Source organism: Polyodon spathula, chromosome 2 (genome assembly GCF_017654505.1).
Source record: "Polyodon spathula isolate WHYD16114869_AA chromosome 2, ASM1765450v1, whole genome shotgun sequence".
Taxonomy (NCBI): Eukaryota; Metazoa; Chordata; class Actinopteri; order Acipenseriformes; family Polyodontidae; genus Polyodon; species Polyodon spathula.
Window position 1 is genome coordinate 93,997,721 of NC_054535.1, and position 144,179 is coordinate 94,141,899.

The window sequence follows — 144,179 nt, forward strand, 5'->3', positions numbered from 1 at the left end:
TACCACATTTCATCACCTGTCTGAAAAAGGAACCATTTCAGTTATAGGTTACTGAAAAAAGTAATTAAAATTAAAGAATAATAATATAATAGCTTTAGTTTTATATAGCTGTGACGGATTGCCCCGCCCCTTTATATGATGTACGCTATATTATTTGTATTATTTTCATTATAATTATTTGCATTTTTCATTAGTATATATATATATATACACACACACACACACACACACACACATATCACATAATATATATAATATATATATATATATATATATATATATATATATATATATATATATATTCCTTTGTTGGCAAGGATGAGGTTAACGCTTGATCCTAACTGAACAATTTTGGAATGTGACAGGTGGCTGGGAGTTAATTGATTGCCAATTGTGTAAATAACTCCTAGCCACCTCTATATAAGGACCAAGCTTTACCTGAGTAGTTGGTGAGAGTTGGGGAGTTGACGGGACGACAGGTCGTCAGGCGACAGTAAATGGATTGCTACTAGTTTATGATAACCCTACAGATACTCGGTTGTTTGTTTTGTTTTATTTAATTTTTTTGTTTGATTAATAAATACACCCCTACAGCAGTTTCAGTGCCACATTCAATCTGTTGTGTACTGCTTCCTGGTCTGTGACATCACCACACCCGCTGTGAACTATGCATTATATGCACAATCACTTACAATAGGACATTGGTTTAGCCTTTGAGGTCCTATGTCGGACCAGGTTCGACATTACAATTTTCCCTTTCCAGTCCGATGTCGGACCCTGTCTGACATCATCAAAGAGACTTCAAGCACAGGTTTCTAGTCGTTTCTTCTCCAGAAAAAGCCGAGAAAATGGCCAAGTAAGACCGATATAAGCCAAATGAAGCCGAACAAAAAGGGAGGTATCTGAGCCGTACAGATAGCCCCTGCACCACAGAGATAACACAAACACAAACAAAGGAGATAGTTGCTTCCGCCTCCAGTGCTCAAAGATATCATGGATATTTGTGAGTTTTTTGAGATAATATAGTAATAAAATAATGACAGATCGCATTATTGAGGAGTTTGGTGATGAAATGAGTGCTCAGGAGAGGAGTTATCAGAATGCACGTCTATAAAGAGGTATGTGAAAAATACAGCGAACAAGGGCTGGGGCTTGGCTGGAGATGCAGTACTGATGTCCTTTTGCCATGCAATGCCTTTTAAACCTGTTTTACTCTGAAAAAAAATATTTTAAACAGCACGTGTGAAAATAAATTGGACCTGACAAGCCCTGAATAAACGGACTGCTAAGGGTTAACATCTCATCCACAGGATGGAGCACAAGGAAGTTAAGTGACTTACTCAGGGTCAGACAATGGCAGAGGCGGGGTTTGAACGGGTGACCTTATGGTTATAAACGCTGAATTTTAATCACTGGACCACACTGCCTATTGCAGTGTGTTATATGTAATGCATTACTCCCCAACACTGATGACAAGTGTAAAAAAGTGTTGTGTGCTGTGTTCCAGGAAATCTATACTTGTACTTCTAGATCATTTCACCTTTGCAGTTTCTACTGAGTGCTTACAATAGCTCAGTTTCACTCCAGTGGTCTAGCTGCAACCTGGCCATGTGACCTAGCGCACAAGAAGTGATTAGAGATCAGGAAGATATTTTATTTACAATATCTTAGTGATGTAAATCTGTATATCTAAAAAAGAAAAGCAAACAACCAACAAATCCACGGATAATGCTATTAACACACATTGGTATTTAAGAGCTAATAATAGATAAAACATGGGTTCACACTCCTTATAAAAATGTATATAAAACAACTACCTTGAAGTTATGTAGCTGCTAAAAGGTGGCCTGACATAATCATTTTGAAACCTTTCATAGTCCATGGCAATAAAGTACAACACGTGAAAGAGATTGAGTTCTGATAGTTTTCAAATTCCTGTTACTATGTCAAAAACCTTCACATAGCTGCCACCTAGTGGTAGAAACAAAAAACTCCACATAACATTTTGAAATGTAGCAGTCTATTCTTTATAGTTACCGTAACAAGTCTTTTAATATTCCTAATTTCTACATAATTAGCAAATAATTGATTTCCTTGATGATGCCATACTGTACATGTAAATTGAGGTTAAGCACTTGACATTCATCAACAGTGGGGAATACTAAATTAAATACAATTATACACGGCTTGGTAAAAACTGACCGCATACTGTGAACGCAGGATACTTGGGACACTGTTCAACATGTGTTTGTGGAAATACATTTTTTTGTTTAACTTTTCAAAGGAAAACAAACTATAGGTAATTAAATGCCCTGTATTTATCATCCTAATTACCAGTTTCATTCTATCCCCTTTAAACCTCCTTTGATATTTTTATAAAAAGCTAAAAGCACACTTGTTTACCCTCAGCTCTTCATCTGTATTTCCACATTTTTTACAAAAAAAAAAAAAAAAAAAAAAAATGTTAATGAAAATGTGAACTGTCTTTACAGGATAAACTTGGCACAGATTTTAGATTAAAAAACAAAAAAAAAAAAAAAAAAAACATCTATAGCTATGGCAAAAAGTTTTGCACCCGCCCCCATAGAATTAACTAATTTTACTTCACAAAGTCGAACGAAACCTGCTGAATAATGTTATGTTAACATATTGAATTACATACTGCTTCGTAGTTTTCCATATACTTATCAAAAAACTGACAAAAATTGAAAAATGTGACATTTTGAAATCTAACCTGAAATACTATGGCTTCCAGTAGACTTCTACAGTATCATTTAGTAGTTTCTTTGATTACACAATGTTATATAAAATATCCTGTATTAATGGTTATCCCAGTTTTTTTTTTTTTTTTTTTAATGTTAAAAATAAAAAGTACTGTCTGAAAACACTATAGTTTCCTATAGTATACCGCAATACATCGGTATATTATAATAAAAGATACTGTGTTTGGAGAGTGCTACATTATTTTTTATACGGGTAAACGAGGACACATTGGGCTAATTAAACCAATCTGTACATATTGAATTTCTGTCAAGAATTAAGTGACAGAATAACCTCCAGCATATTTTGGCACAGATGTCCAGTCCTTGTTAACAATTTTTTAATTTATATATTAACAAACCTTTTAGTGGCTCAGGCATTGTACATTTTCATGCATAAACTCAGGTATTTAAGACTCCTGACAGATTCCATGACCTCATACTGGGAGATATGTTTATGACTGTGGCAAAGAGCCCGCCCCTGTGTGTATTTTGCGTTGTGTGTCAATGTTGGTGTGTAGTCATTGGTACACGGGATATAAACGGGTCTGTATAACACGAGTGTTTAAAATTTATATTTGTATTTAGGCACGAGGATTGCACAGCATTTCACGTGCAAGTAAAACGTAAACTTTATTAATTCACATGCAGTTGTACCGCGACCCCAATTGAATGATTGATTATCGATCGAGTCTCGGTACAGCTGCATAAAAGCTACATGTTTTCACCTAGTCAGGGTTGTGTGTTCGGTGAGTGGAGAACGGGATTGGAGACATAAGAACATAAGAACATAAGAAAGTTTACAAACGAGATGAGGCCATTCAGCCCATCTTGCTCGTTTGGTTGTTAGTAGCTTATTGATCCCAAAATCTCATCAAGCAGCTTCTTGAAGGATCCCAGGGTGTCAGCTTCAACAACATTACTGGGGAGTTGATTCCAGACCCTCACAATTCTCTGTGTAAAAAAGTGTCTCCTATTTTCTGTTCTGAATGCCCCTTTTTCTAAACTCCATTTGTGACCCCTGGTCCTTGTTTCTTTTTTCAGGCTGAAAAAGTCCCTTGCGTCGACACTGTCAATACCTTTTAGAATTTTGAATGCTTGAATTAGGTCGCCACGTAGTCTTCTTTGTTCAAGACTGAACAGATTCAATTCTTTTAGCCTGTCTGCATATGACATGCCTTTTAAGCCCGGAATAATTCTGGTCGCTCTTCTTTGCACTCTTTCTAGAGCAGCAATATCTTTTTTATAGCGAGGTGACCAGAACTGCACACAATATTCAAGATGAGGTCTTACAAGTGCATTGTACAGTTTTAACATTACTTCCCTTGATTTAAATTCAACACTTTTCACAATGTATCCGAGTATCTTGTTAGCCTTTTTTATAGCTTCCCCACATTGCCTAGATGAAGACATTTCTGAGTCAACAAAAATTCCTAGGTCTTTTTCATAGATTCCTTCTCCAATTTCAATATCTCCCATATGATATTTATAATGTACATTTTTATTTCCTGCGTGCAGTACCTTACACTTTTCTCTATAAAGACGGAGGTAATTGTAAAAGTGATAAGTAAAATAGAAGCTCACCGTAACAATTTTTTAATTTATATATTAAACCTTTTAGTGGCTCAGGCATTGTACATTTTCATTTTAGGTTTTGGCTCCTGACAGATTCCATGACCTCCTGAGATATGTTTTGACTGTGGCAAAGAGCCCGCCCCTGTGTGTATTTTGTTTTGTGTTGTGTGTTAGATGTTGGTGTGTAGTCTCTGGTACACGGGATATAAACGGGTCTGTGTAACACGAGTGTTTAAAATGTATATTTGTATTTAGGCACGAGGATTGCACAGCACTTCACGTGCAAGTAAAAAGAATAACTTATATTAAGTCACGTGCAGTTGTACCGCGACCCCAATTGAATGATTGATTAGCAATCGAGTCTCGGTACAGCTGCATAAAAGCAGCATGTTTTCACCTACTCAGGGTTGTGTGTTCGGTGAGTGGAGACGGAGGTAATTGTAAAAGTGATAAGTAAAATAGAAGCTCACCGTGTTTTATTTAGTATTAGTCCGTTTTGTTTGTCATTTTATTTTGGCTACCAGTGCCGTGTCCTGTGTTTTTGGTTTATTTTTTTGTTTTTGTTTTTTAAACAAGAAATTGTGTTTCCGGCTCTGGTCTGCATCTAGGAGGCGCTGGTAATCCCATTGCTGATACCACATGTCACAAAGACCGCTGCAGTGAGTGACCTCAGACCATAAACAGGAAATAAACGACACAGAGGTGGAGCTGAGCACATGGTTTCGCTCAGCATTTAATAAATAAACAGAACAGAAAATCAACGGTGGTAACAAACAAAAACACAGGACACGGCAGTGGTAGCCAAAATAAAAAGACAAACAAAACTGACTAACACTAAACAAAACACGGTGAGCTTTTATTTTACTTATCACTTTTACAATTACCTCCGTCTCCAATCCCGTTCTCCACTCACCGAACACACAACCCTGACTAGGTGAAAACATGTAGCTTTTATGCAGCTGTACCGAGACTCAATTGATCAATCATTCAATTGGGGTCGCGGTACAACTGCATGTGAATTAATAAAGTGCAATTCCCCGTGCACGCATATTATTATGTTTTACTTGCACCTGAAGTGCTGTGCAATCCTCGTGCTTAAATACAAATACACATTTTAAACACTCGTGTTACACAGACCCGTTTATATCCCGTGTACCAGTGACTATACACCAACATTGACACACAACGCAAAATACACACAGGGTCGGGCACTTTGCCACAATGACCCATGGGAAGCAGTGCCTTCATGTGAGTCATTTTGGATTTGCCTGTAATCACTGAGTAGTTCAAGAGGTCAAAAAAAGTGATTAGAGCCCTATAACTGCAGATAACTGTCTCTAAAATAGTCTTCAGTTGCTCAGCTAGTCAGGAGCTAAGGTTGTGAAAAAGCCATGACTTCCATTCATTGTATATGCAATAACTTCTATTACAAATTCAGATTGTATTAAACCCAGCCCACTTCTCTGGCTATCCAACGACATGAAAGGGTCTCCTAATGCTAAGGTGATTAGGGAATTATAAATGTTTGCTGGTTTCCGTCACCAGCATCATTCAGCTGGTTTATGGGAGAATGCAACTTTGCTTTCTGTGTAAATCTTGTCTTGGGTGACCCACCATTGAGAAGCCTCTCCAAGTAAAACATGTCAGATGCCTAAACCAGGACTAGCCTTCTAGTGAGCTCTTTCAGTATCAACACACTGCAGTCCATAATCAATAATAAATCAATAATGCCCCCAAAGAACAAACCACAAAACCATTTGTGCAGTTTTATTTTATTATTATTATTTATTTATTTTAAAATCTAAATTAACAAGAAATCCTCAGTTTGGAGAAGACATATTACATAACTAAAGAACAGGAAACATTTACCTGCTTTAAAAATGCCTAAATGAATCTTACATGGAAATTTGATGTGTGAATGAAATATCAATGGTCCTAACTATGTATTTTTAGTTTCACTTTGTATAATTCTCTGTTTCAGTCATCACATTAAGTCTTTTAAAGGACCCACATTACCAAGATAAAGCTCGAGCAAACGGGGTATGTCATAACACTAGAGTGTTGCAGGGGACAGGGCGATGGTTCTATTGAGGCCACAGGGTTGCTTACATTTCTTGAGCTTTAAAAAAGTCACCAGGGTGTGAAACATGAAACAGCAAATAAAACAAAAAATGACTTAAGATAATTGATATTTTATACACATAACAATTTGTTCTTTGAGATCCATCTACATAAACCTAATATCAAGATGCAAGACAACATAAAGCACAACAAAACAAAAAAAAACCCCAAAAAACAAACATAAGGCACAGAACACAAAAGGCTTCTAACATCTCTGTCCACATGAACTTGATTTCTGTTGTACGGAGGCTTCTCAAAAGCAATATGTTTAGATGTTTGAAAACATAGTAACTGTACTTCCCGTATTTGTTTTCTATCATTTACAAACATTTAAGACCAGGGGATGTGTTCTGAAGCAAGTGCAAAGGCGAAGACACATTTTCAGTTTTCACAGATGCAACAGCTTCAAAACAAGATCCGACATGTTCTACTTTAAGAAAGAATGACAGTTTAGTTTCCTGTAAATACTACTTCACATATTTTAAAGCACAATACATCCCCCAAAATATAACATATTACAGTGTACAGTCTTTGGTATGACAGGGTCTTACTTTGTTATTTATTGTCCTGAGTTTAAAATAATTGAGAACTCAGTTTTTCAATTTCAATACAAACAAATGGGTTTGTGCCTTACCTGTTGACATATATATATATATATATATATATATATATATATATATATATATATATACACACACACACACACACACACACACACACACACACACACACACACACACACACACACAGTGCCTATAGAAAGTCTACACCCCCTTGAACTTTTTTCACATTTTGTTGTGTCTGCCTTAGTTTCATGCATTTAAATTAGGATTTTTTTTTCCCACTTATCTACACACTATACTCCACACTGTTAAGAGGAAAACAATTTCTATTGAGAAAAAAATATATATATTAAAAATACAAAATTGAAAGATCATAATTGGATAAGTCTCCACCCCTCTGAATTAATACTTGGTGGAAGCACCTTTGGCAGCAATTACAACTGTGAGTCTGTTGGGATAGGTCTCTACCAACTTTGCTCTGTCAAGTTCCTTGGGGAGCGTTGATGGACAGTAATCTTCAAGTAATGCCACAAATTTTCGAATGGATTTAGGTCAGGGCTCTGACTGGGCCACTCAAGTTCATTTAACTTTTTGTTCCTTAGCTACTCCAGTATTGCTTTGGCTGTGTGCTTTGGGTCGTTGTCATGCTGAAATGTGAACTTCCATCCCAGTTTCAGCTTTCTTGCATAGGGCAGCAGGTTTTGCTCAAGGACTTCTCTGTACTTTGCTACATTCATTTTACCTTCTATCCTGACAAATTCATGCTTCACAGTAGGGATGGTGTTCTTTGGATGATGTGCTGTGTTGGGTTTGCGCCAAACATAACGCTTTACATTTAGGCCAAAAAGTTTAGTTTCGTCAGACCACAAAACTTTTTGCCACATAGCTACAGAATCTCCTGAGTGTTTTTTCAAGGTGGGCTTTCTTGAGTAATGGCTTCCTTCTGGCCATCCTACCATACAGGCCAGATTTGTGGAGTGCTTGAGATATTGTTGTCACATGTACACTTTGACCAGTCTTTGCCATAAAAGCCTGTAGCTCTTGCAAAGTTGCCATTGGCCTTTTGGTAGCCTCTCTGATCAGTCTACTTCTTGCTCGGTCATCCAGTTTGGAGGGACGGCCTGATCTAGGCAGGGTCTTGATGGTGCCATACACCTTCCACTTCTTAATAATCGTTTTGACCGTACTCCAAGGGATAGTCAAGGACTTTGATATTTTTTTATACCCATCCCCTGATCTGTGCCTTTCAACAACTTTGTTCCGGAGTTCTTTTGAAAGCGCCTTGGTGCTCATGGTTGAGTCTTTGCTTTGAAATGCACTACCCAGCAGAGGGAACTGCTGAATTTATCCTGAAATCATGTGACTCACTACAATTTAACACCGGTGGAGGCCACTTAACTTGGTGTGTGATTTTGAAGGCGATTGGTTACACCTGAGCTAATTTAGGATTGCTATTACATGGGGGGTGGACCCTTATCCAACCCAGCTATTTCAGTTTTTAATTTTAATTAATTTTCTACAAATTTCTAGAATATTTTTTTCACTTGGAAGTTGTGGGGTAGGACGTGTAGATAAATGAAAAAAAAACAAAAAAAAAAACGCATTTTAATTCCAGGCTATAAGGCAACAAAAGGTCAAAATTTTGAAAGGGGGTGTAGACTTTCTATAGGCACTATATATATATACACACACACACACACACACACACACACACACGCACACGAACAGGTAAGGCAATGGTACACGATCATTCTAAACATCTTTATTTTGAATTATCAAGGAACCTGAGTTAGATAACCCAGAATGCATTGTTGTGTATTGTACAGATATCCAGCATATGCATGACAACAACAAAGGGGAAGTCTTAGAAAACAAAATACACACACCAAAGTAATCAGATTTTTGTTGATTGAACTGGATGGTGCTGATGTTGCTAGCTGTTGTGTCCTCTTTCAGAAGCTACATATTTGGTCTTTGAAAGAATTAACAAAAAAATAAATAAATACAACACAAGCTTCCAAAAATATTGCTTAGTGATAAAAAGGCTTGTCATTTAATACTCATTACCAAGCAAGCAAGGAAAGTGCACTTACGTATAGTGATCTTGCTATTTAATTATACTGTATACAATTACGGTAAACAAACAAGAACAACGCCAATGCGTTCAGGAATATCACTGAAATGAATTGGGCCATTTCTTTCCTACCCTTTCAACTGCAGCTATAAAAGGCTGTAGTTTCTTGATCCCACAACTGTCATAAATAACACAGACATTTTTTTTCAAATGTCTGTATAAATAACAAAATTGTTTCAAATCTAACAAAAATCAAAGCTACCACCAGATCCTTCATATAGATACAGTTATACAGCAATCAGTCTAACCTTTCATATGCATATTTATGATATGGTACACACATATAATGTAATATATGTTTCATATAAAACATACATGTATGAAAGAAGAAACTTGAAAGGGGTGACACAAAGCAAAACATGGCTTCATTTTCGATTCATGCCACACATTTATTTTCTGCACGGGGCCTGTCCCAATCCTGGCATCATTGTTATTCTGTTTTATTGAGTCCATTGAAAGCCTCCACCTTGCATATGCCACTCTGTCGGTATTGCTGTGCCCTCAAGTCTTCTTGAGGCTGGTCTTGTGCTTCTGTTTGCGCAGGTGGGCCTCGATCTCGTGTCGGAAGACCAGCATGCCGAGCTGGCCATGCGAGGCCTCGTTCATTGCCTTGGACTGCATGCACATCTTGTACTGCTCGGGCGTCAGCTCGTCCACGCAGCGCTTCTCGTGCCACAGGTGGAAGAGCCCTCGCACCGGCGTCCGCACCACCACCAGGTTACTGTGCAGGTACTTCCGGTAGAGGTGCACGTCCTCCCCTCCCCAGCCTTTGATGTCCACATCAAAGCCGCCTGTTGGACACAAACATTATTTATTGCAATGTGTCTTCTTTGGAAAAGAGCTGTAACAAGAGTTAGAGATTTGGGGGGGCGCAGAAAGTCCAGAGAGGTAGGCAATAGGAACAGTTTGTGAAGTAAGTGGTTTCAGCACAGAGGCGATCCAAGTGGATTTTAAAAGCACATTGTATTTTGGTACTGTAATACAGAAACTCTACAGCTAGCGAGCTTGTCTGAATCTGTTTCTGTACAACAGAAGCTGTGTCTCTCTTTTAAAACCTTAAGACTGCAACCTGTCGGCAAACAATTGTTTACATTTAACGCATTTGTGTTACCTGCTTGCCTGCCTGACCACTGTCTGCTGCCCTGTCACAGGGGTTATCTTCAACACTTGGAAAGTGGATTTGAGTACATTATTCTGAATTTCATCATATTCAATGAAAAATAACTTTATTGCTTGGTTAAGTTGTGTACACATGAAGAAAATGGGAGTTTTCTTTTTTAGTTCCAGAACTTTGTTTTAGAAGATATGTACCCAACATAATTTACTAAGTTTAAAATTAGTTCCCTCAGTTCTAAGGTACTTTAAAAGAAGCAATTCATACAACATTTTTTTTTTTTTTTTTTTTTGTTTTTTTTTAAAGGTTAACGTTTAGTTTTCCTTCTGGAAAAAAAATATGCAAATCATGCACTGGAGCAAGTACTTGGTGAATCCGGCCCAAGAAATGAGAGAGTAAAATGTCTGTTCATAATACACTGAATTTTGATGTAATAAGACGACAAACAATTTGGCTCATGCCTTCATCGTTATAAAGCAGTAGAAATTATGCTGGTGTCTAAAAAATCAATTTGCAATGTGTTTTATGTACCATTAGATGGCAGTATATACAGGCACACTGTTCACATTTGATACATTTCTACATGTATTGATAATATTGGTACATTAAATTGTATGACTTGATCTTGACAGTAATAAACCATGGAGTAGGTTAATCAATTTTTGTTTTCTCAATTTAAATTTAATTAAAATATGAAATAAAAAATTAAATAGACGCCCCTGAATTGCTGCTCATTTCTTATGATGCAGTCCAATATTCTCATACAATATCTAAAGAATGATGTGAAACAAGAAACAATTAAAAATCTACAGAGGCGCATTTGCAAAATATACTGTACATCAGATTCTCCAGAGGTGTGTGTGTGTTTTAACATTAACATTCTTATAAAGGTTAACTGTGGTATACTATGGTAATTGTGTAATAAAGTGTAGTAACTTCAAGTACAGCAAAGTGAAATCATGGTAAACTACATGCAAGCATGGTAAATCACAAATACAGTAACTATGGTAACGCAAGGTAATAGCATAGTAGACTAAAACAAATCAATGTGCAAGTTTACAGTGATAAACTGTTATAAGGGTGGAGACTCTTTTGCCTGAACACAATTAGGTCAGCTCACCATAACAAAATTAAGAAACAGCAGGAAAAACAAGGTTTACATCACTGTTACATTTTTTAGTAATTAGCAAGTTTGTTTGTTTACGTAGAATTTGTCATCTGTAATGTCGTTTAAGTGGAGTTTTTTGGGATGAAATCAAGAGATTAACAAAATCTTCATTTCTGGGTACCCAAAATGAAGCACTCACTAGTTCCTTTTGCCGGGTCTGAAAGCCGCTTTCCCACAAACGAAGCCTTGCTTGAACATGTGTTATGAACGAAGTAAAAAGAGCACTATATACTAGAGGTTCTCAGCCGGGGGTCCGCAGCCCCCTAGGGGGCTTTGAGGAGGTTTCAAGGGGTCCTCCAAAAATAAACCGGAGAATGTGTTATTTTCCCTGCATGGTTATGACTTGCTAAAACCTATTAGCTTCAGCATGTCATGAGCATGTGCCGAAATTAATGCATTCTCAGGTTACGCATAGTGTAATACAGCTATTTCAGCAGAAGCACAACAGATTACAAAGCAGAGGAAAAATCATTGGAAACACATACAATAAATACCAGATATGGATACATTATTTATTCGACCATGCGCATCAAAACAACAAAACCCACAAAGTGATGATAGAGAACTTCCCTCAACAGGTTCAACCGTAAGGACTGAAGAACAGCGAGAGGTGGTGTTGTGAGTAAAAAAATATAAAGCCGTCATTAACCCTGAAAAATTAAGTAATTACGAAGACAGCTACTTGAATTTCGGTTTTATTTGTACTTGAAGTGGCGATATACCTCATCCGCAGTGTGTCATTTGTGCACAAGTACTGTCCAATGAATGTTTTAACCCCCTCCAAATTAGAAATATTTAATTACCAAGCATTGGAGTGAAAGGCTAAGGAACTGCTTGGTACTAAAGCCGCAATGAAATCCACAACGACCGCGGATAAAAAAAGCTGTAGTGTCATCGTACATAGTGGTGCACAAAATATCTAAGGATCTGATATGATTGCTGCGGAGATGATAATACCTGTGCCACTGAAATTGTAAAGGAAATGTTTGGAGAGCAGCAGGCCAAGGAACTGGCAAAAATACCAATGTCAAACGACAGATCGCTTTTATGTCAGAAGATAGTTTTGCAGTGCACTGATCGGCTGCGTGACAGTGGACGCAGAGCACCATTCCTTGCTCATGCATACACAGCTGAGATGGCTACCTTGAGGCAGAATGCTTACCCGTATATTTAATCTCAAGGAAGAGTTACGTACATTCTTAGCTGATAAGAAACCCGAACTTGCCAAAGTACTGAAAGATGACACGTGGCTGGCAAAACTAGGTTACCTTGCAGGCAAATTCAGTGAAATTAATAGGCTGAATAAAACTATGCAAGGTGGAAGCACTCACTTTATTGCCCAGCGTGAAAGAACGGATGCATTCAAAAGGAAACTACAGTTCTGGAAAGTTCGTGTCTGTTGGGGGATTGCTGATATGCTTGAGCTCTTATATGCTTTCATTCAGGAACGAAACATTGACTTTGACGTAATCAAACCACAGCTGGCAGCGCATCTGTCTGGTCTACTCAACAAATGTAATACTTTCCTGAACTCAAGACAAAACAAGCCACTACACACCTGTTGGCTACAAACCTGTGGGTTACAAACCCCATTAGTGAGAATAATGAAGCTAAACTCCCACCCATTTTGAGGCTACATTAGCCAATAGCAATATAGAAGACCTTGGAAAGCATGACATAGGGTACTTTTTATTTTCACTTCTAGTCTCTAATGATGAGCCACCACTGATATATATATATATATATATATATATATATATATATATATATATATATATATATATATATATATATATATATATATAAAATGTGTGTGTGTGTGTGTGTGTGTGTGTGTGTATATGGTGGGCCACGGGGGTGTGGCCTCAGAAGCAAAAAGGCTGAGACTCCCTGCTATAGGCAGTACCTGGTTCTCAGAAAATGCCTCTTGTAAAACACCGAGATAATTGAAGGCTTCTGCTGGGATTTGTGCATAACTTAGAGGTTACACTCTTGTACCTGTCTGAGTTGTATATGTTTGTGCAGGTATTAAATGTATCATGCATTTAAAATGAGATTCATGAGATGCAACATCTTGTTTTTCAACACTGACCTTGGAAGAACACACTGAGCCACTCCCAAGCGTGACAAGAATCAAAGTTCTTACGGAATTAAAGTTCACGGAATTAAAATTAAACACTTCCGTTATTATCAAACGGAATGGTAGACTAGTTGAGCAAACAGCTTCTAGAAACGTATTCGACCTGATTGAAGGAAAGGACAGCTTAACAAACTTTTTATTTTTTTATATTATCTCTCCCTCTAGTGATAGATGTCCCCTGTGATGTAAGAATGCTGATGTTTTGGTACGCTGTGCTGATTTCTAGTGTTCTCCGGACTTTCTTTGTTTTCTGTGCCTCGTTTAACATTGTAGGCATTCATACAAGTTTCAAATGTTTAGATTTGCCTGGAAAACTCTCTGACCAGGCTGTTGGGGATATCATCAGCATGCATGTGTTGTATTCTCCACCTACAAGCTCTAGCAGTTTGGTTCCATTTCATTATCTCATGTACAGGTTTGTTATCTTTTATATTGCACAGCAGCCAGTAACTTTTCCCTGTAGGCACAAGCTTACCTATGTTAATGAAATCAGATCTATATTGACAAGTCATTCCAAATCCAAAATCTCTCCAGAATCCTGTGTCTTTTTTGATGACCTATCAAAAGAAAAACATTCAACTAGCTGAAAGTGATATCACTATTGCAGAAACACATTTCTTGGGGTAAAATGAAAAGCAATATGCCACCTACTAATTCTGTATAGGTAGTAATAAAAAGGTGTCATATATACAAAGTTAATGTCTTGCTCCATGTATGAATATTTTACCAGGGACACCAATTTCAGATGCAAATTCTTATATGCTGGAGTGTTTCCAGGAAGACAGGCTGAGGCACTAGGCACTTGTACCCTGATACAATATACACAATCACACGAAAACAAGAACAGAAATATCTAGTCAATCATTCAGGAATGGGCAGGAAGTAAACAGTTTAGTGCAATCCAATGTTAAGTTAGCTTATTTGTCTTCAAAAAGGCTAATTGTAAAACAGATTCCCCATTCCACTGGAATTTGTCTGAAATCATTTGTAATAAGAAGCCAGTTTGATGTGAAACAGGTTTTTAGCCTTATTTAGTTTACAGTATTGTGAGGCGAGAGTGTATTAAATGGAATGTCCAGACAGTAATTTATGTGTACAGAAATAAAATAATTTATTTTTATTTTCTATACACAACAAAAAGGATTAAATAACAAACGAAAAACAAAATGGTGTGAGGGAAGGAGTGCAGGGGTGAAATCCAAAACAAACTGATGACTCGTCTTTAATTTGTCTTCGTGGTGATCATAAACAAAAAAAAGACAAAAGAAATGTTAGTATTTCAAAAAACCCGCTGCACAAAACCAGTATCTCCCTTCACCCGTGACTCCTCCTACTTTTACTTTCGGACCAACCCCGAACACAGTAGTACGTTCCCTTTAGTATGTAATGTCCCGCCTCTGTAGTCAGTGGAACACCAATCCCCAACCGACACGTGTCCTTATCCTTCACTTGACTCCAGTGGCTGGAAGTTACATACTCGTACTTCCGCCCCTCACCAAGGTGCCGCCCCTCAAAAGATGACTTTTGCCATGGTCACGAGATCTTGGTAAGGGAAGTCCCGAGTTGGTTTGATGCCACCTACTGTCGGGAGGCTGAATCACAGACCGAAACCCCTTTGACTCATCACAAGTATATTAAAAAAAAAATGAGGCTACATTTACGTTTTTTTCCCAGTACTGCAAAGACCAGGGTCTTGTCTGGCAGTCTACATAATTAACCCACTTACACTTAAAAACCTAAATAAAAAGAAAAGATTGACATTTACTATTAATATTAAAATATGGAGTAAACTCCTGAGTTATTTACCATTTACCAAGTTTTTTAACATCAACATTTTGTTTTCCTTTACTGATAGCTTAGCACGGTGGTAAATGCTTTGTGAATGTGACCCCTGGTTTGAAGAATAAATCCATAATAGAAAATGTTATTCTTTTGTAGTTTAAAATAATTTATACTACAGCACCACTACAATGACAAGGACTAGGTCAGTAAAGGATAAATACTTACTAATTGTTGTTCTATTGGGGGTACTGCATCATGATGGCCGTAGATTAAACCAGGATTGTACTGACTGAAAAGGACTGGATAAAAAACCTTTTTGCCTAAAAAAAACAAACAACAAAAGGTAACAGTTTATGTCAGCAAACATCAGAAGAATACAATTATGTGAAGACGGATGTGGGTATATAATATAGTATAGGTGCAGATAAAAGCAAGATCTGACTTTTCATATCTTGTTTTCTGGAATAATTATATGTACACCAGACAGATTTTTTGTTAACTCATTATTGAAAGGACAATTACATTTTTCTTTTAATATTTTGTTTTTACAAATGCTTCCTTGTACATGGTGCATTGATTATACTGAGAAGTCATCAATATCAGACTAATGCCAAGCCCAACACTTATGTGCGGATGGGTTTTCATATACAAGTTTCGTTACCAAAAAGTATGTGGCTTGCCAGCAGTCTCATATTAATGACTTGTCCAATGTAACAAACACGTTCACAAAATGGTCCTTCTGACTTTACTGTTCCCAGCCACACCTGGCTGTGCGTTTAGTCTGCAGGAGTTGAGAAACTCTGAGGTGAAGTAGATATCCACGTCACAGAAGAAGAGGAGAACGTTGTTTCCTTTCCAGGCCCGGGCACCCACGTCCAGCCCCTTCCCCCGCGAGAACTCTTCATTCAGCTGGATGAAGGTGTAGTTCTTGAAGTTCACCACCCTTAGTTGGGGCAAAACACATCATCGTTAACAGACTTCATTCCCATCAACCATCCCTGAATAATACTGACAGCGCAATGACTGCAGCCTGATTCACATCAACTTTCATGGCAATGCCATAGCTTTACTCTGTAAATGTTGCGTTTATTAAAGAGAATGCTTGCGTATATAACACAGAGGAGATAGCAAATGTGCTTATTAATGAGAATGATTATGTATATAATATAGAGGGAATTTTAGCGGAAGATATAGAAATCCTGTTTTTTTTTTTTTTTTGTTTTTTTTTAAATTATTTAGTGGTCGGCAATTAATTTTATTTTTTTCTCCTCAATTTAGTAATGTCCAATTATTTTTAAGCTCAGCCCACCACTGCAACCCCGGCGCAGACTCTGGAGCGGTGAAGATGAATACACGCTGTCCTCCGAAGCACGTGCCGTCAGCCGACCGCTTCTTTTCACACTGCAGGCTCACCCTGCAGCCACCCAGAGCTACAGCATCCGAGGACAACCTATCTCTGGGCAGCTTACAGGCAAGCCCGCAGGCGCCCAGCCAGATCACAGGGGTCACTGGATTTTAATGTTTGCTCCTTTACTTTTGGAGTAATATATAATAAAAAAGAAAGATGTGAGAGAGCGAGACCAAGTGAGAGTGAGAGGGTGGGTGGTTACTGAATACTTACAATGGTTGATATTGAATAAGACAGATAGATAAACACTTAATGTATAGCTACTGAAGAACGGTGACATTGAGAGACTGAGGTAATACATCATAGTTGGTGACTGAATAGCAGAAGAGAGAGACAGAGATGGATAGGAAGGAGAGTATCTTATTATTTTATTTACTGTAATGTAGCAACAGTACAGACATACCCTGATCTCCTCAGCATCACTTCAGCTGAGGGTTTGCATTTTAAAACATAAACACTATTTAACATTATTAAAATATAATAACATCAGCTACATTTATTAATGAATCCCCAAAATAACCAAAGCATAGGATTTACGAGTTTAACGGTTCCTGACATGTTTGAAAAATCAACAGGTTCTCGAGTAGAATAGTCAACAAAACAATGGGAATTGCAAAACGTTACTTGATGGAGTCATGGCTACATGATTTGTGGGAAATAGATCGACGCACTGAAGTTATTTTTTTTCTTTGCCGCCATAGGCAGAATTCTGTTTAAGCCTGGCATGCCTACTTATCATGGTGTGCAACCCAAGGTCTTCTAAAGCTGTAGTGATGAGGCTGTCAGAAGTCTAGTGGCTTTCCAATGACTGGGTGCTGCTAGCTATTTATTCCTCAATTAAACTCCTGAAACACTAATGCCTAGAATGACTTCCCGTAGTTTATTTTTCAAAGTGGATGCTATTTACTTTCATTTCACTGAAGTGGAAAAACACATTTTTATTTTAGTTCAATTTACTGTAAGGTCTCTAAAGGTCGTGTTGTTTCATTCTCATTTTGTAACTTTACAATATTTATACATTTATAAACTTGTAGTTTCACTGACCTCATGTTACTGTATTTTTTATTGTATATAGTAATGATAATAAGTGGCTTAAAAAAATACACCCTATAGGAAAACACTGTAAGATTAAATAAATGAGCAGAAGATGTTTACATCATCATCAAAATAGACTTATTACTTATTACAACACTCTTCAAATAGCGAACATGATCCAGACCCCTAATCACAACAACCTACTAACAAAATTATTACAGTGTTGTAGTACATTTATCTGTATTATGTAAGTGTAGGTAGAGAGTTTTCTATTAAAATTAGTACATGTGGCTACAACGATGTTGCAGTGTCACACCATTGGGCAGCACTGCTCTAGAGGGTGCTGCTGTGCTGGCAGGAATTATGTAATGCAAAACTAGTTGCCAGCATCTTAACTAGTTGATTGCATGCTGTAAGCTGAAGCAGGGACCATGAATACACTTCTGGTGCATGTCAATAGACAGACTCTCGCAACATGACTATATACACTGAACAAAAATATAAACGCAACATGTAAAGTGTTGGTCCCATGTTTCATGAGCTGAAATAAAAGATCCCAGAAATTTTCCATACGCACAAAAAGCTTATTTCTCTCAAATTTTGTGAACAAATTTGTTTACATCCCTGTTAGTGAGTATTTCTCCTTTGCCAAGATAATCCATCCACCTGACAGGTGTGGCATATCAAGAAGCTGATTAAACAGCATGATCATTACACAGGGGAACAATAAAAGGCCACTCTAAAATGTGCAGTTTTGTCACACAACACAATGCCACAGATGTCTCAAGTTTTGAGGGAGTGTGCAGTTGGCATGCTGACTGCAGGAATATCCACCAGAGCTGTTGCCAGAGAACTGAATGTTCATTTCTCTACCATAAGCCGCCTCCAAAGTTGTTTTAGAGAATTTGGCAGTACGTCCAACCGGCCTCACAACCACAGACCACGTGTAACCACGCCAGCCCAGGACCTACACATCTGGCTGTGGGTTTGCACAACCGAAGAATTTCTGCACAAACTGTCAGAAACTGTCTCAGGGAAGCTCATCTGCATGCTCATCGTCCTCACCAGGGTCTTGACCTGACTGCAGTTCGGCTTTGTAACCGACTTCAGTAGGCAAATGCTCACCTTCAATGGCCACTGGCATGCTGGAGAAGTGTGCTCTTCATGGATGAATCCTGGTTTCAACTGTACCGGGCAGATGGCAGACAACGTGTATGGCGTCATGTGGGTGAGCGGTTTGCTGATGTCAATATTGTGAACAGAGTACTCCATGGTGGCGGTGGGGTTACACAATTCCTGGAAGCTGAAAATGACCCAGTTTTTCTATGGCCTGCATACTCAGGAGACATGTCACCCATTGAGCATGTTTGGGATGCTTTGGCTCAACGTGCACGACAGCGTGTTCCAGTTCCCGCCAATATCCAGCAACTTTGCTCAGCCATTGAAGAGGAGTGGGACAACATTCCACAGGCCACAATCAACAGCCTGATCAACTCTATGCAAAGGAGATGTGTCACGCTGCATGAGGCAAATGGTGGTCACACCAGATACTGACTGGTTTTCTGATCCACGCCCCTACCTTTTTTTTTAAGGTATCTGTGACCAACAGATGCATATCTGTATTCCCAGTCATGTGAAATCCACAGATTAGGGCCTAATGAATTTATTTCAATTGACTGATTTCCTTACATGAACTGTAACTCAGTAAAATCTTTGAAATTGTTGCATGTTGCATTTATATTTTTGTTCAGTGTATATCCAGCAGCAGCTAAGGCTTCAATAGCGGGATGATAGTATGAGCTGATGTCACTGATGTTTCATGAGGAACAGTCTCAAGTGATACCTTTGGCTTAATGTAGGATTAAACCCTCAGTTCCCATGAAGGAATCCGATGTAATCATTGAGCAATGGTCAGGTATACATCTCAGGAACAATTTAAACACAGTCAGTGCTGCACAGGTTGACCAAGAAAGCTCATCACACCTGTCAGTGCTATGGTAGCATCCAGTTTTTGGACCAACCCCTATAGATAATTCCTTCTTATGCTTCCCATTTGTGTTGCTTCTCTGTAGCAAATAAGATTTTAGTTGGTATTGAAGGTTTATCAATATATTATTTCAAGTCACATTGCTAAAAAAAAGACAGAAAAAAATACAAAAGAAACCATATTTAAAACTAAAATGTGAATAGCTGTTATACCATTGTCTTCTCCTGTGAATTGTTGTGAAACCACAGAAGTGGACAAAGGGTCAAACACCTTTATAATTAGAACTTTAGCACCTGCACGATCTGGCCTCATCTCCATAGCAACACTGATAAATTCTAAGGCCCATGCTCAACCAAGTTTGAAAAAACAAAAAACAAAAAACAAAAAAAACAGTCTTGTCAGTAAGAAAAAAGCTTTTAACAACTTGAACTGCCAGCTACAACATCTAGAAAGCACCCTAATGACTCAATAAACTTTGAAGAAAACTCAAAATTATTGTTGAAGGACTTAAAAGACCTCCATTAGCTGGGATCGCCATGGAAAAACAGGAAAGTGAATCATTAAAAATGAATTAATGGACTGAATTGGCCTACCTGGAATCAGTTCATTTTACTGAAAGAATATCATCTAACACTGTATAAACACTGCAATCTAAATGAAGTATTTTCTCTAATTGAACAAACAGCAGAGAATTATAGAAACTATACTTGGGGAATGTAATAAATGTATATTTGTAGAAAGCTTGGTGATGTGAAATGTGAAAGGGTGGGTCATACTTTGCTTTATAACAAAAGGGCTAGTTTTAATCTTTCATGAAAGTAAATTGCCAGCTAAACAGCTATATCAATTACAAAGCAATCTATGAAATAAGAGGTGCTGAGGTTGTTTTTAAGAATAAATCAGTGGGTGTGAATTCTAATTTTAACAACAGATAGATAAACAATTGATTATGCTTTTGTAATCTCCCATTGACTAGTATTCAATGAATTTATATTCATTTATTTACTGACTCATATTTACTCAGACAGTTATACTGTTATGTACTCATGCTGACTTGGAAGTGTCATGTTATTGTTGAGACAGTTTACAGAGAAGTTAATGAAAGCTTGCTTTTACACAAAGTTAATGCCTACACCGAAGCTGAGATATTACATGACTATTGTTGCTTACTGAGACTAATATGCTGATTTGTGCTAATTTGATATTAATCTTCATTTCTACTTTTGTACCCTATTTTGTTTACAAACTTTTGATAAAATGTACAAGCTATAACAGTGTAGTGTGTTTTATTGTTTTTATTTCCATCGCCATCCTCGCACCCTTTCACACAGCCAAAGGGATCATGTGAGTACAACTTTCAAACCTGTCAGTTAAGAGAATGTTTTCATGGCAACGGAAACAAAACAAAGCAAATAAATAAATAAATAAATAAAGTAGAATAATGTGGGCAAGCTACTTAAAGAAAAAAATCTATCTATCTATCTATCTATCTATATATGTGTGTGTGTGTGTGTGTGTGTGTGTGTGTGTGTGTGTATATATATATATATATATATATATATATATATATATATATATATATATATATATATATATATATATATTTCTCTTTTAATGGGAGAACTGTAGTGTACTGTAAACTTCCCTGTGCTCGCTTTGTCCTCTCTATTAATAATATATGTGTATATATGTGGAAAATGTAAATAAAAATATTTAAGTGGAGATGCATTATTAATATTATTTTCATTCAGCCGTCTGATACCAACTGCAATGTATTAAAAGTTGTCGGCTTGTTGACCATAAAAAAAAAAAAAGTTCTACCTATTGCATAAAAGTGCTGCATCTGTTTTGTAGCTGCAGGATGCCCGACCTCTGTGGAATTATTATTATTATTATTATTATTATTATTATTACTACTATTATTATTATAAAGATTACCGGTGTAAAGCCCATATGATTATTGTGTACTATTATGTATGATTTAAAATGCAAGATGAGTGTGGTTTTGTTTTATAAATTACCTTGTGGAAATGCGTGACTGATCAGCTACTGAGTGTTTAATTAGCTGACAGTCAGTAAACCCGTACACAATGTGACTGAGGGATAATAAGTTAATTGCTAGCCAGTTAGTCCCTCGGTCACAACCATAAAAAAGCTGCAGTCTATCTGTATGGAGGAGAGCGTTAGAGGTGGGACGTAACACGTGAGTCTGAAACTAAACAATTGCTGCTATAAAGATTTGATTATACTTGTTACTGTTTGTTCCGGATTTTGTTTGTCTGTTTTGTTTTGGCCCTTGTGCCGTTTTGTTTCTAAGTCTGTTTGTTCATTCAGAAGTTTTTCAAGTCTCAGTGTGTTCCATCATTTCCTGGTTCTAAAAATAATAATAATAATAATAATAATAATAATAATAATAATAATAATAATAATAATAATAATAATAATATACACAGAGTGCGGGCACCCTGCCACACTGCCACTCCTAGAATTCTAAAGTTAGCAATTGCTTAACTTCTTCCAGTCTGCAATTACAACCTTGTTCTTGATCAGCCATTGTATTTGAAAAAAATGAAAGCGTGTAACACCAACGACAAAAATACCCAACACGTCCGGTATACAGTCACATGTGATGTTGACTTTCAATCCACGGCCACTGTAGCGCTTCAGTGCCAGCATAGCCTTTCACACAGGAGTTGAGATGGTTCAGTGCCTTGAGAGGGGTGGTTCAGAGACGGCATAAAATATGACGGCTCTGTGACGGTGTAGGCAATTCACACAGACCAAAATACCGAATCAGTGCCGGTTCTGAGCTGTCAAAACTCGTCTGTGTGAAATGGGTATTCTGAGGGCTAACTGAATTAAACCATTACAAATGTTAATTAATTATCTTTAATTGGGAATCTAAACACCAATTCTCCCTACACTGTATAAATGATTTACATGTTTGAATGTCAGCAATTTAGGATATGTAATTAAAGGAGTAATTTAAAATAATTTACTGAATAATCCACTCTTTCTTTCTGTGTTTTTAATTGTACCTAATTGTACCTTGAAACCACCTCTCAAGGGAAATTTTGCAAGGATTACTGGCATCTTAATTGAGAAATATGATTTCAATAAAACAATAAAAGAAAGTTCCCCCCTCCACACCATACTGGAACAATGACTTTGCTGTGGTCATAGCAACTTTTGTTTCCTGTGAATTTATTATTTTAACAAAAAAATATTAGAAAAGGCTTGTTTTTACTCAGCTTGCATTTCAAAGAAATCTGGCAGTATAATATTTAACATTGGTGAATCTAGTGCTTCCTTTTTGAATGACAGCAATGGAAAAAATAAAAAATCCATTCCTTTATGGTACACTTCCTATGGAGAAGCACAAACCAATTGTGCACTGCCATGCTATAGCATTAACAATGAAGCCAAAGTCCTTATGTTATTCATTAGTTATGCCCTTTTAAATAATAATGTAGTTTGTTATGTCTCTCTCTTCCAGGCATGAGCTGTCCATTCTGTTCCAGCTGCTTCTAAAAGCACCGTGCTGCCAAAAGATATATTTTGGGAACTGAAATTAAGCGCAATTTTTGTACCAGCTGTACATAACCACAAATTATTAAGCCTTTGCAGAGCAATAGTCTTCCAATTTTACGCAGTAAAAAAAATCATTTTTCAATTGCAATTGCTTTCAAAGGTATTTAAACAGCCCCCCTAAAGGGAATTAAACCTATGAATCTTATTCTATCATATTCTGTTTCCATGTCTGTTGGTTACAGATTGAAGAAAGAACTGAGAAACCTTGTGTGCCTACAGCTTAAACAACCTTGGGAAACAGACAGGACAGCCAACAGCCTGGTTTCCGAAGAAGTACAGTGCAGTGCACAGGATGTGGAAATAAATGTGTTTATTAGTCACACAGGAATCATTTTAAATACCAATAATTTTTCAGGAGCGGGCCTGCTAGTTCCCTACAAGGTATAGAAAAAACAGTACTTTGCAAAGGATTTATTTATGAATTGCTAGGTGGGCAATCCTTTAACATAGACCCAGCTTCCTGCAGATCAAAGAGAGCAAAAGTGTATTTTATGGTACTCCCAGCCTCCCACTCCTCATACAGAAACTAATGAGTTACAAGGGGCCTGGAGATCTGCACTGAAATTTAGATGAAAGACTTCAAAATAATGCTCCACTTGAGCCCCCTTCCTCTCGAGGAGTAATTTGTGGCAGAATGTACTGTGTCTCTATTATTTACAGTTTAAAAGGGGGAACGGTGTTGGATTGCATGTGGAAAAATGGCCTTGGTGCTTAAGTGGCTGGTTGTGGTAGGAGGAAAACAGGTTTAGTTACAGTACATAGGCCTCATGAAATAACACTGCAACACTGCTGGAACTGAGTTTTAATTTGTTTTATACCACAATACTGCATATATTTTCCTTTGTAAAAAAAAAAATATATAATCCATCCAATTAGTCGGCAATATATATATATATATATATATATATATATATATATATATATATATATATATATATATATATATATATATATATATATATACTAAAATTAGGCTCTTTTTGAGTACCTGACAGTTTGGGCGAAAATAAATGTTATGCAGATTCATTTGCAAATAGCACCAAATCAAGTAAACTTTTTAACACCTCCTTTTCTCTTCCAAACATGCAGTCTGATGGCTTTGAGCCTACTACCCGCACATGTCATTATCTGCCACTTCAGGACCCCCACTTCAGTCACTAACACTTAAAGGGGAACTGTACTCAGAATAACAAGGCTGTCTAAATGCTCTGTATATATAACAAATGCGTTTCGCTGCACCAATTTTGTTAAAAAGTAATTCATTATTTCAATTTTTTTTGTCAGCTTTCTGACTCAGCTGGAAATGCAGGCCGCCGCTATATTGGATCCTTTCTGGCACCGCTGTTACGTCATGTCGTTGACAGCCACCCACACCAGTGAACGTCGGCAGGGTGAATTATGTTCATGCATCAACAGCTTTAGCTAACACTGAAATGGTTATAGATTCATTTGCATTACAGTTCCCCTTTAATCAAAGATTCTGTACAGAGCCAAAATTATTTTCCTGGACAGTACTTTCATACCCATATACCACTTTGAAAGCATGACATAAATATTTTAATACATTGAGTGGATTAAGACATACATGCTAGACACAAAGCTACTTTAATAATTTAAAAAGTCATTAATGACAGGATAAAATGTCAATCAACAGTATTTTCCCTTTCAGTCTTGGTTATTGATTAAAAAAAAAACAGTTGCTTCATTTACTGAACATTCTGTAAGAAGGTTAGTGGAACAAATCGTAAAGCCGCACATCTTGAGACTGGATGCTTTGATCAGAAAACCACCTCCTCTTTTTGGTCGTTAACATGGACTGTAGGCTTTGACCTGGTATTTCTGTGACAAAAAATCATATGGCAGTGTGGCAGGGCAGAGCCCTGGTTGTAAATAATGTTTGGTTTCTGTGTTGGTGGTGGTGGTTGGCAAGGATGAGGTTAATTCCTATCCCTGCCAAAACACATGAGAGTGAACCATTACTGAATAACTGATGATTAATTAGACTCCAGCCACATGGGATATAAGGAGAGAAAATCCTTTGTTTGAGAGAGTTGTTGGGAGGGAGTCGATGAGTGATCAATGTGTTGTTTGTTTATGGCTATATGGATCAGTGAAGGTGAATGCCCATTAATATGACATTAATATTGTTTTGTGTTCATGACTTGTTGTGTTTTTTATTTATTTTTGTTTAATAAATGCACACCACAGCACTTAAACCCACAGCTACTGTCTCTGAGTCGCTCTAAACCTTTGCCATCCTGTGACAGCCAGTAAAAGGGTTATTAACCTTGGATTCTCTGTTGAACCATAGTGTTTTAAAAGAAGAAAGTAGAAACATCCAGAACCAGGAAATGAGGCTGGTGTTCAGTTATAACTACTTTTCTTGATGCTTCTATTCCATGAGTGACCTCATTTTCACTGAAAAGCAGCCATTGCAAAACCAACTACCACTATATTTGTCATCCCTATCTCAGAACTTGTGGTAGGGTAGTGTATAACCTAATTGGCATAGTTTATTTTGTGATAGCATAGTCTAATTGAATTAATATAACCCGCACCCAGTGTATAGTAAGCATGACTGAGCTGCCTTGTGTCGCACCTCTTGTAGAAAACGCATTTCTTATATGCCGCCATATGTAAAGTATATGTTCCGGGTATACAACACGAAATATACGTATAACATTACATTTAGTAAAAAAAATAAAATTAAAAAAAGTAAAAATAGAATGAATGCGTGTTATTCTTAAAACGGTACTATGGAATGCAACATTGCTTCTGTACTTTTTAGAGTGTGACACTAGAATAACAATGACATCTTATAATCTCTGTTATGTACTTCTGCCTTGGAACTGTGCTTGCCATACTGTACCCCCCGAAACTCAAAACAAACGCTGTATATGTGGATCTGTGTGGTTTAGCCAATTCCACATGTGTTTGGAGATCAAAATCTCTCCTGGATTACTTTGGTTGTCATAGCCAAGTAGAAAGATCTTTGACTTCTTGGAAAGAGTAACCGATTTCTACCCCCAAAAGCCATTGAAAATCTTCTTTCTTTAACCTTTTCAGTGTGGTTTTGTCATAAATATTGTTAAACATACAGGTTGTAACAGTGTGCAACCAGTGTGCTAGTTACGGACTGAAGCAAGAAAGCTTCAACAAGTGAGAAGCTTATGTGACAGTTCAAACAACCTTGTGAAACAAACAGGACAGCCAACAAGGTCTTTAAAATACAGATGCACAGGGTAACTGCAATGGCAGTATTTTTCCTGCTTAATAAAACACCTACAACTGTACATGTAAAACTTAAATGTATAAAGCACACATTAGCAATCATCTTTCTTACAATACCATTTGTTATATACTGTAGAGATTTGTAAGCGGTCAGGATATGACAGCTCTGCTTCTAAAACTGACGAGTATATTCTTAGTATTTTCATGAAGACAAAAGATTTTATATTGGCATCTTTTTTGTGATCACCTTACTTGGTATTAACTGAAGTATTGTGAACCCTCATATTTACATTGTCAAACATGAAAAATGGTTGTAACTTTAACAGTTTAAAATCATCGACTACTTTGATCAATGTCATCTACATAAAACCTTCTGCCTTCTTAAGCATCAAAAAAGACACAAAGCATACAGTAGTTCACCATGAGATAGCTTCTTTGAAGAATCTAAAGTAAAAGAATGTTGTCCTTTTAAGTTTCTGAAAATATATGGAAAGATGTAGATTGACGGATGGATGAAATTAACATGATATACATATTGAACTTCTTGTTTCGTGAAGTAAAGGTCGTCTGTAACCAAGACACCCTTGATTAGCCTACTGAATAATAGCTGCCACTGTAATTACGCTAAAGACGGGAGGCAGAGCAGATTTAACTCTTAACTCACAAATGGAAACTGACAGCAAAATGTATTCCAGTTTTGTAAAAAGCCACTCAGTGTACAAAGTAGCCAAATACAGTCTAATTAATGGAGAGAGCATTCACTCCAAATCACTAGCATGAAAAATGAACTCATAACCTACATGCACTACCCACAGCCTGGTATTCTGATACTCTCAATGACTCATCCCAAGCAAGTTTCTAGAAGGTCTGTTTTCATTATTAAACCAACATTGTTTGAATATAATAATTGGACTGCCTGATTATTTATCCTGCCACCTGACACTCTTATACTAATTTAATGTCATTAGCACACAGTATTCATTTTGTCATTGTTAAAAAATGAAAAATAATTATCTTGGGTGACAGACGCAAGTGCACAATGCGCGTCTCAACGCCCCAGAAGCAGCTTGTTTCAGACGCTTCCATCCAAGCTTCTCTGGATTTAACCGTCAGCTCTTATGTTGATTAGAGCAAATGTTTCTTCATCCCGGCTGCAATCTGGCTCATGATGTGTGTTAAGCAACAAAAATATGGCTAAATAAAATAAATAAAAACGTTGCTTGCGGGAGTGAAACCTTCACGCAGGCATGGCATTTTCTTATTTTGTCGGCTTAAGAACGGCCGTCATGCATTTTGTCCCCTCAACCCGGGTCAAAGCGTGTCGATCCACATCCTGGTTTCACACTATGTGGGATTGTGAACCGGGTAGCCAGAACCATCAATACAAAATATAATAGTCAGTGATCAAAGGAACATACATTTGTAGTTGTGGTTTCAAATGGATTCTGGTCTCCATTTACACACTTTTTCTTCTTCTATTTACTGTACTTTACAAAGTTGGAAAGTTAAAAGTATGATCAAAACCTAGAGTAAGTCAGTGGCTGAGTATCTACCAGACTTTTTGTTTCAAATAGCCACATTGTGATGACCGTGACCACCTGTCACCTGCAGACCACACTGCCCAGCCAAGCATTGCTGAAGCCAGATGGTCACCCTTGTGGGAGTCACCTGTCTGCAGGACCAGGAAAACACAAGAGCTCTGAGTAGACAGAATCATCTGTTTAATCAAGCTCAAGAAAAGTTTGATTCATAAGGGGGCTTGGCAGCACTTTTCAGAGAGAATGTTACATTTTTACAGACTTGTGTATTAAATTCAAGTACAGTAAACAGTCTGATATCAGTCTTGACCAGATCTATGTGCTGAGGGCAGAGGTCTAATTTTCTCTTTTTTCCAGAGAGGCAAGTAACACTTAATTGTTTACCACATGAACTTGCACATATTTATCACAAAGCTATCTTGTTATTGCTATTAGAATTTGTCCAAAATGACAAAAGCGTTTCTGGTACTTGAAGTGGATTTGACTTTCCTGTCAAGATTTTACTACATGATTTAGACTACATGCTAAAATAAAATCCCAATGATTAAAATCCCACTAATTCTAACTTTTAAAACACTACACACTTTCATTCCTGCAAATTCATCACTAATATTAATTTTAGATTATCATTTTTTATTTAATCTGCCAAATCCAATAAACTATAACCCCATAAAGTGCATTCAGTAAGCATGATACACGTGGAAACTACGTGGCTGTTAACAGGCATAATTAAAATTGATTCACTGCTACTTTAAAAAGTGCTATGCTTTAAAAATACAATGAATTGTATTAAAATAAATGGAAATCACTAGGAGAGAAGATTTCAAAAGAAACCCATACGCTCAACAACAAGGATTATAATTAAAATGCCAGTGATAACAAAAAAACATTCAAAGGACTCTTCCCAGCTGAATATCCTTTGGAACTTTGTCTTTTTGTCAGTTTATAGCATGCAGCTGTAGGGAGAATGACTCAGCAAATTATTTTTAACCAAAAGCACTTTATATGCATAAAAGAAATACCGTTAACACAATCGTATAAACATTGAATACAAGCAAGCAAAGACGCGCAGGTCACAGCATGAACCAATGTGTACGTTTGCATCAAAACGCAGACGTCATGTGGAGTAAATTCAAGGAAGTGACTGATGATTAAAAAAAAACAAAACATTTCATAAATACGGGGACCGGGGGGGGGGTGACTCGCCCAAATCTATAACATTCTATAGTGCATCACATTTAATCATTTTACAGACTGTCTTAACCTAATCTGTTATTTGTTTGTGGTGTTCTGTTTTCACACTGTGTCCACACATCTTGATTAGATACCTGCTAACTTTGGCTCTCTGCCCAGACGCCAAGATACGATAGACTGCAAATGTCTTGCTTAGCTAGTTACACATGCTTTAAGCTATATCAAAATATTAAAATAACATATAAGTAAAGAAACTTATAATCAAATACATAATTAATACTTTATGCAGAATGCCATCTCCTACACAGCATAATAAGTTTGCTGTCTACTTCTCTTAATTGAGTGGTAGTATGCCTGGCCAGGCTATATCCATATCTGTTTGGGCTTTCGCTCACTTCTCAGATCGATCCACCAACCTTGATTTATAGATTAAAGTCCAAAAGACCAATTGGTCGTACACTGAAAATCAGGACAAGACTTACTGTAGTTTTTAAAAAAAGGATCTTCTTCATTTTATTAGTTAAAGCATGTTTTTTACTAAACCGAGCAAACAAACAAAAAAGTGGCAGAACTACGCGTTTTGACACAACAGGTCCTCGTCAGTTTCACAATAATTTCAATTACAGCTGTAGTTACTTATATACACATACTAATTAAATTATATAATTCAATTATAATTAAGTCATTTAGTAATATATGAAATCCATTTGGCTCTGGACTGTGTTTTGTGCTTTGCTGAATTTCAGTGCTGTTTTAATTCTCTATCTTTTCAAACGCATTTTGTGCAGGCCCTTTTTAGCTTTCCTTAGTTTGTCAGTGATTTTGCCTTTGCTTAGTCCCAGGTAGTTTAAAAGGACAGAGAAGATACGGTAAGGAAAGCCAGCTTTCTTTTGTACTTGTGTGGCTATAGAACTATGGCTTAGTTTACCCATCCATCTATACAGCTTAATTTGCGTTAGTCTGTGTTTTGTTTTCAGGTCTAATTAATAGTCAAACATATTTCCTTCTTTGTCGAGATGAGCGCTGAGGGAGCAAAGTTTGCAGTTGATTAAACATGTCGTGAGGGGCGGCGCTGGTACAGGGGACAGGCAAAGTGTGTAACTGCTGCGGCAGAAGCTGTGACTGCGCTGGCTGCGCTGACAGGGGGAGCTGGGCTGTAGCAGGAACGGGAGCTGCGAGAGTAGCAGAAGAGGAGGGCCTGACAACTTAAGTGTCGTCCAATCTTTATAATGAAGCTGCGGCCGGGGCCGGCTGGCAGAGCTGCGCTTTGAGCTGCTTGCTTGCCTAGCTGAAGGCTGGGTGGAAGCAAGGTCAACTGGCAAGGTTGGTGCAGTCAGAAGTCGGGAGGAGGAGGGATGGGAGGTCGGATAGAGACTGAATGGTGGAGGAGTTGGAGGCAGGAACTCATCTGAGTCGGAAGGAAAGGCGTGGGCAGAAAGCCTTTCCATTTGGAGACAGGTAAGCTGGCAAGTATTTAAGATTAATTAGAAAAAATAATCTTCGTAGAATTGTTTTTTTTTTTTTTACAGCAGAGTAACGCGTACCACTACCAGTCAGGATTCAAAACGAAACACTGGACAGCGAAGGTGCAAGTGATCAGTGCTTAAATAGAAAATAGGTACTAATTGACAGGAAATTGGAAGCCACCAGCTCCACGCCCCCCGAACTACACTAGCTAACATTTAAGGCTATATCTATTTGTTTCATTGGGCCTATGCAATACTACCCGAGTAGCTAATGATTGTTTAAAACCACTGGCTTCTTTCTCAGTGCTGTATAATACTATAGTTAAAGCTGACGGGTTACCTTGGGAACCAGCTTATTCTACTACTCTACACAGTGATATATATATATTTTTTAATCTAATGAGTATTTTGAAATAAATAATAGCAAATAGAGGATATTCAAGTACTGTATATCTGTTGGTGGCTATTGTAGTAGGAAGCACGTACATTTTTTGTCACTGGCATTTACCGAATTTAAATGTTTTCTTTATTGCTGTACCTGGCTGCTTCATAAAGATTAAGTAATCCGTTACAAGTTTTGTATCGACTTAACGGAACTTGACAAAATGCTGAAGATGCAGCTAAAGATACTGTGAAAGAAACTCAGCACAACGAACAAGAGAACCTGCTTTACTGAAGAGGTTTCTCGTTTGATAGATCTAGTAGCAATAATGTCTGATATTATGGGATTTACTCTCTCTTGGGTGCAATTCTTCCCCTTTTGTGTACTGGGATTGACTTTAAAGATTCAGTCAAGCAGCAGAAACCACACTGGTCTTTGGCAGTGACATTGCTTACTAAACGGTTTACTGTCAGATATCAGCAAGCTGTCAAAAAAACACGACCCTCTTTATACCAGACTATAATTTGCTTGTTCAGTTCCCATCCAACATTGCATCCTGTTCAGGACATTAGGACATCAGGACACATTCTAACCACATTCAAGCAAATTGTTACCAAGATATAAGCATCATAGCCAAAGACAATTAAGAAATAACAAATAAGTAGGTACAGTAACCCCTTACTTACAAGAATTTGAAAAATGAAGTCCATATCAAGTATCACAATTGGATGATCGCGTATCTATACATGTATAGATCTAAGTGTGGCATACAAGCACCTCAATATAGTCCTGCTACCAAGGATATGCCATCTGTAGATTGTTAGAAAATACTAAAGATAAGTATTCATATTTGGGAGCTTTTTTCTTGTAGATGTCAATATGACAAAAAAATTGCTTGCGTGGCTTCAAAGTAAATTTACTTTACTTAAATTTTTGAAATATAAATATATAACAGTCTATTGCTTTTTATTTCACAGCCAAATAATTGATTGATGGTAGAGTAAATCCTGAACCACAGGATGCACGTAATGAATCATTGTCTTAAGGCACCCCCCAGCAATGCTTTAAATGTAAAAGACAACTTATCACAATAATATAATCTGATACTTACTTTGAAGTATTTTCCAATATTGCTTTAACCTCGCTCACTTGGTCTTTTCCAAAGTAAACCACAGTGAGGTGGATCCTCCCATCCTGTCGGACACAAACTTCCCTGAAAGAAGAACAGTAAATATTAGTCTACAGCAGCTAGGACCTGCTTCAATAGATCCATATGGCTGTCTTCTTCAGCCCCAAAGTCTTCCGTTAGACACAAATTCTCAAAAACACTTGAAGCAGTGTTTCCTGATACATCAGTAAACAGTGGCGAGGGGAAAATAAAAACGTCTCACCTTTTTCTCACACTGTTTTAATAGTATCTTTTGGGTAATTTGGGTTTCCATGTAGTTTTCTTTTAGGGAAAAAAAGAGAAATTCTCCTTCAAAATGCAAATGACCTAATTAATATTCAAATACAAGACTACCGATGTAGTGCAGCTTTCTTAAACTGCAGCCTGCCTCATTTGGCCACCAAAGAAATGAATACAAAAAAAAGCACTGGAAACAAGACAAAAACTCAGACATAGCGTTACACAAATAAAAAGTAAACTTAAAAAAAAAAAAACATTTCACATATGCACATGCACATATATAATAGATACACATTGTCCTACAGGACCTTAGCTTCAGCAAATTATGGTAGTCTATGAATTGAGATAAAATATCAGCACTGTAGGTTAATGATGTAAATATTATCCAGTCAAATGTTTGGTACAGTATATGTTTTAAATATTGGTAGTAAATCTACAATAGACTACCTAACTCACAAAAAATTACCACTACATATAATAATAATAATAATAATAATAATAATAATAATAATAATAATAATAATAATAATAATAATAAAACACTTTTTTGTGTGATTTTTTTGTGTGTTTATGCATTGCTTTAAATTTTGCCACAATTTGCAATTCTGTTTTAAATTCCACGAGCATGTAAATCAACCCTAATGAACTATAATATAGCTTTAAGTTTTATGAGCAAGAACAATTCTCCATATTAAATTGTAATCTTGTTTTAAATCTTGCAAGTGTGTACAATCCTCCAATAGAAATGTAGGAATTGCTGCCACTCAGTAGTTGGGGTGGGTTTAAAGTATTCAGAACGAAGCAATGTGACATATGTCCGTTTTCAAGTTACAGGCACTTGAACACACCTACCAATTTGCTGCGCATCACAGCACTGGAGCACTGAAGAGGGGGTGGTAGAAAGTACAATTATAGGCAAGCCTGGCATCAATGGAATGCGCACAGCCTGCGCTTTTAAATTACATTCAAACCGGAACGCTACGTGATGAAGCGACCGAGTAATAGGTAGCAAACGAAACTTAGGAGCTGACTCGTCACATGACTCAAGCCTTAGTTTCGGTTTGCTGTAGTTTCGCTTAGGAACATAGCTATTACTGTGCCTGAGATACTTACGCAGAAAGGCTGCTCCACAAGTGTATTAAAATGTTGGAGGCTGTGGGTTTTAAAAGTTGGCCTGCCAAAAGGCAGCTGTCATGTGAACAGTCTGGGGTAGTCAGAGTCTACAACAGCAAGAAATATTAATGCATACATATATTAAATGTGCACCAGAATTGTAAATTATACACTTTTGTAAGCATTTCTAGTATTCTCTGGACTTTAACATGTACATGTAGCAACAACAGTTACTTGGCAATATCAAATAAATAGTAAGACATAACACACAATGCTGCTTATCTACACCCTGCCAATTGCTATGGGAACAAAGACAAAGACAGAGGGTTTATTTTTCATTTGCAATAGATAACTGCCTGGTACAAAATTGTTATAAGAGTTGAGAATGCCTGTTAGGGCACTGCTACTGACTCATTGACATCATCAAGCTGTTATTCTGAACTTCTGAGGGAAGCCACAGCAGGAAGTATTTTCACAGCTTAGAAACGATCTAAACAACCTCACTCAACTTCAGCCAGAAAATTGAATTAACCAAAAGAAGGCTAGAAACAGTTACGTAGAATACTGTTTGAATACAGAACATATAGCATTGAATAAAATGTGTATTTTGGGGAACTGTATAGTGCTAACCAAGGTCTTATAATCTATTTTCTTGCATGTTCTTATTTGCAATACTATCTCTGGTCCCTCTTATTCTGTTGAAACTCTTTTTGTTCGTATTTTGAATTGAAATGTGTTCAAACCCACTCCCTTGTCCAGCTACAATCACTCCATGTGACCTGCAACAAATTTGCTGAGATGCAGCCGTTTATCTGTAATGCTGAGTTTGAAATTAAGTGAATTAGCGTAAAAAAACAAAGGAATAGCCAAAAGAATACAGTTGTGTACCAAATAAGATGTAAAAAGCCAGTATCTTGAAGTGTTAGGCGTTTATCTTCCGGAGATAAAGAAGTCACGTGTGGCAGCGATCTAAGATCACAGATGAAAGTGAAGGGTGTTGTTAGATATTGGCTGAGGAGTTTCCACAACACTGAAAATATGAAGTTGCTAAGTGAAATGGTTTATAAAAAATAGCAGGTCTAGTTACCAGCAGATTAGCCATAGCCAAGTCATACAAGCTGCCTACACAGGGATGACAATGACAGCATTGCTTGAGCTTGGTAAGAAAACTGACACTAAAACCATGTTTGCCATTACTTAAACGAATATGGCACACTGCCTCTTTAAAGATGGGAGTCTTGCAGACCCAGATGCCACTTACATATAGGTGACACTTACGGAATGAATACTAAGCTGTACAAACTGACGCCAAGCACAGGAGCAGAGTGGAAGGCCACACAATGCTCTTTTCATCAGGGGGAATGGAAACAGGTCTGCTGAGTCCCTTGTGATCTCACCAAGCCCCAGTGAAATACTGCACTAACAGTTAGCAGCTACTTCCTGAAATTCACGGCTGCCGACCTCATAGAGTCTGAAGAATTTACCATAGTGCTGTGGTCCATGCATTCACTTTATTATAAACCAAACCACCAGCATGAAGCCATCTGGAGGCATACAGATTCTAAAAACATTGTAGTGCTTAAATGGTATGCCACTGTCAATAAAATGGTATCTAAATGCAAGCAGGTCAGGCCAGTTCAGCAGGGAAATCCTCTCTAAATGTACTTTATTCTTTCAAGCTCCACAGGATATAGAGGCACTTGAAATGACTAATGCAGAATGAGGAAAATAAACAAACTTATTGATAGTCTTAATAACAGCCGTACCCTGGGTCCTAACTCACGCAACAGACTGGAAGAAAACACCTTTTTGCTAGGTTGTAACCTCAATATTGCCAATAGCACCTCTATGTCGTCAGTTCTATTCCATGTTAATGGCATTTTCCATGTTTCCAAATAAATTGTGGCTGATGAGGTACGATATGAAATGAGTTATGGTTACCTAAGTTCAGTTGCCAGGCATCAGATGTCCAGTGACAGCTGGCACTGAATTTGCACCTTTGCTGAAAGAGCGTGGTGACTGAACTACCTTTGATAAGGCTCTATATATTATTGGATGTTGTCGGTGTACAATGCTATCAACCCAGAGCCTTTCATTTGAATGATTAAATCACAAGAAAAACAAAGCAAACAAAAACAAACAATCTGCAATAATAATAATAATATAATAATCATTTTTATTTTATAAAGCAAGAATGCTGCTTAGTTCTAGGTACTCATAGTAGGCCAGAATCAAAAGATCAAAGGCTACGCATAGGAGTATATGCTGAAAGAAGGTCACAGATGTAGACTGGTGCTAACCCATGCAGAGGGAAGCTAAAACTGGTGTGATGTGATCATGAGATTTTGTTTTAGTTAGAATGCGGGCCGCTGAGTTCTGGACATATTGCAACCTATTAAGAACATTTTTTGAACATCAGCAAGCAAAGCATTGCAATAGTCTATACGGGAAAAAACAAAAGCATGAATAGGCTTCTTTGCATCTGGCTCATCACAACAAGGATGAATACAAGCAATAGTCCGCAGGTGGAAACAAGACACCTTTGTAACATTGCAAATATGCTCTTCAAAAGCCAAATTTACATAAAAAATAATATCAAAGTTCTTTATGCTAGGCCGGGTCTTAATTCCATCAATAACCTGTTTAAAATGTTCGCATTTATGAAGCTGATATGAGGAGCCAACCAGCATTACCTCGGTCTTAAGGATTGTTTCATGGTGACATTTACCTGCATCGTTAGAATTTAAAAATACCAATACTTTAAACATCCTATTGAAATAAAAATTGAAACTGTGACAGATGACATGGCTTTTTAGTGTTGTTTTTCATCCAAATGCTTCCACAAGACTATGAAACAAAAAATACATAATTGTCAACTTTGAGTTGCTGGTGTACAGGTTAAATAAAAAAATTAAAACAGCAGCTTACCTGAAATTGTGCATGAACTGTCGAAATTTGTCTGCCCTTTTAGCCAGGGGCACAATAATATTGATGTGCATGTTGGAGGTGTCGACTCTTTCATTCTTCACCTTCATAATGGGACCAAACGGGCGGAAGAACACCAGCCGTTTAAATTCATGACTACGGTCACCTTTGAAAGTCAGTTCATACAGAGTCCCTTTGTCCCTCTCTGTGCGGTAGATTCCTGCCGAGGAAATTGTATGTTGAACAAAACGTTAGATGTCTAAAATCTATCAGAGAGCTCACACACTAATAAAAATTGTGTTGTGGAGCAGAATATAACTTTTTCTTTTTTTTTTCAGGGTCAATTTACAATAGATTTCAAAATAAATGGAGAGTCCTACTTTGGATCCTCCATTTACTACTGAGTTTAGATAAATCTGTACATATCCCAGTATGGTGTGTGTGTGGAATCTACTTACAGGGGTGTCTTTGGCTAATAGGTAAAACAACCCTTTTGCCAGGAGAACCTGCCACAGAATTTTACAAAATAATAATAATAAAAAAAATAGAAATAATCAGAAGCATTCAGGAAGTCCAGAGCAAATCTATTACACTATCATAATATAAAGACCACTTCCTGATTTACTGAAGGTCAATAGGACAAAACAGTAAACTTAATTTGTGTCATATCCTGGATATGGATCCATCGTAATTTGCAAACAGTCAAGAGGGTGACAGTCTGGTAACTGTCTTACGGTTTTCACAAGCTGCATTTGATCAAAGCCATCAAATTCCACAACTGCAAGAGCATTAACTGATTTTCTCAAACTGAACTGCATACCAGAAAAAAAATGTAAAATCTATTTTCTTTATGAAACTTGATCATGGGAATATGTAATAATGTTTTATTTCATGAATCAAATGTTTGGCCCCCCACGAAAGAGCCACCCCTCACTGCCAGAGCCTGTGTTGTGCAGACAGGAAAAGGGATTCTTTTAAACAACATCCTGTCTTTGGGCCTCGGAAACCCCACGTGGAAATCAAGTCATCAAAACAAACACGGTCAGAATCCTAAGCAGTTGCATTAATTCCCTTAAGTACATCAGTGTAATACCACCAACAGGATGTCACAGGAAATGATTATTACTCTCTACTGGCTTTCTGATATCACTGAACATAGCGCTGTCTCCTTGGGATTGCCCAAGGATTGAAAAAAAAAGGACACTGACAAATTACTTGCAAAATCTTTACACCTAATCCTACTTTTCCGCTGTATAGTGATGTGGGAAAGTGCCCCGCCCCTGTGCTATTTATTTGTGTTTTATGTTGTATGTAGTGTGTTGATGTTGGTGTATTGTAGTTGGTACACAGGATATAATATGGGTTATGCACACAAGTGTTTAAAATGTATATTTGTATTCGGGCACGAGGATTGCACAGCACTTCACGTGCAGGTAAAACATAATAATAGTGCAGTTGTACCGAGACTCCAATTGAATGATTGATTAGCAATCGAGTCTCGGTACAGCTGCAATAAAAGCAGCATGTTTTCACTCACTCTGGGTTGTGTGTTCGGTGAGTACAGAATGGGTGTGGAGAGGAGAGTAAAATGAAGTGAAAGAAAGGAAAGTAAATAGAACTACTGTTTTGACTCACTGTGTTTGTTTGTTTATTAATCCACTTTTTGTTTAGTTAGTCCGTTTTGTTTGTCTGTTCTGGCTAATGCGCCATTTTCTTTTAAAGTGTTTTTGCCTGTTTAAACAGTTTATTTTACAATAAAAGGAGCTCCAGCATCTCAGTTTTCATCTGCCAGTACTGCCTGTCTCTGCGTACTCCTTTCTGGCTTGACGTCACCTTACAGCCAGCCTGTTCACAAGGGAACACAGACCTCTACACTCAGACTAACAACACTGACTTTATGCAACATCATACCTTGTTTATTGTTGACAGTATTTGAAATATCTGTCACACAACTGTTCTTGAGGTCCGCTATTTATCTTTCTACTGCCGAGTATAAAAAAGGATTTCAATGGATGCTGAAAAGAGGGTCCCCTTCAGTATACTGGAGCTGTACTGGAGCAGAGTCTGTCCCAGATCAACCACTGAAGAATTCTGCATATTCTCACCAGAAGTCCATGGTGTCCTCCAATATTGTGACCTACATACTGTAGGCCCATTTACATTGCTTGTTGATCTTAAGTACAAGCATGGATAATCAAAAAAGCCACACTAGCCATACAGTTCGATTTTATATGGTAATGCTGATTAAAAAAAATAAAATAAAATGCTGAATTTAAGAAGGGTCAGACATTGTTACAACTAAATCAGTGCACTTTTTATTTATTTATTTATTTTTGCTTTAATAGTGGCAAACACAGAAACCATTGCAGATTACTGTCCAGCATGGAAGCCAAACGGTATGACAAGTGATTCATGTAAAGTACAACCTGACCTTTAACCTTGCAGTTCCTGGTTCATTTCTTTTCAAAGCCTGTGTTATTAATGCCTGGCAGCAAGAAACCTCTGCAGTGGGCTGCTGATTAAAGTCAAATCCAGCAGTGAGTACGAGACTTCCACTTTATGACACTAATTTATCACTGGCTATATTAGAAAATGAATTCCGGTGAATATATTTTAGTCATGGTTCACTGCAATACAATCATAACTCACACTAGGTAATATCGTGGATGTATATAAGCTATTTTACCATTATTAACCTCATTCTTAGTACTGTATGTACAATTTCATTGAAGGATAAGGGTGAATACACAGACAGCAGAGGAGCATGCGTTACCTTAGTCATCAATTCAAACAGATGATATATTGGGAAAATATTGGAATGGATACCAATCTGTACAAACTGGTTCTACAATATATATTTAAAAAGTATCTTTTCAGGCAAAAACATATTTGTAAACAAAGAATTCCCTATGCACAAGAAAGGGTATTCACTTATTGAGCCTCACTCGCTAAGAATTGTGATGCAATATGTTAAGAACACAGCAAGATTGAAAAGGGAAGCCCTATCTTTTATTGAGTCAATGATACAATCCGGTAAAGTGGTTTTGGCATGATTAGGCAGCGTGAGCCAACACATATAGCAATAAGCACTAACCGCACCACAGATGTAACGACAGGTATAATCCAGAAATATTAAACATTCAATTGTGCTTTACCAAATTAAACTAAAATTCAATGAAAAGTGTTTCGACTAGAGGATTGGTTTCTACGAAGCTTGATTTGTATTTCTGTTTCTTCACTACTGGGTCTTGGATGACCTTTTATGTCTTTGTGGTTTTAGTTTCTTTTACTATTTCATAATGGCTGGTATACAGAAAAGATTATTTTTGCAATTATTTTGAGTTTCCAAGTTACGTTGCTCCATATATTGAGATGCATTTATTCTTACTAAAGTGTCATGTTTTTTTTTTCTAGAACCATCAATCACAGACATATGCACAGATAACAAGGGTCTCAAGAAAGTTTAAAGCCAGTTAGAAACTGTACAAGCTATATATAAACTAATAGACTTAATGACTGTAAATATCACATTCAAAAAGTTAAAGTAAAGGTTGAATTTGTAGCTATAGTGGCTGGTTTCATACTCCAATTAGTACTAATCTTGTATTACTTTACTTATTGTATAGATAACCTTATTGTAATATAACAACATTAGGATGTGAAACTAACCAGCCATATAACATAAAAATACTGTAAGGCAGTATGTATATGTGGCAAGGAGGGCTGGTAGATAATTTACCCTCTAATTCCTCTCCACCAGCAGAGGAAGAATGCCTGCTGTCCCCATATCCACAAGCGGAGGGAGAATGCCTGCTGGTTTCGTCCCCAACGCCAAAGGGAGAGGTCCCACCGCTGTCTCCAGAGCGAGAGGGAGAGCCGCACCCGTCCCCTGCAAGTGAGGGAGAGCTGCACCTGTCCCCTGCAAGCAAGGGAGAGCCGCACCAGTCCCCTGCAATAGAGGGAGAGCCACGCCAGTCCCCTGCAACAGGGGGAGACTACCCTCTGCTCCCGCCTTCGTCGCCAGCAGACTGCCCACTGCTCCCACCTTCATCGCCGGCAGACTACACGATGCTTCCGCCTTTGTCGCCAGGAGACTACATGCTGCTCCCACCTCCACTGCTTCCACCACCAGGGGGAGAGCAGCAGGAGCTGCCTCTGACTCCACCATCTCCACTGCCAGGAGCAGAGCAGCAGGAGCTGCCTCTGCCTCCTCCACCAGCAGAGGGTGAATACCTGCTGGTTCTGTCTCCACCAACATGGGAGGGTGTCAGAGGAGAGACGTAAGTCTGTGAAAGAGGATTAAACTCTAGTAAACAATTGCTATACGTGCTGGCTAAAACCCAGCACGATACTTGTTTGTTTTCGGTCACAGCTGTTTTGTTATTGTTTGTTTGTTTGGCCCTTGTGCCCTTTTGTTTTAGTGTTTTGTATACATCTTTATTTTGTTTTATTATTTAATAAATATACTGAATGTTGTTGCATTTCAGTTTTACCTCGCCATACCTTGTTTTGACTACTGCTTCCTGAACCTGACATCACCACCCACACCCAAAGCCATCTGTGACACCGCTACTACAAAAAGAATCATTGGTAAGAGATAATGCACACATACATCCCAACACTACATACTGTGAAACAAGAAAACAAAGCATACCTGCTTCAATATGCTTATACATACATTCACCAATACTGGATTGTCTCATTATCTCAGTAGTAAACTAAATCACAGCAATAGAAAAACAATAAAACAAATAAAGTATTTAATCATTACAACAAAAGAATAAAAACAAAACACACATTTGCATGAGCTGAAGCTCTTACTGGTACAGACAGGAAATGACAAGCAACCCTCGTGACTTTCAGGAATCCCATTATCACCCGCTCGTTCAGGACCTAGCTGCTCACTCCCGTAGCTAACCACTCCCGTAGCTATCCCACACATTACATTTATACTATGGCATGACTTCACTGATGAAAGTAATGCCATGCAGTTTGTATTACACTGATATTCATTTATTTAGTTAGCAGCTCTGATCAAGCACTACCACACACCAAAAACAAACTGTTCCAAAGATGCCAAGAATTTTGGAGGAAAATTTAAATGAGCCATACACACATATTGTAAACTCCCACAGAAAAGAAATATTGGTGTAATTGAAAAAGGAATGTTAACCTAACACGTTTATACATTAGGGACACATAGGAATGGTGCAATGGCACTTTCTCTACTAAAATCAACCTACAGTAGGCCAGAACAACAAGTTTGAAGCCCTGCTTCCAAGTTTATGACAGGGCTAAACACAAGGAGGTCAAGCAAGTTATTCAAAGGCATTGAGTGGGGGGTTTAACCCAGGATCATTGGTTTCGTAATGTGAAATAGGGATGGCTCAGTGTGGTTGGGTATGGTTGTCCGTTGCCTGGCTACCAACTATGGTATCCAGGACCTCCGGAGTACCACGGCAGGATTCACAATGAGTTGCAGGTGCACTCGCAGGTGTTCAAAAAATAATGAAAATGAAAAGGCAAAACAGAAAAAGGGAAAATAAAACACAGTAATGAAAACTACAAATTAAAGGTGCTGCACTCTGCAGCGTTTTCCCCCAATCATCGCTATTTGTACAACCCCAGTCTCCGTCCTACACTTTACTGTTCCCTCAGCTATTTCTGGACACTATCGGGGTCTGTCCAATGATCCCCTGCTTTCCCTCTATTTCTTTAGTTTCTTCTCTTTGAGTTTCTTTTATTTTCTTTCCATCCGTCCACGGTCTTGATGAGCAGCGCTTACGCTAGCTTGTGTTTTGGTCTAGAGGGGCAGATCTGAGGAAACAACAAAGTATTCATTTATAGGCCCAGAAATCCCCCAAAGGCCCGCCTCCCAACCACCGCGGTTTATGTACATTACAGTATTAATACTGTTCCTTTTATTCTTCACCGCAATTCCTTTATACAACGGTTAACGCCTATTTCAACTGCAAACACGCTTCTTCTAAATCAAGCGATGGTACTTGCAGCCTTAGCAAAGTGTTTGAGGAAGATCTTTTTGTGAACTGATAATGGTTTTGAAGGAAACTGTCAACGACACAGAATACACGTTTCAATTGCTACTTTCTGTTACCTGGAGCTTGCTATGCCGGCTGCTCTTGGCTGCTGTCTTTCTGACGTCACACGCAGCTTTTACAGAAACACCTTCTCCAAACCTTGCAGCAGAGCCCATAACCTGTGGTACATGTTTGTGTTTTAAGCAATAAGACCGATCCCATTTCTATTTACCATCAGCTAAACAAAGTATATTTATTTATTTATTTATTTATTTAATTTTATACATTAAAATGTTTTAACAAACTACAGCGCCATGTCATTTTGAGCAAATAACATTTGTTAATACTGTTGTAGTGTAACAATGAGAGTACAACTTAATATATTTTTTTGAAATTCTGATTGTCTTTATAAAAAAAGAAACGTACCAAGTTATTTGGTATAGTAAAATACTAAATACCAAATGTTTAAATCATTCCATGAAAGGAAGTGTGATTTTTTGGGTTTATTTTTGTGAATTACAGTAATTTAAATGATTTACAGTGCCTATAGAAAGTTTACACCTCCTTTTTAAAATGTTCATCTTTTGTTGCCTTATAGTCTGGAATTAAAATGCATTAAAATTGTATTTTTTTTAATTTATCTACACATCCTAACCCAGAACTTCCAAGTGAAATAAATATTCTAGAAATGTGTAGAAAATGAATTAAAAATAAAAACTGAAATAGCTTGGTTGGATAAGTGTCCACCCCCTTTGTAGTAGCAATCCTAAATTACCTCAGGTGTACCAATCGCCTTCAAAATCACACACCAAGTTAAGTGACCTCCACCGGTGTTAAATTGTAGTGATTCACATGATTTCAGGATAAATTCAGCAGTTCCTGTGGGAACTCAACCATGAGCACGAAGGAGCTTTCAAAAGAACTCCAGGACAAAGTTGTTGAAAGGCACAGATCAGGGGATGGGTATAAAAAAATATCAAAGGCCTTGAATATCACTTGGAGCACGGTCAAGACGATTATTAAGAAGTGGAAGGTGTATGGCACCACCAAGACCCTGCCTAGATCAGGCCGTCCCTCCAAACTGGATGACCGAGCAAGTCTACTTGGCAACTTTTCAAGAGCTACAGACTTTTATGGCCAAGACTGGTCAAAGTGTGCATGAGACAAAAATATCCCAAAAACTCCAAAAATCTGGTCTGTATTTTACTCAAGAAAGCCCACCTTGAATCCTTTTTGAAGTATGCAACAAAACATTCTGTAGCCATCTGGCAAAATGTTTCGTGGTCTGACGAAACTAAAATGCAACTTTCTGGCCTAAACGCAAAGCGTTATGTTTGGCACAAATCCAACACAGTGCATCACCCAAAGAACACCATCCCTACTGTGAAGCACGGTGGCGGCAGCATCATGTTATAGGGATGTTTCTCATCGGCAGGAAAATGAATAGAGCAAAGTACAGAGAAGTCCTTGAGAAAAACCTGCTGCCCTCTTCAAGAAAGCTGAAACTGGGACGGAAGTTCACCTTTCAGCATGACAACGGCCCAAAGCACACAGCCAAAGCTACACTGGAGTGGCTAAGGAACATAAAGGTAAATGTCCTCGAGTGGCCCAGTCAGAGCCCCAACCTAAATCCAATCAAATTTGCATCCATTAGTCTTTCTCATTTAAGCTTTTATTTGATAACTTGCATGATGTACTGTATACCGTGATATCAAGGTTACTACGGTGTTTTATTTTTAACGGTTATCATACCGTGCTAATTTTATACCATCCCATCCCTAATGTGAAACTGTGCTATCTAAATGCCATTTAATCAGATTCACTTTCCAATTACATTAAAATGCTCTCTGCAAAAAGTATATCAGTGTTGTAAGAAAGCCAACAAATTGTGATCACGAAAAGGAAGGTAAAGTTGTAAATGCGGCTTTAAAGGATGTACAGATTTATGTCTTAACAGTTGTACTTTTGTACAAAGTTGTCCTTGTTTACTGAGCATCATACATTCCTCTAAATAAAACTACTTATTAGAGATGGGTGCAGCTGCCATTTCACCCACAGCTGCAGTCTGTGAGTGTTAGCTTCTAATTCAGTCTGGACTGATTTCAAGACAAGGCACATCTCCACCACACCGTCTATCGAATAACGGTAATCACAGGATCATTATTGACACATATGTGTATGTGCAGTTTTAGCAGAGATTGTGTTAAGATGTGACTCTGGTTCTAAAACAGCTGCCTTTGGACTGTTTCATGCATGTAATTATAAATTAGCATCTCAGAAAAGCTTGAAATGTACACATATGGCTCTTCGTTGGAATGATTCAATTGTTAAATTTGCTAAAAGTCAATTTATTACAATATAGCAACAAAGCAAAATGACTGTGGATTCAATTTGTAGGTTTACAATATTTGTGTTTTTAAGTAACTTTCTGATATGTGTAGTATATAACCTACAGTGACACTTGTTTCTGTATAGTGGTATAATGTTGCTGATTAACAAAATACTGTAATGAGGTGAACATGTTAATGAAGTGTGTTCATTAGAATTATCCAATACCATAGCAACTCAAAGGTGACATTAAAATCGATATTAGGCTTAACTTGAAAAGCATCTGTTTAAACAATAAAGCCCTGATTATAGGATGCTACGGTCTGGTAGTTGGCTTCATCAGGAAAGTAGAGACTACCAAGGTACAGCCTTCTAATTTGTATATTTCACTGGTGCAAAGGTACAGACATGGCAAAGCAGTGAAGAGACACATGGCAGATCCACTTTGAGAAACTATAAGAAATGTTAACAGGAACAAAATACAAGCCGTTGTTTTTTTTTTTTTTTTTTTTTAATATTCTTTAGAAGTTCGTATTTAAAGTGATGGAGCTGTCCTATAGACTGAAACAAAATGTGACTGTGTTGGGTGGAAAGCACTGTCGTCAAAAAAAAAAAAAAAAAAAAAAAAGGAAAAGGAAAAGGAAAGTCGAAAATAAACATGTTATCATGGCTTTCCGCAGGAAATATCTCAGAAGACAGGGAGAGAACAATGACACAGTATTTTGAGAAAGGAGCGCATTACTTCCAGCTTGTATTTTACTGTCCTATTTTAAATGCTTACAAAACTCATCTCAAAGGTAGCTTTATTGAGTTGATTATTGATGGATTCATTGTACAGGTATTGGAAAAGATGCCTTCCTTACAAGCACTGTAGCATTGTTATCTTTCCCTCTGGGGTACTGAATATAACATGTTTTGATGAGAAAATGTCTTGGTTCTCCTTATTGCATTGTAAAACACAGATCACTGTGTTACAGGAGATTTTGTTTTAAAGGAGAAAGTAGTAATTGCACCAGTCCAGTGATGTTATCTGTCTTTTTATTTTTGTAGTCCCTGAGGGAACCATATTAGTAATAAAAGAAGTACACTATGCATTGCTTCTGAGTTTTTAAAGGGACTGATGGACCTATATATATATATATATATATATATATATATATATATATATATATATATATATATTATATATATCCGAAGGCTTTTTGCTCCAAACCAAAATCTACACCAATCTGTAGGGACAAAAGTAGGCAGTAATTTTTCAAAATCGTAATGTAGTAATTTCTGATAAAGCATGGACTGCAAATGGCTGTGTTGGAGTTATAAAGGGTAATGCATTGATTTAATAATATTCCAATGATGCTTTGTGTTTTAAAACTTTAAATGAGAACTATCTCCCAACAAAATACATATGATACTGTATATACATAATATGTGTGTTTAAACTTAATGCCAGTTTCAGAACAGCTTAGCCAAAATGAATGACACAATTCATGCCAACAGAAGCTTTTACTGATATGCCATAAAACCGACAAACTGAGGTTTTATTCCAAACATTATCTGTGATATCACTATCAGTCATATCTATAAACCATCTGTGATGGGATGCCAGCCCACCTCCTATAATTTGTGCTAATATTATCATTTTTACTGTTTTTATTATGATTTTCATTATGATTCTTGTTTCTTTTGGATCGGCAGGGGAGGGGTTAACCTCCCTGCCAAATACATGTGAGAATGTGGCTGGAGCCTTAATGGGCTAATTGTTAATTATTGATTAATTGGACACCAGCCACAGATTATAAAAGCCAGGTGGGATGTTTCTGGGGAGTGGTTTTGTTTGGCGAGGCGAGGCGGGGTGAGTGAGTGAGTGAGTGAGTGAGTGAGTGAGTGAGTGAGTGAGTGAGTGAGTGAGTGAGTGAGTGAGTGAGTGAGTGAGTGAGTGAGTGAGTGAGTGAGTGAGTGAGTGAGTGATGCATGTAAAAATGTGTATATAGAGATATAAATACTTGTTTGATTTGTTTTTGTTCTAGTGTTTTGTTTGAAACCTTTTTGTTTGGCTCTCGTGCCTTTTTATTTTTGTGTTTTTGTTAAAGAATTTTTGTTTCACTGCAGTTTCCTGACTCTGAGTCTTCCCTCTGCGGCTACCCTGCCACACCATCTATTTATATATTCTTCCCTTTTTTGCTTTGTTTTTCCAGAGCTGAACTGATTAGCAATACCATCTTCCTCTTTTTTGCTGATGCCAATGTTCACATCTGCAGAGGAAGCCTGAATAACTACAAACTGACCTAATTTTTCAGAGATGAGAACTCATTGTTCCTCAATCTGGAACTGTGGATCCATAAAATAAGTGCAGCTGACTGACCCTCACTTAACAGTGCCACATGGTTTTAATTCTATGGGGCTACATCAACCTATTCACTTCCTACTGAAATAATGGTAAAGAAGCAGAGTCTGATTACCTGATGCAATCATTCACAAGTGCTTAATCTTTGAAACAGCATGGATTGCACAGTCATGCAATTAGTATTAGGTAATACAACCATTAAAGGGATAATATATGTTCATTCATGTTTTTCATGTTTAAGGGATCTATTTAAACATATTCACACAAGGAGGGTGTCTGTAGCAGACACAGACAAAGATCAGATTATACTCCAAACAAAATATAACATGGACTGAACTTTTTTTTCAAAAGCTATTACCATTTCCCAATAATAAACAGTATAGATGGTTATTATTTTATTTAATAACTCAAGAAAGCCCCAGAGGCAAACATTTGTAATTGTTATAAATGACATATTTAAAGCCATAGAAATGAGCAAGCATATTCTACAGTTGCTATTCCCTGCAGTGGTAATGTCTTCTCCATGCTGTGTACTACTAAAGTGGTAAGCAACATGATTTTTTATAAGTGTTTTTATACCCTTAATTATAACCACAGCACCAACATGCTTGACATGTGTACATCTCTATTGGTTTGTTAAGACCCCAATGTTTGTGCTTCCAGGGTTATCCTTTGAACAGATGGGGTTTTTAAGCACCCTGAATCGTAATCACATAAGTTGAAAAGATCTGTTAACAAAAATAGATTATTGGTGTATTATTGTATTTCATTAATGATTAACAAAATCATATTTAACACACAACATAGTCCTTAACTGTCTACTTCACAACAGTCCAGTGGATTTAGTCTAATTAAACGATTACCCCCCAAAAAACATGTTTGAATAGAGCGTGGATAATATTTCTATTTATCTTTAAAAAAGAATACTGCAGAATAGAGTAGGCAGATAACTGGTTTTTAAACAGTACAGAATTTAGTTTCAGTTCCAGAAACTAAATACTTGTTTAAAACATGCATTGTTTTCCGGTGCACATAAGACAGCACCTACAGACGCGAGACTTTAAACAGCAGTGATTGCTCCATACTCAACATTTCTCACCTGACTGCAATACAAGTTAAAAAAAATAAAATCTGGTTTAAAGAAAAATACTTATCTTGGGGCATCCTGAAAAGAGGTAAAGATAATTACTTGAAACTGAACCTTTCTCACATTTAGTTCTCTGTTTCTCCACTAAGATGATGGACATTCAGACTCATTAGTTACTGTGCTTGTTCAACTTCATACAGGCATGTGGATGGTGCTTCAAAAGTGGCTTCAAAAAAGCTAACTATGCCTTCAAGATGCCATATCAGGAGTTCACAAGTCAAAGATGATATACTCTCAATCCAGTTAAGAAAGTGTAATCCTAAACTAGGACTAGAGTGGTCTTGCACTAGTAGTCAAAATCAAAGTGAGTGTCAAGAGTGGTGGTGCAAAGGTCACATTAAAAAAAGGCTTGAAGAATAATTCTAAATGGGGACCTTTGATTCTCCACACCAGGTGGGCCCTTCAGCCATAGCATGTGACACTTAAAGCAGAGCTCCTCACACATCTTTAAGAAATCTGCCCCCACAATGTATAGAACATAAACAGCTCTTATCACTATTGGGGTGCATAGGACTAAAAGACTCAAGATTGTATAGCAACCAAGAAAGGTTTGCTTTCCTCCCGTGCAGGTAGAAAAACATCCAAAGGCACATGCCATAAAAAAGGGTTAACAGTATCTAAGAGTTCCTTTTGTATCTTTATACCCGAGAATGTCAGTTTTACAGTGCATTGTGAAAAAGGCATTACATCACGTTAAAAACCTGCTAATAGTTCCTATATTTCTTCATTCTAATGATAATTTGGAACCTGTTTTACAGAATCAAATGAAGTATGGATTATCATTGATTTATATCAACCCTTAATTCAATGAGATACACCGACAATTAGCCAACAAGAAGGCAGCCACTGCACTATACAAGCTATTCAAAACCTGTTGAAAGACCTAATGAACCACCACAACAGATTACACAGAACACAGTTTTTGGACAAATATCTCCTTCTCTCTTTATGCAAATGTGTTGGGGCAATGCCATTTCTGATAAAAGTATTATAGGTAAAATGAATTATGTAACCTTTTTGTAACTTTTTTTTTTAAAAAACAGAATTGACGTGTGATATTTTGATTCTACATGCCATGTATTATATATATATATATATATATATATATATATATATATATATATATATATATATATATATATATATATATATATATATATTTTTTTTTTTTTTTTTTTAAATCAATGTTTTACCAAAGTTAATTTTAATTTAATATCTACAGTAGCTCAAAACAAACAGACTGGGCCATCGGGGTCCATACATGTCTTAACAATATTTCATTTTTAAAAAAACAACCACTGGAGCCTGTATCATAGTAAGCCTCTATGTTTCCAGCAATCACACTGAATTTAGGAGCTATAATTCTTCAATAATTACTTTTGGTTGTTTGAAGGCCTTGGAAAACTGAATTCAGACATTCCGTGCATAAGAACCTCAGCCTCATTAATAATGGAGCTTTATCATGCAGCATATTTAATTAACAGGAGATTTTACAGTTTAACTTAAATTGATCTACTATAATAATGTAAAATAGACACCCAGCTGTAAAACAGGTTCAAAGAAACAAAAGCAACAGACAGTGAGTCAGTGGCTGAGTCAGAATGACATTTTTCTTTATTTATTTATTTTTTTTACATTTTTAAACATGGAAAAAGTCCCACATTTCCAGACATAGAAGGTCTGGTATGTTTCTGTGGTCAAGTTAAACACACTAGCCAAAAGCTGTTTCTGGGAGCTTATGTCCTCTTGGCACTTCTCTAACCTCAAATTCAGATCAGTGACTTTTAATTGTTGATGTAAAAACTCCATTAATCACATCTCTGCCTATTTTCCAGGGTTGATGCTGATTTTCCACAACGAGTACATTACCAGTGAGGTAATTGATCCTATTGTAATATCCCTGCTTGCAATTACACATAAATGAGTCATTAAATTACATAACTGTGCAATGCAAAAAAAAAAAAAAAAAAAAAAAAAAAAAAAAGCTCCACTCCAGTTCCTTATTTCCATGATTTAAGGTTATTTTTCCCCTTTGGGACACACAGTACAGCTTGTATTCCGTATGCCTGACATTTTCACAAAAGCAAAATATTCTTTCTTTCAGTTCCTGTCACATGCAATGCGAGATGTACAGTAACAGTACTGGCACTGAACAAAACCCTTTAAAATGGAGGGCACATCTACAAAAATGTTTTTAGAGCACTGAACAATCCCCTGCATTGGATCAACCACCTACTTGTGTGTGGATGTGGTTATTTCAGTAGATTTGTATTGCTATCTCTCCAACAATATTTCCTTCCATACTCAGCAGGGAAATTTATTATGTTCACCCTTTATAAAAGTTTACTGCAGTAGTTACCATGGTTACTTTATGCATTTACCATTGTTTAACCATGCTTTGCCATGTTTTTAAATATGCATAACCATACCTCTTTGGGGTTTACAATGCTTACCTGTGCTTTTCACTATGCTTTATTACACCTCACTATACTTTAACTATGGTAAACTTTGTTTAAGGGATAATAGATTATATACAACATGTAAATAAATAACCTTATTTATTCTGCAAATAAATGAGTTCTGTACTCAGATCCAAGCTTCAGTTTTACTTGAGTTTACTCATCTCACCATTGCTTGTTTTCAGATTCAGATTCAGACCCATCTTGCACAGATAGCTGCTTGAAGTGAAGGGATTCCTGTAGAGCGTGTTTTAGAACTGGTCTGCTCATTCAGTGAATGCTTAGACTGAATTACTGGGATTAGCAAACCCACACAAACCCACAACACTTATTCGCCAAGTCTCATTAAAACGAAATGCTGTGCTTCTATACTTTTGTATAACAAAAGTAAACTGCATGCAGTACAGTTTGTAAGATAAACATAGCTGCCTGTCAACAAGGTTTGCTTTCTGACAAAGTGAACAGAAATCTTTAGAAGAATATAGAAAACACCAGTAAAACGGAACATTGTGAGACACTGCGAATTTAAGTAGACTAATATGGATATCCCAAAGGAAATTATGGTGTGGAGGTCTGGTCACTGTCTGGTTGTTCCTCATCTAATTGTAATATAACAGAAATACAGTAAATGAGCTCTGTGTTTGTGAAGTGAAAAGAGCAATCTTCGTCTGCCTTTGATCTTTGTACCCACATACAAACCAAAAACTGGACCCTTTTGTGTGAGTCTTTCAAAATGAGAAACAACAGTGCCCTGGAATAAAATGTATAATTAATTTAGTCCCAGTTAGGTCTCAATGCACATGGATGAAACAGTGGGTCAGCTCAAATCTATCGCTATATTAACTGTAATTAAACATCCACCAGAAAAATAAACTATTTACATGGTGTTTAATAAGGAAAGTCTGATATATCGTATCCCCTATAATTTAACTCAAAAGGTAAAAACAGCTCTACGGTAGCTAAATGCTGGACAAACCAATATAACATTTTAAAATCCCAATACACAAGCTCCCATCAGTGGAAACCAATCATCCATTTCAGACATAAAAGTATTCGGAATCTACAGAAATCACTAACACCATGGTTACTTTCCCATTGGTGGAATAGTACAGTAACTAGATTCCAATATCCCCATGGCATAGACATGAGGTTCCCTGGGGATATTTATGAGTAACTATCTTCCTGACATGCCATTGTATCTGGAGTTCCAGTCAGTGAGTATGTGTAAATGGATCTTATTATCTCTAAACCAGATATCACCTAACTTTATCACAAACACAATCCCACTGTAGTCTAAAACAAAATTATACCCAGATAACTACGTCAGGTTATTTTAGAATTGAATAAAAGCTAAGAACATGTGTACAACAAAAAATCTCTCCCTGTATATTTTAAAACGATGTCCAATTATTATTTAGTTAAGAAATGGCATTCAATTAAGTCAACACGATGAAGGGAATTGCTGCCTAAATATGTTTTCTGTAATTTATGTTTAACTTGTTCCCTCTCAGCAGCAGGTCCCTTTCATCATGTGTTTAAATGAACATCCGTCCTATAACTGAACATTTATTAGACCTGATTGCAACACATATGCTGCAATAGGAAGCAGTGAGAATGTTGTAAAAGTCAGTCACAGTGTGCAACCAAGGTCTACATAAATTATGTGTTGGTGGTGTTACTGGGGTTTCTACAAATTAATGTACTTTGTCTGAATAAATTAACAGAAAATTGTACAAGAACTTCTCTTGAGTTGATGACTGAGGATGTGGTGAAGATGCAAGTGGTTGTGTTAAATGACCCTGCAGAAATACTGTTATCAAAAATAAGTCATATTGCTATTAGCCTCCACATAAGGTTCCAATAAATAGGCTAACATCAAGGAACACTAATCCAGACGTACATTATTCACATGTCTCTTTGGCCTGCCACTGTAAATCCAAACCTGAGACAAGGCCATCTAATTCCAATAGATGTTAGTGCTAGCTGATTTAATGAAGCTTCTGGAACGTATCAGTCTGGCTTGGCTTTAACCTCTATTCTGATCAATACTGCAGGAAAGACACATGACTTTGCTATTTAAACCACTGGTTTTCAAGACTGTTAATGACACAAGTGATGGCTATCAGGAAAGCCTAAACTGTCCTCCGCCATTACCAGTTTTGTACTGATTTGATTATAGCCTCTGTATCTGCCAATTTGTGAAATTTATTGTCTATGATAAATGAAGCTAATCAGTGAAATTGCTATGATACTTTGTGTATGTAATACTGAAACATACACAGCAAATTGGCCAGTGTTGAAATAACAGTGTTAACTGTTAGTGTTGATTTTAGGGGTTAAATGCTCACATTTTATGCCACGCTGTGTTGTTTCATATCTAAATCAAGGTATGTTTCACAGTGTAAAATAAAATACACTAATCCAGAGTAATAATATCAACATCCAGGATTTTAGTTGGTGGTTTCTGTAATGGCGCCTCTTCTGCCCTTGCTGGAGAAGCTCAAGGTAGGTTAATATGTTAATGAGCAGCAGAGGACACTGGGAGTGGGAAACAGGGTAAGGTGAATACTGTTGCTATTGTTGTTATAAATGTTGTGATTATTGTAAGTGCCCCTATTAGTTATTTTGCCATACGCTGTAGCTGTTGAAACCTTCCCGTGTAGTTTTATGTACTATGTGAATGTCACCTTGAGAGGTGGGGTAGTGCTCTGGGGTGGGCAAAGGGCTGTATGTGTGGATGGTGCTGACTTGGAGCTGGCTGCCTAAATAAACCATGTTGTATCTGTGAGCCTTGGTTGAGTGTGTCCAATTATTTTTCTGCTTGCTACGATATTTTCATTTACTTTCGTGGCAATGAAACAATGTTTGACAAATTATGACATTATTAGTTTGCACTTGTTAACTGTACATAGTTTATTTACAGAGAGTACAACTGTGTACTCATATGAGTTAAATTGTCACTACAGCAGTGTTAATATCACTCTTCCAGTGTTACTTCCCAACACTTAGTTAATTTTACAATAAAGGGGTGCTAGTTATACACTGAAAGAGATGTAAATTTAACTCTCATAGTGTTAAATGCTTTACACTATGAAAGTGTTATTTATTTATTTTTTCAGTATTGTTAATGAAGCTTGTAAACACACAAATGTGACAGTACTTACTGATGGCACAATCGGTCTGTATAATAAAATAAGACACAAACAGACATGCACAGAACACATATACAGTGGCTTGCGAAAGTATTGACCCCCCTTGGCATTTTTCCTATTTTGTTGCCTTACAACCTGGAATTAAAATGGATTTTTATTTGGATTTCATGTAATGGACATACACAAAATAGTCCAAATTGGCGAAGTGAAATGAAAAAAATAACTTGTTTAAAAAAATTCTAAAAAATAAATAACGGAAAAGTGGTGCGTGCATATGTATTCACCCCCTTTGCTATTAAGCCTCTAAATAAGATCTGGTGCAACCAATGACCTTCAGAAGTCACATAATTAGTTAAATAAAATCCACCTGTGTGCAATCTAAGTGTCACATGATCTGTCACATGATCTCAGTATATATATATATATATATATATATATATATATATATATATATATATATATATATATATATATATATATATATACCTGTTCTGAAAGGCCCCAGAGTCTGCAACACCACCAAGCAAGCGACACCATGAAGACCAAGGAGCTCTCCAAACTGGTCAGGGACAAAGTTGTGGAGAAGTACAGATCAGGGTTGGGTTATAAAAAAATATCCGAAACTTTGAACATCCCACAGAGCACCATTAAAGCCATTACTAAAAAATGGAAAGAATATAACACCTCAACAAACCTGGAAAGAGAGGGCCATCCACCAAAACTCACGGACCAGGCAAGGAGGACATTAATCAGAGAGGCAACAAAGAGACCAAAGATAACCTGAAAGGAGCTGCAAAGCTCCACAACGGAGATTGGAGTATCTGTCCATAGGACCACTTTAAGCCATACATTCCACAGAGCTGGGCTTTACGGAAGAGTGGCCAGAAAAAAAGCCATTGCTTGAAGAAAGAAATAAGCAAACATGTTTGGTGTTCGCCAAAAGGCATGTGGGAGACTCCCCAAACATATGGAAGAAGGTACTCTGGTCAGATGAGACTATAATTGAGCTTTTTGGCCATCAAGGAAAACGCTATCTCTGGCGCAAACCCAACACCTCTCATTACCCCGAGAACACCATCCCCACAGTGAAGCATGGTGGTGGCAGCATCATGCTGTGGGGATGTTTTACATCGGCAGGGACTGGGAAACTGGTCAGAATTGAAGGAATGAGGGATGGCGCTAAATACAGGGAAACCTGTTTCAGTCTTCCAGAGATTTGAGACTGGGACAGAGGTTCACCTTCCAGCAGGACAATGACCCTAAGCATACTGCTAAAGCAACACTCGAGTGGTTTAAGGGGAAACATTTAAATGTCTTGGAATGGCCTAGTCAAAGCCCAGACCTCAGTCCAATTGATAATCTGTGGTATGACTTAACGATTGCTGTACACAAGCGGAACCCATCCAACTTGAAGGAGCTGGAGCAGTTTTGCCTTGAAGAATGGGCAAAAATCCCAGTGGCTAGATGTGCCAAGCTTATAGATACATACCCTAAGAGACTTGCAGCTGTAATTGCTGCAAAAGGTGGCTCTACAAAGTATTGACTTTGGGGGGGTGAATACTTATGCACGCTCAAGTTTTCTGTTTTTTTGTCTTATTTCTTGTTTGTTTCACAATAAAAAATATTTTGCATCTTCAAAGCGGTAGGCATGTTGTGTAAATCAAATGATACAAACCCCCAAAAAATTCATTTTAATTCAAGGTTGTAAGACAACAAAATAGGAAAAATGCCAAGGGGGGGTCAATACTTTCGCAAGCCACTGTATTCAGTGCGTAATTTAAATGTGTTGTAGGGAGAGTTATAAATATGCCATTGCCTTGCTGGGCAACTCTATTAACCTGCATCTCCAGTGACAGCGTGAACTTTATTACCTGTGACAAATAAGCAAGTCCTTAATGCCCACTTATTCAATACTGCTTAATTCCTTCATAGCAAAGGGGTACTTGTTAACCCCGGAAATTACATTTGATACAATTTGATATAGTATATATATATACTTTTGCAAGATATGTTACGCATTATAGACACAAGTTTTTTCTTCTCAGGAGAAAGACACATTTATACAACATCTGCATGGCTCTTACCAAAAATATATTCCAAATGTCACTGAATCCACTTGGCATACATAAACTTTCATGAAAAATAAAATAAAAAATAAAGAACAAAGTTTTGAATTTTTTTTTTTGAGAGGTGAGGTGTGGTGGGTTATGAACTGTTATATTAGTAACCACAACCATACTCTTACAGAACCCCTATTTACCAAATTAAGATTAAAAAAATGTACAAACATTGCATATAAAGTTTACACTCACCTTCAATGAAGTCAGAGGCTGCATACATGCGGTGGTGGGTGTTCCCTTCCTCCTCAGGGGAGTTGAGTGTCTCCAGCGCCGTCTCGAGTGCCTCAATCAGCTCGTCCCGCTTGTCCTTGCGCACAGGCTTCTCTTCAGGGTGACGGGTGAGGCCCGTCTCCAGTTGGTACACCTTCTGCAGAGTGAAGCTCTCAAAGGGCACCACGGCATACTCTGTGGGTATCTTAGTGCCGGCATGCACCTCTGCTCGGCTCAGCTGGGACCTCAAAAACTCCATGAGGTCTGTGTGGCTCCTTTCGCTCATCCCACCATCCCCTCCCATTAACCCCCCAACACCGACACCTCCCATCCCAAAGCCCACCCCTCCGTGCTCCAGGGAGCCCTGCACGGTCTTGAGTTGCTCGCTGCGCTCCTGTAGCTCGTCTTTCAGCTGGGAGATCTGCTTCTTCAGGCTGCTGATATAGTGTCGATGCTGCTCCTCATGCTCCTGGAGCAGGGCCTGGTAGCCCTCCTTGCCTGTGGGGCTGTTGGGCCGGGGGAGCGGGACCTGACCACCGTCTGCCCGCGGGCTGCATGCCAGCATGTAGATCAGCGACAGGCAGCAGCACAGCAGCACCAGTAGCAAGGCCACTCGGAACCCCCAAGCCAGCAGCCCCCGCCGCAACATGGTGTTTGCTCAGGGGCTACATTGGGCGCAAGTCACTCTTCAAAAAGCAACGTTAGCTTGTTTCAATTTTTTACTGTATGGCAGTTCTGATACCACAGTTTTTTTTTTTTTTTTTTTTACTTACTTTAAAAGCTCACATCCAAAACAAAAACTGTTTTTCAATCCTTAGTAGGATCAACTGGCCCAATATTTTCCCTTAAAAGGCAACAATAAGTAAACAGTGACTAAAATATACAGTTATGCAGAACAGAGTATAAGTACCAATTTTAAATCCCACCAGCTGCTTTGGTCACCCTCTTCTTTTGGATTTGAAAGTAGATAATGCCAGACACAGATCCCTAAACTCACATCCAAATGTCAATCATAGAATGTGTTCTATAAAGTACAAATCTAGTTCTCTTGTCAGGTCAGTGGCATGTTTTGCAGTACAAATCCTGTCCTTTGATTCAATTGGTTTGACAAATGTCTCCCTATTCCCATCTGTAGGTAGTCAGGTGTCAATTTGCCAGTCAGCTTGTTTCTCTCTGAAACTGGCTAAATATTCAAGCACAAATAATCTGGCAGTTGTTGTGCTTTATGCAAGTATGCATAAATAGTTGTTATAGTGCAGTAGATGACTCACATAAAGAAGATTATATAGAGCAGCTCTGATTAATTTGTTGTTCGGTACTGTACAGGACTCCCTTAAGACTGACATACTCTTCCATATGTATAATATTCCTATTGAGATCAATCATTACAGCACATGTAACATTTAAATATCACACAGTTTCTTTAAGGCAATGATGGCATAAATGCTGGTTGAAGCATCAACACACCATGCAACTTCTTAAATCATCATATAAGGATGCCATTTCTGACCCAGAAGCAGCTTTGTGGAATGTGTTTTCTCAGTGCCTGCCAAAGGCAGTTAGGCATACAAGTGTTTTTATATATATATATATTTTCAGTACTTGCTCAATGGTCAGTGATTTTTCGGATAATCCATTTTAAGCCATTGACATATTGCACATTAAAGCAGCTGCTATCCGGTTAAAGTCGTTGCTACCTTCTGCAGTACATATACAAAGATCCGGTAAAGTAGCATCAGAGTAGTATTTTACATCCGGTCCAAAGGAGGTTAGCTGTAAAGCTGCAGGCTGGTCTGTGGTTCTGTAAAACAATCTTCTCATCTGGTTACAATGTTTTTGTAAGTTTGAGCCATTGTAGTTTATCTGCACAGGGGTTCAGAGGTTTAGAGTGACGAAAAGACTGTTTCTTGTATTAATACTGGACATAGTTCCCTCTTTCTCGCAATTGCCTCCAGAGCTGGAATGACAGAGACACACAAACGAGTTAGATACAAGCTGATCATACCTCTTGGAGTACCTTCAATGAGCACTTCGTAACCCGTGTTTCAAAGGAAGAAACATGAATCCTCAAACTGCACATGAAGTGTGCAGCATTGCATTTGTAAATGATGAACGTGAGGTCTAGTGGGCAATTCATCAAGTTCAGTGGGCCCACTATACAGCAATTTAACTGTAGGGACCAACAACAATGTAAATAACATGACTGCATTACTCTAAAACTGCAGGACATTACAGTACAGTGCAGCTCATCTGATTTTAAACAGGAGTTACTATATTGTAACATAAACAGAGATCTTCAATTGCAAAACAGTTTTAATTTGTGTGCAGCAGCCTGGTTGCACTCCAGCAATTCTACCTGAATTTACTCTTCTTGCTCATATATTATAATAATTAACATTAACTATAGTAATTATACTGTGGTGTGCTAATATGTTGAAGATACAGTGAACACATTTCATCTCACTCAGGGCTGTGAAAATGATTCCAGTTATTTAATGGCCACTAGTTACGTTTTCCCACTGGATCTGGTCAGATCGTCTAGTCTTTAACAAACACAGTTCTGTTAATACAGTGCCAACAGACATACTGGTCCACGCTTGTGAACAACTGTCTTCATTCATTAACTGAAACGTCTGGCTTGAAGTCAATACAGTCATGTGTTCTTTCACAGTAGCTTACTATGACTGCCTTAAGTGAAACTGCTAACCCCTTCAAAACATAGGCCCCTGTAGTAATCTGCTGATACTACTAGAAGACTATTTTATTATATACAGTAGTAGACACAAAATACAATTATCCTGTGACTTTTACAACAAGCACCAGCAAACAACTTTTGACAAACACCAGGAGCACAGACAACTCAACTTTTTGTCGAGGACACAATAATAATAATAAAAATACTACTACTACTAATAATAACTAGAAGTGCCAGGCAGTTTTACGGATTCCAAGCCCCAGTATCAGTACCCATCTAAGTGTGTTTAGTTCTCAATATTCCAAGTCTAAAATCAGCAACTTCAACAGTTCCATAGAAGAAGATTTTGAAAGTTTTTGTTTTCAAAAATGTGTCAGGCTGCCATCTTGTTTAACGCACAAATGCCATTTTTGAAAATGTAAATTGTACTGACACAGGCACAATGGTTTTCAAGTTTGGATTTAATCAAGTGAGCCATTTTTAAACTGAAGCAGTTTTAAATATAAGAAGAAAATGTAGGAGTGGCAGCCATATTGTTTTACGTAACATAACTATTTTGACATATTTGTATTCCGCTGTCACCAGAACGATGTATACCAAGTTTGGAGTCTGTTGGTCAGACAGTTTTGAAATAAAAGCAGTTTGCTCTTTAGGGTGTGTTTCGGTGAAATTTGTGGCAGCCATTTTATTATTGAATTGTATCACAGCAACTTCTGGTTTGCATCTTGTTTTATAAAACATCACCATTTTCACATATTTGTATCCCATTGTTACTAGGATAAGAACTACCAAGTTTGGAGTTTGTTCGTCAAACGGTTTTCAAATAGCAGCAGTTTGTTGTTCAGAGCGCTTTAAAATTTACCACAGCAACTTCTGCTTCGCAAACTTGATGCGGGTTTGGATGCTGATGATATATGTCAAGTTTCAGATCAATTGCTTCACCGCTTCACAAAAAGATTTCAAAAGGTTTTATTGAAAAATGCATCACGGCGCCAATTGCAAGGACGCAGCAGCAAAATTTTTTCAGCATCAGACAGTCAATGTATCCAGCTTGTTACCTGCCAAGTCAGAACCTGATCAGTCACACAGCTTCAAAGCAGCAGCATTAGTTTAAAGTTTTGGGAAGAAAAATAATAATAATAAAACAAATTAAAAAATTAAATTAAAAAAACTTTAACAGTAACAATAGGCTTCCCAGCCTTTGGCTTGGAAGCCTAATAATACAGAATTGCAGCCTTATATTTACAGTGTTGGTGTATATTATTTGGTGACATAACAGACAGAAATTGTGGAACTGATTATTTTAAGAAGAATTTTAGTTTTAACATTTGAAGAAAAATTGTTGACGTAAAATTGGAAACCAAAATGTAAAAAAAATGTAAAACACACCAAATAACTTCAGTATTTTTTATTTTCTTATATATCTGTCTGTCTTCTGCGAATAACATTTTAGCTCTGCAGGCTGTTGCTTGTTTTGGAATTGACTATTTTGTTGTGTTCATATACTGGTGGTAATAGTTTGTTTTTAAAAATTGAGGTTGGCAGGTTTATCATCAACCTTTTTACAGTATGCGCAGGCAATCTTATTATACACAGGTCTCACACCATCACCATTTACAATATGACTGTAAACACCAAACTTTATAGGAAACATATATTTTACAATGTATTATAATGATAATAATAAATCTCAAAGTGACACTTAGTAAAACAGCTGTGGCTTACAAAGGGATAACATGTTTATCAAACAGGAATGCTTTCATTCAATGCATTTTGTAGCTAATAAGTGAACACTATTTAATAAAGAGATTTCTGTTCCAGATTGTCAACCCCTGGTGCAAGATGGTTTGTCACATTTCTACTGTGGATTTCCTATATCCTTTATTTATAGCTGGGTTGTGCTGAAATTGGATTGGGAATCACGCTCTCCTGGTGTCAGGTCTATTTCACATCACCCATTCAAAACCAGATTTTTTGAGGAATATTTACAGTGCAGCCTCTGTCAATGATGTGTACTACTACTATGTCAAGTTTTTTTTTCATCATAAAAGAAAGGACAAAAAAGTTCAGATGTTCTGTACATGTTCTCAGAAGTCCTGGCAAAAATAATTACATTGTGCGATGTCTAGCATTGCTGAAGAGGGTAGAAAGAACAGCAGTACTGTACTCCATCTAAAAAGGAAGTCAGGAAGTCAAAGCTTTACAACGGCACTGTGTGTACGCCCCAGTTGACTGAACACAATTTGTCATCTGACAGCATCGTTTTGGGCTTATTTTAGTCAAAGGATTAGTTGTGTTAGTGGTGAACACACTAAACTACATTTTAATGAATTGACAAACACAGCATTTTATTTTGATAGAATAAGAGCAGCCTGTGTTAAATCTTGTTTTAACGACTTCTCTGTATTTCGACATTGACACTGCTTGGCAATCACCCCTTCCCTTTCACACCAAGGTAATGTACACACTTCTTTGACAGCCTTATTATAATTCTACAGGTAGATCACAGTGAAACCTGGTTTGTACTTCAGCCATTATTAATATAACAGCACTAGTACTTCATTACAATACAGTTTTTAAAGCACTATTTATACTTAACTACTACTGCAAAGTATATCCATTGCTGATTGAGCTAACAAGATTGTTTTTGGTACCTCTAGAGACTATGCACCATTCACAAAAAAAATAAAGATAAATTCTAGTATGAAAGATGAATTTGTAAAGTTTTTTTTTTTTTTTTTTTTTTTTTTTTGGACACAATGCATATTACGGTTCTTTTAAGGGTTAAACCAGTAGTAAAGAGCCACAATTCTCAATCTTTATCTCATTATAAAGATTATTCATGGAACAAGAGCAAGGGCTGGGACTTGGAAATAGGAACTATGTGCTTGAGACTTTAGAGAGATTTGCCCTTGGCTCGTGGAGAGCCACCCTCACGGAGGTGAAACCGAGCCGATCGGCCTCCAACGCTGGGAAGCAAGCTTTATTTTCCACCAAGGGGAAAAATGAAGAGGAGTATAGAGGATACCTGAGAAGAACAGAAGTCGCCCCGACTAACAAGGAATACCAACGTTTTGGGAGTTCCGCGTGGCTGACCTCTCAGACGGAGCCACGCAGGGCGACAGGAATTCCAAAAAGACAATTAAACATGCAAAGGGGTCAGAGAGGAACACCGGCATAGATTAAGTAAGTTGTTAGTAAAGGATACAGGGTTGCCCCCTGTCTCAGGAAGACACCGCCCGAGCCGATCAGCTTCCAAGGTAGGGGAGCATGGATGTTGCCCCGCAGGGAGAACCTAGAATGATAGAAACATTGTTAAGATAAATTTGGCCGGGGGGCCCCTCTGGCTCTCGGAGAACCGTCCTCTCAGAGGTCGAGGCCAGCTCAGCTAGGCCTAAGGTTGGGAAGTGAACGTCATTTGCCCCTAGAGGGAGACTGTTGCAGAGGTGGCGCTGCATTTAGGAGAAGGAGGGGAGGAAGGTGGAAAATGCAAAAAATCATACGCCATAGAATACAGCAGCAGTACAAACTGTTTCTAAACTGGGACACAGAACTTTTTTTTTTCTTTTAAATTTAGTCGTTGCCAATTATTTTTATTTTCTCCCAATTTGAAATGGCCAATTATTATTTAGGCTCAGCTCACCGCTACCACCCCTGTGCTGACTCGGGAGCGGCGAAGATGAACACACGCTGTCCTCCGAAGCGTGTGCCGTCAGCCGACCGCTTCTTTACACACTGCGGATTCACCATGCAGCCGCCCAGGAGCTACAGCGCAGGAGGACAGCGAAGCTCCCGGCCAGCTAACAGGCAAGCCCACAGGTGCCCGGCCAGACTACAGGATTCGCTGGTGTGCGGTGAGCCGAGGATACCCTGGATGACATGTATATTATATGCAGTTTCATCTATTAATCAGGTTTCCTTTCTTGATTAAGAAAAATAAAATAAGTACCTGAAAATAATATTGATACAGTATACATATTTATTTTTAACACCTAGTAATTCTGTTGGGGAGAAGCTACTGCTGGTGCTGCAACAAGGCAAGATCTTGACTGTAAGCCAGTAATCCAAAAACTATGAAAGACAAACTGACCTCTGAATAGAAGTGACTGAGATGTACAGTCATTTTTTTACTGTCTGTTGAATTTGTGTTGCCATGGTGACTGAACAGAAATGTTTGTCAATTCCACATTTTGTCACACTGATTGACTGCTGTCATTTTATGTATAGCTTAGTAAAAATACAAATGTCCAGCACTGATAAATCCCAAAATAGCATTTGCCAAATTGTGCTGAATTGAAAAATATTTCCTGTAAATTTCATGGTCAAGACATTTATCTGCTTTACATCTAGGAAATGACTAAAAAAGAACTGCCTGTCAAATGTGAGTGTCCTCATTAATTAGAACAATACCCATGGGTGCCAAGTAGGTATTACAAGGCACTAATGAAGGTGATTAAACCTGACTATGTGGAAGAAAAGCCATGGGATGTCTTGCATTTGAAAATGAACTGTAAGACCATCTGAGTAGGATGCCTAAAAATCAGTGAACAAATGAATGGTTTGGCTGTTAACTGCAGTATCTTGCTTCAGCAACTGAACAATAGTACTGATTGTGCTTTGTACAGTATAACGTCATGCCTATATTTTTATATCAACTTAAAATTCCCTATATCTGATTGAAATATCTGATTCTACTTGTACATATTTTGTCCGCTGTTTAAATACAAGGTTCACCCATCTTTGAAGTATCTTTTACTTCTGATAGGCTACTCCAAAATGTCTCTCCATAACTTTAAACACTTTAAATTCTCAGGCAGAACTATAAGGAACTAGGCTTTGGTTAATGCCTTCACCGCTGACAAGACATTTGTCTTCTTTAGTTGAGCTTTTCAGATGCACATTATGCTAGTATTAATAATGGGTAGTTGTCCTGATTTTATAAAACATTTCTGCATATATTTCATTTCTTACCCTATTCACTGTACCCCAGACACTGTGTTGCAGAATTCTCAGTTTTGGATACCAGGTACATTTTTCCAAGTGATGTATATAACCCATTGCCACAACATGTACAATATAAACATAGCTGCATTTTTTCTTAGGAAGCTGTCCCATGCTTTCAAAGAAGACTATGAATGGAATAGGATTAAAACAAATTAAAACCCTTTGTCTATGTATTGAAAGTCTTGTTGTCGAACTGTAGAGCTGTAGTTACTGTTGAACTTGGAGGTTAGTGGTGAGTGGGGTGTTCCAACAAGGCTATAAAGGCTATACAGCTTAATGCAAAAATGCTTCTATTTGTTATTATCGTTAAAATGATCTTTAGAAGTTATTTTGTCAGACTAATAAGATGTTACAGAACAAAATGTTAAAACAATGGGAAAAAATACAGTTATCTTGGTGTACTGGTGTATTTACCTTAAAATAAGACAAATATGTTCTATGGTCTTGACTTTAGTCTTTTAAGAAATAACATCTGATCGAGGCTTGACCATGAAAAGAAAGGCTAGGGAGGAGAATAAAGCAGAAGGGCTGCCGGCATGTGAATTCTCAGCAGACATAGCAGCTCCCTCAGTAATACCATAGCTGGAGTGTTGTAGAATATTTTCACAAGGCTGTACATATTCTGTGCGACAGTCAGTCTTCAGTTCAATAAGTGTTACAGCCTGGCCTAACAGACCTGGGTATCTAATTAGTTGAATACAACAGCATGTTATTAATCAGCCTAATAGACTTGTGCTATATATAGTGTCTGTTTAAACTTGATTTGCAAATGTTGTATTTTTATCCAGGTCACTAACATGTTAAGGCCTTGGCTGAATTGCCCAAGGGTCTGACCTGGAAATGCATCACTAAGATTCAATCAAATGTGAAAAGCTGTTATAGTAAAACACACTGAAAAGCTACTCATCTAAATTAAAAACATAAAGGGGAAGTGAGGCTATTGTATAAGCATAAGGGAGAGGTGTTCTTTGCTGGCAGAACAATGGGATACAGATTATAGAGGAATTCTAATTTACTAATGAATAATGTATGTATTAATAGGTGAACGATTGACCAGACTACTGCAACATTTTCAAGTAAGCTTCTGGGAAAAAGACAGAATTGAACCAAGGGCTGTATAGCTTTTTTTTTTTTTACAAACTGAAAACACCTGGGGGAACCAAAATGCAGTAAAATACAAAATATCATTAACTGTGAATTCAGGTCAAATACACATAACCTCACCCCTTTAAGGCACACAATTAAACAACAAGATATTATTTGGGGTATTACTCCAAATCTGTGCTTTTAATATAGGTGTCAACCTATATGTGTAAAATACTTGAAAGTAGCACTAAAATAACATGTATCTGGTGAATCTATCTCCAATTGAAACGTTTAATGTCAAGCGTCATATACAGAAATTACACATTACAAACAATTTAGGATCAGTATTCAGTATATGCATGTCCAGTGTTGCTGTTTCAGTAATGAAATCATAGTGAAATTAAACCTGCTATTTGTTTCAATATCACAGGTATTTATCATGGCAACGTTCAGGCTGGCGACAAACAACGTTGGAAGAGACAGACCAAAATCCCTGCAAAACAAATTCAGGGAGCTAAGAAGGAAATTAAAAGACAAGACAAAAACTGTGGTATTTTCTGAGATACTGCCGGCACCTTGCAAAGGAGATATGGACAGTTGGAAATAACTAATCTAAACGCATGACTGAAAACGCAGTGCACACAGGCTTGAACATTGGACCACATTCTACAACAAGGTCTATATAGGTGTGATGGACTACACTTAAATAAAAAGGGAACCAATCGCCTCGGAGAAAAAATCCTCGAGCAGGTTCAGAAGCATTTAAACTAGAAAGGGGGGAGAAATCAACAAAAAAAACAGAAGGGAGCCCAAATCAAAACAAGGGAAACAACTTAGGTAAGACAGCCATTAAATGTATTTATCTAAATTCTAGAAGTATCAGAAACAAAATGTTAGAACTTGAAGCTACTGCACTAACAAGTAAATATGATGTGATAGGTGTTACAGAAACTTGGTTGTCTGAGAGTGATGGGGACGAATATAATATTTGTGGGTATACACTGTATAGGAAAGACAGGCAGGACAGAAGAGGTGGAGGGGTAGCGCTATACATAAGAAACAGTCTTGAAGCCCAGGTGTTAAATCTGGACAAAGAAAACAATGCCAATCAATATATGTCAGAATAATGGACAAAAATTCAAAGGGCATAATAATAGAAGCATGCTATAGATCGCCAAATTCAGACTCCAAGCAAACTAATCTGTTCTACAATGACATTAAAAATGCATGTAACAAAGGAGAAGCCATACTAATGGGGGACTTCAACTTCACCCATATAAAATGGGAAAACCTGGTGGGGAGCATGACGGACGAAATTGAAATGGTGGAAATGACACTGCAATTTGTCCATGCACCGACTAGAGGGGAGGCATGGCTTAATTTAGTCTTTTCAAATAACGAAGACAGAATAACTAAAACAGAGGTCAGAGAACCACTGGAAAACTCAGACCACAACATGGTCTCATTTAAAGTGATTTTTAAAACCCAAATAGTAATGACTAAAGCTAAGGTTTTTAGAAAGGCAAACTATGAAGGTATGAAACAAAGGCTAACAGAAGTAGATTGAAGTAAAATACAGAAAACATCCACATAAAGAGGATGGCTGTTTTTTTAAAAATGTCGAACTAGAGGTACAAAATAATTACATCCCAAAAGTAGACAAATCTAAATCTAAAACAAAATTGCCAAATTGGTTTAATAGATCAATTTAAAAAAATATTCGGTGAAAAAAGCAAGTCAAAAAGGAAGTTAGAAAAGCCAAGAGAGAGCTAGAAATGAACATTGCTAAGGGGGCTAAAACCAATTCCAAAATGTTTTTCCAATATTACAACAGCAAGAGAACATTCAAAGAGGAGGTTAAATGTCTAACAGATACAAATGGCAAAATCACAGACGAAGAAATAAAAATAGCAAACATATTAAATGATTACTTTTCACAAGTTTTTACAAAGGAGGATAAGGACAACATGCCCCACAAGTCGACCTTTTCCTATCCAGTCTTAAATAGCATAACAGAGGCAGAAGTGTTAAAGGGACTAGGAGCTCGTAAAATAAACAAATCTCCTGGGCCAGATGAGATCCTCACAATAGTACTCAAAGAAATGAAAGAAGTTATTTACAAGCTGCTAACCAAGATCATGCAACCGTCTCTTGACACAGGGGTTGTACCGACAGACTGGAGAATTGCAAACGTAATATTGATCCACAAAAAGGGAGAAAAAACCGAACCAGGTAACTACAGACCAATAAGCCTGATTTCTATTACTGTATACATAAACCTATGAAAACTATAATAAGAACCAAAATGGAAAATTACCTATATGGTAACAGTATCCTGGGAGATAGTCAGCATGGTTTTAGGAAAGGGTGATCGTCTTTAACTAAGCTGCTTAAATTCTTTGACGGTACAACATCGATAATGGATAATTGCAAAGCATATGACATGGTTTATTTAGATTTCCAGAAAGCTTTTGACAAAGTCCCAGATAAAAGATTAATTCTCAAACTGAACGGAGTAGGGTTTCAAGGAAATGCATGTACATGGATTAAGGAGTGGTTAACATATAGAAAACAGAAAGTACAGATTAGAGGAGAAACCTCAATATGGAGCGAGGTAACCAGTGTAGTACCACAGGGATCAGTATTAGGTCCTCTGCTATTCCTAATCTACATTAATGACTTAAATTCTGGTATGGTAAGCAAACTTGTTAAATTTGCAGATGACACAAAAATAGAAGGAGAGGCAAACACTGTTACAGCAGCAAAGGTCATTCAAAATGATCTAGACAAGATATAGACCTGGGCAGACACATGGCAAATTACATTTAATAGAAAAAAGTGTAAGGTACTGCACACAGGCAATAAAAATGTGCATTATAAATATCATATGGGAGATACTGAAATTGAAGAACGAATCTATGAAAAAGACCTAGGAGTTTATGTTGACTCAGAAATGTCTTCATCTAGACAACGTGGGGAAGCTATAAAAAAGGCCAACAAGATGCTTGGATATATTGTGAAAAATTTAAATCAAGGGAAGTAATGTTAAAACTGTACAATACATTAGTAATACGTCGTCTTGAATATTGTGTTCAGTTCTGGTCACCTCACTACAAAAACGATATTGCAGCTCTAGAAAGAGTGCAAAGAAGAGCAACCAGAATTATTCCGGGTTTAAAAGGCACGTCATATGCAGACAGGCTAAAATAATTGAATCTATTTAGTCTTGAACAACAAAGACTATGTGGTGACCTGATTCAAGCATTCAAAATTCTAAAAGGTACCGACAATGTCGACCCAAGGGACTTTTTCGACCTGAAAAAAGAAACAAGGACCAGGAGTCACAAATGGAGATTAGAACGGGGCACTCAGAACAGAAAATCGGAGGCACTTTTTTACACAGAGAATTGTGAGGGTCTGGAACCAACTCCCCAGTAATGTTGTTGAAGCTGACACCCTGGGATCCTTCAAGAAGCTGCTTGATGAGATTCTGGGATCAATAAGCTTCTAACAACCAAACAAGCAAGATTAGCCGAATGGCCTCCTCTCGTTTGTAAACTTTCTTATGTTCTTATGTTCTTATGACAAAGACCAATGCATTTTTCAGCAAAGCAACAAACTGACCAACATATTGTCATGAAATAGTATTGAGAAAGTTACCTTTGAAAAGTAAACCGTTAGTTACAAACTACTGGAACAAAATTGTAACTTATTATTTAGAACATAGTTAACTAGTTACAGTTACAGTTACAATAGTTACTTCTCAGGCACAGTTTACATTTTACAGAGATGTTTTTTTTTGTTTGTTTTGACGATGTGAAAAGTGCATTCATGTGACATTTAAGGTTTGAATTGAACTGTTAAGTTCTTCCTGATTTCCATGTTAGACGTAGTCCTTTTTTAAAAAAGTAACTAAAAGTAACTACAAATGTTTTACCACATTTAGATACCTGTCTAAAAAAGGAACCAGTACAGTTACAAGTTACTGAAAAATGTAATCTGTAACACTGTCAAGTACATAAGTGGCTGTGATAGAGATTGAATGATGCTTGATCTCGCTCCCAACCTGAGAGGGTACTAGATAAAGGGAGCAGAATACCCTGGCATAAAAGGCATGACACTTTATTCCCGTGGTTAGGTGGAAGTCGGCCGACTAGAGAAGGGACTGAGCTACGGTACCCGAACTCAATGACCCAAATGGGAAACAGCGTGGCATCCGCGGATTGGAGGAGTGGACGCGCTCATTAACCAAGTGGTCATGAGCAAGAGTATAAAATAGGGGCGTAGCAAAGTAATCTGTTCCTTTGTAAATGGTTAGAAAAACAACCTAAAAGGAGTCCTTGCATTTAAAAGAAACCGTGAGTGTTCTGTTAGTCTGTCTTACAAATGCTGTTTGTTTGTTTTCACGATTGCTAGCACAATCCTGAGCTGCAGCTTCAGGCCAGCATCAAACCCTGACACCAACATTTCACTTTCCACTAGGAACTGTCTTTTCACCTCAAGCACTTAATTCATGCACCGTAGGAACTGTGTCTGTGTCTTTGTGTTTTGTGTGGGTGATAAAACTGGACTTTTGGTTGTGGGTCAAACCCGTGGGATTATACAAACTGAAGTGATACATGCTGCTGTATTGCTTCCATCATTTATTATTTACAGGTATTCGCCATAAGGCTCTGGACATTGTAAACCATTTCAGTAAACACCCTTGCACCTGTTCGTATTTGTCTGTGTGATTTGTACCTGCACTGCACTCACCAGTATCTACTCACCACTTTGTCACTTTGGTATATAATTTAGTGTTGTAAGTCCAATAGTTCATTATGGGAGACAAAGAAAACAATGCAAAATATCAGTAACTTTTAGTATACTATAAGCCGCTGTAATTACAAGGGAGATCCTCTTTCTCGAGCAAATTTTACCAGGAAGGGTGAAAACAGACTAATTTGCATTACTGGAGCTGAATCTTCTTGAAACTTGGATATGAAATGATGATATTTTTCCCAGGCAGCTCCAAGGTTAAAGTCGCCAAAGACAAGGACAATACTCTATCCCCCAGTGTGACGAGACAAGAGGCAAATCCGCCAGGTCAGCAAAATAAATGTTAATCTTAAACACGTACCAGTCCTTCAGAAGCCCAGCTTTTCATTATTGACATTTACAACTTTTACTGTAGTTTGGACGCTAATGGGACATAAAACATAGTGCTCGTCTGCAACATCTTAACACACTGCTGGAGCTCAGTTCATTTCCAACTCTGAGACCGCAAACCAAATTAATGAACTCCATTGAATGCTTTGATCGGCTCTTTTATCACTTAGCATAAGGCTGACACCTACCCAACCACACTAATATATTCTCCATAGTTCAAATGTATCTGCTAATTCATATACAGATTAACAAGACTTGATTAAACTTTAATTTAAAATACAATTATAATTCTTCAGTGGTTTTCTGGTATTGAGAACCACTGCAACTACGTAGTAGGTTGGGATAATTAAGCTCACACTATACCTTACATTTTAATGGGTAGGATTTTGAGGTCCCAATAGAAAATCTGTGATGCTTTTAATAAAGTGAAAGGGCAAGACCCCACATATTCAATCCCAGGGTCACTTTGTTTGGGATGCTGGAGAATACTGTGCTAAAGCGTTATGGTCTCGCTCCACAGGTCATCCTAGACCAAAGAGCTGAACTGAGGGATGAGCTAGACCCCAGTTTAAATCTAGGGACCGCTGTCCCTGCACATGTGAAAGTGCTGTGTTCTCTGCATTACCTGGCCTCTGGTTCCTTTCAGACCACAGTTGGAATGCCTGGAGGGATAGCTCAATCCACCTTTTCCAGAGTGCTAAGCAAATTTCTGGATGTCATGCTGAAAAGGGCAGGCCAATATGTATCATTTCCTAAGGATACTAGCATAACTGATGTTGGCTGAGGCTTTTCCAAACAACTCTGTTTCATACTGAGTGACCTCAGCCGTAACAATTCTCAGCTCTTTTGCAGAAAACTTTTCTTTTCCGTGCACGAAGAGGACTTTGCTGCCCTTACTTTAACATTTTTTTTTTTTGGTTTGTATTTTTGTGCTCCACAAATGTCACACAGCACCTAATGCTCTTTGTATTCCTAACTTCGTCTCCACTAAATAGGCCGATGTGCTTGTTGAGACCCTAGTTATCATAACTGCTGATCACTACTTGTGTATGTTCAGTAATTTGCATTGCTGTTAAGCTTACATAGGGCACAGCGTAAAATAATTGCAATTTGAATTTTACTGCTCATATACTTACATCTACCCCAATGAGAGAGAGAAAAAAAAAACTTTATTAAACAAATAATCTTTCACTTATCAGAGCTGCTTAATAATCTTTCACTTGTCATAGCTGCTTAATACTGTCGTATATCTGGATAGTGACAGATATCTGAATGGAGCAATATTACAGAACTGTCTGGATCAATTGCATCATACCACTTAAACCAGTTTAATTTTGAGGTTTAAACCTCAAAAAAAAGTTTTAAAAAAGCGGGCTATGAGCTCAATTGCAACATACTAATTTAGACCTCAAGGTGTCAAAAAGCGTTGCCAACTTCAATGTACCAGCAGTGGCTTAATTTAAGCCCATTTTGCGGCCTATTTTGGAACATGTAGCAGCAGGTTCAACTGTGGGGTTTCTGACTTTGAAGGGGCAGTATTTTCATCAGAAAGATACTTACTGATACACGCATATATAGAACAACTACAGGCAAGATGTTCATAAAACATATTCGTATGACACTTTTATTTTATATTAAAAAAGTTCTATAAGGGGTGGGTATAGCTAAATGGCTTTGGCATCACTGTGCATGCATGCAGCAGGACTATGTGGTATAATGCTAACCACAAAACATCATATTTCAATTAATTAAATACTAAGAATAAAATAGTTAAATATGTCAAACGTATTGAAAATCAAAATATTTTAAAACAGGATTTCATCATAGATACCACATATAGATATATTTCCCACTCAAACCATAGGGTGCGCATTATTAGATTATCACAGATAGGGATACTGAGAAGACAGCATAGAAATACCAGGAAACCAAATTATGTACCATTTGTTAAAAGTTAGCCCTCCACATGGAACATTTCACTTTCCAGACAATGCTGCTGAACTGTGTAGACATGTATAATATAGTAACCGTACCATCATCACATGGAGCGTGTCAAGAAGCCACAATTAGTAACACTAATGTATTCACCCTAATTGCAGTTCCGGAATTTTTAAGATATTAAAAGACTTGTTTGTCATTGAATTTTAGTTTCTTTCAGTATTTCTTAGTTCAGGAAAAAGGAAAAACAAAACAAGATGATGATTAAAAAATGTTAAAGTCTCAACACAATGCTCTTTTACATCTACTGACTGTTTGGTTTCTACAGCTGCTACCAGCACACAATATATTATTATAACAAGGGTGTACTGTATATCAATAATGAATCAAACAATATTATTAATACTAATATACACACAAATAAGTAAAAAAAATACCATACCATATTATATTTAAGTTGAAATCTAAGACTATCAAGCACAAATATCATAAAGATACATTATTTATGCTGCTGTCTTACTTACTGAGACCACTGACATTTTCATGATTTTTATAAGCAAGATTTTGAAGAGTCACTTTACCTCAGACATCATGGATTGTAAAGCACTGTCCACACAGTTTAAAATAGAAACAAGATAAAAAAAAGAAAGGTCATGAAGCAAAACAGTATTCTTGTCCAGCCCTCACCAGAAAAACACTTCCATATGACAACCAAATCAAATTTATACAGAAAAAAAGTCTATATTTCTGAACAACTCTAACTGATTTATATGACAGCTGAATTGCACTGGCATGGCATTAAATACATTAATCTCACTAATAACTTTCTATCTTCCAAAACACAATTTATTCCTCTCGTTCCCTCCACTCCTCCACTATCAGAGCCCGCTTCATCTCCACCCTTGCTCCTCAGTGGTGGAATGACCTACCCACAGATATCAGGACTGCTCAGTCTCTGACCATTTTCTGACACCTCCTCAAGACACACCTGTTCAGAGAGCTGTACACCTCACAACTCTCAGCTATACTGGACTATACGGTATCCAATCGTACCAAAACTTGCATCAGATTGTACTTCCACTGAACTGCTCAATACCTTGCCGTATTCAACTACTGCTCTTAATTATAACTACTTCCTGTATCTTGTATTTGACTTCACTCTTATAGGTATCCATATTCATGTTTTATGTAACTGCTGTTACTTGAAATCATTCTCATCCATTCATCGTACTTACTACGTGCTCATACTGGACTTTACTCGCATAAGGAAATATTGTTAATATAAGTTAACTGCTCTTAGTCAAATCCCACTCTTACATGTAATTATTTACTGTATTCTCTATTTTGCGCTCTTTGAATTTGAATTTGATCTTTTGCTACTGATTTTATTGTATTTTACAACTGCTCTTATCTGATATAAGATCCTCTGTAATGTGATATTCTGAAATGTGATACTTCACAATGTGATACTTTATACTGTGATATTTTGCAACAACTGTAAAATCACCCTGGATAAGAGTGCCTGCTAAGAAATAAATAATAACAATTTTGTAAAGAGGGGTGGATGCAGTTGGCTCATACTTGTTATGGTCACAGAAGACGAGTACTCAGTCAACTCACCAAAAACAATTGGTGCCTCTAGTTGACCAGATTCTGCCTCACATTAGGCAGAGAAGACACTCTAATAACCTTCTAATCTTCCCAAAAACTATTTACTCTGTCACTTTAATTCCTTAGAGTGAGTCTTACTCAATCTCTTCAAAATACAAATGAACATACTACATCACATGCAGGATGTTTTAATAGTTGGACAATATTATGGTTTTTTTTTTGGGGGGGGTGGGGGGGGATTGATGGCATTTATTATTAGCCTGAATTATGCCCCAGATTTCAAAGCTGGGTCATTAACATTATTCCTGGTATAACACAAAGTAAAGCATTATCCCTGGCAGCAGCCTGTATCTATCATTTATAAATCCATTCCCTTACCTCATATGAGCATCCTGACAACATAAGCTTGGCATGGCTAGTACTGTATCTCCTAAGCTGAAGAAATGAAGCACAGCTATAAAACACTCCACATTTTGTCTAAAAGGTTTTCTTAGTGTCTTCAATTGTCATTGAATGTATTATGTTTTTGCTTTGGTATTTTCAAATGTTCACATAACCACACTGCGAACCCTTGTGTTCAATACATTATTAATACAGTCTTGGGTGAGCCACATCCACCAGACAGCAAAACAGAACAGCTGGAGCAAGGATTGCATCATGCCTGAAGAACACAGGTCTACGGAGAACAATGAAAGCTAACACATCGTCCACCAGCAGTCAAAATATATGGGACAACATACAACCTTTTACTGATAGGACTCCCTTTGAAAGGGTTTTGATAGGAACTTTTTATTTTTAATGTAATTTGCTGTAACACAACCACAACTTCTGTTTTAAAGTGTTCACTTGAATTCCAGAACATTAAACAGAAGAATCTACTCATTCATTTGCTTTTCTGAATTGTGTGTGTGCATGTTTTACTATACATGTTAAATACGTAGGTTATACAAAAAGAAAACCCTATTTGTCATGACCAGCAAAGAACTAGCAGAAAACAACGTGCAGTGGAATACTACATTTAGTATTATTGTTTGCTTTAATGAATTAGTTTAAGAACAGTACTGGCCAAGCTATAAGCATGCATTTTTTATAGGTCTTCATATTGGTATCATCTAGTATCTTCTGGACAGTGCTGTACAATATAAAATAGATTCAGTAGACTCTGAGGTTTGAAGAGGCTATAAATATGCATGTGTTGAACTGCATATCCAGGTCCAGTCTAGCTTGACAGCTATCTGATTGAGTTGCATGCCTTTGCAATTTGTTTCCTAATCAAATAGGATCTGTCAAAAGCCATCCCAGAAAGATCGTGATTATAAATAACTCGGAATACACATAATGACAGCACATTCTTAACGGATACTTAAACTGTAATTATAAAGACCATGCCTTTGCTGTGCTTTACCAGTCGAATGGTATACCAAACTGGTGGACGTTTTATAGAGAAGCTTCTACTGTAAATCCTACTCTTGTGCTGGAAAATGCATTAAAGCTTTTAAGGACAAAGGAACCAGTATGATTGGAAATACTGTTTTTAATCAAAGTCATTTTAAGAGATGAGCTGACAGTTTTTACATGTTCATGCTGATCTCATATACTACACATTCTCAGACTACTAGCATTTTACGGACTAGAAGACTACAGTATCAATCCCTACATACTCAATTGAAAAAAGGACTGTTGACAACACGGGGGGGGGTTGGTGGGTTGGTGGGGGGGTGGGGGGGGGGTGTGGGGGGGTGGGGGGGGGGGGGGGGGGGGGGGGGGGGGGGGGGGGGGGGGTGCCGTGCCTGAACACATATGTGGCATGCGACTTATACATCTTTTTTTATGCATCTTAGATTGTTCTTTTCATATGGCAACTCCTCTTTAGAGTAAGCACAACTGCAACATTATTAATCACAAAACAGAGAACTCACAGGATAATTGGCTTGAAACACTTGAAATGATCATGTTTGTACAGCTTTAAAAGAAAATTAATTCCCTGGTAAAAACTCTTATTTTTAGCACTTGTTGCAGAAACATTCCCCTTCCTCGATCTATAAGACAGGCTAATCTGACCATGGTCAGACAGACAACTATTTAAATGTGGTTTTTGAGTAGCTGCAGTTGTCTACTTAGCCTTCTGTACCTTCAACACTTAAGTAGTAACTTGTGATGGAGTACAGAGCATCTGGAAAACTTTCCAGATAATTTGATTTTTGGTGTTCAATGGTACCATAGACTTTTGAGAGAAAAAAAAACAGCTTTATTATTGCCCTTTAATGTTCCCAGGATACTACAGTACATAAATATCAGGTTTCAAAATGAAAATCTGACACAGCAAAGGTTTCCAGTCACACGGGTGACTGTTGATCACTGCAATATAAACATGAATTTGTTTCTCATTCAGCATGCAAAAACATTCTGTTTGAATATAGTTTGAATCTGGCTTATTTAATGTTGGATGCAGCTGCATTAAAATATTTTCCATTTATTTTTGTATAGCACCTTAGTCTATTTGTATTAAATATATCTTAACTAGAGGTTCTGGTTTTCTTTTTTTACTGTTTTTAGGTTGAATTAAAAAAAAATAAAAAATCCCACATGTACACAAAAATAGTAGGAAACACAGTGATCTGGTTCTATTTTACAATACTGGGAACAAATAAGAGTTGATGAAGAACCATACAAAGCTGGCTTAATAGTAGCAAAGACATTTTTAAAAGAAAAAAAGAGCTAAGGTTTAACCAGACTAAACACTACCCCTAGAATTAAATCTGAATTTAGCCTCTACTATCCTTACACCAGCTTTAAAAAAGCAGCATTAACTGCTAAATAATTACTCACAGTTATCATAGTTTTCACTACTTGGCACTTTTTAAAAAGCAGTTATAAGGATAATTAGTACTATAGTTAAAACCAAATCAATTGTGTTGTAGCTGTCTATCAAAGACTACCATTGTCCTTTCAGTCTTTTCAAAGCCTTAACAGCCTGAAATAAGACTCTTCAGCTCAGCTCAAAACAGTCATATTATTTAGCTCAATGACTAATACATTGTGCAAGAGCCATCTGTTATACAGCTCTGACTTAACAAATATACATGTGTGTGTGTGTATATATTGGGGAGGCTATTCCACACTTTTCCTCCTACATTTATTGAACCCAACGATGTACAGTAAGATACACACACATTATATATATATATATATATATATATATATATATATATATATATATATATATATATATATATATATATATTAGACAGGTGTGGTTTTCTTCTTTCCTTGCAAAAACTTTTTCAGAAGTTCAAAAGACCCCACTTTCACTGAAAATGGAGTGAAGAACTGGAAAAATCTAAAGAAAAAACTTCAGAAACGTTCGTAATCTGGCACCACAACAGTGTCAAAAAGTCGAAGGACGTAGGTTCTGACTGTAGCGTCACAGTTATCAAATTCTCACAAAACTGCGGTGCGTGAAAACAGACACTATGCTACGAAAATATTTTGTCAAGTTCTATAAAATCAGATTCGGATCAAGCTGTGTGTATAGATAACACCAATTTCAATAAATGTAGAAATTGTGAAGAGGATGTTCCAGGCAAGGGAATGAACAAAAAAGATTCAGAGTTTTCGTTGGCTGCCTCCTGCAGTGGTATGGGGGGGCTCAAAAGAATGGATGTTAAACCAGCCAAGCATTGTCTCCTTGAATGACACTGAAATGCCAACTAAATCCTGAATCTGTACTACAGTGTTAATTTTGATATCCCAGCTGCCCTAGCGATCTGGCGGGTGCACAGTAGGAAAAGGAGAAATATGTTTGTTAGACCTGCTTGGTGTGCTTGCAGGAAAAAAAAAATCAATCTTCTTCTCTCACAAATATTTTTGTGTTGTTCAGAACAATTTCTTGTGAGGGTTTAGGCAATTTGTTTGCTTCTTATACGCGCTGCCTCTGTGTGTGTGTGTGTGTGTGTGTGTGTGTGTGTGTGTGTGTGTGTGTGTGTGTGTGTGTGTATATATATATATATACACACACACTGAGTGTACAAAACATTAGGAACACCTGCTCGTTCCATGAAACAGACTGACGAGGTGAATCCAGGTGAAAGCTATGATCCCTTATTGATGTAACCTATTAAATCCACTTCAATCAGTGTAGATGAAGGGGAGACAGGTTAAAGAAGGATTTTTAAGCCTTGACACAATTGAGACATGGATTGTGTACGTGTGCCATTCAGAGGGTAAATGGACAAGACAAAAGATTTAAGTGTCTTTGAACGGGGTATGGTAGTAGGTGCCAGGTGAGCAACAGACGGGGTGCAGTTAGTCAGCTGACAGTCCAGTACAACACTGGTGCTGAAAGACCCATAAAAGAATGCACAACTCGTCGTACCTTGACACTAATGGGGTATGGCAGCCGATGACCTAACAGGGTTCCACTTCTTTCAGCAAAACACAAGAAACTACGGTTGCAGTGGGCTAAGGAATGAAAACACTGGACACTGGAGGATTGGAAAAACATTGCCAGGTCTGATCAATCCTGGTTCCTGTTGTTTCACGCTGATGGGAGGACTAGGGTTTGAAGAAAATCACATGAGTACATGCATCCATCATGCCACGAGTCAACATTGCAGGCTGGTGGTGGTGGTCTCATGGTGTGGGGTATGTTTTCATGGCACACATTGGGCCCCTTGATAAAAGTGGAGCAACGTTTGAATGCCACAGGATATCTGAACATCACTGCCAATCAGGTGCCTCCCTTCATGGCAGCAGTGTATCCATCTGCTAATGGAATCTTTCAGCAGGATAATGCCTCATGCCACAAGGCTGCGATTGTCCAGGAATGGCTCAATCCAATTGAGCATCTGTGGGATGAGATGGAACGAGCTATTCAGAGTAGAAATCCACTACCAGCCAACTTGACACAACTGTGGGAAGCATTGGAGTCAACATGGGTCAGCATCCCTGTGGAATGGTTTCGACACCTTGTAGAGTCCACGCCCCAACGAACTGAGGCTGTTCTGAGGGCAAAAGGGGGTGCAACTCAACATTAGGAAGGTGTTCCTAATGTTTTGTACACTCAGTGTGTGTGTGTGTGTGTGTGTGTGTGTGTGTGTGTATATATATATATATATATACATATACACACATTACACACACACACACACACACACACACACACACAGTGGTCCCGAATTTTCTCTGTATAACATATATGCATCCTGCCTCTTAATTTTTTTATTTGACGCCACACGTTACTCGACACTTATTATCGCCACCGAAGGGATAAAAACTTTTAAAAAGACTAGTGGATAACTTGACACTGTCGTTTTACCTCTGACTGGAAACAGATCGTTCACTCATTCATTCACAATAACCAAGTGCAGCTGGTTACAGTGTCAGTTCATAACGAGTGAGAAGCAAAAAGTTAGTTCTCATTCAGTTGGCTTTAAAGCTCAGGTTATTCGGGATAACAAGCTTGTCAGCAGAACTTTCAAAGCGTGTGTTTATGAATGTGAAACAATCGACCATGTTTGATTTCTGTGAAACTGCAAGTTGTTTACTATTGCTTTTGTTCACCGAGTTAATTCAGCATAATGTACATTTGTTATACAGTACAAGCAAATACCTAAAAGTATAGTAAACAGTTTGTGCAGTTTGTGATTGGATTGTTTTTATAAAAATAACGATGAAGTTATTTTATTAATTCTTATTTCAATCGAACTATACAAGTTGTACTGGGCTTGTACAGTACTGTATACTGTAATTGATTCATTCACTGCTGTTCTTTCAACTGTTTTCATAATGACATTTCACCAAAAATAAACTTGTAAATACTGTAACCGTGTGAGTTCTGTTACTTATATGCATGTTAATGCCATGGCTCATGTGCACCCGTGGTTAACGCAAAACCTTGGATAAGTCAACACCAAAATGCATCCCCATGGGGTGTCAAGTTAACCAAAGTTGACTATATATATATTCGCTTCCCCTTCAGAAGTTCCACTTCAATAAAAGATGCAGTCCAAGCAACAAATGGATATAGTACTATCCACTACAGCAGCTGTGGATCCTGGCTGCAAGGGTAAAACCAGGCTTTCCTCACAGGGCCATTGGATTGTCTAAGGATGAGGTAACCCTTCTCCATTACAAAGTTGAGCTGCACACAGTGCCTAGCTCATCTGCACTGTACTGGGAGGCCAGTCTCTAATACTTTAAATTGATTAAAATAAGGTTAAACAGGGATCAAGTTAAATGAATTCATGTGAGTTTGCAGACCTTGCTAAATATGGACAATCTTTTGATGAAAGGAATGCCCTGGTAATGTAAAACTGGAAGATGGGTTCGGCAGTTAAGTTAATGGTGCACATAGAAAATAGTTTAGTCCAGCATAAGATAAACAATGTCAGTATACTAATAATTATGTCTGTCAAGATGTAATGGGGAGCTATCAGGTAATCTGAGAAAGATACAAAGGTAGACTATCAGCACCACCGCTAGAGACTTAAATATTTCACCTAGAGGTCTGAGTGCGCCATGCTCACTGAGCAAGCGGATCAAGTGCTATGCTTTACCAGGCCAAGTGGCTTGAGGATTGTATGGATCTGTGTGATTCAGTGACACTCTATGGTGCATCTTAAGAAAGTATAGCCAATGATGTTAGCATGCTGAGTTTCAATACAGTTTCATTGGATGTCATAGGCTTAACATCTCAATAACTCATTTTTTGTTGTTATTTTGTAATGCTTTTTCCAGTACACTAACTATCTATATATCTATCTATCTATCTATCTATCTATCTATCTATCTATCTATCTATCTACACACACACACACACACACACACACACACACACACATATATATATATCAGGTATATATATCTATATATATATACAGATATATATATATATATATATACATATATATAAATAATATATATATGTTTTGTGACAACAACTGACTTGTTTAAGCTAATGACAACAAATTCCTAATGAATTCAAATAGAAAACCACAGGGTTAGCTGTTAATGTATTGTAATTCGCAGGAATTTGCAGCTGTTATTTTAAAGTGTGACTAAAATAAAATATTTCAGACATAATTTTATTAAAAAAAACGTAACAGAAGATTGTTAGTTACAGTTCAGTACCAAGGACTTAGGAAGCTGTTGATTAGCGTTGTTGGCTGACGTCATTATTAAATAATGAAGTAATGTGTTTTTAGGATGTTACTGTGAACTGTTTGATTGAACGAAAATAAATGTAAACAACAATACACAATGTAACGACCTGTAACGACAAGTAGAAAAAATAGGGGAAAAAACATTTGTCTGTTCTAAATTCTATTTCATTTAAATACATTTTGAAACTAAAATCATGTTCTAAATCATATATAAGTGCCGGTTTAGCTCTATGGGTGTGATATGATAAACAAGAGACACTTTACACGAGTCTGTATCCATCCAGCATGAGCAGGATTTCATTTGAAACTGTGACCAAATTACAACATTAATAACAACTCTATAGGACAGGCCATTCTTTTCATCTCTGCAATGGAATTCCCTTCTAAAGGTTCTTAAACTGCTTATTTGCAACTCGCTGGATTACATACAAACCTCCGAATTTCTATTCAGTAAGAAAATTATCTGAACACCGCGCTGCACTCAATGTAATATTAATGTAATACTCTGACTGACTTGCAAACTTTTGCCACATGCCTATTCAGTTGCAATCAATTTGCCAGTTCTACTATACTGAGCAATTAGCGGTCCTTTGGGAGGTGTGTGTGATCTTTACTTCTTCAACGAGAGGCTATCAAATGCCCCTTTACCTGTACTTTTAAAGTACATTAGTTTTACTGGCTAGATACACAAGTGCTGCAAAAGGCAACAGTACTACAATATAATGCTTGGAACTCCCACGATCCACAAGTACCATTTTTAATAGAATCGTTGTAAGACATGCAAGTGCAGTCAAATCAAGGTATTTTATCTGCACTCTTTAAAAATCTATTGCACTAAAGTATTGCATAAAAGCCTTTCAGAAGATCATTAAAAAATAAAAAAAACTGAATTTAAATAATCCCAGAAATATTGACACTCAGACGGTCTCTGCAGATATCCTGAAAAACAAGCATTAACAAACCTAGTTGCAGAGAATGAAGTTTCAATAACAACATTTGCGAAGTGTTCAGCTTGACAGCACAGCTGGGGGCCAACCAGAAAGTCACTGACAAGAGTCTTGAAAATAAACTTTAAATTCATGCATGTGTGACTATAACTTAAGCACTCGCCAGAACAAGCATGCAGTCCTGCTTGATTTTACATGAAAACACTTACCTCAAGTGAGACACTGACATCCAGACCTACACCCACCGAGTTCAAAAGATAGTTACGCGGATAAAACACCTTTAACCAAATCCAATATCTATTTATCCAGTCTAAACTGCATTTGATTTGGCAGTCAAATTCCTTTTTGTGCCGACTGCAAAGCTCTACACTTCTATCTGTCAGCTCTCCGGGTCTGCGAGCACAAGCCGCGGTAAGTGAATAAAGCACACACACTGTGATACTGTAATTCCATCTCCAGCGAGTGCTGAGAGCCAGGCTCCTCCCACTGCTGTACTAAAACTACTGCACAGGCACTGCTCTGTTACCAACTTACCTGCTACAAGAACTGCTAACCGATGAACGCTTGCTTTATCTAGAGCTGGGACCAACGTGGCATTTTCATTTCTATCAAACTGAAAAAAATATTTGAAGGTTCTTTCATTTTGAATCAGCTAAAAAAAAAATAAAAAAAAAATACACTATTTAAAATCATTTACTGTGAGAATGAGCCAAGTGTCCCTTCAAGTTCAAATGACTTAATAAACAAAACAAATGCTGTACCTCACTACCCTGTACAGGAGTGTGTGTGTGTGTGTGTGTGTGTGTGTGTGTGTGTGTGTGTGTGTGTGTGTGTGTGTGTGTGTGTGTGTGTGTGTGTGATTTTAATTGTCAGATGTCAGTAGTTAAAATTACTACTGCAAATTCTCTATTAGGCACGCATTTCCTAAGGCATTTGCTAAATTACTTAGATGTTTGCTAAAAATGGTAACAGTGCTTCAATGTAGTTGTTTCTTACTAATTGATTATATATAAATGAGCACTAAAGCTAAAGTGCATATTTCAATATCCATAACTTGTTTGAATTGAGCAGCTCATCCAGCAGTACTGACTGTGAAAGGATAAAAGATAACAGCTCTTTCTGTATCAGTCACTGCCAGTTTCTGTATCAGTCACTGCCAGCAGTGTCGTGTTCCACTAAGAAACACATGAACACTGAGAGGGGTGGAGGGAAACTAATTATTCAAGCTAAATAAAATAAACCTATTCTGTTGCATACATTATTTAGCATACTGTCCCTATCAAATTAGTTTTCTAATGTTCTCCCCTGTGCCCCCTGCTGGGCAGTAAAACCAGGAAACAACTTGTGTGAACATCAGACTAGCTTGTGTATTTGTTTTTTTTTTTTTAATTTGCATAATTTCTGTAAGTAAATAGCAGTGTTATCCATAAAACGTGGTGTTATCCCTAAGTTCACCAATGTAATTTTGCATGTTATTTACTACACATGTACCTTTGCTTTGCCGTGCTTTAGTACACTTTGCTATGCTTTCACTATGGAGAACTTTGATAAGGGATTGCATAGTTTATTTTAGGTAAGAAGGAATTACCTACAGTAAGCACAGACTGACTGCTGTCCCCAGAGTTCTGGACATAGTAAGGTTTGTATTCTGGAGGATACCAGTATAGTTTGATGGGCTGCTGAAAATACACATCTTCAGCGTTGGACTCCATGCGGTGTAAAGCTGTTAAGATCCTGGCCTGGATAAAGCTGGTCTACTGCATGCCAATGTTTTATCTGCAGCAGCAGAGAACTGTGTCTGGTCTGTCAGTCTTTTAAAGATCATTACCAACTTAACACTTTCAGAAATGTCAGCCATCAGGCCAGCATTTGTTCATGTGTCCAGACTATTAGAAGCACGGTACATCAGCTGCTTCCCAGCAAATATTAGTCTACATTAGAAAACAAACACAAAAATAGGCACGACAGTTCCTTTTCAGAGTCCCAGGACTCAATGGCAAGGAGTGTTAAAGTCAGGAATGAGGTGCTGATAATCTGCAATAATATAACTGAGGATTACTGAGTTACTGAGAAAAGTGAAGGGTGTTCCTTTCTCATCGCATTCATTTCATTGCTTTTGTGCACGTTCATCAAATCATTACATTCAGCTTACCCTGGGTAAATATATTAAAGACAGAATGTATACCACTGGACAAACATCTAGACTTATATTTGGTAATGTAAATGCCTATTATGGAGTTAAAACTAAGTATGTTTTAAATAAATTAATGTTATAAGTGGGTAGCCACAAAGGAAATGTTCACTTCTGATAATGTGAAGACTTTTATATCTGAGGGATGTGGTACTACATATAAAACCAACTGCAACACAAATATTCAAACTGTTTATCAAAGAAAAAATAAAACAGTCCCTTTCTGGATACTTTTCAACAAGGTGTCAAATCGTGTCTATGGATAAAGGCTGTATAAATTGTGTCTATGGATAAAGGCTGTTCTCAACTAAAATCCAGCTATGGTTTATGATTGCTGGATACAGGTTAAAAAAGCCACACCTTACAAATGTGAAAGACTATTTCAAATGACACACTCATACATGAGAAAGCTGTATAAAGACCTAGCCATTTATGGCTATAAATATATCATTATCACATCCATCATATGCAATTGCAAAAATGTAATTGTGTCATACAGAGAAGCCTCCATATACCCCCAAGAGTCTGATTCTCTCAATTACTTGTGCTAAAGAATATTGTAATCTAATGTTTATCACAGCAAAAAAGTGTTTTTCCCATATGTATAAATGAGATGCCTCTGAAACGACTGAAGTGATACAATCTGCATCTCGTTACTGCAAGACACTATTAGTCTTGATAGATACTTTGACAGAGGGCTTGCTCAGTTGGCAGGACATTCCATATATCCAAGAATACGCAAGTGTAACAAAGTGCCCGCCCCTGTGTATTATCTGTTATGTGTTGCGTGTGGTGTGTTTAAATGTTGGTGTATAGACATTGGTACACGGGATATAAACGGGTCTGTAACACGAGTGTTTAAAAATGTATATGTGTATTTAGGCACGAGGATTGCACAGCACTTCACGTGCAAGTAAAATGTAGTAATATGTGAGCACGGGGAATTGCACTTTATTAATTCACGTGCTGGGATTCAAGTGAATAATTAATTGGTAATTGAATCCCAGCACAATAGTATATATAGATGCACGTTGGCACATACTGGTTTTGGGTGTTCGGTGAGCGGAGAACGGGATTGGAGACGGAGAAAATAAGCAGTAGCAGTAGCAGTAATAATAATAGGGGAAAGTATCCGCTCACCGTGTTTGTCAGTGTCTGTGCGTCCACCGTTTTGTTAAGTTTAGTCTGTTTTGGTTTGTCTATTTATTTTGGCGTAGAGTGCCGTGTCCTGTGTTTTTCGTGTTTGTGTAAACCTTTTATTTTTTTTGTAATAAACCGGCGCCAACAGGCGTCTTCATCATTTCATTTCATCCGTCCTGTGTTCTGTGTATTGCATTACCTTTCCTGGTTCTGACGCCGCCCACTTCGGCCGTCTCTGTGACAGCAAGTTACTGATGTTTTGTGAGGAATGGGACAAAAGTGCTTACTATGGGACATTCGAGAGAACTGACTAAAGTGCACAGTTGCAGGTTTCCTCTTCTGAAACTGACTTCCCTGAAGAAATTAGTTGGTAATCATTAAGCAAATGTCATATATTCCATCAAAAAAAAAAAAAAAACACCTTGCAGCTTTCTTCGGTTAAATCCTGGCTACCAATTTTGTTATTTGCATTTTTCTAATTTATTTTAACTGTTAAAAATATTCAAACATAAGAAGGGATTTGTTTAAATGCTTGGTAAAACCAAATACTTGATACTGTTAAAAAAACAGAAGCAGCCTACTGACTCACTGCATTATGTCAGACCTCAGCACAAGAGTCTTGTGATATCTGAATGTAGGGAATACATAACAACAAAAATGGAAAGACCAAAATATCATCTTTATGATGACAGCCTCTCCACCATTAGAATACGGATAGGAGATTTCCTTTAAGCTGATTGGTCAATCAGGCTGTCTTATACCACAACTTGTTTATTTACAGTTCCAAATCAATCCGACCTGAAAAAAAACCTGTCCCACAGACCTTTATTTACTTCTGATATTATTTACTTTTTCCTGCTTGATGGAAAGACCGCGGATGTTTTTTGAGAAAGCCGCATTACTCATGGAATACTGAGGTAAACGCTTAGCAACCAAAACTAATTCTTCATAAAGTCAGAATAAAACGATTAGAAAAACTTCATTTTTAAATTTTGTTTAACGCATCCATATTCAAATAGCATTTGAGCCTTCAGGAGCAGGCTTAGTCGTGTGGTAATGCCCTTCTCGTTACCGGGCATGTAACTGCACGAGGAAAGCATTATCACCCTATTAAGCCTGCTCCTGAGGCCTCAAATGCTTAAATAATGTTATTTTCTCTTTTTTTTGTGTGCTTGTTGAAGACACATTAAAATCAATGTAAAGCTGTATGTTGAGGCAAGTACAGAGGTAGCATGAATTGCGGGAAAGAAACTGAGGGTCCACTTCACATGGGTGGGGAGTTTTGCCTCTCTTGCTGGTTAAATGTTCGCATTGGAACCAGTATTTGCAATTTAAAACATGTGATTCCTAAAAGGTTTACTGTAAGTTGTCAAGTACAATCAAACTCACTGTTAAAGTCTTGCCCCCAAAAGGATTTTTGGCCCGGTCAGGTTTTCAAATTGCATGCAGTCTTCACAGATGGCCATTCAGCTGATCATGCTGTTGTCAAACTTTACACTTCAACTCTGGAACAGCCTACTGATGAGCTGGAATATGTGAAAACAAATCGCTCCCCTTGGATCTCAGACAGACTTTGAATTTTAAAATCTGTCGGTTGAAGAATGGAGTTCCCAAGCTCCTGGTCAATTTTGATAATTTGATGGAATAACATCTCGCTATAATTTTAGTTTTGTTACAAACATGCAGATAGACTGCCAAAAATTAAAGTCCTTTTGGTCATATTTTATACCAAAATTTGGATTAGCATTAAGCAAGAATAGACATAAAACAGGAAAATATGATAAGAGTACTTAGTTTTTTTTTAAAATCACAAATGAGCAGCTAAATCTGCCATTACCAAGTAAACCCAAGAGACGGGAAGAAAAGATGCCTTGCCAAACGAGTAGATGGGTTTGTTATCAAATGCATGGAAAATGATATGCCTAGAAGTATTTCCTATAGTTTAATTCAAAGAGTGATGTATATGGTCTCCATGTGGAGTGCAGGATGCACCCTATAGCCTGGAGATTGTTGGTTCAGGTCCAGGTTATTCCAATGCCGGCTGTGGACGGGAGTTCCCATGGGTGGGGAGGACGTCGCTCGGGGTGGGAAGGGCTTAGGTCAGCCAGGGTGTAATCAGCTCACCGTGCACCAACGTCTCATGTAGACTAACCGGGCACCTGCAGGCCTCTGACGCTGTAACTCTGAAAAGTGAAAAGAAGTGGACAGCTTTGGAGGACGCGTGGTGTCGTCTTCATCCCTCCCGAGTCATCGCAGGGGTTGCAGTGGTGACAAAATGGGGTAAAAAACAATTGCAGATTCCAAATTTATATAAAAAAGGAGTGAGGCAAAGCTTTGAAAGATGAATACCGGCAGATTTCAATGAAGGTGACAGTGGGGAAGAAGAGATTTTCACAATGAGGCTTTCACAATACATTGGGAAATGTGGGCTTGGTCTTTTTAAGATTACTTGGAGAAGGGGGCAGAGACTTGTCCCTAGATTTGCAGTGAACCTCCAACTAAAGATAATATGGATTGCTTTCTTTTTGTCTGTGACTACTCTAATGAAGTAATGAAGAGCAGGCATTATTCGTAATACAATCATGAATACAGCATATCATTGGTGATAATATATTGTACACAGATAGTTAACTAGACATTAGTATTTCAAATGTTTACTTCTTTTCAAAATGTACATTTTGTTTAGTATTTGACAGCATAGTTTTTTTTTGTTTATTTATATCTTGTATATACAGATGGCTTGACCTTTTGTTTTTTGTTACAGTAAGTGAACAATACAATACTATTTAAGAGAACATTTTCAATTTTCCACTTCTTGAAGCAAATAGCTGACATTTTGAGGATTATCTACAATTACACCAGACTTGGGCCTCCTTTGAAAGATAATTGCCACCTCTGACTATTCGACAATGTACTTTAATTATAAATACCTTCAGTGCATATATATAAATTGTAATAGTTTGGGCTAGTGTCCAGTAGTGTGTCTTTTAATAATTCCTCCCACTGAATAAATATGATAAGATGCTTCAAAATGCCTGTACTTGCATAATCATAAAGTTGTTAATTTCACTGCAATATAACAAATATATCACACTGGGTCCACTGTATGTGATTCACTGTCAGGTTTATGTCATTCAGGTCATAAAACTACCCTTCAAGTTTCAGAAAGGAAAGATAGTTTTATGTTGCAGGATTTTCATGCTCAAGGGAGATTCACTTTACTTAATTGGTTTGTAGGGCTTTTATTCCCTGTAGCAAAGACAATATACATTAATTAATTTACTGCATTAGTGAAAAATAGTTCCTTAATCTAACATACATATGCAAATTATGTATGTGTGTGTGTATATATATAATTTCACACATACTCTTTTTATCAATATTGTGGAAGGGTGGTGGGTAATTCACTGACACAGGAGACAGACAGGTGGACTTGACAACACCGCACAGGTGCCCAGTTTTATTTCGGGGGTGCTTTTGTTTCTTTTAGCCCGCAGAGGGCGCTGTTGGTCCTTGTTCTGCTTATCAACTATCGTAAACAAAACCACAGGAATACCACGCAATAGTAAACAGTACTGGCGCACTCACAGGGTGTTCAAAACAATAATTCAAAAATAGAAGGTACAAAGAAACAGAGAAAATAAAACAGTAACAAAACTACAAAGAAAAGGTGCTGCACTTGACAGCTATATCCCGGTCGCTGCTACCCGTGCGACCTGGATCACCGACCTACACTGCCGGCTAACTAGCCTGCTCAGTTACACTTTTCCGGGGTCTGCCCAAGGGTTCCCTGCCCTCACTGTCTCGCTGTGAATGTTTTGTTTTCTTTCTCTCCCGCCTGGTTGTCGGTCCTGGACCAGCGCTTCTGCACTCTTGGCTCGTCTAAAAGGGCAGACCTGAGGAAACAGCAGAGCATTAACTTATAGGGCTAACAATCTCCCCAAGACTCGCCTCTCAGCCATTCAGAGAGGGGGAAAGTCCACACACCCACTTTCCCACCTCCCCTTGTCACTGCCATGACTCACAGGCGGTTGTTGGACGACTGCTGCCCTCTTCCTGCAGTACTGTGAACACGCCAGCAGAAACAGCACAGATCTCCCCCTGCTACAGATATGTATACTACTCTCTTAAAACTAAAACATAATTTCTATAACCTATAGCAATGCATCAATACAAAAGAGATACTAAATTCAAATATATGCTTATCTTCCTGTATATGGAAGTGTAGTGTAGGATATATTGAAAAAAAAGAACTGTCTTCAAAAGGGAGAAACTTATAAATACAACTAAACAACAATGAGTATTTCAGAGATCTGGATTACACAACTCGTAGTTAGCAAGTAGCGCGATATTGAATGGGGTCTTGCACTGGGCTTATATAGGATTTTGCCTCCATTGAATACATCAGAAGTCCTAAATAAATCTAATCATTACTCGGCTTTGACATTTTTTTTTAATCTTTGAGTTAATTATACCTTCTAGAAGGATCTGGTCAATTCATTTTTCAAAACTGATGGGATATAACTTCTTGCCAAAAAATATTAGAACATGATTTCATCGCTCTTTTTTCAAACTCCTCCTTTTTCCAAAAAGTCAGTTGGACCAAAGTTCACAGAATCCTTGCTATAATATAATACAAATATATTTGTATATGAGAGATGTTTTTAATATGTAACACTAGCTCTATCTGATTATATTAAGCTTGGTCAAAAAATATAGGTCCCTCTTAACAACATATTATGTTACCTTTTCAGTGTGTTGTCAATGGGCCAGTTTAACTTCATATACAAATGTGTGTTAACAAAGTATGGTACAAAGACTGCCTTTGAATAAGCATACATTGGTCAGTTCAGTTAGTTTCATTTAAATTCAGGCTATAATAAACATGTTAAATATAACAGCCTTATATTAACTGTGCTTTTCTCGGACTATGTCAGACCTCTCTCTGCTGACCTCTCTCTGCTTCTAAAAGTTGCTGCTCAAGCAAGATTCAGACACCCTGTTTTCTTGTCAAGACTATTGTTTTGATTATGTCAAATAATGTCCCCAGTGTCCCCTGTGTCCCTTAGGCTCAATAACTGGTTATGCCACCTAGCAGCAATAACTGCAACCAAATGCTTCCTGTAGTTATTGATCAGTCTCTCACAGCGCCGTGGAGGAATTTTGGCCCACTCCTTCATGCAGAACTGCTTCAACTCAGTGTCATTTGTGGGTTTTTGGGCTTAAACTGCTCGTTTCAGGTCCTGCCACAACATCTCAATGGGGTTTAGGTCTGGACTTTGACTAGGCCATTCCAAAACTTTAAAGTTCTTGATCTTCAATCATTCTGATGTAGACTTGCTTGTGTGTTTCGGATCATTGTCTTACTGCATGACCCAGCTGCACTTCAGCTTCAGCTCATGAATGAACGGATGGATGGCCTGACATTCTCCTGTAGAATTCTCTGATACAGAGCAGAATTCATGATTCCTTCAATGATGGCAAGTCCTGATGCACCAAAGCATCCCCAAATTATGACACTACCACCACCATGCTTGACCATCGGTATGAGGTTCTTACTGTGGAATGCAGTGTTTGGTTTTCGTTAGACATAACAGGGCCCATGTTGGCCAAAAAGTTCAACTTTTGACTCTTCAGTCCATAGAACATTGTTCCAGAACTCTTGAGGATCATCCAGGTGCTTTTTGACAAACTTGAGACGAGCATTCATGTTTTTTTTAGTTATGTTTTTATTATGTTTCTTATTAGACAAAAATACTTAAAACTCTCTTCAGAGAGTTTTGACACTCTATTATTAGATCAGAATACTTTTTAAATTTTATTTAAAATCTCTATGCTTAGTAGCAACACAATCAAATAAAATCAAATAGGTCTTTTTAGTCTTAAATATCGTTCTGCCTAAAAGAGGGTTACCCTTTTGTTTTTGCTAATTTGCAATTTCTGCTTCTTTCAAGGTTACAGTTTTCCACGCTCAATAGTCTGGCCGGCCTCCAAGAAAGGCACATAGACAAGCTTTTTTTTCTAACATTAATATTTGTTTAGTTTTCTTAGTTCAAATCATTGTAAGCTGTTCATAATTTGCTGCAACTATTTATGCTGGTTTCATATTCTTTAAAACACAGTAAAATTATTACACTATACTGACAGTATTAGTTAGTACTGAACTTATTTCATGTTTAACTGTAATATGTTCTTTCAACAATAATAATGTGATTTGTATAACAGTTTAACTTTAAATGATTTTATAACATGTATTTCTAATTCAGTTACTGAAGTATAACAGTTGCTAATATTATTTTACTGAATTAAGTTTAACCTCTTTCCCTGTTCATAAAAAATCAAGTTGAAGCAGATTTTAAGACATACTGGCCTTTTGCTATTTTTGGTGTTGATTAGTATGAGACACGACCATAAGCATTTTCTAATACTTCTACCTTTTGTTATCCTAAAGTGATGAAAGTAAAATAACAAAAGAAACTGGCTATTTTTTCTCATAAAACTGGAATATGCTAACAAACCCTTATGATAAGAGCCTGCCAAGTTTGACTCTTTCCAGCAGGTGCTTTCATAGACTGAGCACAACACCTATCCATTGTTTTCTACTGAGTATACCGATCTTTTTGAAAGGAACATATACAGTATTACTATAATTATTGACAAAGCGTATATCATATTATTTCAATCAATACAGGCTAGTTTAAATCCTCCTATTCATGTCTAATAACTCAGCAAGATTCGAACTCTGCGCCAGGCTCAGCTCGGGCTGGTTCTACGAACACCACGACAGGCCCGTGCAGATCTGCTAAAAAACATTTTCCAAAACACATTACAGTCATTACAATATTTGTTGGAGTTTTACAAATACTCAATTTGTTTCCCAAAGATCAGCCTGCTTCCAGTAGCTCTGACAGTCTTGGGTCAGTTTCTGCTCTCAGTGAGTCAGTTTCTGCTTACAAGCAAGTTAACTGCAAAAACTTCAATCTTGTTAGCTGGGCTCCCATCTCTACATTCTCATTCCCATCATCAGTGGGCAAAAACATTTTAACTGAATCTGGGCCCATCAAAGAACCACACACCCTTGCAACCAAGGCCTTCCATGCAAAAGGATCTAATGACTTATAGCACCAAAGGGACGTGCCAGAACCATCTGTGACAAAAGTCACAATGACCAATGTGGTGTTACAGGGAATGTCATGGTATTTTAAATAACTGAATTTGTGTCTATGAAACAGTTCAAATAAATCAATATATTCTTGCAATTTTATAGTTTTACTAAAATCACTAAAACCGTTTTGTGAAAGGTTATGTTGTCTCCACCCTCACAAATTGACAAACTACTTATTGCTGTTGCTTCACAAAAAAAAAGGGTTATATGATAAATATAAAAGGCATATATCATACAAGTGCCATTTTATGTCATTGATGACTGTGACATGTCTCTACAGTATACACAGAATAGTATAGAATACGAATTACCATGACACTTGGATAAACAATTCTCCAGTTATATGCAGACACCCCCTTCACAGAGGATTTTATCCCCAGCCGGGGATAATAGCATTTGAAATGAATACCTAATGCTTCAATACAAAGGAATTTAAACTAATGCAAATCTCAAGTTTACTACATAAGCTGGACCCCACAATATTGCTCCAAATCGTCTAATCTCTCTTTGAATACAGCTCTTGAGGTCTTAAAAATACACATTGATTTATAAATGGTTTCCATTGATCAGTGACAGAGAAACAGTAATTCATTGCAGTGTTCATTGATATTGTTAGAAATGTATTGCGCGCTGAAGGAATCAATTACTAGGCACCCCACAGAGTGATAGGGAATAGATATTTAACCAGGTATGTGGCAACATTGGAATTACACTATAGTAAGCATTGTATCAGCTTTCTTCTTTTCCTGTATGCACCCCACAGTCTAAATGTTTGTAAGGTGTCTCTTTTTGTTAGCAGATCAGAACATATTGCAAACATAGAAAACAAATTCTTAAAGACCTGAAAGTGTATTTCCTTTAGTAAAACATCAATCACTAACAAACTCATTTTGTTAATACTTTGTTCTTCTTTCTATCCATACAGTGCTGTTTCATCTCTCCATTAATAGACATTCGCTGCCACATCTAAATAACAAGATCTCTTACCTTATCACCTAAAATATAAAACTTGACTGGTTTTATACCAATTACTAAAAACAATTCATTAATTTACATGTGTAAACTCTTTCAAGACTAGATACAGTCCAGCACATAGTTTTCATGAACCTAAACCTAACAAACTAACCCTAACAAATACTTACGTATAGTCTAAAAGCTACAGGTAACTGACTTTCCACTATCATGGGCCTTTCAAACTCTTTCAAATCTTTGAATGTACTTATTTTTGGTTAGCTTTTACTATGTCTTACATAAGTTTATAGGGTGCAAGAAATAAGATTTTAACTGTATACCTTTACTGTAAAACCAATCCAAATCTATAATTGGCTTGTAGACTGTAAAGGTCTAGGACGAGCATTCTACGTTTGCTCCCTGTGAAATTCGGACTGCCCTGCATAACCACCGTCTTTACACTGAACCCAGTCCTCAGTGGCTGCACCTCGATTCAACAAATCCGAAAATCTTAACTGTCTAAATGTGACTTGGGGAAAATTACTTAAAAGCAAAACAAAGTAAATAAATGTAAGCACAATACAATTTTTAAATAAGCTTGTTACATATGCTGGACTTTGAATAACCACCTTTTTGTGGAACAATAATGTATATCTTCATACTATAAGTAAAAAAGTTGTCCAAGTTTAAAAAGTTATAAAGTATATTGGTAACATATATTCCCTGTCATGGTTGTAATTTCAAATGTACACACAGACAGACAGGCATGTTTCTCTATATATCTCATACTCTCCATAAGGAGTCTGTGTGGTTCAATGGTTAAAGAATGGACTCAGCCACTGACTCATTGTGTGAACCTGAGCAAGTCACTTGTGCTCCATTTTTCGGGTGAGACATTGTTGTAATGACTCTGCAATCAATGCATAGTTCACATGCCCTAGTCTTGTAATCTTGTAAAGCACTTTGTAATGGTGGTCCACTATGAAAGGTGCAATATAAAGATTATAAGTAGTGGTAAAGAATTGTGGTCCATTTTCTACGGTAGTGTAATGATAAGGCATTATTAGGGAAAAACAACTGCTAAAATCATACTTTCTGTAATTATTTGTTTCATATGGTCCTTTGACAGACAGGTACCTCCTTATATACCCAGGACCTGTTTGATGTACCGAAGCCTGCAATATATCTAGGGCTTGTGTTTTTCAGTTTTTATTAATTGTGTTTTTCAGTGCTTGTTTTGAGCTGTTTTTGAGTTTTATGTAAATCGTTTTTTTTCGGGGCCTTTCGTTTTTGATATACTGTATGAAATTAGTGTTTTCGGTTACTTTCCAAAATGCTTGAGTGTTTTTTTCTTTTCTGTCAAAATATGTATAGTAGTAACTCGACAGTACTTGCACACTTAAGTTGTACCTTCTTTCCTTTCCAGTCTTCCACAACAAAATCCCTATGCAAACAGGTACATTCTTCTGGGGTTTTTTACATTTCGCCACAATTCCGTTTTAAATTCTCCATATCTTAACTGTAATACAGCTTTAAATCCTGCTAACAAGCCTCCATTCATGATTGTAATCTTGTTTTAAATCTTACAGGTCGGAGAAATGTAGGAATGTGCTGTCACTCAGTAGTTGGGGTGGGTTTAAAGTATTCAGAATGAATCAATGATAGATACAAGTCAGGAAGGCGGGACATTGCCCAGCAGCACTGGGAAATGTATTTATTATTACTTTTGTAATAGATTTTTTTTTTTAATGGTAAAAGCATAAAGTCAATAATCGATTAACCATTTCCACAGTTTCCGATGTTTATTGTCTATCCACCAATTTAATTATTTTTGTATCGAGGGTGTTTTATTGGGTTTTATCAGTTAAAACTGAAAATCAGAAGCCCTAACTATATCCCCCACTCCCTGGTGGGGAATAAAACATACAGTAGTATAGAAAAAAAATTCTGGCAGCTCAAAATAGAATCTATGAAAGTAAGAATGGCATGAACACTTGCTTCTGTGGGAAAAACCTGAGATTCAAAGCCCTTACCAATGAATACAAATTAAATTATTGAACTGTGTCTCTTGAGAACTACCATCTTACCTCAAGAAGCTATAATAGTGCAAAAATTCATCCTTTTTGCTTCTTCAGAGCAGATTGAGGGATACTTTCATCAATCTATACTCTGCAGAGGCATAGCTGATTTTTATTAGAGGATTTTGTAGCACAGGGGAAAGCATCAAGATCCCTGGTTATTGAATCCCAATATTACGCCTTTGGTTAGTGAACTTCAGGGGAATTTTCCAGTGCAGTAAAATGGCGGAGAAAGAGATATTGTTCTAAAAATAAATAAACAATAATGTACAGGACTCCTCACCCTGTCACATGCTCATAAATGTTTTTTGAAGCCAGTCTACAGTACCCACTATTTTGAATGTGACTCTATTTAACTAAAGATGCTATGAGATTACAAAAGCCCCTTTCACACTGACACACCTACTTGGGTCCCAGACAGGGTTCTGGCCACTCAGGTCACAATCCCGCATAATTTGAAACCTCGTACTTACACAGGTTGACTCAAGTCAGCAGCGACCCTCCTCAGGATATGGGTTGACGTGCTTTGCCTAGGTCGAGCAAGACAAAATGCATGATGGGCGTTTGACCCAGGTCGACCCAGCTTCTTCAAAAGGCAGGGGGAAATCACGTAGCCGACCCAGGTCTAGAACATGCCAGTGTGAAAAGGGCTAAAGACACAAGGAGATTATAACAGGACCCCACAGACTAGAACATTTCTCATACTAAAAGCATAGCAAAGTGTAATAAAACATAGTGAAAGCATGGCAACGCATGGTAACAATCGTAAAGCACAGAGAGGTATGGTAAAGCCTAATGCAAAAAAGGGAAAACCATTGTAATCTTTGATAAATGCATAGTATAACCATGGGAAAAGTATTATTACCTATGCTAAATTTAACATTCAATTTACAGTGCTAACTTTTTATATGATTTTACTTTGATCTAAAACACTATTCAGTACAGCTGGAGGGATAAACTAAACACTGAGTAAAACAAACCAAAAGGTCATGATATAATAATAATAATAATAATAATAATAATAATAATAATAATAATAATAATAATAATAACTTATCAGTTCTGAGTTTATTGCCTTAATAAGCCATAAACTCAGAAGTGTTGCACTGACAACAAAAATAAAACATCAAGGGTACAAAAGGATTTTTTAATTTTATTGTGTTACATATCCCCATGTGTTGCTGCAACTGTTTGCATAATGTGTGTGTATTGTTTTATTTTTATTTTTTTACATGTTGACCATTTTTTAAAACTTTTAAATTGCATTCCCTGCCTCAAGATGGCTTCCCATGTACCTGCATGGACCGCTCAGAACTACATTTCCCATCATCCTCCTGCTCACATATGTAACTGGTAAATCCATCTCAGTTGTAGCAGCACATGGAAACATGTAACACGATAAAATAAGAAAGGTCCTCATGTACCCTTTAAGCTGAACATTGCAAAAGGAACAATAGTTGTGCTATTGCCATTACTTACTGTGAAAATCATTGCACATAGAAACTCCATCAAACTGACCAGTGACTAGCCTCGCAGCTAGAGAAACAGATTTTTCTCTGTGTCAATAGCACTAGTGTACAGCTGAAACTGTGTCTGTACAGTACAGCAGTTGTAGAAATTGGCTGAATATGTCTTTTCAATATGCGACTAGCATCATCTGTATACCTGAGTTAGCAAGCCTACTCCCTCGAGAAGCCAGCTGATGTGTTTCAAGTAAACTCAAGATTGAAGGCTGCTGCATATTGATGCAATTCGCCTTTCTTTGGCTTGAGGTGGAATTTAGTCCTCCCTAGTGAAATGAATAAATTGCCTGACAGTTCCTAAAGACAAACTCGCTTTCATACTCAGAAGAACATCAGTACAGCTCACTAACAACAAAGTTACTGTGCGATTGAAACACTCCACTCATACAACTTGTAACACAGAACTATGTGTGCCCTCAGGTAAAGCTTATTTTACTTAGATTCATGATGCTTGCTATCTACATGCATTTTTATAAACTTTCTGTTTTCTGTAGTTGTTCATGCATTTACAAAAAAAAACCTCCAGTAATACAGTGAATATATTTATTGTTTCAATAATGCAACAAATGCAGCTTCCCAAGTTAAGCTTGTTTTTTACAAAGTTGTACATTTCTGTAAAGTACCATGGTTTTACTATACCTTACTACGCTTCGCTGTGCTTTTACCTTGATAGACTAGTGAATCACAGAACTTTTTTGTAAAAGAAGGATGGATAATAGTACAAAATGTGCATTTCATTTCACTGACAGCCCTTTAAAGTTCAGCAGAAAACTAAAAGTAGGAACTGGCTTTATGTTTAAAATTACTTGGCATATTGGACAGTTTTATGAAGCACCTCATTTCGAAAGTGTTGTTTTATGTGTCATGTTCAAATTTCAAATCATAATTCAATTGTTTAAGTCGTCCTTTTAAGTCAAGTAATGGTTTTATATTTTTATATTAAGAAAGTAATACTTAACAGCAACCTAGAAGAACAATTTGGTGTAATCAGAAGTGTGTAACATTATTGGTTATGTACAAAAGTTAATGCACTTCATTATGTTTGAAACTCTCTGCATCTATTTAAATAACCCAATACTGCTAGAATAATTTCACAGGACAGGAGCAAGGGCTGCATGGATGAAAAACCTCAGGAACTGAGAATAGGAGAGAAGTGCTTTGTAAGGTAAGAAAGAGTATAGGGTTTCCCTTTGCCTCGCAGAATGCCGCCCTCGCAGAGGTGAGATTGAACCTATAGGCCTCCAAGGCTGGGAAACAACCATTACTTCCCTGAAGGGGAACCTAGAGGGGAGAGAATGGGAAAACTAAAGAGAGTTAGGATAGATCTCTCGGGAGGTCGCCTCTGGCTCACGGAGAACCTTCCTGGTGGCGGACAAGGCCATCACAGCAGGGCCTCTAAGGTTGGGAAGTGCACTTGTAGTCAAAAGAGGGCCCCGGGGCCCCGGGGTGTTGATTTGGTGGTTACGTTTCTTTTATTAAACTCCAATATTTAATTTAAAATTATTATATTTAAAAATAATATAAAAAAATAATCACTTCTCCTTTTTTGGGACAATCCTTGGTACCTCCAAGGCATTCTCTCTACTCCCGGGGGGAGACCACTTATATCCTTATGAAAAACCCGTGGAGAGATAATAACACCTCTCTTCTCGTCTACACCACTTTGTGGTCGTTTTTATAAACCTCTTACATCCCCCACCCCCCCCACCACCCCCCCCCCCCGCGGGCGGAACATCGGTACTGCAATTACACATTATATTTAAAAAATTCATCTTCATCTTTTTTAGGCTCTGCAAACCGATCAATAACTGTCATATTCTACATCTAAAACATAGTCCTAGCTACTATCTTCACATAAAACAGACACACTGCCACTGTAGTTGCATTTCTAATCACAAACTCAGACACTGAGGAAATCATGACAGCATTCCAATAATATGAAAGACAAACATCTTAACAGTTTGAACTAATCATAACAAAAGAGCAAAAACCAAATCCAATGACCAAATTAACAATCGATTGAATCTCATTATTCAACACGTATCAATTAGGAGGAAACGTTTTAAACAACTCATTGAATCAGTAAAAATATAAAACCACAGCTTCTAGTACATAACGACACTCGAAACTCAAATTATTTTTACTGATTCAACACTTATTGTTTTTTATCCCTTACTTAAATGACACATTGTTGGAATTTATTTGGGTTCCAAATCCTGTTCCAGTTTTTCAATCCCAAATGGTCCTCTTATTACATGGCTGGATGCTGTAAATTATTAGACAAAATTGTGCTACCTGGAAAAATGACAAAGACATGTGAAAATTTTGGAGACAAGTAGAAACCATTTAGTACTTCTCTTTGGTGTGGTTCCTTTATGACATCCTTTAATTGCAACTCTTAGTTGTCACTTCATTTGCCCATTTGCTTCATAAGAAGTGTCTGGGCACGATATATTGGGAACAATGGGTTTTAAATGAAATATAAATCACATATAATAATTGTTTGACTTGTCAATCAAATATTAGAATCATGGAACAGGTCTTGTACCATCATGATACAATATATGCCATCGTGGGAAAACTAGGCTCTCTCTGCAACCATATCAGAAAAGCTTGCTTTACTTCTGCATTGTCATGGAACCTCATCCTTCCCTGATTGATTCTGAGATCCTTTTTTCACTTTACATATGTCTTATTTTGCATAGAGTCGATAGTCTTGAGCCATACTGGTCCATATAACAAAATGCTAGATTACAGCAAATGGAAGTTGCTGTAAAATGTTATTTTATATATCAAAACAGCTTTTGAGAAATAATTTAATAATATTTCAATAAGCTATATTTTGTGACTTGAAAGAGACTTGTATAACACTGATTTATGAGTTTACAAACTCAAGTGGTCAGAATAGAACAATGACAGTAAATGATACATGTAACTGCTCTGTATACCTGCAACCCATGTGACTGAGTTTTTCGTTGCTTACCTGTTTGTGTGCCATCTTTGTTTCACCTTATCACTTTTGATTCCCACAACAACTTTGTACATATCAGACCAGGTGTAATTCTGCAATGTAATAAAATGCTGACAGGACTGAGACGCATTTCTTTTGAATGCCACACAGGATGTGAAACCTAGGCTCCTGAATAGTGAACATAACCTTACAACTCACTGGGGCATTGGGACCCTTATATCTGCTATGGTATAAAAAATGTAGTGAATCAAGCATGGGCAATGCATTGTACATACCATAGGCACATACTGCAAACATACCATTCACATTTTAAATTGTATACTTTTATAAGGTATAGGCATCTATGAGGTAGATTGACTTGATGGTATGTAGTAATGTTTATAAGTGGGTTAATTAATCACCTCTGGGTGAAAATTTGGATTAATAAAATAGTTAAGAGCTATGCTGTTTAGATTTGATGCACTAGACCCCTGTTTATTACTGTTTTTGCACTGTTACAAAAATTATATTTTTGAAATTGTATTAATGTATATCCTCAAAATGGCATCAGATAGACATACAATAAAATGCATTGCCTTGTCCTACTCTCACTTCATTACTATTTGCCTGCAGGCCTTTTTAAGACACTCACACTTGTAGTTTTTTTGTGGCACAAATGTGATCCACAAACCGTTTTGCTTATTGAGGAGAGAATACAATAATACAGAAGCAACTCTTATCTCCATCTTCTAGCAACTGATTTCAACAGGGAATGCGTTGACTTACTGCATGTTTACTGTAGGGCAATCCGAGGACATTTTTGGTTCAATTTTAACAGAGCTCCAGGCTAATCCTTGACACAGGACATACATCAGTGCTAACAGCAACATAAGAGTTTTGTACTGATTGCAAAAGCCCAATATTGTGCACTGGATGCCAGTGGGAAATTAAGACTGTCAGAAATACAATTTTAACCAGCAGTGTTGTAACACAGTATCCATTATAAGCAGATTACATCACACTGTAGCTGGCAAACAGCAGCACTCAGTCAGGACTGTCCATGATTTGATTAGTTCCTGGAATGTCCCAGGCAATTTGAACTAATGAAGACACCATCCTGTAACTGAACAGATATAAAAAAAGCCATCAGGGTTACGACCCAATTATCTTCACACACCCCCCAGGTTACGCGCTCCTCAAGTTCTTTACTTCAATAGGTCAGAATCAATATCAGTGGAATGAATGTTGTACTGTATTTCAATATTTGTACTAGAGACTGTCTACAAGTGCTTTGCCCCTTCTGGGAACAATTGTTATCAGTAAATTCGCAAAAAGCAATATGTCAGAACAGCAAATTCATTTTTATTTGATACTGATTCTTTTTGAACTAAAGCAATTTCAGCTAAATCTGTTTTCTACAAGATACAGTGTGTGACATTTTCCTCTGTCAGAGCATAATTTTACTTGCTCTACTCCTGTACAATGCCACTCACAGAGGAGAGTTACAAAACCATGCTCAGCAGCAAAGTCTCCCATTATTCATATACTGTGTTATAAATCAACCAAACACTTTTACGTTCCAGTGCCTCTTATCATACTGTGTGAAAGATGTCACCCTTTTAATACAACATACAGTTCAAAGTTAAAACTACAGCTTTTCTAAAGTTTATTACTAATTAATGAGTTTGTTTTTGTGAGGAATAAGTTAATACATCGTGTATAGGATTTCTTTATTAAAACCAAAATAATTTTGCATAGTTTGAGTAGCCTTTGCTTTGCAGTTCTCTCGTCCATACTACACGAGGTGACATATCTTAAAACAACACAACCATACACACTACATATGACCTTATACATTCTCTACACCTTTATCAGCTTAAGGTACATTCAGGAGACAACTGTAACCAACTGTGTAAAGCATTGTGTACAAGTAAAACAAAAAAAACAACCTCCAAGCAGTATTCATGGTAAATTGCTAGAGCAGAACCTATTGCCTGCTGTTATCATCATAGCCCATCTAAAACTTTTGTTCTCGTTTTTAAAAAATATGTGTATTTTATGAAGTACTTACCATTATGATTTCACTTTGTACAATTTGAGTGCTTGAGTGCTGGAGTGAATGGAAATGCATTTTCATGTACCTTCTTGTGTAGGTTGTTAAAATGCTCACTGCCACTGTAGTTGCATTTCTAATCTCTAGATTGCATTTAAGCAAAAAATGTTTAAGGATCAATGCCCCTGTGTGTATTTCTGTGTTGTATGTTGCGTGTAGTGTGTTAATGTTGGTGTATAGTCATTGGTACAGGTGATGTAATATGGGTTATGAGCACAAGTGTTTAAAATGTATATTTGTATTTAGGCACGAGGATTGCACAGCACTTCACGTGCAGGTAAAACATAATAATATGTGAGCATGGAGAATTGCACTTTTATTAATTCATGTGCAGTTGTACCAAGACTCCAATTGAATGATTAATTAACAATCGAGTCTTGGTATAGCTGCATAAAAGCAACATGTTTTCACTCACTCAGGGTTGTGTGTTCAGTGAGTGGAGAACGAGATTGGAGACTGAGGTAATAATAGTTATAGTAAATAATAATACCAGCTGACCGTGTTTGTCTATGTAGTCCATTTTGTTTGTATATCTATTTTGGCTAAAGTGCCGTTTCTTGTGTTTTGTTTGTCTTGCAACCTTTTATTTTCTGCTCTGTTTAATTATTAAATGCTGAGAGCAAGCAAGTGCTCAGCTTCACCAAACTTCATGTCTCTCTGTTTATTCTTTGTTAGTTCCTGGTTTTGGTCTGACTCACCCACTGCAGCCGTCTTTGTGACAGCTTGTCAACCACATTCTACATTTTATTTCTTGGTTTTAAACAGTGGAATTTGTGAAGTACTCACAATGACGGCTTCAAAATATATTCTACTTGTGCTTTAGAGTAGGGTGTAGGGTGTGTAGGGAGAACTCAACAATGAATCTCTACTCAGTAGCAAAATATAGAATGAGCTTGAACTTCATTAAAGACTGGCCACCCTTTAATATTTGTTGGCGAGTGGAACTATCTCATTCCTATCTACAATCTCTTAAATTGGATAAAGCTAACAAAACAAGTCCATGAATCTTACATCACATCATGCACATTCACTTGTTACTTTACATAGGTCTCAAATGTGCAATTTTGAAAAGAAAGAAAAAATGTGTTGTATGAATCACATATAATTATTTTAAAATTATATACGCTATGTTAAAGAAAGTTATCATTTTCCATGCCATATTTTGAAAGCATGTCAGTTAATACTGAAGCAACTGGATGGTTAATGATAGGAAAGAAGAAATGGCCAAGGAAGCAAAACACTTACCATAGCTTCGGCAAACAAAGATTTCTTTAAAACTAGTGTAGTTCAAGTACAAAGTAACAAATGGAAAACAACAACCTGTGGTGTCATTATAATGGATAATAAAGAAAATAGTGGAAGTAATTATGCAATCATCTTATGCGTAGGCTTGCTGCCAGTGTAGCCTCATTTATAGCCTCTATAATGCACAAGCACAGAACTTTTAAGGATCAATATACTTGTCAACCACATTCTAGGTTAATGTAGAAATCCTCCAGTGATAATACCGTCTGACTGGAGAAATGTATTTCAAATATAGACCTTTGCAGGCGTAAATGTCAGTGAGATGTAATTACCATCGCTCAAGTTTAACAGCAGGAGACATGGTGCTTCTTTTTTAGGGATTGACAGATGTTTTAGTTTGCTCCTGGTCAAAGCCTTGTAGCGTGTCCTCATGTTGTTTTATTATACAACAACCTTGAAAAAAGCATCTTTGGATTTAAAGGGACTCCAACTATTTCTTTACCTTCTCTTCCCTTATAAGTAGTGCATTTAGGTAACCAAAATAACACAGGAATCAATGTATATTTGCTTAACCTTGGTATAACATTTCAGAGTTGAACACTTGTTTCTGGACCATTTCAAACTGAAGCATACAATACTGTCATATAAATATTTATAATGTCAACCCAAGTTTCTACATCAACCTGGGGTCATTGTAGGGGAAACAGCTGTTTTTTTAAAGTCAGGAAAGAAGGGGTTGAAGGGTTGAGGACAAGTTCACTCTCAAAGGAAGTGTAATGCTACCTGAAAGTTTAGCTTGCAACAGAAATTTTATTTTAACATACAATAGTGTAGTACGAGATACTGGGCAAGATTCACATTGAGATCAGAATTGAGAAGCACGTTCTTGAAACAGTGAAAAATCCTTCAGGGCTCTGTTGTTGGAGAAATGCTAACATAACATGATCGTGTGAGGACCCTGCCTGCAGCAACATTGGCCAAGGCCAGTAATAGTTCACAAGACGATAATGTTGCAGCATGTTAGTAAAGGCCTCAGCTGCCTCTACCAAAGCCAACTGTGTGTAAGGCCTTAAACAAACACAAAAATGCTAATATCGATGTATGTATGTTTTCTCATACATCACCTTTTGTAATATTATGTGTATGCTCTACATGGCTTTTAGATCATCCATAACAAGCTACTTATTTTCTAATTGATAGATTGTTTTGTTTTGAGTTTCTTTAACCAATAATTTGAAAGCTATTTCTAAAACAAACTGACAGTTTTAACAGATTTTGGACTATTTGGGATTATTAAAAGCCTTTATTAGTTTGAGCCTTCGTAAACTATGCTTACTCTGTGATAGACATTATGGGATTTTGTGTCTGTGACAAACACTCTTGAAAGTGGTTGTCCAGCTACAATAATACACTTATAAATCATACAAATGAACAGTGTACTCATGTACTACTAACATAAAGAAGTGTTACATTTAACTTGAGAACTATGCTCTATGCACATGGTGGCAGTTATACACAGGATAAGATGTGCTGGAATTCCAGGGTGATTGGTTGAATTCTCATACATGATTTATGTATGATAATTCAACCATTCAATTTAAATAGTATATCTATATATATATATATATATATATATATATATATATATATATATATATATATATATATATATATATATATAGACATAGTGGAGAACTGATTGAAACCATTCTTTTAAGATATGTTCTAAATCCAGTCTTTGTAGTATGTTCTCCTTTTTTACCTTAAACCTTGATCATGTTGAGAAAGTGCGTCATAACCACTCAACTATTGTATTGATTTACTTTGTATTTAAGTTCTTGCCTAGTCCAGCTTCAATGCAATACAACTTTTACTGTACCTCCAAACATAAACAAGCACCAGTTTGGACCTGGAAATTCTGTCATATGAATGTGAACAAATCTGGATTTCAAAGTATTTCTAAGCAAAATGAACAGAAATATAACCTTAATTTAAACATGCTATGTTGATGCTCAAACTATTCCAAATCTTAAGAGCTATGTAGAATAAGAAAATACACCACTCAAGGTCCAAGCTCCAAGCCTCTACTTCCAGCTTGAAAATTGTACTATGTGGTACTGTACATCTTCTCCTTGTACCTCTACTCTGTCAAATTAATTAATTGCTTTTCCGTTTTCCTTCTTCAGGATCAGTAATATCAGCAATACATCACTGGTTACATTTGCACCCTGTCAAATTAGGTAATTCAGGCCAGGAAGACAGTCATCTTTTTGAGGTTATAAGATGTATATCGGATTGATTACATTTCGGCAAAAAGCTTTATTTATGACATTCTTTAGACCATTTGTCATAATAGCTGTTGGATGACAAATCTGTGTCACTGGTGCTGCCTAGCAGTTCTTTAATTAAGCTAGAATTCTCATACAACCAGTAGGGAACCAGCCCTGATAAGTCACATCAGCTCAGGCAATTAAAGGCGATGAAGGTACTACGGTTGGTGGCACTGGCATTTCATCCATAACTATAAAGCAATCAGGTAGTATATGTTAAAAAACTAAAATAAACTTTTAGAATTCAGTGACAAACGTTTTGATTGTAAGTGTTCCTCAATGTCATGTAGTTAAACACGTGCCATTGAATTTAATAAAGCTGATATTATCCAATCATTCACCAGCTTTGGAAGGAAAACAACTGGCCACAACCTCTTAAACTCACCCTAATAGCTGTTAGAAGAGATATATATACTGTATCTGTGCTTAAATAAAACCTGCATTATACAACAACAAACTATAGTTAGTGTGCTTTAGTAGGGTTAGTAGCATTTCCAGACATGGTATAAACAGATGCAAGTTAGAGATCTTTAATTACCCTTGTTGTTTGAACCTAGTTTTAAAACATTAGCACAGGCAAAAAAAGTAGTACATCATCTCCTTGGTCTCTTTCCAAATACAGTATAGAATCAGAGCAGATCTTTACAGATTGTACATGGATACATATGAGAAAATCCTGTTAAAACTAATTTTCTTCCTGTTCTGTTTTTATAATAATTATTTACATGGCTTAAATGTATCACTGGCAGTGTCATTTTTTTGTTTCAGTTCCCCCAGTTGCAGGAATTCAACAGGATATGCATTTTATGTCTCATTTGGGTGTTCTTTACTTCATAAAAATGAATCCTGCTGTGCGTACAAAGCATCTTCTCTGGATGTATTAATGTCTCTAAATTATGAGCGACATTCTCTTTTTTTTTGCCATAAAAGTTACCGAACAAGAAAGAAACAGCTAATACAGTATATTCAAAGTATAGGCCTTCATGTAGTCTTAAAGCTGTTTATTTACTACTTAAGAATTAAATTAGTATTTTTTTCCCTTTCAGAAAAGCAAGACTAATAAGGACTTGGAGATATTTTTGTATGTATTTTAAAAGTGCCTGCACTAGTTTCTGAGGCTGGGCTTGGCAGTGGTACTCTAGGTAAAGACTCTGGTTCTTTTTATATACAGATGCTTTTATCCCACGTACTGTACATTAGGTAGAGAATGCTTGTCCTGGTAATTTACACCAGGTGGGTAAAAACACTATTTTAGGCATGTCAACAAATACTTTTACTGTTGCTCCTCTTGCAAGTTATTGTTCGTGGTACGTATAACTCTGTCACACATCTGCAAACATGCATGTATTCTTTTTATTTTGACTTTCAGACATCATGGACTGTTATTTAATCAATTTCACATGAACTGTAAAACTAGCTTACATACGGTAGGCTTAAAATACTTAGGCCAGCCAGTCACTAAACACATTAACAACTGTCCCAAGTTCAACCAGTGCCGGTGCTAGGGGGGGTACTGGGGTGGGCCCTGCACCACCAAGTGTCCCTTTGGCCCACCCAAGTTCACTCTCCTTAGCGGTTTAAAAAAAAAAAGAAAAAATTAAAACACTTCACAAAACAGGCTATGAACAATTGCATGTAAGTAGAATATTTAAATTAAATATGGTACTGTATTAAATTGTTATTTACGCCGCAACTGGAAGTAGCCTACAGCTTACACCGCTTGAAATAAACCAAAGAGAAAACAAATACTTAAGTAGTGTAACTAAGTATTTCTACTTCATTACTTTCCATCCCTGCTAAGCACAGAGGTTTTAAAAATTATTTTGATCTAATAAGGAACAGAATAAAATAAACTCTCTGAAGAGAAAGAATATGTTTGAATTAAATAGAAACATTATATTAACATATTTTTTATTGCCTGTTTGGACCTTTAGTGTAATAAAAATACTAATAACAACAGAAGTCTTAATAATGTTGTTATATCTCTCAATATTAACAAACTTATAGTTTAATGGATTCATAGTTAAGTTTCTTTATTTAGAAAAGAAGTAAGCTTGATTTGAAAGTAGTCTTTAAGCTAAACACAGGTATTCTAGAATAATTCAAACAGAATATAAGTGAACAATTTTATTATTACAGAGGAAGTGTTATGTTTGAATATAAGACAATAAAGTATAAACTGTATTTAATAACTTTTAATACACAGTGGACCTACTGAAGGAAAATAACTAATTTTGCGACCTCTTCTTTACCTGCTCGTAGCAAGGAGCACAGCCTGAAAAAATAGGTTTTGGCAGTTGAAGCGAGATTCGTTGATCGTCAGAAGTTTTTGCATCCAAGATATTTCTATAATGAGCAAAATTAACTAACAAAATACCTTTTGGTACCAGAATAAGAGCGTAGACATACTTGTACAAGCTGGTGTTATGTGTTAAACAAAGATCTCTCTCATATATACACCTATACTGTGAATTTTTAGGGAAAGGAGGGGTGGAAGATAGTGAACCATGAGCTCACATTCAATTAATTTTGAAAAGTGAGTCACCAGTGTTTTTTAGATATATTATTTACACAAATATAAGAGCAGTCAGAACAGAGAAAATAATTTGATTTAATTGTGTCTTCTGACATATTAAATGGGAAAAAAAAAACTCTGCAAAAGCTGAGGTAAAGCCCCAGTCAAGTATCGCTCGACTTGCTAACTACAAGTTCTGGCCCACGCTCTGAAGATCTCTGAAAAGCTGATTGATGTTATTCAGAATTCTACTTTTGAAGACAGCTTTTGCTTTTACATTGTATTCTACAACTACACTTCCATATAGTGGAAGGCAAGAACAATTTTGAATTTATATCTCATTTATATTGATGCTTTGCTATAAGGTATAGGAATTAGATTTTAGTTTTGGAGAGTGATATATTGTATGTTGTAGAATTTAGCGGTGGGCTCTTTAGCTTTTTGCATGGCTAGCCTAATGGCTAAGCATATTATAACCATATGTGTCTTACTGTATTGAAGTAATAATGCTGATAAACCTGTAGAGGCACTGGATAGCTCAGATTGCATATTGCTTGGGATGTGTTGTGGCCTGAAACCACCCAATTCATTTTTAAGCATTTAATAAACAGAAGGAGCACTATTACTGCTCTGATTCATTAAAATTTCAAATTAAATGAGTCTGTGAGATTTTCTTGATTATTAAAAATTGTCTGGATACATTGCAAGCACAGTGCATGAACAATCCACTACAGGGGTCCAAAATATCCCTGTCCTCCTTAAACTTACCCCCTGAGTTTTAAAGTGTGCTCAGAGCAATAAATGAAGTATGTGCGAATCTGACAAATAACAATTTGTTGATCTGTGCTGTGCTAGTGAGGTGATAAATGCATCAGTAGACAAATTAACAAAATATTTGTAATGATGAAGCATTTCTTTGTTGCCTAATCAATACTAACAGTTCATAGCTTGAGTAAATCTATACCACCGTTATGGTGGCCCACACAACAGCTCTACTGGCCCCCCCATCCGAAGGGAGCTGGAGTCAGGCCTGAGTTCAACAAGCAATTTTATATTGATAGTCTCAATACATAAGAATGAGTCAGATCACATACAGAAAGGAAATATATAAAAAAAAGCATAGCAGGCGTTGACGGCTTGTGACTTTTTTGATAGGTGAGGCACAAATCATAAAATAATTATTACCACCCCCACTCAGTGTTTAATGTAGTAAAAGTCAATATACACCTCCTCTGAGAGCATTTTAATGCATTCAGATAATAGGAGAAGGACAAGATGGAGAGGACCCTGCATATTCAAACCCAGGGTCATTTTGTTTGGGATGCTGGCGAATGCGGTGGTAAGGAGGTAATCACTCCGCAGGTCATCCTAGACCTAATAGCTGAATTTCACCTTTTCATCACCTGGTTGACTGTCCTGCTGGTAACACCGACAGCATTGACTTTTTCAGCTATAGAGGACTGTAACAGAGAGAGAAGGGATCTGAACAGTAAATCTCCCTCCTGTCCAGAAAAGGCACTGCATGAGGTTGGTTGTGCACTTTCTCAGGGTGAGGTTGGACTGATGGGGGGGTAGACACCGAAAGTCGGCCATCTTGGGGAGGTCGCGTAGCAACAGATCTGCTAAACAAATCCACTGCAATCAACTGACTGAGAGGAGGAGTTGGGCAGTATTACGGGGCTGCAGCTATGTGAGTACGGGCCCTTACATTGATGACTAACAAACCGGAGCGCTGTGTTTTTGCAGAGGACAAGTAGCAGGGAAGCTGCCGTCATAGAGCCAGTGGTTGCTCAACATGCACAAACCTCACCACTCTACACAGAACACTTGTACAGCACTGGAGTGAAAAGAACACTGTGCCGTGCATCACCAGATGCAAACATGCAGGAGTTTCCAGGACTGTGATCCTTTTTGTGTGCTCCCTACCATTGCTAGTAGTAGAGCAGATTATTCTTAAAGTGTGGGACTGTATCCCTTTTTTTATACACTCACTACCATTGCTGGTAGAGGAGTGTATTATTATTTGTTGATTGTTTTTTCTTTTAGAATAAAGTACCCCGAGGGGTTTAATAATTGCAAGTGCTGACTGGACATTGACGGCTTAGCCCTCATGCACCATTCACATCCTGACAAGGACCATATGGCCTATTTGGTAACATAGCTGATGTTGGCTGAGGCTTTTTCAAATAACCTTTCTTTTCCGTGTGCCAAGAGGACTTTGCTGCCCTTCGCCTGACATATTTTTTTATTTGGTTTGATTTTCATGCTCCACAAATCTCACACAGCGCCTACTGCTCTTTGTACATTAGGCTCTTTGTGTGATAATGCCCTGTTCTTTGTCCTGTGTTATAACATTAAGATTATGAGAAGAAAGGCACCTCCAATAATGTGCCACCCACCACAGCCTTCAGTAATGTGATGGTAGATAGACAGTGTCCAAATCATAAAATGATTATATAGTGTTACATTATTGTAAAGCAGGCACATGTTTTTTTTTTTTTTTTTTTGCTTGATCCATCAACTGTAATATCGCAGGGAAATTATAGATTGTAGTTGATAACATAATTACCTGAACTCAAATTAAACATCAATTTGAAACAGATGGAATTAAAAGATCAAATGTGTTTAAGCCTGATAAGAGACAAGACAGAAAACTATTTAAGCTGCCAATTTAGTTCTGGCAATAATTAGGTATAATTAGAAAACATTATTGGAGAGATACTGAAATGCAAACCGAGATAATCTCTTACTCTTAAGAATAAGCAAACGATGGAGAAACAGACACGTGATGATGAAAATCTGAAGTTAAAACACAATCCTGTCAGGTTTGGTATCGATCTTATGACACATCAGTGAAATAATCTGAAAGCAAGTTCTAAATCAGACCCCTTGTGAATTCAATTAGGAGTTCAAACAAATCTGGAGACATACTATCATTTGCAAAAGTTGTTTTTGTGATTCTCTCACAATGTGGTATAGGTTAAAGTTGCTTTTGGTAAATTACTACTTTGGTCTGCCTGGATTGGTAGCTTAGAGCTTAAAAGTATTGGCACTCTACACTTAATATAAGACTATTCAAGAAAACATGTTAAAAATAAGCATTTGTGAACATTAGTCACTAATTAACATGACTATGAGCGGTAGGTGTCAAACAAGACAAAAGACAGAATCTGAAGTTCAAATTCAAACTGCAAATGGTGTATCTTAGAGTATATACAATATTTATAATATGCACAAAACAAGGCTTTAGAGCCATCAGTCGGTTGGCGTGGATACCAGAACCACACAGGTCGATGCTGGCTCCATAAAAAAGTTCAGCGCTCGTCCTTCTCTGGGTCCTTGGTCACAAGGAGTCTTGTTTCAGGATTCCTGGTTACAGGAACAGTACAAGTTAAGGAACATGTTGTCTTCAGCTGTGCTCTCTCTCTCTCTCTCTCTCTCTCTCTCTCTCTCTCTCTCTCTCTCTCTCTCTCTCTCTCTCTCTCTCTCTCTCTCTCTCATTCCTCAAGTAGAACTAACTTCCTCCAGTCAGCATAGTTTCCTATAAACTCCAGGCTCCATCAACCCCACAGCAGCCAATTTGTAGTAAATTGGTCTATTGCTTAACCAAGCTATTGACAGAGTGGAACTGGGAGCACTTGTGTAGCTGCCCTTACCAAGATGCCTGCTACAACCTGACTATAGACCTATTGTCAGTTCCGCCTTAATAAGGGCAAGGAAGGTAGCCTCACTAGCACCTCCGTCTGTCGAGAGGCCAACTTCACTCCTTTTAATAACCCTCAGCTTGCAACACCACAAGGACAAAGACCAAAATACAAAATTTCTGGTATAACAAGCAATCTTTATTTAAAAAATAAATAAATAAATACAAAAATATGGGCACAGCAGGTAGGAGAATCATCTGAGCAACAAATAAAAAATACAAGATTAACAGCCAAGGACTTAATGAAAGATTTAGCAGCATGAGGCAAAATAGTACATAAAATAAATGTATGAAGGCACCTGAACACAGAAGAGTTGTATGCACATATACTGCAAACCACTTTTAAAGAAAATTCATAAAGCAAACCGTCTTAAATTTGGAAAATATGAACTACTAAGAAATATGAACAGTAATCTGAAGAATTCTTCAACAAAATTCTCTGGTCCACTGAGACTAAAATATAACTTTTCCCTAAAAATGGACCACAGTATCTGGAGAAAAAAAGGGAAAGCCTTCAATGAAGAAAACCTGGTACCTACAGTTAAATATGGAGGTGGTTCGATCATGATATGGGGGTGTTTTAGCAGTGCAGGGACTGAAGATGTTCATGTGATTGAAGAGCGAATGAATGCAGCATGTATCAAACACTCTACAAGTGTTTTTACAAAGTACAACAATACCATCTGCTCGTAGGCTGATTAGCACATGGGTAGATCAGCTCTGGAACTCTTGAAGAAAACCAAGATAGAAGTTCAATTAGGAGTCCTTTGGACAAATCTGAAAAATCTGAAGCCGACATTATGTATCCAATCTGTCTGAGCTGAAAGAAATATGCAAGACAGGATAGGCCCAGATTTCACCAACAAGATGTAACTGTTAAGAATGGTTAAGAATTATCATAAACATATGAAAACCATAATAATAATAAACAAAAGGTGGACAGAAAACACTAAAGCATGGCTGCCAATACTTGTCATGAATGAATACATTAAATGAAATAAGCTTATTTGTTAAATTGCTAGAAACGGTGTCTTTTGCTTTTAGTTTTATTAAAAAGTGGTTAACATTTACTAAATGCTTATCCTTAATCTGTTGCCTGGAATTCTGGTATAAGAAGTGTAGTGTATCAATACTTTTGTCTGTGACTGTAGCTTGTTTTTCCATGATTTTGGATCTGGCAGATTACAAGGTTAATATGTAAGAGAGGAACTTTGATTTTGTTCAAATACTTTGCAAGATGCTTTGGCAAGCTTCCACTGTTCAACAATCTGCTGAAAGCCGCTTAGTTCTATGATGGGTTGATGGCAGCTGTGTTGTTGCAGATGGATAGGTTTCTCTTTTATCTTCAACATCCTTTACCTATGCAATGCACTTCTGATAAGAATGCAATTTAACATAGGATCTGATTGTCTGTGTACATATATTTATATTCATATTCATATGAATTGGCAAGCTTAGTACAGGGTGGTGGTGCTTTCAATTATTCAAATTTGGAATGGCAGAGAATGTATAATGTTTGAATGCATCTAAAAGAATGCATTAACGTCATGGATCAGTTTTCACATTAAGGTTGAGATGCTTATTGAAGCACTCAGCCTCACACTGGTGTGGTCTGTCATACAGGAAGGGAAATCCCAACTGTTCTTCCCTAATCACAGTTTATGTAATCCCACATTTAACCAGACCCGTCATAATAAGATAGTCTGGTTAACTGACTTGAATGGAGGTTAAATATGCAAAAACCAGACTGACTATTAAAGTTTTTTTACATTTGCCTTTTGCAAGTGAGACATTCCTACTTTCTACTTATAATTATATACAATATGTATTTAAAGTGATTTTACAGCAGCTAACTACATAATTATACACATCTTACCTGTTGTGCACTTTCATTTGTTATCTATGTCTCAAATGTCCAGTTTTGAAAGCAGCACATTTTACTGTAAAAATGTATTTTTGTATTATTATTTTAAAACATAATATCTGGTACAATGCATGGTGAAAGAAACAGTTTTGTTCCCACCGCTTTAATGGCTTCTTTCCTGTCAATAACCAATCAGCTGATTCCCTGCTATTCACTGATATGCTTCCAGCCAGTAATATGCTTTGACCCACTCTATGGAACTCAATACACTTTTTATATTATCCCATAGTCCTGTTCCTTTATCACACTTATACAAGGCAAAGTGTTGCACAAGGAAAGCTTTCAAACATTATCACGTTAGAATGACTTCCTGATACCCAATCCCTGCACCAAGAATAAAAGTACAACAATATGGAATGATATGATAAGTATTTTGCAGTTGTCAAATGGGTTATATTTATGTAAAGTGTTTGTAAATGTTAGAGAAATAGTAAAAACAACAGTGCTTAAGGGACCTTTTAGTTAGATTTCTCAAGGTCTTTTCTCAAAAGTTTGACTAGGAAAGCAAAATAAAACTGTTAGTGTTCCAAAACTACATTAGTGACAAGCTGTTTGCAACATCAACAGTTCTATGAAACACCAATGGTTCTATTTTAATTAAGAAAAGGGTGAGAATTGCATTTTAACAGACCTTGATAAAGATAGCCACTTCAATTACTTTATTGTTTGGTTTCTAGTCTTGTAAAATTGTCAGGTATTTTTTAATAAATAGTAATTAATTAAAGTGGGCCCAGGAATATCTAATTAACCAGATACATTTTTTTTTTTTAGTGAATTGTTTGAGAGAAAATTTAAGCTACATGTTGAGTTGCATTTTGGTGCTAAAAGTTTAAAAACTATGAACCAGGTAATGAGAATAATGAGTATTATCTCTGGCCCTTTTTTTTAGTTAAAGCTAAGAAATATTGGTTGTTTTTTGCTCAGGTTTGTTGTTCAATTTCACTTCAATGGACTTAAATCAGGCCATGTGACCAAGCACGAAGTAGTTGGATAACAGGATGAAACTTTTTGTGTATTTCATTTATCTACAGTGTTGTAATTGAACAATCTTTATAATAAATAAATAAATACAAAATAAATAAATAAAAAAAACAAAACAAGTAAAGAACCAAAAATCTTCAACACAGGACCTTTGATAAATCTGCTACTGTTAACAAACTGTAGCCAAGTTTATGAGGTGTGGTGTTTGTACAATTTTTCCCTGGGTTTGATACAGTGAGAACCTTCAGTTTGAAATTATAGTCTGACATTATTTTAAAAATGAAATGTAGCTGATAATAACATGGTAAAAATTGGGTTACTTTATTAGCAATGGTTTCTGCTTTTTTACACAGTAATTATTGATTGAATATGTTTGTAATTATATGCAAATCCTAGCCTGCACCCTGTTCAGGGGTACAAACTATTTTGAAAGTTTAGCACCAGACAGCCTTCTTGTGCTGACCAGAATGTTCTAACCGTGTTCTTAATTAATTAATTCATAAAACAGGTACACTAACTACTACTATTAAATCCAGAGTTGTCCATGCCAGATTTAATATTCTCAAACGTGATGCTGCTTGCAAGTGTAAGAACTGCACAGGGCTCATAACTTTATTACATTTGCTACCAATTGCAGCTTTTCCACTTCTGTATCTGTGTCCTGGTAAATTATAAAAGTTAAGCAAAATATCATAGGCAGTCCCCTTTGCTTCCTGAGCTATAAACAAACTTGAAGATGGCATTTGCAACTCCCTACTTCTGCAAACAGTAGCAAATGCAATCCTATTTGTGACATCTTTGCTTTTTTTCATTGTTGTAAAAATTCAACATCATTATGAGACACTCCAGATTTAAGTTACTTTTCCCTGTGGGAATGAAACCATACATAACATGCTGAGGCCACAATAGAACAATAGTTGGAACAGTTAATCAGTAGCTACAGTATCTGATGAGAAGGGCTTCATCTTTTCCATTCAAAAGGTAAAAGTCAGTCTGGATGTTTTCAGTTTCACAATCTCTCCCTCAGTTCTGGACTAATCCAGCCAGTAAGGACTTTCGTTTTTTGTTACCTACCAGTAGAATTTCACACTTTCCTGTGTTTCACCAAGATGCATTCTTTTTAGCTTCAATGCAAACTGAAAAAGCACAGGTCGACTTGCAATAGCCTGGCATTGAATACTTTTCAACTGTTTCCACTGGTCTTTTAAAATTTGATATGCTGCTCAATAGAAAGCATGGAATACATCTGAATAATCTACTAAAATAAGCTCTTAAAAAGGCACAGGCATCTGCAAGCGTCAATGTAGCTCAGGGAAAGCAAAGAAAAACGTAAAGAAATGCAAAAAGGTCATCATCGTCCTGGTAGGGTTATGCTTTCTATATAGATTCTGAGTAGTGTAACAGATCAGGCAACTTAAAGGAAGTTATTTTCAGGTAAAAAGCATGTTTCCAAGTCACACTGGCTAACATTCAATCCCAGCAAAAGCAGACTGTTAATGGCCTCCCGCCATTCCAGAGGCAAGGTGACAATCTACTTCTTTCCCTCAATGGTTTACCCCAGTCGTTTAAATTTGGGCCTACCTTTTTCCTTCTGTTATGATGTTTCAAGCCTCCTCCCATTCACCTCCTTTGGCAATGGATCCCATCACCCAGCCTTTCCTGACCTCATAGGAGGATGGATCCCGTCAGGTCGAAAGGTGCAATCCCAGGTCACACCTATCCTATAATTTCCTGAAATAAATATTCTTCTCTTACTGAACACTATGAGTAGTTCTTGACACAAGGCTTACAGATAACTATTCCTAGGCCAGTGTTATCAGTGCTTTGTATCCAACAGCATTCTTCACACTTAAAAATTATTTAACAACCATAAAAACGAACTTGCAAAAGCTCAGGACTCAGCAGAACTGCAGCATCTCACAAGATCGCGAATAAGATGATGCACATGATAATTGTCACTGTATAGCATTATCTCTATCACTCCAAGGCAGGCTGCAAAAGTGCAGTTCTCAAATGGCAGGCACCCAGCAGTGTAATGAGATTTTAAACATATTTGTAACTGAGGAATTACACTGATTGCCACCTCACTTTTATAGATTACCTGACTACGGGCATTGCAGTAGGTTTCTGGTGTAGCCTGAAGTCAGATTGGAGTATTTAAATGCCACTAGATAAAGCTTAGTCAAGTCTTGTGTAAACTGTTCTGAACTGATGTGGGAATTCAGGCACTGAGTGATAAATTGAAACTAGCCTTTTAGGACAGAGCAGCAATCAGATCTTAAATCTGTTAAAAGTGATACCATTTGAATCCATAAAAAAAAGCCCAACGAGCATCAGCAAATTTACACAGCCAGGATGTGAACCTGCACTCCTGAGACTGTATGATTATTACCAGGTGAGCAGTGCTTTAAAGGACCAGGTGACATATGATTTTCTTACATCATATTATTGCTCTAGGCTAGTATTGTATTATACAGGTATAGCGAAAATATTCTAAGTGAGAATAGACCACATAATTGTATAACTGTATAACTATGCAACTAATTTTGACACGCCTTTTTGAAATGGTTATGTGATGATCTGTTAGTTTACCATTAAACAGTGTGTTTCTCTGAACTATTCCAGAAATGTATTATTCATGCAATGAAGGGAGCAAATGTGAATCATTTTTTATTTGAATCAATTAACATATCAATAATTTAATCATTCCCATGATGTAACAAAACCAGAGACTTCCAAAATGTAAATAAGTCACCTTGAGGGACTTCAGTTAAACTTCAGCAAACGGCACAAAAAAAAAAAAAAAAAAAAATGCGATCCAAACCATTTTATAAACAAAAAATAAAGAAATGTAATTTCTATTTTTGTGATTATGCTTTATGTAAAATAAATATAAATAATGAATGATGAAGAGAAAGTCATATTTCATTTGTGCTACTGATTTTCTGTGTGGTTCTTGTCCATGAAACCGGTCAGATGGACTGCACGACCATCTTAGCTCAAGGGCACCCTATGCTAAGATGGTGTCTTGATGAAGTAGCAATAAAAGAAGGTTTTTTTTAATGGTATTATATACTGTCTCTCAACCACTGTGCATAAATATTTCATTTTTGTTTAGCAGCTCAAAGGTTAGTATGTTATAGTTTCAAAATTATCATCCACCAGTACACATGCATGATTTAGACTGAGCTGATTGCCACTCTGATATTAGGGTGGGTGAAGCAGGCCTTTGCCGGAAATTCTGCCTATGGAGAACTCTGCTCAGACCAGTCTGTGCTGCTCATGAACTTTGCAGTTTTTAAATCGTCATACAGTTGAATAATAATCAACGAAGGACAATCTTCCTGCATTTTTTAGGAGTATAAATGTTTCTGTAAATAGCAATAGCAGCTGGTTGAATTGTTTTCTGTGTTTGATAAAGTACATCCAGATTATCCAGCTCGAGTTGGCAATTAGTGACACGCGGTCAATTTTTATTGTCAGTTTGAGCTGCAGTTAAGCACATAAGCACACCTTCCAATATATCAGCATGAGCACAATGCAGTAGAATTTAAATGAGATTTGAAACATATGCTGCATTAACATTGTTGTTTTAAAAAATAGTACATTGTTCTGCTAAACAGGGTAAAAACAAGCACTGCAGCAATAACTGCTTGAATTTTCATACTGCAGCCTGCTTTTAAGTACGCTCAGTAGTGCTTGCAGTAGACAGAGGTTGTCAGAGGATGTAACCCTATCTTCCAAGGTGATAACTTCAGCTTCTATTCTGGCACCGTCCCTCATACCATGAAGCAGCGCCAGCAATCAAGCTTGCTTTAGTTCATTTCAGTTGTAGAATGGGATCCAGGTGAAGGTGACTGTATTTTACTGCACTGTGAGAAAAGAAAAATGCTGCATAACATGGCATTGCTGCAGACAGTCAATTTGCTCCAGCATGACAAAAATGCTGTTTGCGCTAAACAACAAGCCAAACTGTAAAAACCTGCATAAAATGTTAACGGTTTGGCTTGCGCTTCATTTATACCTGACATTTGTACACAAAGGGATGGCACTTACAGAATCTGAAAAATAAAGCACACCCTGTTTATTAAAAAAAAGACATCATCACTGTTCTGTCTCAGGACAGGGCAGCAAGTCAATCATTTTTAAACCACACACTATTTCAAATATAATAAGTGCAAAGACAGGCACATTTTCTGAAAAGAGTAAAACAATTTGTTCAGTATAAAACTAGCAAGAAAATGCTCAGAGCAATGGACCTACTCCAACAGCAGCTGCAGCTTAGTCTAGACTTAGAAAGTGATTAAATGCAGTCGACAATTACAAACAGGCCTCAAATGATGTAACACATAGTTGTTTTTTTTTTTTTGTAAACATTGAGCCCAAGGAATATACAATGTCACCATAATCAATACGAGGAAATATTATTACCATAATAACCTTCTTTCAAAGTGTCTGGGTCATGCATGATTTATTATCATATCCCATTTGTGTCGCTGGAATGTTTAATTTATTTTGTTGCTTCTACATTTTTTCACCAGGCTCACCGTCCGATGTCCTTTTTAAACCAGGGGCACTACTTATAAAAGTGAGGTGGTTTAAAAAAAAAAAAAGACTTTTTGGGCTGTGCAACCGTATTTTCAGTCCCCTCTGCAACTGTGGCATCTGAGAGTTATTAGTTACCGCTGTATATCCGTATGAGTCCTTTTTTCAAATCACCTGACTTCAGATATTCAACTTTTAGGAGTATTTTCACAAGTAAACCCTATGGCTGAAAAAGGACATTAGTTAGCAAACGTGGTGAACAATGATCTAAACAGATACATAGTGCATTATACAAAAACACAAACAGGAATTAGAAATGTAAACAGATATGAAATTATATTGTCTGAAAATGTATATGATATATCGACATATCCCTTTAAATTCTCTTTTTAAAATGAGCTCCGATATTCTTGTACACCTTGAAGGTGTCAGTATGTGAAGGAGCTGCCTATTATCTTGAGTTGTGTTTACATGCATTCATGCTGAATACTGGTTGCTTGTTATTGTTTTTTGGTTCTTAATATAGGGGATCAGTCATATGTCAGACTACTCTGTTTTACACGGGATGTATGAGAATAAGACATCATCATGCTATTGAAAACAGTGGGCAGGCTTTCCGTGCTTATATAATTACAGCTTGTGGAACTCATATTTACTTTAATATGCAGTCAGCTGTACCAAATGATCTACAATGTTATTGAAGTGGCACTGCAATGGCATTTAGTAAAATGGTACCATAGTGGCAATATTTTCATATTACAATAGTATAAATAAATATACACTGGAAATCCATTGTTCATAACAGTGTGCTACTTTTTCAACACTACTGTGAAGTATTTGGTCTGCTATGGTTCTACTGGGGTTTGTAAAGGCTTGTACACTTTATAAGGTCTCATAATGAAATCCCCAATTACATTTTCTGTTGGGGAATTTTAATTTTTCTTGACATTTATATTAGCAGCATGTGTCTTATGACTCATCTTCCTTTTCATCTTGGATTTGAAATATGGTTCTACAGGAAATGGAACCTAAAGCTACAGGTAGTGGACAAAAAAATGGAAACACCTGGGTAAATGAGGGACACCATGTATATTGAAAGCAAGGGCTTCCACACAGGTGTGGCTCATGCATTATTTAAGCAAATAACATGCCAGCATGCTTAGGGTCTTGTATAAAAATGCTAGACAGGCATGGTTGCCTATAGTTATGGCTAGCATGGCTACAAGAGGAGACCTTAGTTACTTTGAAAGAGGGTAATTGTTGGGGCACGTTTGGCAGGAGCTTCAGTGACCAGACAGTTCAACTTGCTAATGTTTCACAAGCAATGGTATATAAGGTGATGTTGGCATAGAACTCAAAGAGAAAGACATCATCAGCAAAGGGCAACAATTTGTGGAAGTGCATACTCCAGGAACGAGATATCCATGCATTAATTCGGAGTGCAAGGCAAAACAGGCGAGCAACAGCAGATCAATTGACTGCAATTACAGCCTGGGGCACATGCATCCAGTTTCATCAAAAATGATCCACCAAGAACTCCACAGAGCGGGATACCATAGTCGGGTTGCAGTGCACAAACCGCTCATCACACCTGACAATTCACGTTTGTGAGTTCAGTGGTGCAAAGAACACAGTGAACTACCGAGCAGTGGAGAAATGTGATATGGTCAGATGAATCATCCTTCACCATGTTCTCGACAAATGGACGAGTGCACTTGTGGCGGCAACCTAAAGAACTCTACAGCCCTGAGTGCTTAGCTCCAACAGTGAAGGGTTCTGGGGGTTCTGTAATGTTTTGGAGCGCATTTTCCTGGCGTGGTTTGGGTGCACTCATTCCCTTAGAAGGCAAGGTCAGTGCTAATTGTTACCCAATGGTTTGATGAGCATGACACTGATGTTATCCATATGTCATGGCCTTCTCAGTCACCAGATCTGAACCCAATCGAGCATTTATGGGATATTCTGGAACGACGCCCGAGACAGAGTTTTCCACCTCCATCAACCAGGCATGAGTTGATCGACTTTCTTATGGAAGAATGGTACCACATCCCTCCTGCAGAATTCCAGAGGCTGGTAGACCCTATGCCATGGCGCATACAGGCCTTACTGGCTGCACGTGGTGATCCAACGCTATTAAGTGACTTTACATTAGTGTTTCAATTTTTTTGTCCACTACCTGTATGTCTCACGAGTAAATGTATTTTTATTTTTTCAGTTTTAATTAATTAAATAAAGTTTGGTATACTTGGTTTCCTTAACAACAATCGCTAGTTACAAAACTTTATTTCATCCGTAAAACCTCAAAAAAGCTTTGTGTATAGGCCCTGTGGTGGAGTACACCCTGTCCTGGTGTGAATTTTATGTTTTGTGTTGTGTATTTTTATTTAAAATGTATGTATGTATTTAGGCACGGGTGTTTAAAGTCAGCAGGGAAGGGTTCATTACCTTCCCTGCCAGAGTAGTTCACATGCAGACTGTGCCTGGACTCGATTGAATGAGTAACAAGCAATCGGGTCCCGGCACAGCTGTATAAAAGAGGCTTGGATCGCTCACTCGGGGTGGGGTGTGCAGAGAGGAAATATGTGAGTTAAAGAGAACTAAAAAGAAACATAGCCATTGCTACTCTTGCTGGCTTTAAAACCAACATGTTTCCTTTGTGTTTTTTTATTGTCTGTTTTGTTTTGGCCAAAGTGCCGTTTGTTTTTGTAAAGTGTTTGGTGTGTTTAAATATTTATTTTATAATAAATTTGCAAACCATAAAAGCTTAGCAAAGTATAATAAGCATACAGAAAACATGGTAATGCATAGGTAGCCATTGTAAGTCATTGTAATATATATTATGTGTAGCTGTAACAAATGAGTAAAAAGTAACTACTCAATTCTACATGTAGAGTATATAAATGGGAAAACAATAAAATAATTCCCTGAATCTTAACTGTTAAGAATGTGACTGACTGTGTTTAGCAAACATATTTGGATTTTTAAAAATCACAGCTGACACCGTACTTGGTTATAGAAAGTTCTGATGACATGCCTTCCTTTCAGGTAGCCCAGCACTTCCAAAGTGATTTCACATGGAGAGTGAAATCGTCCCCAGCAATTCATCGCCTTCCTTCTTGTCATTATTCAACCAGCTGCTGCCCCTAAAGACTGACATGAATTGCAGCCAGTGACATGCTTTGACCAAGAGACAGTGCTGAAAACAGTAACAGATTTCTCATATAAAAGGACGTACACAGACTTTCCATATTTAGTGTTTTGGTCCTCAAAAAAACAGGTTTATTCCTGGTTCCTAAAAGCAATCTATTGCCCAGTAAAGACCCTATCTGGGTCAACATGTAAAGTGTGATTCATTGAGTAGCATTGCATTACTGTATGTGGGCATCATTCTACTTTAACTTTCACAAAGCATTTTCCCCTAGAAAGCACCACTTAGTAACATTTACTTGTGTTACTAGTTTGAGTCCTTCCAGCTTTAAATGGCAAGTTATGGAATTACTAAGTGCACCATCATTACCCTGTTATATAATTTTAAAACATGAATCATTGTTGGAGTGGGCTGTGGCTTAGTTATATTGCATAATGGATCATGATATAAGAACATAAGAAGAACATAAGAAAGTTTACAAATGAGAGGCGGCCATTCGGCCCATTTTGCTCGTTTGGTTGTTAGTAACTTCTTGAAGGATCAGGATCATTATTATATGTGAATTTTGCTTCTTTCTTTTGTTTTACCAATGAAAAAAAATCTTCATTGGTGTATCATATTTTTTTAATGTATGCCAATTAATCTTGTAATCTTCCATTAGAAAAGGTATCTTGCGTATTTTAAGTTTAACATTAATGCAGTTGTGCATTCCTAAAAGTTATTAAAAGTGCACTCTATAGAAAATGGAAAATTAATCAATGAAATACAAATAGAATAAGCACTTGTGATGATTAAAACAAAAATGATAACAACAAAACATGTTCCTCCACCTACTTGTCACTTGTATGAGCTGACTATTTCTGATCATGTCAGCTGAATTTTTCAGGCAGGAAGACGTATTCATTCCTTGGGAAAGACTGGCCTCTGCTGGCAGACTCTGCAAAAGCCTTTAAAACCTTACAATTGTTCTTATTGGGGAGAGCTGCAGGATGGAAGGCGTTTGTTGTTTTTGTTTATTGCAAGTATCTGTTTAAACTCAGCAAATGGAAATACAGTAGCTAACATGTTCATAATAGATATGACCATGCTAACCATAGTTGTGCTATGTTGTACAAAACTTTGCTTAAAGTTTACAGTAAGAACTTCAAATGTCATTTTAATTTATGTTTTTATATTTCCCGTACTGGTTTATGGATTTTGCTCCAATATTTAATTATTATCATTTTTCTCTACGTCTGCCTTTACCTGGCTTTGAGTTGTTTTGAACTTGTCTGGAGAATCCTAAATGCCGGCACTATTGCCGCCTTCATTCCATTCAATATGACCTTTCAACTCTGCCAATCCCATCTACTCTTTGCAGTATATAGGCAGAGGCAGGGCTGGTAGTGTTGACATGTCAGTTCAACATTATCAACTGGTGTCATAAAAAAAAAAAAAAAAACATAAAAACACCCATTTATCATAATTAGGTAATTACCAGCAATATGTAGTTGTACCAAAATTATTCAGACAGTTGCTGTAACTTTAAATAGGTTACAGTTCAACTGTTAAAATGGTCTCAGTCAAGCTACCTTTAATTCCTAAATAACACTTGGCCAACACAGGTGTTGGTTAAATAATACATTATGCTAATCTACACTAAATCTGTCAATGTAATCTATCAGGCTATTAGGCATGTTTCAGGGGTGAAACATTGCCTTTAAGGCTATTGAAGGGACTATTCAATATGCAAGTAAGTGACATCATGGCGCATTAGTGTGGACGGTTATAGCATGCAAGTCTTATTAGAGAGAGAGGTCATTTCACAGTGGTTTAATGCTGTACATTTGGCAGGGGCAGTGTTGGCCTTACTACTGAATAAAGAGATGGCCTTATTTCTGAACGTTGCTTTATATTGTCAACATTAGTAGAAAATTGGAACTGTCAAAAAGTGATCTTAAAAGTGGAGTGGATTTTACTGACTATTGCAGCATGAAGGCCAATTGAATTTCTTAGAAATGAGTCTAATTAGAATGAAAAAATCTTAGATATGGTCCATGATAGATTGTTGAAGATTATCTGGTCTAATATGTTTTGTCTGTCTGGAATTCAATAGAAAATGCACAGTAACTGGAGGTCTGCAGGAGTCATATACGGATTTGTACTGCCATTTTACCTTTATCATTTTAATATTGAACTAAATTGTTTATTTGACGTTGCTGCCAAGGTAACCGAACAGGATGGAAAATTAAAGATACCTTCCACAAAAAAGGGGAAATTATGGATTTGTAAAATTTATTTTGAAATTTAAAATCTGAAATGCTGAAAAGAGTGAATCAGTGAAAGTGAATTACCCTGATTAGTGAGTTATTGAATGGTGAATTGTCAAGAGAGCACTGCACTTTTGATTAACTGAATGTACAGGGCAGTGTTTGAATCCCCCCTGTGGTGAAAAGTAGCCAGTGCACGAGAAAGCTCCATAGCGCCTTTATTTATTGACTACTACGATTTTGAATTAATATCTACCAGAGAAGTTTATATTCCTCGAGTGCTGCTAAAACTCACTCACAGATGATTTCTTCTGATTTCTCAGCTTAAAACTGCTTCCCTGTTAATTAATTACTGTTCAAGCCTTTCTTTGGTTCCCTGTGATGTTAATTGTAAAAGTATATATTTACTGTATCTAGACAACGCCCGTCTGGAGTATTATTTCAATATTTTATTAATCCTGAAATCTAATGCATTAATTTCTGATTATTGTTACTGACTGATGATGAATATGAGGACATATTAGAGGGAGTAAGAGATTCCTAACTTCATCACAAGATAGCAGTGGTACTCTAGGAACATGCACATGTGCTAAAATATGTTTTTTCAAATCAGCACTTTTGAAACTTATTTAGTGAAAGGAAGTTCATAACAGGAAATATTTATGAAATGATTTTTGTTAACTACGGGCAGTCGATTGACATAAAGTTATGCAAGTAACTGACCCTTATTTAAAGTGCTGGCATCCGTACACATTCAAGTTCAGTTTAATAGTCAAATATGATTCCCTTTCAATTCTAAGATGGCCACCAAACACTGTCATGGAATACACTCCTGCCTATTTGTAGGTGTCACTGAGCTCCTATATCAAAGCTGCTGATAGGCCCCCTCCCCCCAGTGGCCCCCCTGGTCCCGCCTCCCGAGGGTACTTAACAGTCACGCAGGGGGAGGAACACCCTCTTCTGCTTCTCACATGGGTAAGATAAGACCTCTTTGTTGCATTGAGCCCTCTTTTCTGCATCTGCATCCCAAGTGGGACAGACACCGTCGGCTGACAATGTGTCTTGCTTGCTTGGCAGCCCTGCGCTGGTGGAGGGTTACCGCTCCCCTGCGCCAAGGAGTCTGAATGAAGGTGATTTACACCTGCAGGATAGTGACGATGGATGTCTCCAACTCGGGTTGGTTTGCGGTCTGCGAAGGCAGAGGAGTCAGCGTACCCTGGTCGGGCCGTCGGACGTCCCGCATATCAACATGTTGGAGCTACAAGCTGTGCTCCTTGCCCTCCAGTACTTCCTACCCGTGTTGCAGAACAGACATGTGCTGATCCGCACAGACAATACATCAATGGTGGCATATGTCATCTACCAGGGTGGCCATCGGTCCCAAGGGTTGCACCGCTTAGCTTTCAGGCTGCTGATTTGGGCCCAACAGAACTTACTGTCCCTTCTGGCGACACATGTTCTGGGTGTGGAGAATCGGGCGCCGGACCTCCTCTTGAGGGAGGGCCCGCACCCATCGGAGTGGCGGCTCCACCCTCAGGTGGTGAAGCGCATTTGGGAATGTTTCAGGAAGGCGCAGGTCGATCTCTTTGCCTCGGCGGAAACGACACACTGCCCCGTATGATACTTCCTCCACCGATGCAGCGGTCCGCTCGGCGTCAACGCCCTAGCCCACGTATAGCCCAGAGCACTCCTTCATCAGGATCTTCACAGTCAGGTGAGAGGCAAACTTTGGCACCCGGAGCCGGTCAGGCTCCAGCTATGGGTCTGGCCCCTGAAAGGGACTGCTGGTCAACCTTAGGGCTGTGAGACACGGTCATGGGTACGCTGCAGAATGCTAGGGCGCATTCCACTAGGTCACTGTATGCCTATAAGTGGAAATGTTTTCAAGATTGGTGCCATACTAACGGTCATGATCCAATCTCCTGTCCCATCTGCTTGAGGCTGGTATATCACTTTCCACACTGATGGTTTACCTAGCGGCTATTTCATACCGTATTACATGCTGTCAGTTTGCCCTGAAATGATTCTTATAGAGGATTGCATGATTCTTACAAGCAGATTATTTTACATTGGTTAGCATAGGAGTGATTTTGTCCCAGTGGTTTTGATCACTATATGTGGTTGATTCTTATATCAGTGATTCTTATAAACAGAGTGCATTGTAAAATAAAAATAATAAAGTTTCCTTTAATATTATGAAGTTATCTGGAATAATAATGTGTCAGTGTTTGTCACAGATGAAAAAATGTGGCAAACAAATGCATTTACAAAAAGTAAAAGTTTATTGTGTTATAAACTGTGAACACACATACATTAGCGGGTTACTGACATTTTAAAATGAAAGTCCAATGTGCTGGAAAGTTGCATACCTCATTTAAGTTCAATTGAACAAAGCATAACACAAATATGACTGTTCAAACTTTGCTCCTATTTTTCAGACTTTTAAACACATCTTTAGGCTCTCTTTATGCGGAAGGAAACTATTTATCTCTCCATCTATTGATACTAAAGCCAGTTTAGTCTGTAGGAACAGGATATATTTTATGCATCTAAAATAGGTCTTTTTGTCATTTGTGTCCATAACATTCTGAGGTCCGCTATATTGAAGCTGCACATTGAACATTACTAATGGACTGGAACCCATGCATAATTTGACCTCAGGGGATTTATCATTCCCACGGAATCGCAAACACAATGCTGCTTTTAAAGTTTATGATGACTTCCTCAAATCTGTTCATGAATTTCAGGAGCTGGGTGCTTTGCCAGTTCATGTTGATTTTGGCAGTGATGGAACACCATATACATTCATGGATAAAAAGGCATTCTGGCATTGGACATGCCACCAGAAGTTTAACAAATAAAAACTGGAGAGGGCAAGGAATAGGAAGAGGAGACAAGAAGCACAACCTGAAGCCCCAGAAGCACGCTGCTTTAAGAGGTAAATCAGCTGACATTTTCAAAAGCGTGTTTTCTGTGGAACTAAAAACTAATTTAAGATAAACAAATACTCAACAGACTACTGAGAGGTCCTAAAGGCAGATGGCCTTGGACATGGATAATACTGATCTTATAGCTAAAATATCAGATGGAGACAGTCGCTTTTCAAAGATGGATGACATCTGGTCCTGAGCAAGCAAGGCTACTGACCGAGTTTGAAAGTGAATATCTTCCAGAGGAGGATTCTGAGGTAAACTACAAGCATCATGAGGATGGCCTGTCAACTCAACAGTCCTTTCAGTGACAAGTCAACAGCCTTATTCTGGTCATTAATGGGTACAGGAACCCATTTGAGGATAACTGCCCTGAGCTTCTGGTTTTAAACACCCATCATTGTGCAGATGAATCAGTTGTGCCCACAATTTGTAAAATGGAGGCTCTAGGGTTAGACCAGTACCAGAAGTACAAAAAGGAGGTTCTTGTTAAGATAGTGAAGTCAATTCATGCATCCATCAAGAAAAATCCACTGCATTTGTTCAGGTCGTCTAAGACAGGCCAAAAATAAAGGGTCCCAGCTGGCTGTTCTCTGCAATGATGTCCGTCTCTTTGCACGCTTGTACATTGCTAACCAAAGGCATGATGGCGATCCTGCGGTTTTATTTGGACATGAAAATCAACTTACTCACCATCACTATCAGATTTTCAGGAACTCCATCAGGTTTGCTGAAATAACTAGATTTTGATAGCAAATCTGAGAATCCACCATGTTTGATGGTTGGGCTCTGATCCACACTCTGTCCGCAGCATCTAAATTTGTAGACTATGCTCTCAAGGTATTCATACAATTTCTTCTGGGTGAATTACAAAAGGTTAAAAGAATGGGCATCATGTGGAACAGCTACTTCCCCAAGAGCCTCAAACATTGTACTCAGGAAAAGAGGGGAAGTGGTGTTTGCATCAAGATGTATCCCCAAACCAAAATGCCAAAAAAGTGGAAAGACTTTCTTCAGGATTCCCAAAGCAAGGAGAAGAAGTGGCCAAGGAAATGTTTCCACAAGGTAAGGCGCTCTATATCACTGCAGGCGCATCTGTTATCATAAGAGGCAGCGATCAACTCATGGGAGATTGCATGTATGAAGAAGCAGATACCAGGATCGTCATACATCTACTACATGCCCTTCAGACAGATGTAAAGAGGATTATGGTCCGCACTGTTAATTCTGACATCATAGTAATACTAATTGGCCAGTTCTTAAGACTGATTCAATGTTTTCCTGAGATGGATCTGTGGGTGGCTTTTGGTGTGGGCAAGGGATTCTCTTACTACCGTGTCAATAACATGTGCTACAAACTTGGCCAGGACATGTCACTTGCTCTGCCGCTACTCCACTCCTTCAGTGGTTGTGACACTATGTAATCCTTCTTTAAGAAGGGCAAAAAGAGTGCCTGGGAGGCCAGGAACTGATATCCTCAACAAAACCGCAACATTTTTCTTCATGCACGAGATATGAACCAGTTACCTCTTCCATGCCATACTTCTAGCATCTTGAGCACCTCACTGTGATTATGTATGACAAGAAAAGTGTCTCAGCATCTATGAATGAAACAAGGAGGAAACTGTTCATGAAGCAAATAAAAAGTCTGGAGGATTTCCCACCCACCCAGGTAAGTCTGTCATTCAAAGACCTACTGTGCTGGATTTAACCTAGAAAAGCTACCAAAGTAATGTGTTAAAATTTTGGTTATGAAAATTAGTTTAAGCAACTGTACATTGCATTACAGCAGCACATAGGAGAGTTCACAATACAGTATTGAGAATATTGTTCAGTAGTACTTATTTGCTGTTATTGGCAATTTTTAAATCAAATACAGTAATGAGTTTTAATTTTAGGATACACTGGTTTTCATCGCTATATTTCTTTTAAGTATTTAAGACAAGTCAAATTATTGTTAAATTACTATACTGTAATGGAGAATACATAAAATAAACACTGGTGTTCATGTAGGCTCCTTGTCTAATCTGTTGTTACAAATACCCACTGACTGTGAATACAGCACAGAGTGGAAAGTGGCAGATATGGAGGCAAGTCCATGTTATATTAGAGACATTAAAATGGCCCATGGTGTGTCTAGATTAGTGTATTAATGTGAGCAGACTGAGATGAATAAGTACGGGACTTTCCATAACTGCCCTGCAGGGGATTCCACAAGATTTGGTTTGAGAGTGATAAATTTCAGGAATAAACAAGCTTCTCCAAGACACCCAGATTGTCATTGTGACGAGTGCCAGCTAAGACAGGGCCCATTTCAAAAGAGAGTTTGTACAGTTTGCTCCCCTGGAAGATATCGTGTTTATACTGAGGTTAGCTCAGTAGAGCCAGTGGTTAATTTCAATGGAAAGAAAATAATAAGAGCAATCTGCCTTAAGTGTAAACAGCCAGTAGACTGGGGAGCCATGGGAAGCATGGTGAGTCTGCAGTGTAGGGAGCTTACTGAGAGAGTTGCAGTGCATTATATGTGCCAACCAGAGAGAGATCACCATACCTGTGAGGCAGAATACTGGATGCCTGGGACCAGCCTTGCTGTTTGAGGGATAAAAGAAGAACAGAAAAAGATGGGGTCCCTCTTGACCTGAAGAGCTTGCTTGCTTGCTGCTAAATAGTTTTTATCATAAAGTATAGATGCATACTGCATTTTCTATAATTAAAAATAAACCTATGCTATCTGGTCACTAGCACCATTTTTTCTCTAAAAGATGAGTTATAGTTGTCTTTTCTGTTAACACCTTTTCAGTGAAGCAGCAACAACTCAAGTATTTATAAATGAGACCAGAGCTGGGGACTTTTTCTAACTAACCATTTTCTCTGACAAATGAACTTATACCCAGTAAGTGCCATCTAGACAGTGTAAAAGGTCAGGGTGTTGTTTGATCTTGCAGTTTTGCTAAATATTTTGTATTATGAATCTAAACATTTAGGTAAGCTTGCTAGCTAGCTGACACATTGTAACCACATTTGTTGTTGTGGTGACGTTATGAATGGGTGGTAAGCAACTGAAAAACTCGACATGAAAACTTTAATCAAACAATACCAAAGCGTTCTTTTTATGACCGATCCTCAACTGAGCTTGTGAGAATTTGAACCCAGCCTCTGTAGTGTAATCCAGGTTTGAGACTCTGCATGAAAAGCCTTTACCTATTGATTGACCTCACCAAGCCGCTCTGAATCAATTGCACCTCAGAGGAGGGTAAGCATATATTCATAGCCTTAAGCATAAGTGGAATTAAAACAGTCATAATGTAAAGTGGTTTAGTTAGATTAGTATGCCTGACTGAAAGCAGTAACTGGTTTGAATTGTTTCTTGTTCAATTGTTCTTTAAATACTTGTATATTTTACAAATGTGAAACTTAAGTCGTGAAACACTTGCATTATTGTGACAGTAATACTACTAATTAGGAAGAGTTTCAGATAAAACGTTGTAATATTATAATTATTATGCTTCATTAAATATAGTCTCTCAAAAGGAGACTGTTATCCTAAATACAAGTATCGTGTGTTTGTCTCTCATAAGGTTTAGTGGTCGAACGTGACAATGTAACAGAAGAGACCCAGCAAAGTTCACGGTCCAAACATATTTATTTTGTAATCCAGGTCTGGTTACCGCAAATATTGCCAGGCAATATACAGCAACGTGTATTGCACTGTTCCAAAACAACGGGTTACAGTCCCGAATAATAAATACAGTATATACACACACAAAGACACACACACGATCACAAGTCCAGAGTGACTGCTAACATGCAAGTGGTTAAATATAATTTATTAGTGCACAGTTGTGAAGTGTTGTCTGGGTTGGTGCTGGTCTGAAGCAACATGACAAAAAAATAAACAAACACTATACACTCACAGTTCATTTTTGGTTCTCCTTAGCGGTTTGCTCACAACCATAACAAAGGAACAGATCGCTTAACCACGTCCCCTTTTGTACCGTCAGTCACGCCCCCATGGGTAGTGAATGCAGCCGTTTCTTTTCCAATCCGCAGTTGCCACGTCGCTTCTCTTCTGGGGCGATGACTTGGTGTACCGTAGCTCCCCCCCCTTTCTAGATGGCTGACTTCCACCTTTCCCTTGGAATGAATTGTCAGACCATCCAGTCCGGGGCACTCTGTTCCCTTTACACATCGCCTCATAAGTCGGAAGGGTTAAAACCAAGATTCATTCTTTCTGTCACAGGTCGCCTATCAGGAAAGCATTTGGACAACTTCCCAGCAAGCCAATCCTGTTGTATCTACATCAGATGACAGGGGGTGGACACTGCAGGGTAATCAGTAGCAGCCCATCTGGAAGACTTTACCTCGAGCAGCCAAAGCATGTCGTGAACTTATTCAATGTGGCTGCCAATCTGCATGTGGCTGTGTGGCGTGCAACTGCGCTAAAACAAACCTTACCTGTACTGAACTGCAATTGTGAAAAATAAACTTGCTTGTTGTCATCATGGCTGACTGTTATCTAATTAAATTTTTAGAGACGCAGTGCATGCTTCATTTATTTTTAAACCACAATAGCAGTCACTATGTACCTTGTGGCAGGCACTTGTTAAAATAACGTCACAACAGCTTCCTGTTACTCCATTTTTTCGGAGCATGAGATTTTTCTAATCTCTATACCCATGTCAGTATCTATACCAAATTTGGCACTTTTGTCCAGCTTGTAACAATTATGTTGAATTTTAGCATGAACCCACCTCACTATAATGTTTAGCCATTCATACAAGAGTCTCAGTTGGGTTCCCTCAATAAATTATACTTTTTATTTCAGTTTGGCTGGAGTAGTTACAATATAACTTGGTCTAATCATTAAGCCAAGGTGCTATATACTGTATTCCATTACTGAGGGCCATAAAGCCTTAATCAACACCTGCTAATTAAAGACTCAAGCCAGGGCTGATTTATTCCAACAGGTGAGACCTGAAATCTCGACAGTACTGCATTTAGGCAGTTAAGGGTGCATGCCTGTTTGAGGGGAGAGTCTTACATACAGGCAGCTGCTGGTCTTAATTTACCAAATGTCACTTGTTTAAAGCTGCAAAGCTCTATTCACAATTCACAAGATATTTAAAAAAAAAAAAAATCTTTCATAGTCTTTTTAACTGTCAACAGACTATCACACTGTTATGAATATCAAACTGTTTTAATCATACTTTGAAAAATGAGTTGAACTATTATGCAGTAACATACAGACTCAGGTTACTTATAGACTAGACAACAGTGCTAAGAAAGAAAATATAGCTTGATGTTTGTCTGTCAGAAAGTCACATGGTCTCTATTACATGTTTTATCTACATGCATATATTATTCCTCTATCATCTTTTAAAAAAAAAAATAATCAGCACAGATTAATATAGAGTTCCACTGTATTATCTGCTACTATGTTGCAGGTTGTAGATGCTAAACAGTTTATCTATTGAGCAAATAATGCTGTCTTTGTTTGTAATGAGAAATACATTTCTGAAAATGTATTCTAAAATGCAATGTAGATACATTCTAGTCTATTTTAATACATTTTAGTACTATAAATAAATGAATTGATTTGCCTGGAGATAAGACACAAGTATCTCATGCAGGTATTTCAAATAGTTAATCAGAATATGCATGTTGCATTGAATCAGATTATTTCACTCTTCGACAAATGCCTGTACCAACTCCTCTAGGTAGGTTACCAAATTGTTTCTTTATCTCGAGCAGCCAAAGCATGTCGTGAACTTATTCAATGCGGCTGCCAATCTGCAGGTGGCTTTGTATCATGCAACTGCGCTAAAGCAAACCTTAGCTGTACTGAACTGTGCAATTGTGAAAAATAAACGTGCTTGTTGTCATCATGGCTGACTGTTATCGAACTACATTTTTAGAGACACAGTGCATACTTCATTTATTTTTAAACCACAATAGCAGTCACTATGTACCTTGTGGCAGGCATTTTGAAAAATAACATCACAACAGCTTCCTGTTACGCAGGTATTTCAAATAGTTACTCGGTTACCAAAACGTTTTTTACAGTGTTTATTTTAAGGGTTGAGCGTTCTAGTGTTGAATAACCTTTTGTGGTATCTCTTAAGTTTTATCTTATAATCTTTGATTTGGAGTTGTGGATGAATTACCTACAGCATCACAAACTCCACAAATCATGAGATAAGAAACAGATACCACACTAGCCAAAACATTTGTCTGCTTGACTCAGTTTAATACTGTATACATTTTTGAAGTTATGGATGCTTTACAAAGTGGTCAATGTTTCAGTCCTGAGAACTATAAGATTCGATAGGCATCGGATATTCCAAGGAATATGTAATTCAATCACTGAAAGCCGGATTAATGATTATGGAGTGAGCCACAGGAAGCTCTTCGTCCTGACTGTCTCTTTCCAAATATCTATGTGGCTGGAGGCTGAGTAATGATTTAGTCATGCTATAGCCTGGCCTTATACGTTCTGGCAAAGAATAAGAGCATCGACAGGTATACAGCTTAGTACACACAGTCTGTATCATAAGACAGTAAGTACAGTCTTATTACCAGAAACCAGATAGCTACTTACTGCATAGAACATTGGCAAGGGAAATAACCTTCCCAGTGGACAGAACACTGTCCTGTTCCTCATAACAGAATGGAAGAGACCAATCTGAGTGTTACAGTTGGTTATTGCTGTAACCTGGGAGCTACTTGAAAATACACCTGTATGACGACCAGCATTGATGGGGAATATGTAATGGGATTTTAATCCATTATCTTTTATCCAATAAGGCTGCCTTTTTGACAGTTTACCTGATCCCTGATGACTTCAAAACAGCTGCAAGGATTTCCTTTACAGTTACCGAGTGATTATTTTTGTGTTTGTTGTGATTGTAAATAAAGTTTGTTGAAGTAATCCTGAACACTGCATGAGACGTGCTTGCCAGGTGCGTAAACATTTGGGTAAAGGATTCTACTCTACAAGTGGCTGGTGAGCGTGCCTCAGCAGATTGTTCTGAGGCAACCGAGCAACTTCAGAATCCCTTGTCGCCATGCCGACCGAGAGAGAAGGAAACCCTGGATATATATGATAAAGAAAAAGAAACAGACACCAATAAAAGAGTTAGGAATTTAGTTTAGCGGGACAGAGTCTAGTGTGTGTAACTGTAGTAGGTTTAAGGTGTGAGACCTCTCTATGAAGAGGAAGTAGCACATGACAAGACTTCGTGGCCGCTTTTTCCTATTCCATTCATTTTTCCATATAGATGGAGAACCATTTTTCCCATTGTCATGAAACTTGGCATTAACATTATTCAGTAGAAGTTATTGAGAATACAAGATTCTGGGGATATATGCATGTATGAATCATCATACAACATGTCACTCTTATATTTTTGTGTATATTTGTAGAGACGCTTATCAAATTTTGTTAAAACATTTAATTGTTAATTCTTATTCTGTACTATATATATATATATATATATATATATATATATATATATATATATATATATATATATATATATATACACACACTTTTGATGTATGTCGTGGTCATTAATTAACATGCTGATAGCTCTGATTTTGTGGTGTGGAGTGTACCGTAGATTACCGACATACTTGTCTCTTGTTTGTAAGTAAATAAACCTAGGCACTTTCAAACACAACCCTCTGTCTCTCTCTATGAGCCGATGACATACACACTCACAAATACATATTTCGAAGTACCGGCTCGGAACATCAGTATCTGTCAGGTTAAATTACAATTATGATAACATAATGAAGGTGTGAATAAACTGTTGTAATTTATTACTACATAATAACACCTGCTGATTAGTTCATCATTAATGATGTCATGCAGTTCGACAGGGTTGTGTAACCGGTCTGAGTGTGCGCCTCTTTCCTTGGTTAGTAAGAGCTGAAAACTGCGTCCATCTTTCCCAGCCTGCGCGCACACTCCGGTTTTCTTACATCTCCGTTGTGTAATGTTACTGAATTGTTTGTTAAAAAATGACCACTAAAGGTCAAATGCTGGAAAGCGGCGACGTTTATTTATCTCTGTACAACAGAAAATGAAAGAAAATAAGCAAAAAGATGGCTCGGTTCACCATTCATCTCCCCTCTAGAGTCCATTAATGCATTAACATTCACATTAACTTCAGTAATGACATTAAATCGATTTAAAAGAAAATACAAATTCACAGACATTGCTGAAAGAAATCACATTTTAATCTCACAAGAAAACAAAATACATTTTTTAATTAAAATACAGAAAGATAGCATACCTGTACAACAGAAAATGAAAGCAAATAAGCAAAAAGATGGCTCGTTCACCATTCAACTTCAGAAACATTTCGGAATTGCCATCTTTTTAAAACAAATTAATATAATGAAATCACTTCATTTCATAAACTCAGTCGCAATATTGTACCAATACACATTGTATTATATTGATGAGTATTATTGAACCACATTCCAGCAAAATAGTTCATATAAATAACAAATAACTGAGAAAGAAAATAATGCTGCCTACAACTCTAGAGTCCATTAATGCAATAACTCAGGGTTGGCGCGCATTCTAATATACGACAACATATTCGTACATGCTAAACAATAGTGGCTGCAGTGAAAACGTGGCACTGGATGAAGATCTTTGGTGTAGGATTAATAGTGCACTATATACCGGTTACAGTTGCATTGCTTAATAGAATAATAAACTCATTTAACTGAATGGAAATAGGAAAGTGATTTAACGGAAATATATTAAAGTCAAAGAATACCCGAAACACAAATAAGCCATATCTCAAAAAAAAAAAAAAAAAAAAAAAATCCATATTTTAAAAAATCTTTTTTTTAATTTTTTTTTTTATATTTATATTGTGAATGTGTTTCTGGAAATCTGGAATTGTAGGAAGTAACAGGCTTCGTGAAGCATCGAAGCATCGTCTTCTTCCCAAGACTATGCAAGAATGTAATGTGCATGCAGTCCAAGACCAATCCAAAATCAATGAACCATTTAACTACGTCCCAGCAGTGGAGTGTTTTGGAGTATTTGCTGAATTGATGTTTGACTCCTTTATGCTGCTTTGGAAGATAACTGCTTCTATGCTTTCTTTCTCCTTCACCGAGTTATTATAGTATCTTAAGTAAGGAACGTACCCTTTTATAACGTTTTTGCACAAATACTGTGCTTTATTTTTTATTTATTTATTTTTTTGGATAAATGCTTAGGTGCTTAAGTTTAGGAGCCACTCTTCAGTTTTAGTTGCCTGCCATAGATACTGTATATATAACAGGATAGAGCAGCCAAGGTTTGTTTATAGAAGAAACAACCACTGCCATCTAGTGACCTGCTGCTTTGGAACTAGTTTCATTTTTTTTTGCAGGCAATACACTGCTGTAATTGTAGCTAACAAAATAATTTCATAAATCTTACGTGTTTTGCACTTACATCAGCTGAATAGGTCTCAAATGTGTAGTTTTGAAAGAAACACGTTATAGTGCGTGTATTTTAATTTCAAAATATGACACCAACACCCATAAGGCATTAGACCAACTAGCAGCTAAGAACTTGAAGCATATGGAAGCTACTGTAAATTAAGGTCGGTACATTAGGTCTAGAATCAAAAATGATATCCCTCTTACTTAATTATACTAATCTTATGTTTCAAAATGAACACCCGGTTAAAGAAATACGTTGAAATGAGTTTAGGAAGATAAAGGGGAATCAGATCCCGCACCTTGCGGAACGGTTGAGTTACTCCTTACACAGAACGTTGTATTACAAAACCTTTTTGTGAGTAAATAAATAAATAAATGAGTGGATTTGGGAGGTAGGCTGGTTGGGTAAGTGTGTAAGCATGTTGCAAAGCGCTCCCTCTAGTGGTGCGAGGAGAGTCCGCCAGAACACAGAAAGTACTAGTGACAGGCGAGGGGGAGGCAGAGAGCTGGAAGCTCCAGATCCATCTTCATGAGAAAAGAAGCGAGAGAGAGAGCGAGTCCCGGTTTCAGTTCTCGAAAGCGGCTTCTTCTTGTGTCATCTGTGCCAGGGAGCCCGAGGAGGGGCCTGTGCCAGCGTCTGTAGGATGTCCCGACATGAAGGTAAGCTGGGGGGAAACAGTTAAGTGAAGGGAAAGACGGCCGAAAAACAGCAGCACTTGTTCAGAGAGTAGCCGTGTTTTTTTTTTTTTTTAATTGAAATACATTGGAGGAGGCGGGTGATGGCGGCCGCCATGAAATTTGCCACTTTTTCCTCAACCCCCTCCCCCCCACCCCCGCCCCTTCTGTCTCTCGCTAGCTACTGAAAGCCGACAGCGCTGTAAAGATGCAAGGACGAGACTCAAACAAACCACCGGGGTGGGCCCAAACATCACCCACCCCGGCAAGAGTGGCAACGCAAGAATCGGTGATTCTCTTAGCTTTCCCATTTGGATGTGTGCGGTTTATATGTTGTTTAACAGGGGGAGGGAGGGAGGGAGTATTTTTCTTGCCTCCCCTCTCATCTACTTTGGAGCTGTTGATTGCACTGTCATCAAGGTGGCCGTTGCTAAGAGGATGAGGCCTGTCACAGGCCTACTTCTCTGAAAACAGATCGCTTTTGACTTATTATTAAAACAAATGCATTTATAATTTGACCTACTATTTAGAAAAGTAGTCTGGGATCTGTTCAATCCTGTTTTGATTTTGTTTTTGTATTTTCCTTGATTTATAAATTGTAACTAAATATCCTCCAGCTAGGCCGACCTACAACTGTCTTGAGTTTTAAGTTCAGTATCCTAGTATTTATTTGGCTAATTTAATGGTATTACATTACTTGCATGGCATTTATTAATCTACTGGTTAGTTGGTTTTTGAATGCTTTGATTATCCGTATTTGGTTTAGTTATTATTACCGGTGCCGTACAACAATCTATTCGGTTATTTTTATTTTTTTAAATTGACATTTACCGGTAAATGTTACTATGTCATTTATTTTCTAATAAACATAATTAACACTCAAGTATGTAGATCTACACAGTCATAATAATTTGCGATTCAGTTTGTTTTTAATATTGGCTTCTTCAACATGCGTGACCGAGACTTATTTTGTATGAATACACAATGTAAACGTTTGTTAGGTGAACTTTGACTGTCTTGCATGTTGCTGGAAATAATTATTGAAGCAGAGTAGGAAGGGATTTTGGGATCAGATTTTCAAAAGATTCAGGCTGCTTGATGCGGATGTGTATTATTATTTTATTTTATTTAATTGCTCTTATTTTTAATTTCTATAATTCAGTTGAAATCCAGCACTACCAGCTTTCATAAAGGTTAAAATGCTACAGACATTCGGGCTGGCCCATAGAATACACCTGTGATAGAAGCACTGGGGAGTTTTGAACAACCCGATTTACTTTCCCACACCCACATTTCATCATAATCACCAGCAGTTTAATTTCCTTTGAAACCTACAGTATATTACCTGTGTGACACACAATGACGCCATCATTAAAATGCAAGGGAGCTAGGTGTTTGCCTCTTGATACATACCTATTGTACATTACTGTTTTGATATCAACTGTGACAAACTTGGTTATGACAGTCTTTACCAGAGTAGAAGATTCTGGGGAAATAGGCCACTTCAGCTGTCTCTGTCACACTTTTACATGCACATGGCTGTAGATCATGATGATTGTCATAAAACTGATGGCTATATGTACCTACAGTGTCACATTTAAAATAAATCACTAAAATGATTTGACATTTCCACGTTAAGTCTGCATCAATGTATTCATTCTCTTTAGCATGTAAGCTATTAAGAGTAGGCTGCAATAACATAGAGTATACTAGTATTGAGGCAGGGTCTGTGGCACTTAAATTTTTACATATGTAAATGAGGGTTGTAGATCATAGTGACTTGCATTTACTGATTGCTCCAATTTTGCATTGCAGCTGTGTTGGTGGATGTGCGCTGCTAACATACCTGGTTGTAATTGTCACCATTGCAGTCAGGCTGCAGTGTCCTCTGAATTGGCATCGCTGATTTAAGTACATTGATTGACAGTACAACTGAGCATTAACCCTGCTTAGTTTATGTGCAGTGCAGGTGCCACTAGTCTAGACTATCTGTGGCCAGATATGTATTGGTTGGTGAAAGCTAACTTCTTTGTTAGCAAAACTAAAAGTTCTTTAAACTATTACGATTCTCAATGTGTGTGACTAAAAAAATATTGTCTTATGAGATGTAATTCTGTACTTTTTAAACCGGGCTGTATCAGTACAGTTTATTTTGTCTTTGGAGAATTATCAAAAGCTGTCATTTTATAGACTATAGTCAAACTTGGTAGTTAAAATGATACAATTACATCAAGTCTTTCCTTCAGCTTTAATGTTTAATTATTTAAGCTTAGAGCTATCTGACAAGTACCTACTGTGTATTGCAGGCCCTGTCTTGACTAGGACCAGCGGCAAATGCTGTAATGTCATTTTTAAGTATACTCGTGCCAAATTAAGAAATTTGTTTAAGTTAATAATCAGGATTATTAATCTAAAGAAATAAAGAGGTTGTTAAAAATGAGTATGTGCGAGTGTGGGATTGTACACACTTTTCATGATCAGTTTAAGATGCATTACATGGATTTAATTATATTGCATTTAATTTTTACAAATGTACCATTAAACACTTTTTGTTATCTTTCCACAAATGTGAAGGTATTGCTTTGCAAGATCCTCTGTGTTTATGCACTCACACATGGGTTGGACAAAAAATTGAACACCAGCCATAACCCTGTCAATAGTGCCGGCCGAGTCACCTTGGGCAGCTAGACAACTCAAACTTGATGTGCCGAGCGAGTCTCCCATGTGTTTCAACTGTTCTTGAGGGATTACTGTCTCCAATTCCTTCAGGGATCGTCATGAATGGCAGTTGCAAAACAAATAAATCAATTGCTGACTTTAATATAAAACTGCCACATACCCCAAACATTTCTAATGTTTTGTTTTGTGTCCAATTGCTTACAGGATGAAAGTGGTTTACTGAGAAGTTCTAATACTGTGCTTATACTGGAGGTCATTGTGCTGTGTTCAGGAATGGGATGTTTTGATGAATGCTGATACTGAAAATTCAATATTAATAATTTTAGCTTGTTCGTTTGTACAATATAGTATGGTAACTTTGTCTGTATCTGAAATAATGACTTAAACGTTAAGTTATAGGGAACAATAGGTATATGTTGTCTTTACAAGAGAAAAACTTTGAGTGACTAATTTCTGTTCCTGAACAAGCAATTGTTAAGGCTTGATCTATCAGCACTGATCTCTAGTGAGGCACTTTATTACTGTACAAATTACCGTTTTCATTTGTGTAGGGAGACGTTCGTGTAGCCTTTTAAACTAATTGCATTTCAGTTGAGTCAGCTAGGTTTCTGAATGGAGGGACATTAATAGGGTGCAATTAAAAAAAAAATATGGGCAGTTTCAGTACTACTGTATATAGTACCTAAAACATGACCAGCAGCAGTTTATGCATTTATTTCCAATGGTGCTGCGACAAATATCCAAATATTTTAACAGATGTTTTTTTGACATGTATTCGAATCCAAAAATCAGACGTTCGTATTCGCTACAAGTGAGCAATACCTTACACTTATTTACCATCTCGCCAGAATAAAAAAAAAAAAAAAAAAAAAAAGCAAATGAAAAATAGATATATATATATCTATATATATATTCTATATATATATATATATATATATATAACAAACAACACAGCAGCACTTAAGCCTCTATTTAAAAGTCAGATGCAAAGAAGAAAAACAGCATTTCAGAATAGTTTTTGAGTTAGTTTTGCATACAGTAACGTTTAAAACCAGAACAGTTGTTTTTCAAGAACAATAACAAAAACGCAAGAGTCATAGAACGATCCTCTGGAGTTCAGTTTAATTTTCTTTTAGTGTTTCTACTTTGTTAGTCAAATGGTTTTGGTAACTTAAGGGCTTTAAGTTTTATAGTTTGTCGTTTTCATACTTTGTTACACCACTGTAAAATTTAAGATTTAAATATATGAAATGGTGAAATTTAAGATTTCTAAAATTGTTATTTATGACTGTGAAATTTATGAAAATGTACTGTGAATTTGGTAGGGCCCAACTTATCGGACAGGAAACATTCTGAAATGCCTTACTTAAACAGTACCCAACTTCCTGAAAATGTTGTGTAGTGATTTTTATATAGATTGTTATATTTTTTGTTGCGACTTTGTGGAATATAATAAACAAGAGTTTATGTCCCTTTCACTTTACAACATCATTTATTTCCACTTGTTTTATTTAAGGTTAAGTTTCAGTTTTTGTTTGCTTGTTCAACTACAAAAAGGCACAAGTAAACCTCATGTTGTTACTTTATTAAAACATGTCTATGGCCACTGTTTACTGTGAAGAAACAGCAATGGCAAGGAATGAAAAAAAAATATAAAATAAATGCGGCGTCAACTTTTGTGTACTATTTATTTTGGTAATAAACAAAACAACGTTTAACTTGAACTGCTATTTGGCATCCTTTGTTTTGTAGTTAATTCACTGGGGTAAAGTAAGGCATACACAACTTATTCTTTACTCCTGGGATAATTTTCCATTTTAATGTATTGTATGGTCTTGCTGTAAAATAAAGGCACACACAGGGGCCATGGCCACACCCCCTGCCCCTGCTGCTGATGCTGTCTCTGCCTGCATTCAGAGCAATATAATTACTTCTTGAAAAATGAATATCCGAACAAATATTTAAATTGAGCAAATATCCGAACATGAAAATCCTGTGTTTTGTCCCAGCATTAATTTACAGTATTCTACCAGGAAAATCATATGTGTGAATGCAGAACATGTAATACAGGCTCAGACACATCATAATTCCCATCAGAACTCTGCAGTTTTACTTTTTACAGACTGAATAATACGAATCCATTAACAGAGGGTCCAGACAATTGTGATGTGTGTAACATCTTTCTATTATTCAAACGGTTATATGTTACCTGGCATGTTTAGTATGGTAAAGATTCTGATCAGTTCTCTGAACAAATCACTAATCTGAATAGGGTCCAGTCCCAACTCGTCCAGATTAGCAAGAGGATACTGTACCTATGAAATAATTCAGCTAAATGTTAGGCACAACTGAAAAGATCTGTGTGGCATAACTATATTAGTTGGGACAAATTAATTACATTTTCAAATGCTGTACTATGCTTATTATTAAAAGCTTGATGTCATACTTAAAAGTAAAACATTTGTACATTATTTTCATCTGATTAAATGACATAAGCTTGTATTATAAATCCATACTACTATTGTTTGATGGAGGTTTACCTTATGTTTTACCAAACAAATTTGAGTTGTGAACCTGTACAGTACAGGCAGGGATAGTGATCCCTCCATTTAAGTACCAACAAACATTGACAACATGGAACCTTGAGAGAGGATAAAAGAAATTTCAATAGGCGTGTTTTAAGAAGTGACATAATGGAACAGCCCCAATTACCTTGGTGATGAACTGAATAAATACTAATGATATAAATAGCCAGGGAAGCTACTCCTGGTTGGAACAGCAAGGAGAAAATGATTTGTGTAATATTTCGTTATTGCATCTGCACTTATTTATGATTTCTTTTATATATCCCGAGTAGTGCTTTCTTGTGACCGGTCTTGCTACACATTCCTGTCTGCTTGTCTCTGAAGTACTTTACATAAAGTAAGTTTTGCTTACAATCCGGTTGTGGTGGAACTTGCTTGGAACATCCTGTAATACTAGGTATTGCTCAAATCAGAATATGGGGCATTTGGAAAAGTAGGTTTTTAATATAGCATGTTTTTCAGATCGTGTGCACCAGTGTAAAATGAGCTCCGATACAGTCCTTGAGAGTTTGTTTTATTACACGCGCCTATGGGTAACGTGCACTTTTTGTAGTTTTAAGAACCCAGGTATCGGTTCTTAACACTACATTCCTCTGCATGCTTCACATAGCAACAGGCAGTACACAGTGGGCTACTACTAGAAGCCTGCCTCGGCCATAGAAACAACAGATGGAGTTCAGTCTGCAATATGCATAGATCACTTTTTTTTACATTTTTAAACCAACAAAATGTGTTGATAGAAATTTACCTTAAAATCGTATTTCAAATGAACAGTAAAACTAGATTTAAGTTCAGTGCAACATCCATTTGTCATCACTCATCTCTCCCTGCGTGGTTTCAGGTATCTGTAACATTAAATGTGACTTCTGGTTGAACGTATATTTTTTTTATTTGGTATAATATGAAAAAGACATAGTTAAATGAAGAATTTATACTGTCATTATTATCACATTTGAAACCAAGTAAAATACTATCTATGTATGAGAAAAGGGATGCATTTCTATGGTACTTTGCTGATATGCTGCTGAAATCAAAACACAAGCTTGGCATATGGGTTAAAAGATTGTCCCTTTTCGTAT

General features: G+C 37.3%; 2 protein-coding genes across 3 annotated transcripts in view; one reads left to right on the plus strand and one right to left on the minus strand.

The window, feature by feature from the left end:
• Nucleotides 1-8,765: 8,765 nt before the first annotated feature.
• Nucleotides 8,766-82,449, minus strand: csgalnact1a (chondroitin sulfate N-acetylgalactosaminyltransferase 1a). Of its 2 annotated transcripts, XM_041235029.1 has the most exons (9): nt 82,237-82,449; nt 62,159-62,425; nt 56,418-58,392; nt 36,638-36,854; nt 32,300-32,401; nt 16,121-16,299; nt 15,582-15,676; nt 14,050-14,131; nt 8,766-9,943 (listed from the first exon to the last, which is right to left on the minus strand). In XM_041235029.1, the coding sequence occupies exons 3-9, from the start codon at nt 57,082-57,084 to the stop codon at nt 9,654-9,656; spliced, it is 1,632 nt and encodes a 543-aa protein (XP_041090963.1). In that variant the 5' UTR covers nt 57,085-58,392; nt 62,159-62,425; nt 82,237-82,449; the 3' UTR covers nt 8,766-9,653. The 2 variants fall into 2 exon arrangements, with proteins under 2 accessions (XP_041090963.1, XP_041090957.1); XM_041235023.1 differs by lacking the exon at nt 62,159-62,425.
• Nucleotides 82,450-137,631: 55,182 nt separating this feature from the next.
• The window catches only part of LOC121304067 (E3 ubiquitin-protein ligase KCMF1-like), a 51,983-nt gene continuing 45,435 nt past the window's right edge, over nt 137,632-144,179 (plus strand). Inside the window, exon 1 of the mRNA XM_041235041.1 lies at nt 137,632-137,821. Within this exon, the coding sequence (XP_041090975.1) occupies nt 137,806-137,821 (16 nt within the window). The 5' untranslated portion in view covers nt 137,632-137,805. The remainder of the gene's footprint in view (nt 137,822-144,179) is intronic.

Excerpts from the sequence above, each read along its gene's own strand:
- csgalnact1a (XM_041235023.1), bottom strand. The coding sequence starts at position 57,084 with ATGTTGCGGCGGGGGCTGCTGGCTTGGGGGTTCCGAGTGGCCTTGCTA. Across the intron at positions 32,402-36,637 it reads CAGTTCATGCACAATTTCAG|GGAAGTTTGTGTCCGACAGG; the intron begins GTAAGCTGCTGT and ends TTCTTCTTTCAG. Across the intron at positions 14,132-15,581 it reads CCCCAATAGAACAACAATTA|GTCATCAAAAAAGACACAGG; the intron begins GTAAGTATTTAT and ends TTCTTTTGATAG.